Here is a 126,081-nt window from a genome sequence, read left to right as displayed (position 1 = left end):
CAGAAGAGATTAAAATGAACCTGAGGGAGGTTAGCTCCGGTGACCAGTTGAGGAGGAAGAGGTCTGGGTAGAATCTCTGGACAAAAGTCTGAGGTAGCCCAGGCTGGCCTTGGATTCAACACATAGCTGAGGATGACCCTAAATTCCTTATCCTCTTGCCTCGATTTCTTGAGTGCTAGGCCACACCACCACACCCAGCATCCTACCAACAGAGCTACTTCCCTAGGCCCATGGTTGGGCCACAATTCTTCTAGAATGTTCCCTGGACCCTGTGAAGTGGGCTAAGAAGGTGCCTGAACAGTAGCTCCCATAAGACATGTTCCAAACCGTCTTTAGAAACCGTCTTTAGTCTTTAGATGTCACTGGAGATAGGCTGGATTAAGGAACATAGTGGTGTCTGAGGAGATTTGAAGCCTAGAGAGAAGACAGGAGGCAGCTACAGTAAGGAGCCCCCGGGGTCTCAGGAGACACCATACACTCTGCTGCTATGGTAAACTTCAGTTTAAACCTTCCTTCCTGTTGCTCACCCGAGCCTCTCCAGGTTGGGACTGCGTCCCTGTGCCTGGACTGTCCTTGCACAAGGCAGGAGTTTGGGGAGTGGTTGGCAGTCTGGCTTGCCTGCCGTGCCCCTGGCTAAAACCGCCGTCCTGCTGGACTACCGGTTCACACAGACACCAGCTCTCAGACCTGGTGGGCGCCATGCCAGGTGGAACCAGGGACTTCCTGGTTGTCTTCTGAGTGCCTCTGCCCAAGTCCCACCTCAGGGAGGGAGCCATCTTGTTCACCTATCTGACCACCAAGCCGGCCCCTCTTCACCAGGGCCCTAAGCCCATCCAACCCCTGACTCCGTCTTAATGGTCCACAGGGAGCTGAGGGAATGTGAGGGAGCCCCGCCCCTGCGGTTTCTGTGCTCGACTCCCAGGTGGCAGATGTTGGCTGCTCTGGGTGGGACAAGAGACATAAATAAAGTTCACGGAGGGTCTGAGGTGAGAGCCCTGAGCCTGCAGAGCCTGAGGAACCCTTCCTGCCCTGTGTCAGGACTGGTCGGGGGTGTTGCCTGCCGGCAGGGGTTGGGGATCAAGAGAGAAAGGAGGTACCTGGGAATGAGGGGAAACAGTCCCTCCAGTTCTGGCAAACCCACTCAAGCAGATGCTAATGTGTTTCTTTGCTCCTTGGCTCATCTCCAGCAGTTCCCATGGCTGATGTCACTCTTGGTGATGTGCCAAGCCATGGTGGCACACATAGGGGAGGCACACAGGGAATCTTCCCAGAAATCCTCAGACACAAAGGTGGGCACCCCAGGAGATCCTCAGTGCCATTCAGGCACAGTAGTAACAAGATCCAGGGGTGTGTGTGTGTGTGTGTGTGTGTGTGTGTGTGTGTGTGTATCTAAGGGGATGAGTGTGCAGTGTATGTGTGTATATGTGTGTGTAAGGAGGTGAGTGTGCAGTATGTGTGTGTTTGTGTGTGTTTGCGTGTGTGTATGTATGTGTGTTATCTAAGGGGATGAGTGTGCAGTGTGTGTATGTGTGTGTGTGTAAGGAAGTGAGTGTGCAGTGTATGTGTGTGTTTGTGTGTGTATGTATGTGTGTGTATCTAAGGAGGTGAGTGTGTAGTGTATGTATATGTGTATATGTGTGTGTGTAAGGGGGTGAGTGTGCAGCATGTACGTGTATGTGTGTGTGTGCGCATGTGTGTATATATGTGTGTGTGTAAGGGGGTGAGTGTGCAGTGTGTGTGTGTGTGTGTGTGTGTGTACAGGTTAGAGGACAATGTTTAGCATCTTCCTCAGCCGATTGCCACGTAATATTTTAAATTAAATCAAACTTAGTTTTATTGTGTATGCGTGGATCATGGGGGTGGGTGATGGGTGTGCACACAGACACCACGGCACTTACATGGAGGTCAGAAGACACTGCTGAGGAGTGTGTTCTTTGACTATGGATTCCAGGCCTCCCACTCAGGTCACCGGACTCATACAAGCACCTCTGCCACGGAGCTCTCTCTCTGGCTCCCCTCCTGACTCTGTGACAGGCTCTCACCGAAACTTGTGCTGTCCAGAGAGTCCCACAAGTCTCCTATCTCTGCCTCCTGAACACTAGGATTTAGACTCGTAACCACAGGCTGGAGTTTTTACACCATGGGCGCAGGCCCTGGGGATCTGAGCTCAACCCTGGGGCAGCAAGTACAGCCAGCACTTAATGAGCAGAGCCATCTCCCCGGCCCCTAATTGTTCTTTTCCAAACAAACGTTCCCACGGGACACCCAGCAGACTGCGGGATTCACGTTGCCTTCAACAGGTGACTTGGTTCAAAGTCCCCCTGGAGGAAACCCCAGCAGGGAGCTGGAGAAGGGGGTGACTTACAGGGGTGCAGTGGGAACGACAGGGGTGGGGTGGGGTGTTTCCCAGGCTGAAGGTGAAGTTCAGTGTCTGAGCTGTTGCCTGGTGTGCACACAGAATGTTTGAAAGCCAGAACTGTTCAGAGACAAAAAAAAAAAAAAAAAAACACCAAACTAAAAGAAATTGTTCCAAATTGAGTCAGAAGCTTCCTGCCATCCCCAAATGAGGCTGGCTCTGTTGTGAGGTAAACTGTTGGTCTGCAGGACCTAAAAAGTTGTTCTCAACCTGTGAGTCCTGACTCCTTGAGGTTGCATATCAGATGCTCACCTTACGATTGGTGACAGTAGCAAAAGTTACAGTTATAAAGTAGCAACAAGATAGCAACAAGATAAGTGTTTGGTTAGCAGGTCTCGCCACAGCATGAGGAACTGTATTAAAGGGTTGCAACATCAGGAAGGCTAGAACCATTGATGTAGATGGCAAGTCTGTATGCAGGAATTTCGAGGACTGCTTAGATGGCCTCCAGGCTCCAGTGCCTCCTCCAGAGCCCTGCGCGTACGTCCTGCTTTGACTCGGGCACTGGGCTTCTTGATGCCCCTGCTTCCTCCAGCCTCCAGCCTCCAGCAACTCAGAGCCCGGTGACCACTGGGGGCCACTGATAACCACTCAGTCCTGTCAAGGAGAAAATACAGCTCTCACCTCAAAGGGAATAAGCGATGTTTATTCTGGAGTGACCACGGCCGGGGAAGCACAGATTTTGTCTACTCCAAATTCCATATTCTAACCTGGAATCAGTTTCATGAAGATTCTACAGCGAGAGAGCAAAGGAAGTCACAAAGCAAAACGGTTGCAATAAAAGGGAAGTTTCGGTGCTAGCCGAGACACCTTGTCGTTTAGTCAGTGGGAACATTATTAGCACACTCTGATTTTATCTGTTAGTTCAGTGTGGTAGCTTTGACAGAGGGAAGAATAGCTGTTTAGGGGGCTAAGGAGAGTCTAGGATAAATTGAAATCAGGCTCTGAACTTCCAACATTTCAGCCTCTCTGCAGGCGTTGAAGTTCACATCAATTATCCGGCCTTGTAGAAGGTTCCACTGAGTGTGTCTTTCTGGAACTTTTGTTCACAGCTCATAGTGGGTGCTACCTAGGTGGGTGAGCACACAGAGGCTGGTGGCTTTCAATTCCACTTACTTTCAGAGTAGTGGACCTGTGGGGACAGACGCCAGCCCTGTAGCCCTCCTGCCCCTGCCAGGTGAGACTCAGGTCCTTTAGTGGTCATTTGCTTAGTGACAGCAACAAGAGCCACACCTGGAGACGGACCTGCAAGGCAGAATCCACGGTCCATCCTACTACTGAGTCTGCCCACTGCCATGGGAGCGGGGGTCGCCTACAATTCCCAATGCAGCCCCCAGGCCCCACTGACCCAGTGTGAAGTCCAGCCTTGACCCATAGCCAGCCTCTCCCACTCCAAGCTGGAGAGGAAACTTGGGCTTTATTTCAGAGACTTTTTTTTTAATGGACTTAAATTTTCTTTAAAAAGTTTTTGGCTTGGCATGCTAAAAAGCATGGAGGTGACCAGGCTTGGTGGCACACACCTTTAATCCCAGTGTTGAGGTAGCCAAGGCAAGTGGATCTCTTTGGAGGTTGGGGTCAGCCTGGTCTACACAATGGGTTCCAGAGAAAAGCAGTGCAACAAATGAAGAAAAAAGTATAAATCCAATAAAAGTCATGCAAAAGTGAAGAAGCAGAACATTCATATGCTGCCTCCCGAGGGTTACCATCATCACATTTAGCGGTACAGCCCTGTAGACTCCTTAATATACTGTGAACACTCATGTCTTCAAATTGTGACCATGTTTGGTTATGTGTGTGTGAGCATGCACCTGTGTGCTTGTGTGTGTGTGTGCTTGTGAATGTGTACACCTGTGTGTGCTTGTGTGTGTGCTGTGTGTATGTGTGCTGTGTGTGTATGTGCTTGTGTGCATGTGTGTGTGTGCTTGTGAGTATACCTGTGTATGTGTGTGCTTGTGTGTGTGCTTGTGTATGTGCATGCTTGTGAGTACACCTGTGTGTGTGCTTGTGTCTGTGTGTGTTTTGTGTATGTGTGTGCATGTGCTTGTAAATGTGTACACCTGTGTGTGTGCTTGTGTATGTGTGTGCTTGTGTGTATGTGCTTGTGTGTGTGTGTGCTTGTGTGCATGTGTGTGTAGACTCTAGAAATCAATATTGAGATGTCTTTCTTTGATTGCTCCCCACCCACATTTTATCTCAGTGTTTGTTGTTTTGAGGGCCGCTGAGATGACTCCACGGGTAAAGGCACCTGCTCTCCAGCCTGGCAAACAGAGGTCGATTCCCCAGGACCCACAGGGTAGAAGGCAGGCACCAAGCCTACACCTGCAGGTTGTCTTCTGACCTCTATCTATGCAAACCCCAACCCTCCCTGCCAGGCACGCGCCACGTGCATGCAATGCTCATGGAGGCCAGAAGAGGGCGTCAGATCCCTCTGGAGCTACAGACACTTGTAAGTTACCATGTGGGTGCTGGGAATTGAACCTGGGTCCTCTGGAAGAGCAGCCAGTGCTATTAACTGCTGAGTCAGGTAGACTGGCTGTCTAATGGGCTTCAGGGGACATCCCTGTCGCTACCACCCCACCACCCACGGATTTTAGGTTACAAGCGTGAGACATGAGACACTGCACCGTTTGTTTTTCTGATGTGGGGGCTGAGAGTCTGAACTCGGGTCCTCTTGCCAAGCAGCAGGGGCTTTGCCACCTGAGCCACACCCCCTGCTCCGTCACTCTGCGAGGGGCTCTTTCCACATGTGTTCTGCAGGATTATTCTCTGAGCCAAACAACAGCCATCTTTATGAGTTCAGCTGTGCCTGCTTGCAAATCCCCACAGCTGCCTTGGTTAGGTATTGGCTTCCGGCGTACAGGGAGGGGCGGGGAGGGTCATGGGACTCTCGCCCAGTGCCCAGTTGCTCCTCCCAGCAAGGGGTATAGCAGGTGGCCTTAAGGAAGGCCTGGGAGGAGGTGGCTCCATCTGTGTGGCCATGAGGGAGTCACCTGCGCTGGGCGTAGACCTTCCAGTGGATGCTTTAAAGAACCCCTCACCCAATGCCCTATAAACCAGGGCAACAAGCTCGCTGTTTCCCCAGGGTGATCTGAAATGGGACGGTTCTTGGGGTGTCTCCCTGGAACTTAGGAGGAAGGTCAGGCGTTGGTTTTCTCCCCCCCCCCCCCGGGAAGGAATTCTATCAATAAATTGCACTACATCGTGAGCACTTTTTCACCACCACAGATACCGATGAGGTGTCACTATGTAGCCCAGGCTGGCCTTGATCTTGCAATCCCCCTGCCTTCCCCTCTCAGATGCTGGATGGCAGACGGGTGTCACTGCACTCGGCTCATGGATTTTCGGTAGCTTATGTTCAATGACGTACTCTGGCTCTATGTCTAGAGCTGGGAGGAGCAAGCCTCAGACCCACAAGTCAGACTCGGTCCCTGGGTGGACACCTCAGCCCACACACATGTAATATTGTACCTGACCCAACACAACCAAGTCCCCAGATTGTGTAGTGCACAGCGTGTAGGACACTACCCAGAAACCCCTCTTCAGAAGGTGAATCGGAGAGATTTCCCTTATCTAGGGCTAAAACTGAGTCAAGACTGCACTGGGTAGTTTTTAGGTTACCTCAACACAGCTGGGACCAGCTGGGAAGAAGGGATTTCTTTTTTCAAGAGAGGGTTTCTCTGTGTAACAGCCTCGCCTGGCTGTCCTGGACTCGCATTGGCCTCAAACTCACAAAGTTCCACCCGCTTCTGCCTCTCGAGTGCTGGGATCAAAGGCGTGTGCACCAGCATACCCAGAAGAAGGAATCTTTACTGAGAAAATGTCTCCATAGGGTTGGCCTGTAGGGAGTCTGAGGGGGCATTTTTCTGGATTGATGCTTGACATGGTGGGTCCAGCCCACTGGGGACAGTGCCACGTCTGGCCAGGTGGTTCTGAGCAATTCGAAACAGCAGACTGAGCGATCAATGAGGAGCAAGCCAGTAAGCAGCACTCCCCTGGGCCTCTGCATCCTCTCCTGCCTCAGGGTTCCTAGGAGTTCTCTAGATGATGGGCTACAGTCTATAAGCCGTAGGGTGTGCTCCCCTCCCCCACCCCATCTCTCTGTCATTCTCTCTTCACCTCCTTTGCCTTAGCCTCTGGGTGGCAGGAGTCTGCCCTGGCTGGCCCTGGCATTGTTGAATGACTGATGGAATCACTTTCTCAAGCCACAATAGTCGGAAGAGTCAGAAAGCAGTTAGTCACACTCGTTGTAAACAGCCCAGATGAGGGTTGCCATGGCAACTCCGGGACTATCTAGTAGACAGCTTCAGGGATGAAGGCAGAACATCCTCCAGGGAGCGGCACCCCTCCCCGGCACAGCCCAGATCCAGCTGGCACGGGGGCCATCGTCATCTTAGGCTGTCTTTATTTCCTCTCTGTGAACCTCGCCATTGTGCAATCACCTTAAATCGCAAACCTCTTTGGACCTCAGTTTCACACCCCTCACCCCTCCCTTTCAAGATTTCACCGTATAGCCCAGGCTAGCCTGGAACTCTCCATGTCCACCAGGCTGGCCTTGAACTCACAGAGATACATCTGCCTCTGCCTCTCTGGTGCTGTGTGTGACACCACGCTTGGTCCTCATGACTTTTTTTTTTTTTTTTTTTTTTTTTTTTTTTTTTTTTTTTGGTTCTTTTTTTCGGAGCTGGGGACCGAACCCAGGGCCTTGCGCTTCCTAGGTAAGCGCTCTACCACTGAGCTAAATCCCCAGCCCCATGACTTTTAAAATAAGAATATAATGACAGACTTCATCTTATAGATTGCTATAAAACACACAGCGTATGGTCCATGAATGAATGAATGGCTCATCATGGTGCATGGTAAACTGTGGTCACTCAGTGCAGGACAGCCATTAAGGTTGTGATTGGCAAGCTGGCTGACATCAGTCTTTGGGAAGCTGAGGCCGAAGGATCAGGGGTTTAAGAGCAGCCTCTGGTTGGTTCCCGCAGTTATCCAGCAATGATGTGGTCACAATAGAAACGCTTAACCTCATCACGGGCTGTGTAAGGAACAGCAGAGGTTACCCAAGGAACCCGATGGGGGTGCCAAGGTCCTCCTTGTTATTGGGACTAAGAAGGTGTCCTGGGCTCTGGTGGCTCCTGCCCATCCCCCGAGCGTTCATGTCTTCCAGTGGTCTTCCTGATTCCTGACTTTGGTCTCCAGTTTTTGCTCTTTATTCCGTGTGTGTTGTGGTTTGCCTTGAAATTTTCTCTGAATTTGTTAAATAAAGGCAAGAGTGTGAGATTTGGACAGAGGGAAAAGTCAGGAGTGAGAGGGGGATTAGAATTAGAGAATAGGGTGAGAGTTGGCAGTTGGTGACAGTTGAGCCAGTAGAACCTGAGGAAGGGGGAGGGGATTGAAGAGTTGAGGGGAGAGAGAGTTGGGAGAGGAGTAAGGAAGATAGGTGGAAAAGGGACTGTTGAGCACACGATGGGGAACTGAGAAAAGTTAGATGAATCAGGGGAGGAGAAAGAGAAGAAGCGAGGAGAGAGTCGTCGTGGCAGAAGAAGAAGCTGGAGACTTGGCAAATAAAAGGTGCAAGGGATGAGAGATTTGGGAGCTAGGAATAGGACAGTGTGGGGTGGATCTGCCAAATCTAGACGCTGGATTGTTTTCACATTAATTGAGTTGCGTTTTCATTGTACGGGCCGATTCGGGTTGGAGAGGAAACTGCAACACGTGTGGCTCCTTGAGTACCGAGAGATGGCTTGGGCTGGGATGTAGTTCAGTGGGAGAATGCTTGCCTGGTGTCTGCAAAGCTCTGGGCTTGCCTCCAATACCAGGAAACCTAAGCAAAACCACCACCTTCGAGATGGAATCACATAAATGCTCTCAGATCTGGGTACGGCCGGATTTGGTTGCGCCAGGCCCATGCCTTCTTGGGAGCCTGGAAGCCAGGAGGGAGGCAGAAACCCTCACTGCTGTCTGTCAGGATGCTGTGTGGTGCCCCAGATTTGCCGGTGTCTAGGTGTTGAAGCTGGGTGCAGTGTCAGGGTGTGGTGCCAAGCCCCGGACCCCAGTCAGTGCCCGAGGCTGCTTGGTCAGTCCTCATTCCTCCGTTCTGTGCTCTCCGGGGGCCAGGGTGAGGGGTCTTTACACCTCTGAGCCCGGAGATGGCTCCCGTTTTTGTGGCCACCAATACCAGGATCAAACTATCCCATGCTTGAGTACTTACGCAGGGAATGGGGTGCTTTCTTCTTTCTTCTCCTTCAGGGGTCCTTGGCATGCCCCTCAGAGCCATGGAGAGGGGTTTGGGGTGGGAACGAGTGTTTTCACTAATGAAGCGTCTGAGAAGATGCAGATTCGAGAAACGGCTTTGTGTTTTGTGGGGACGGTGTGATGGCTTGTATACGCTTGGCCCAGGGAGTAGCACTATTGGGAGGTGTGGCCTTGTTGGAGTGGGTGTGGCCTTGTTTGGAGTGGGTGTGGTCTTGTTGGAGTGGGTGTGGCCTTGTTGGAGTGGGTGTGGTCTTGTTGGAGTGGGTGTGTCACTGTGGATGTGGGCTTTAAGACCCTCATCCTAGCTGTCTGGGAGCCAGTCTTCTAGCAGCCTTCAGATGAAGATGTAGAACTCTCAGCTCCTCCTGCACCATGCCTGCCTGGATGCTGCCAAGCTCCCACCTTGATGATAATGGACTGAACCTCTGACCTGTAAGCCAGCCCCAAGTAAATGTTGTCCTTATAGGAGTTGCCTTGGTCATGGTGTCTGTTCACAGCAATAAGACCCTAAGACAGGTGGCCATCCAACCCCCTTCTCCCCATTGCACGCTCAAGTGGCTGTGTGCACCTAGGTCTCCTGTCTGTCTGTCTGTCAATCTTTCCTCCCTCCTCCCTCCTCTCTCTCTCTCTCTCTCTCTCTCTCTCTCTCTCTCTCTCTCTTGTCTCCTATCTAGACAGGGTTTCTCTGTGTGGCCCTGGCCTTCTTGGAACTTACTCTGTAGACCAGGCTGTCCTCAAACTCACAGAGACCTGTCTGCCTCTGCCTCTCAAGTGCTGGGATTAAAGGCGCAGACCACCACCACCACCAGGCCTCTCCTAACTTTCAAAATAACCCCCAAACTGGGATATTTAAGTGATTGGCATTTCTCCCAAACACTCCAGGATTGTTTAGGCCAATGGGGAGGGCATGGGGAGCAGGCAACCAGTATTCTCACACTGTCCCATTGGACAGCGGGGCTCCAGGTTGTGGGAGCCCATTAAAGCTGGAGACAGATATGCCCAGCTTTGTCTCTGGGTCCCACATACTCCTGCCAGACCTTTCACAGATTCTAGAACATTCTCTTCAGCTGCCTGATTCCCTGGGCCTGTTTCCATGGCACTCCATGAAAGGGAGCAAGCCTGCATGTTGTTCTCCTCGGAGTGTCTGGAGCCCGCCCCCTTCAGCCCAGCCCCCCATCCCGTCTGACAGAGGAGAGCCCGGGGTTGTTCTTGTGCTTTTTATGAGGTCCTGAGCAGATGCTGCAGGAGGGTCCTGACCGTTCCTGCCTGGGATCTGTGCTGAGAGTGTTGGGGGCTGAGTAAGGCTAAGCCAAGAAGAAGGGAGGGAAGTAAAACGCCCGCCACACACAGAAAGTCCTGGCGGGAGAGGTTGGTGAGCCAGATGTCAGGGCAGCCACAGTGCCAGGGGCCTCAGGTGGAGGGAAGAGCTCACCCTAAGCAGCCTCTGGGGGTTTCAGATCTGGCCTGTGGATGTTGTTCCCAAAGTCAACTTGTCAATGCCATCGAGCACAAAGGTTGACAGCCCTGTGAACTCCAACCGTCGCTGACAGCTTGTAGGTGCCTGCCTCCCGCTGCCTGAGGTTTTCTGTGCCTGTGAGCTGCATCTGAAGAAGCAGATCGTGGCTAGATGAGGACAGCAAAAGCCTCCCCTGTCAGGGCCACCGGGCAATGTGAAGAGGAGGGACTTCCGCTTGATTCCGAGTGTCACGTGACAGCGTTGCCTCATGGGCTTAGTGGCAGAGGAGTCAGAGGGGAAGCATTGTACAGAAGAGGAGCCTGAGGCACGGAGAGGGGGACTTGCTAGTTTGAGGAGGTGGGAGTGGGGTTTGAACATGGATCTGCTGGATCAGCAAGTGTCCTGGTCCATTTCTCATCCCCACCCTTCCCTCTGTCTCCTCCTCCTGTGATTTCTGCAACCATCCATGGAGGCCTTTGGAACATTTCAGGAGGCCCCTTCGACAACTCTTTCAGCTCGACAGGTGGAGACGCTCAGGTCATTGTCATCTCCAGCGTGAGGTGCTTGCTGCCCATGTCAGAGTCCCCGCTTTCTCTGGCCAAGATCCTGTATGACTTCCAGGTGTCCAGTATAGAAAAAAATAAAGGTTCAGAGTGGTGATCTCTGCTCTCACCACCAGGACATCCCTGTCCCACCCCAGTCACCCTGTCACAGACAGGAGCCTTCTCAACAGGCCCTTCCTTGCACAGGGCAGCCCTGCTCTTGACTTCTTCACCTCTCCCTCGCCGCCTGGAGCAAAATGTTTATTATTTAGAGACCGTGTCTCACGTAACACAACTTGCTATGTTACCGAGGCTGACCCTCCTTTCTCTACCTTCCGAGAGCTAGGATTACAGGCATGTACCACCACCATACTTGACTTATGTGGCCTGATGGCCCATTTTGGTTACCTGCTTAATTGCATCTGGAATCAACAAAGGTGCCACCACTGGACACTCCTGTGAGGGATTTTCCTGATCAAATGATTTGAAGTGAGGAGGCCCTGTCCTGAGCGTTATTCCCAGCAGCCCAGATTGAAGGAGGATGGATGAAACTTTCCTTTTTGCCTGTTTGCCGTCACTCTTGCAGGCCAGTTCATCTACTTTATTGCTACTACGACTGCATCTCTACACTGATATTAAAACCAGCTCCTTCCAACATAGGCAGAAGCCCAGCAGTTCTTCAACAACTCCCCAGCCCTCCAGCACCAGATCGGAACTGAAGAGACCAGCACTGTGGACTGAGAAACAACTAGACAGTCGTTCTCTTGTTTCTCTGGTGTGAGACAACTGTTGTCAGAATATAGGACTATATCATGTCAGCCAATCTAATAAATCCCCCTTTCAATATATTGCCATGTTTAAAGGAGAACCCAGCTTTGTTGATTCCAGATGCAGCCCATCAGGTAGCCAAATTAGCCGTCACATCATATAAGCCAGGTGTGGTGGACGCTGCTGTAATTCTAGCACTTGGGAACTAGAGACAGGAGGATCAGCCTTGAGAGCATAGCAAGTTGTGCTGCATGAGACACAGTCTCAAAATAATACACACAGACATACGGACACACAGACATACAGACACGCAGGCAAATGGACACATACAGAGACATACAGACACACAGACATACATGGACACACACAGACAGACACAGTTACACAGACATGAAGTCACACAGACATACACTCACACAGACACACAGACACATACACAGACACAAACATAAGACACATGGACACACACAGATATACAGTTACACACAGACATACACACACAGACGCACAGACATGCAGACACACAGACACATACACAGAAATCACAGACATAGATATACAGACATAGACATAGATACAAACATACACACACAGACATGCAGATACATGGACACACACAGACACACAGTTACACACAGACATACACTCACACAGACACACAGACATGCAGACACACATCGACACATACACAGACATAGACATAGATACTTTCACAGACACACAGACATACAGACACACCACACACAGACACACATAGACACAGACATAGATACACACACAGACACACACACATATTCACACTGTCCGTTTGGCTCCATTAGAGAACCCTGAGTAATGCATGCAGTGCTCAGGTTTCAATCCGGGGCCCTATGCCCTTGAATTGTCAGAGCACCCATTCCCACTGAACACCCTGCTTTCTGCTTGCCAGCTTTTCCTGACACTCAGGCATGGGGTGAGAACTCCATGAAAACTTGTAGAATATGGAGGGATAGCTCTTTGTCTACCTCTCCCCCTTTTCTCTGTCTCTCTTTGCTCACCATATAAAGTGACCCACAGCTAAGGTGATGGCACACGCCCGTGGCCCCAACACTTGGGAAACTGAGGCAGGAAGATGGTGGCTTACGTGTCAGCTTGGGCTACACAGTGAGAACCTATTTTATGGTTCACTAGGTAAAGGTGCCATGTGAGCCTGGTGACCCGAGTTTGATCCCTGGAACCCATGGAAAGGTGGAAGGAGAGGACTGAGTCCACAAAGTAATCCTCTGACCTGTGTGCACGTCCTGAAAGATCCACGTATCCTCACCCAAGTATCATGTGTGCATGCAAATAATAAATAACAAAATGAACCAGGGGTCTGGATGCATTTGTGAGTGTCTGGCACTCCTGGTGTCTGGTGGGCATCTGTAGTGCACAAAGTGACCCCTGTCAGCTGTGCCAGCTCTGTCAACATCCTCTGTGACGGCAGCCCACTGAGTGAGTGTGTCACCTGCTTGCATTACCTGTGGGTGAACCTTCTCATCCTAGCACATTGTGGTCTGAGGAACAACTCTGCATACAGCTATGCCTCAGTGAACAGGGGCAGGGTGGCCCTTCTGACATGGAGAGAGAGCGAGGATCCTGTCAGATCACCCCAGATGGGTCATACCAGAGGCATAGACAAGTACAGGTTTCTCCCACCTGTGCTGGGCCAAGGCTGGGGTGGTCAGTAGGGTAGGGTAACCACCCAAGGAAGCATGGGGGCTTGTATTGAGAACAGCCCATAACCCTCTCCCAAATAACCCAGCCCAGAGGTTTGTGTGAGTTTCAATCCTTCTCTGCCCACCACCTGGTAACTCAGTGCCTGAACAATTAATTCCTTTGCCATCCTGTGCCCGCCTGTCTCCACGTCTCTGTCAGTGTGATAAAATTGACAATATCACTACACCTCAAAGACTCCTGGGAGAGTGGGCGAGCACCTGCCCAGTACTGTGGCCTGGACAAGTGAACACCACATGCCCAGCCCCAAGGCCTGCTGGGTACAGGCATGGGCTACTGCATAATATTTCTTTCCAGAGTCCTTCACTGGTTTATAGTGCTGAAAGCTGGAGCCCCGGGCAATCCTGTGGAGGGAACTTCTGGCTTTCCTCTTCCTCAGGGTGATGTTAACTGACTCCCCCATCTGGATCACTGCTCTGTCATAGGAGATAGGCAGGGAGGGGCGGTGGAGCCTGGAAGATGCTGTGCCAGAAGGACAATTGTCCTCAAGGGACTTGGGAGGCGTTTCCTCCCACCTGGAAAGCAGATGGCCTAGAGTGAAATCAGGTCTCTCTCTCTCCTCTCTCTCTCCTTTCTTTGTTATTTTGTTTCTTCATTTCTTTCTGTCTTCTTTTCTTTGTTTCTTTGTTCCTTCCTTCCTTCCTTCCTTTCTTTTTTCTTCTTCTTCCTTTCTTGTTTTCTTTCTGTGTTGGGAATGGAGTCCAGAACCTCAGGTATTCCAGGATACCATTTTGTGTTTGTCATTGTTTGGTTTTTGAGATGGGGGACAATCCAAGCCACCTGCTGATGAGACTTTTTGACATAAAAGCCAGGGTACCACGAATGGGTTGTGTTGGTTTCTGCAAAGGCTCACCTGATGTCACTCATTATTTATACAACACAAAACCAAAACCTGAAAGGGAAGGTGGTGGCAGGGCCAGCCTGTGAACTCGGGAGGAAACAGTTGCAGATGCTACTTGATTCAAACCATCCCCTTGGTGTGCTGGGTGCTGTCCCAAAGCACTGGCAGTGGGGACACTGGCAGCAGGGAAACAAAGCTCTAGGGACACTTGTAGGAAGTATTCACACCTGAGGGGAACCAGCAATGAGGTGCAGATTTTTTTTTAAAAGACATTTGTTTTTTACTTATATTTTTATTTATTTATTTTTTTAATTTTGGTTTTTCAAGACAGGGCTTCTCTGTTCTAGAGACAGGCTGTTCTTGAGACAGGCTGTTCTCTGACAGCCCTAGTGTTGGCATTCTGTCTAGGCTCCACCCCCACGGTTACCTGGCAACAGCCAGGTATGCTCCGCCCCACAGTTACCTGGCAGCAGCCAAGTATGCCTGACTCACTATAAAAGGGGCTACTTGCCCCCTTGTCTCTCTCTTCTCTTCTCTTGCCTCTTGCTCTTGCCCTCTTGCCCTCTTGCCCTCTTCCCCTTTGTCCCTTCTCTCCCCGTTCCCTCCACGTGCTCATGGCTGGCCTCTATTCCTCTCCTCTTCTACCCTTCTCTCATTAAACCTTTCCACGTGGAACCATGACCCATTGTGGTTTGTCCTGACGCGAGCCAAGATTTCTACCCCAACGCCCAGCTGTCCTTGAACTCACTCTGGAGACCAGGCTAGCCTCAAACTCAAAGGGATCTATCTGCTGTGGCAGCCAGAGTGCTGGGATCAAAGGCGTGCCTACCACTGCCCAGCTGAGGATCCAGCTCTTAAAGATAGTTGCAGGGGAGACCCATGCCTGGTCATCCCATGATATCTGGGGACCACCATAAGGAAGGACAAGATGGTGACTTCACGATTCTTAGTTTTCAAAGTGAGGCTAGTGGCCCAGATGCCTCAGATTTCACTCTGAGCTAAAACATCTGGGCCTGGGCTAGAGTTTCTGGTTTTCACCCTAGAGCTGACTTCATGGCCCCTTGACATTCTGGGTGCCAGGTGTTGGCTTGACCTCACGTTGGTCACTGAGGGATTATTTTTCCCTCAGGGTCACACATTGAGAGTGGCTAGCAGCTGAGGAGGCCACATCACCAATAGAACAGCTCTTGAAAAATGGGCGTGGCTGTAATCCCAGCATGTGGGGTCTCCTGGAAGGAGGATGAGGACTGTTTCTGGCTTCGGCTGCTAGTGAGTTTGAGGTCAGTTTGGGCTGCGTAGTGAGTTGCAGGGTTACAGGCAAAGGGTGTGTCTCAAAACAGAACTAGACCTGAGCAGATGTGGACTCTGACAACAGGGGATGAGTCCTCAGAGCAGCCACATTTGAGAGGGCACGGGAATCTGGGAGAAGCAGGGCTCCCAGCTCCACTAGAGGGACCTTAAAAAGCCTGGCGGTTTGATGACATTAAGGGAAATCTAAATCTGAGCTGGAGTTACCCACAGGCAGTCTGGGCTTTTTAGAAAGAGAGTGGTAAGATGACCAATGGCTCCTTAACCTAATCCCTTAACACAAGGGCTGCTGCATGTGGCCACGGGGGCATTGCAGGATTAGCCTGCTGGGTGCGGTAGCCACAGATGCCAGAGACCTAGGACATTAGGGAAGGGTGTGGGTGGTGGTTCAGCAAGGTCTCAGGAAAGGCATGAGGCTTTTTGTTCTTGTTGTTTTAAATAATTATTTATTTATTTTATTTATATGAGTCTACTGTAGCTGTCAGACACACCAGAAGAGGGCATCGGATCTCATTACAGATGGTTGTGAGCCACCATGTGGTTGCTGGGAATTGAACTCCGGACCTCTGGAAGAGCAGTCAGTGCTCTTAACCGCTGCGCCATCTCTCCAGCCCTGATATATATATATATATATTTGTTTGATGTGTCTGAGTGTTTCTTCTGTGTGTATGTGGTGCACACAGAAGTTAGAAGGAGGCATTGAATCTCTAGGAACTAGAGTTATAGATAGTTGTAAACCACCATTTGAGTGCTGGGACCCAAACCCTGGTCCTCTGCCAAAGCAAAAAAGCTTTAAACCACTGAGCCATTTCTCTAGCCTTCTGTTTCTACATCTACTATCTATCTATCTATCTATCTATCTATCTATCTATCTATCTATCTATCTATCTATCCATCTATCATCTATCTATCCATCCATCCATCATCTATCTATCTATCATCTATCTACCTACCCACCTCTATCTATTTATCTATCTATCTACTTATCTATCTACCTACCTCTATCTATCTATCTATCTATCTATCTATCTATCTATCTATCTATCTATCTATCTATCTATCTACTTATCTATCCATCCATCCATCTAATCTAGCTATCTATCTACTTATCTATCTATCTATCTATCTATCTATCTATCTATCTATCTATCTATCTACTTACCTACCTTGCACACATGCCCCTGTGCGTTTTGGTGACCAAACTCAGGTCCTCGGGCTTGGCAGCAAGCTCCTTTGTACACTGAGCCATCTCACTGGTCCCAATGATTTTTATGAGCTCCAATATGTCAGAGAAGGAGGCTTGCAAGAAGTCTCAGTGTGTAAAGGTGATTGCCGCCAAGACCGTCAGCCTGAGTTTGAACCCTAAGACCCCATGAGAAAACTGACTCCCAGAAGTTTGTCCTCTGACCCCCCTTGCACACAATCATGTGCTTCCCATGCAGAAAATAAGTAAAATATAATAATAATTTGTAAACGGATAGAGAGATGGACTAGCCTGATGTGGACTTGGGGAATCCTGACACTCTCCTCTGGCTATCAACACAATGACAAAGCTTTGTGTTCCACTGAAACCTCTGCACCCTTTAACCAACATCTGAGGTCCCGCTGTGTCTGCTTGGGGACGCACACGCTGCATCCTTATATGTGTGCACCGGGCTCGTTAGCTCCCTGTCTTCGTGGGAGTTTGCTTATGTTACAGTGTAGCTGTAGACCATTTTCCTCCTGTGTGGTGTCTACCAACCACAGCTTTGGATCGATCCACTGTGGGTCCGTATAAATGTTTCCTAGAGGGTAGTGATTGTTCTAGAACTGCTAAGAAGGCTCTAGAACAAGTCCTTACACTTGTACGCGTCTCTGTTAGGAGGCTGGGGTGCTGGTGACAGCTCTTGGGTTCTCATAGGATCAGTGCGGATAACTGATTCCCCAACTTTGGTCAGCACTGACCGCTGGGCACTCTGTAGGATGCTCACTGGATCCTATACTTGGAAGGGCTTTGTTGAGGATTTGGGGCTCTGCTCACTTGCTTGCTAGCTTCCCCCTTCCCACTCACCTACCCACTCTTCTCTTCCTTCCTCCTCCTCCTCTTCCTCTTCTTCTTATGAGGCAGGGTTCATGGAGACCAGGCCAGCCTCAACCTTGTTGTGTAACCATGGAAACCCTTGACCTTCTGACCCTTCTGAGTCTCTCTCTCTCAAGTGCTTGGGTCACAGACATATTCTCCATTCTCCAGTCTGGGGGATTGCCTCCCGCCCAAAATTGCTTCCTAAATTCCATTCCTGGTCATTTAACCCTGGAGACAATAGAACACAGAGCCTGGTCCTTCCATACTTGCCTCGCATCCCTGTGACATCAACAGGAGGCCTGCCTAATGGGTGTTCCTGATGGGAAGCCTGGTGGTTAGTCCCCTGGGTCTGACATGCAGGGCTGGAGTAGAGGGGAGGACAGGGACAGTAGCCAGGAGGCTCGTCTCCGAGTGCCACCAAGGAGCAGGCTGTTCAGAACTGGAGCTTGTGAATTAATCACAAGGTCACCATTCATAACGCATGAGAAGGTCAGCGGGGGGCTGTGGACACAGGGCCTTTGTTTCTCACAAGGAAGACAAGATTTTTTTTTTCTTTGTGTGACGGAGGAAAGGGAGATAAGGATCTACTTTTGGGAGGAGCCTCAGTCTCTCAGATCAGAACTCTCCAAGCCTTAGAGAACGCCTTTCCCACAAGCTGCAAAGGGTCAGGCGAAACATGCAGCTTGCTTGTAGCATTTGAGAAACACCCAGAGGGGCGGCCTGTGTGAGCGAAGCTCAAAGCCCAGCTGTGTGCGGACTGGGCAGTTCTCCCCCTCCTGGCACCTTATGAAGAATTTGAGGTTATTTGCTCCAATTTGTTCTCCAACAGGAAGAGAGAGAGAGAGAGAGAGAGAGAGAGAGAGAGAGAGAGAGAGAGAGACAGACAGAGAGACAGAGAGAGAGACACAGAGAGAGAGACAGAGAGAGAGACAGAGAGAGAGGAGACAGGGCTACCACTAGCCCGCAGCACAGAGTAGCCCTGCTGGCCACAGTGAGAGGCCAGAGGTCAATCTGTCAGTCAAACCCACTCAGTTCAGCTCAGAGAGGGTGGGCAGCTGGGGGGTGGGTGGGATGGGATGGAGAGACTGGAGTAGGGGGCACTTGCCTGCGTCTGTGAACAGGCTTCCCAGTCGATGGCTGATTGCTTCCTGCTGCTATACAAGGGCCAAGCTTGTGCAGTGGATAACTGGGCCACATCCAACTGGCCAGGCTGAATACGGGCCCGAGCTGGACCAGTCAGATTCTCTGTTGGGTGATATTGCAGTAGAGCTGAGGTTTGGAATATCAGCAATGCAGAGGAAGTCTTGGGCCCATTGAGAGAGGAAGAGACATTAAAACTCAAGGGGTAGAGGTCCAGGAGACAGGAGGGAAGTAGGAGTCAGAGGAGGAAGAGGAGAGGGCTCTGTGAGGAGAGGGGAAAAGGGTTAGGAAGAAGGGAATGAGAGAGAGAGAGAGAGAGAGAGAGAGAGAGAGAGAGAGAGATCCCTTGTCTGCTGAAGTCACTTGCCTGTCCTCACACTTTTCATTTCGAGACAAAATCTCTCCAAGATGTCCAAGTTCACCTTGAACTTCTGGTTTTCATCTCCACATATTGCAGTGATTCTCAACCCGTGAGTCTCGAAGATCCCATGGTGGGGGTCAAATGACCGTTTAACAGGGGCCATCAAAGACCATAGAAAAACCCAGACTGGGGAGATGGCTCAGTGGTTAAGAGCACCAACTGCTCTTCCAAAGGTCCTGAGTTCAATTCCCAGCAACCACATGGTGGCTCACAACCATCTGTAATGGGATCTGATGCCCTCTTCTGCTGTGTCCGAAGACAGCTACAGTGTACTCATATGAATAAAATAAATAAATCTTTTTTTAAAAAAAGAGAAAAACCCAGACATATTACAGTTCATAACGGCCGTAAAGTAGCAACGAGAACCATTTTGTAGTTGGGGGTCACCACAGCATGAGGAAGCATATTAGAGGGTGGCAGCATTAGGAAGGGTGAAAAGCACTGCACTATTGCATTCTGGGATTGCATGTGTGCACTGCCGATTCAGTTCAGTGGATTGAGTCCAGGGTGTCCAGCAAGCGCTCTTATCAACTGAGCCCCGTCCCCAGCTGGTATTGCAGTGTTTTAAATATATAACAAATCCACAGTTCCCAAAGGACAGAATTTTCTTGGAAAATTCTTTAAACCACATCATGGAGTCGCCTGCTGATAACCTGATCCCAGCCGGGGTCAGGAGGCTCCAGCTGCAACCTTGACCTGCCCACCATCCCATACCCATGCTTAGGATTCATACAGGAGCTGTGTGCTGTGGTCAAGTTACTGGAGCCTAGTGAGGCTGATTTTTGCATGAAATGAGCTGTGGTTCCAGGCTGTTGGGGGAGGGGGGAATCCTGGTTCAAATACAAGTACCCGGAGCAGAGTCTTTGTAACCGACTGACCTAGATTCTCCCAAGCAAAGGAAACATCAGGATAGTAACCGTTCTCTGAGCTGAGCCACCTGCCACCTCTGGAAGTCCCAGAAGCCAAGGACCTCATGGTCTCAGAGTTTCAGTCACCTCTTGGGCTGATGACAGCAGGGTCAGGCCATTCTGCAGGGGGACTGGGAGTGGATGTTGTGCACAGATCAGCCAGGGAGTGGTGAGTGTGGCCAGCATTTTGTTGGTGCTAAGGCTGTTTGTTGCTCACACCCACATCTCTGAGGCACCACATTGACTTTCTGAGACAAGGTGTGAATCCCCTGGTCACTAGGGCAGAGCCCGTCTCCTGTGGGTCTGTGCTTCCTAATAGAGCTGTCCAGGATCTGACTGTCTGCTTGGCCCAGCAGAAGACAGAAGAGCAGCCAGTGGGGCTGTAGAGAGGTGAGGGAGAGGCTCAGACCCTTCTCTGAAGTCAAGACCGAGGGTGGCAGCTTGGTAACTCCCTCAGATTCTCAAGTTGGCTTGGGCAGGGTCAGACAGATCAATGCTGATCTCAGTCCACGGTTGACCTTAACGGGGAGCTCCTCAGGTCAGTCCCAAGGTGCACAGGAGGGACTCAAAGCTTAAATACTCCTGAGCTGGGGACAGTGAGTCCCTGACACGTAGCACAGGGCTGTGTCGGCTATGAACTAAACTAACTTTCTGACAGGGACAAAGATATTGACCCAAATGTGAGTCCACCTGTGTCCTCTAAGTCAGACAGACGGTTGGACACCTGGATGGGAAGTTCTAGGGTCCTGGTGGTTATGGACCTGGGTAGTAGTTTTTCGGTTTTGTTCAATGCAGAAAGGGCTCTGTGAAAAGATCAGGGAGAGCCGGCTTTCCCACATACCATAATCCCAGCACCCAGGAGGCTGAGGCAGGAGAATCACACAAACTTCAGGGCCAGCCTGGGCTGGTAGGGAGATCTTGCCTCAGCAAAAATGAGAAAAGATCCAGGAGGCAGGGCAGCTTAAGAGGGGGAAGCAGGTGGCAGAGGCAGAGCGGTCACTGCTTTGGGGGTGGGACTTGGGCTTGTGAAGACGGAAGACCGAAGACGCTGACACATTGTATTCCTTGAGTCTCGTTCTTATATGTGGAGACACAGCACGCAATAAGTCCTGAGTGGAGGACATGCTGCCTTCAGCGCCATTCCTGATCTCTGAGATGTGTGTTTGAATTCCTAGTTGGAGTTAGTGCTAGATGTAATTCCTGGGGTGGGTCAAGGGGAAGGCAGGCGGGAATGGGTGTTGAAGGTTTATAGGGCATCTCTAAGTCACCTAAGAAATCAAAGTGAGGCCAGGCAGTGGTGATGTATGCTTTTAATCCCAGCACTCTCCAGGCAGAGGCAGGCAGATCTCTGAGGTGGAGATCAGCCTGGTATATAGAGGGAGTTTCAGGACAGCGGGGCTACACAGAGAAACCCTGTCTGGACAAAAACAAGACAAAAATCAGAATGGGGATAGTCCTAGCTGCGTCAGGGGTTAATCCTAAGACAAAAATGACCCATGGGAGGTCCTCCCTGAGGTCACATGGCTGGTTCCAGAAACCCCTAATCCTTCTGTCATTGCTTCTGAGGAGGGACACCTCTGGATCTCTTAGGGAAAAATTGGATGAAGGATCCTGAGGAGATGTAGGAACCATAGACAGACCAAAGGAATTCCATGTGAGTCAAGCTTGGGTGAGTGGGAACCAGTGAGTTCTACTGCAGCCATTTTCATGGAGTGTGGGTGAAGGGTTACTCATACAACAGCCACACCAGCCTGTCGGTGGCAGCACACACCTTTAACCCTGGCACTCTGTGAGTTCAAGGCCAGCCTGGTCTACAGAATGAGTTCCAGGACAGCCAAGGCTACACAGAAAAACAGAACGACCAAACCCATAAAACAAAATTAAAACAGCTGTACCAGTGGAAAAGCCTACCCAGATGGACGATAACCTCCTGTTTACCTGCCATATACCCAACACCTCCCAAGATCACTTGCAGCTGAGGCAGGATCACAGCTGAAAGAGGGGCAGTGAGTGAGGTGCTGGAATCTCAGGTGAGGGTCTAAAGGGCTTCCCTAGCCCCCTCCTTCCATGAAGCAACATCAAAAGACCTCCCCACAAAACAGACAGATCCAATACTCAGATCTGAGGGTCTCTTGTGGGCACGCTGAATTGTCTAAGGATGACGGTGGTGGCCTCCAGGGGAGGGGTGAACATCTATGGCTACCACCACCGGAGTGCAGGCACATAGCAGCCTCAAAGCTGAGCTGTGGAGGTGACAAAAGCCTGTTGTAGGATCAAGGGTCGAAGGTGAAGGGGAACCTGGGAGGCTGCAGGGGCTCCAGAGGAGGTGGGGTTCCCTGTGATTTAAGCTGGTGACCTTGCATAGTCCCTTGTCCTGCCTGTTCATAAGATACCCTTTGGAGCAACGATGTCTCCCATTGCTTCTGCCTGAGTTGTGGTCCTCGCCACTGGTTTTTTAGTGCTATCCCAAGGCTCCAAAGTCAGCAACTCCACATGGAAGGCTATTCAGAGTCTGACTCTTTGAAAAGCCTTCTACTGGCTGGGTGGTGGTCGTGTTGGCCCTGCCTGCGGGCTCTGCTGAACCTGTGTTCCTCCAGCATGTGCATGTGTATGACCTGGTTAAAATGCAAACCGAGCTTGCCCAATGGTGGCAGGCTGCTGTCTTTGGACTTGTCACTGGTGAATGGAGGTTTGGGAACAAGAACCCACCTCTACATATGCGTGAGAGTTGGAGCACTACCCCCCACCAACCTCCCACCCCCACCCCGTCAGGGATGCAGGGAGGAGTCCACAGTAGGGGCACCCTTCTCCAGCTTCCAGACAGTTTAGCCTGGATAGCAGAGTGTGTGCCAGCCAGCTACAGAGAGATGACAAGGCTAGACCACAGGGGGTTGGTCCAGCCTTGGTGCAGTAAGCACTTGCTATTGGGTTTCTGTGAAAATGAAGCAGCTTCCTGGCCTCCCTGCCAGTGTCATTAGACAGCTGGTTGGTACCACCTCTTCTGCTGACCCACCTGAGGTCGGGGTAGCTCACTCTAAACTAGGAGAACCTGAAAATCAGGGCATGGTGAGTGGAAACAGGCAGGAGGGAGCCTGGGGGTCTCCTCGGACCAAGATGCCCAGGGACACCTGAGCTGGAGCCACAAGGTGAACATGTGCTCTGTCTCCCTCTGTCTGTCCCTCCCTCTGTCCCTCCGTCCCTCCCTCCCACCTACCCTTCCTCCCACCATCCATCCCAGAAATGACTGGTGGAAACCTGTGGTCAGAGAAGCCATCTTCTCTGTGATGAACCATCATCTGTGGTTCATCTGCATACAGGGACATATTGAATTGGTTGGGACTGGGCACTCCAATACAGGCTGGGTCCCTTGGTACAACAGAAACTGTCTCTCCGTTCAGGAAGCTGGGAGCCCAGCATTCAAGGTGTCCTGGTGTTTGTTTTGTGAATTTATTGCTATTTTGTGCACGTGGAGGTCAGAGAACAACCCGGTGGACTGGGGTCTCTTCTTTCACGTTTACGTGGGTTCCAGGGATCAACTCAGGTCACAAGGTTTGCACAGCACATGCCTCTACCCACTGAGCCATCCTGCCACTTTAAGACTTGGCTGTTTTTTAAAATTCTAAATTCTAGTCCTTCGTAAGGTTCAGGTGTGAAGATGATTTTTTTTTTTTTTTTATTTTGAGACAGGATCTCACTATGTAGTCCTAGCTGGCCTGACCCTTGCTGTGTAGTCCAGGCTGAGGTCAGACTCACAAAAGTCGGCCTGCTTCCTCATGCTGGGATTCAAGGTGCGCCCTACCATATCCCGAGTAAGAGTTGGGTAATGACAAATGACAAGTTGGCCTTGAACTTTCCAATCCTCCTGCCTCAGACTCCTTTTGTGATGACAGCTCTGAGACCTGAGATTTTTCTTTTTCTAATCTCATCCCAGACTTTTTGACAGTTTTGCTGTGCTTGTGTGTTGGGAAGAAAATACCTTTTTTCTTTTTTCTTTTTTTTTTTAATGTCCTGCATTTCAAAAATAAGAAAGCAGCTGCACAGTGCTTTGGGCATTGGCCCGTGAAGCCTACAGGTTCTAGCCTCTCTGTTTGAATAAAGATTTTAGACCCTCTGTATAAATCTGAACTCTGTATAAAGATACCTGGGCAAGGACTGTAGGTACAAGCCTGTGTGTAAAGCCATGGGCACAGTGACTGCTGCACCACAGGACCAGGTTGGTGAGACAGGACCACGCCCTCCACTCTGGGAAAGTGTAGGCTTGTGTGCGCTTACCAGGAGGGAGCGAGCAGGTGACACTGTGGTGGTGTCCAGCAAATAAGGGGAGCAGGTGGATGTGAACATGTGTTCACAGAAGTGTGGGAAACACCCACGGGGCCCCCAGTGGCAGCTGCTGTGGGAGCCCTGGGTAGAGATGAGATTATATTTCTTTGTCTTCCTTTTTTCTCCCTTCCTCCCTCCCCCTCCCTCTCTCTGTTTCTTTTTCTTTCATACACTGGGTATTCTGCAAACCAAACCTCCTTCAAGCCTTCTCCTACTGACCTATGTTCCCAGTGAGCTAGCTTGCGCTCTCTCTCTCTCTCTCTCTCTCTCTCTCTCTCTCTCTCTCTCTCTCGTTGTTTATTTTGAGTTTTCACTGAGTTGCTCAAATTGGCCTTGAACTTTCAATCCTCCTGCTTAGATTCCTGAACAACTCAGATGACAGCTCTGAGGCCTGACTGAAATTTCTTTTTCTAGTCTTCTCACAGACATTTTGACAGTTTACTGTGCTTGCGTGTTAGGAAGAAAATGCCTGGTATTGTGTGTGTCTGTGAGAGAGACTTTGTGTAGTATGTATGTTTTGTGTTTGTGTGAGAGAGTATATGTGTATGTATAGTGTGTATGTGGTGTGTGAGAGAGTATGTGTGTGAAAGAAAGGGTGTGTGCATGTGTGTGTCTGTGTGTGAGAGAGAGTGTATCTGTGTGGTGTGTGGCGTATGTGTGAGAAGGTGTGTGTGTGTGTGTGTGAGGTGTGCATGCACATGTGTGGTGTCTAGGATGTGTGTGTAGGGAGGTATATGTGTGGATCTGGGCTTCTCTTCACACTTCAGCCTGTCACTTTTACACTCTGGAGGGTCTGCAAGGATGGTCTGATGCCAGGTAGAGCCTTTCTCACAGATGAGGTGAGAGGTGGAGGCATCTTCCTCTCAAGCATCAGGAAGCTGTGCTGAGGTCTGCACTAGAAGGGCTTGCTGTTCCACTGGCGGGCTCCCCTCCCTGGCTAACTCTTGGCCCAGCTGGGACACTCAACCCACCAATTCCCTCAACATTCTCCATTAGCAGAGAAGGTAGTGAGGCTCGCTGGCTGCAGCCTGCAATATCTCATTTGTCTGAAGTACCCAGGCTGGCTGAGCACCACGCTCTCCCATCACACCAGCCTCTCATGGTGGGCTCAGCCAGCCCAAACAGCAGAGCTGAGTTTTGAGGACGGATCTGGGTGTTCGTTCCGTAGGGCTGTTGTAGAACAGAACCACAGACAGGCAGCCTGAAACATCAAAGTATATTCCCCCCCCCCCCTCCTGTTCTGAAGTCTGATCAATGTGTGGGCAGGGCTGGTTCCTCCCTACGCTTCTCCCCAGGGCTGACAGATGGTGTCTTTATGTGTCTGCCACAGTCACCCGCTTCATCTGACCTGCCAATCCGTGCCCAGACACTGTCTGTGAGGCCGTGGGGATAATTCTGCATTCAGAGCAACACTCCTGCCTCAACTGTTTTGTGCGGTTGACCCCTCTGCTCACTTTTACCAAATTGTTATGGGGAGGGGGAGGCAGAGGGAAGGGGGAGGGGAAGGGAGAGGGGAAGGGAGAGGGGGAGGCAGAGGGGAGGGGGAGGGGAAGGGAGAGGGGAAGGGAGAGGGGGAGGCAGAGGGGAGGGGGAGGGGAAGGGAGAGGGAAAGGGGGAGGGGGAGATCTCCTCCCTTTCCGGCACACAGTGGGTACTCAAGAGTTGTGGGGATAGAGGGCCAATCATGCAATGACTTTACATGCCTGGTTGTCCCCAGGACAACCCCTAGGGAAGCTAGTAGCATCCGGGGTCTGAACTTGTGTGTATGTGTGTGTGTCGGTATCAATGCACGTGTGTTCACACACATGCAGAGTCCAGAGCACAGCCATGGTGTCGTTCCTCACTCACTGTTGACCTTTTGTTGAGATGTGTGCTGGTTTGTTTCTGCTCCACCCTCTGGAGTTGGAATTCTGGGCACACACTACCAGGCTGGCCTGGCTCTTTCTTTTAAACACAGGTCTGGGGATCAGAATCAAACTCTCGTGTTTGTGTGGTAAGAACCTGACCAACAGAGCTGTCTCCCCAGCTCCTGCCGAGGAGCCCTGCCAACATCTGAACTCTAGAGAGAAACAGCACACATATCTCATGTGGGAGCATGAATTCCCCCGTGTTTCCTACACTGTGTGGTTAATTTGAGAGGTGTATCTTCTAGAAAACCGTGCATCCAGGTACAGTTCCAGCAATGACTCCACATAGATAAAGCCATTGGGGGATGGGACAAGCAGGAAAGGCATTGGGGTGGGGGCAGGAGCGGTGCAAGCTGGTCTCTATGGCCAAAAGGATAGGTTTTTGTCTGTTTCAGCCAAGGCTGCCCCATCTACACTCTCAGGGCAATGACTGGACTAGCCCTGTGTGTCATATTTACTGTCCTGGTTTGGATACTACCTGTCTGATGGGGGAAATGGCATGAAGGTTGTGTAAGACCCTGCAAAATTATCTTCAAAAATTCCCAGGAAGTTGTTCTTATTTCAACTGGGTCTTAAAATCTAAGACATTTTAACCCCCCTCTCTCTGTGTGTATGTGTGTGTGTGAGTGTGTGTTTGTGTGTGTGTCTGTGTGTGTGTGTAGGTCAATTTGTAGGAGTCAGTACTCTCCTACTGTTTAGGTTCAGGGGATTGAACTGACATCATCGGGCTTGGTAGCAAGCCCCCTTTACTCACCAAGCCCTACCACTGACCGGGCATTTTAACACTAACACCAGTGTGTGTGTTTCACCTCCATCTCAGTTCTTCCCATAGCCAAGTTCAGCCCATGGCGACTGTGTTATCATCATCAGCTGTAGCCCTCAGGGTGTCTCTCTGGCATAGCTACCCTGGAGGCAGAGTTATTATACTTCCTTCCCCATTTGCTGATTGCTTGGTGGACCAGCTACTGATCTTCCAGCTAGGGCCCTTCTCTCCTGAGTAGGAGCAATGAGGCTTCCCAGCCCCCTACAGAGTTGTTTGAGGGATAAGCGCAAACTCTAGCCTCGGTGTGGTTCATTTTAACCACTGGGCCGGAAGTTAGACGACCTCATTTAACTCGAACACCTACCTGACTTTGGTGGTCCTAGGCACCCTGGCCCTTCTGTAGAGGGTTAGACAGAAGGGCCAACAGGACAGAGGTCTCACAAGCCTCTTTTGAAACTGAGCACTTCCTAGACTCTCCCAGGTCTTCGCTTGGTGGCTGGTGGGTGGCTGCTCTTGGCCGTATAAGGCAATCTCTCCTTTCAGTGACACAGGTGAATAGGCAGCCGTGGGCCTCTCAGCAAAGCCACAAACTCTCCCAGCTGTGCGCACACAGGGGACTTCAGCAACTGAGCCACTTCACTTTGTCGCCTTTTATGGCTTTGGAGGAAGACGAGACCCGGGCTTCACAAAACAGAAGCAGAGTCTCACCCTGTGAGATGTGTGGGCTGTATTCAGAGTGACACCACAAAGCCAGCCTTGGCCGGGTCACATGGTGACTGCACAGAGACAGAATAGGAGAGCTGGAGACCCTGTGGGGACAGCAGTGGGATGGAGGGCAGTAAGTCCTCCAGGGCTCTCTCCCCTGCTCCCTGTCAACTCTGGCCATGCCCTGGGTTTTCAGCACAGACATCTGCTGTTTCTCCATCTGAGGGCTGGGTGAGGGCTAGGACTGTAGTTTGGGGTGGGCATGAAGGTTCCGAGGGGACATTTAAGCCGAGGCTGGGGATGAGGGGGACAAGTGAGGAGCTCATTCTAGGCAGAAAGGAAGGTGCAGGGGGAGTGGACGTGGACAGATGTGGGGGATCCGATGGGGCGGGGCGCTGACCGGGTGGCAGGCAGCCACAGGCAGGTGTCAACCAGGTGAGAGGCAGGCTCCTGTTTGTGTGGTAGAACTGAACTGGATGGGGGCAGGGGGGGGTCATCAGCCAAGTGTCAGTCAATGGCCATTTTGAATCAGGGTCTCCTGTAGCCCAGGCTGGCTTCAAACTGACTATGTAGCTGAGATGCGCTTGCATTTCTTTTTTTTTTTTTTTCTTTTTTCTTTTTTTCCCCCCAAAGCTGGGGACCGAACCCAGGGCCTTGCGCTCGCTAGGCAAGCGCTCTACCACTGAGCTAAATCCCCAACCCGAGCTTGCATTTCTAATCCTCCTGCTTCCACCTCCAAGTGCTGGGACTATAGGCATGGACCACCATGGTCAGTCAGTTTATGTGGTGCTGGGGATGGAACCCAGGACTTGGTGCCTTGTACGGAAGAAAGAAAGTTTCATAGATATGAGAAACAAAGTTATAAAAACAAGGTTTTGAGAAATACATCTGGTGGTCAGGATGCCTATGACAAACTTGTGACCTTTCTGAGAGATCCATCTGACGTCAGGATGCCCAGTGATATGAAATAAGTTTTGGTGATCAAGGTTCTGACTAAGCTAATTAAGACAAAACAATAACATCTGTTCTCAGAAAGACCCTCCTACCCCTCCCTGTGGTAAATTCTGAGAACAATCGCAAGATGTCATCCTGTCCCTGCCTGACCACCCAGTTCACCCCCCTCTAAGGGACGTGTCAACTTAGCCCTTTCCCAGTGATTCACCAAGGCCAGGTGGAGGGCTGGGTGAGGAAAGTTACTAATTGAGCCAAGAACAACCCCTTGGGCAGGCCAGCCAATACCTGACTAGATCCTTTGTCCTGTGCACCACCAATGAGAATAGGCCAGCTAACCCTGTCGCTGAAGTCTGCCCTCTGTAACGAATAAAAGTTGTGTGCTTTTTGGGTTCGGGGTTGCCTCTCCCTGCGTGGATGAACAACCCTACGTACATGGATTTAAAAAAAACCTCATGCTATTGCAGCGGTCACTTTGTCAATCTGTGCTCTGTGGGTGGCGCCCCTGAGGAGGTAAGGCCACTATGGGGTCTTACAACAGTACCTCCCCTTCCTTGCCTCCCCCTCTCCTCCAGCCCCTGGGATAGATCGCATTCTGTAGCCCCCGAAGCCTAGAGGAGAGAGAAAAAAGCATAGAGAGGAAAGAGAGAGATCCCTGAGTAAAGTCAGGGGTCGGAGAGGGAGTGACATCATTGCTAGACTACTTCCTGATGTCTAGGGACATTGAGTTCCTCGGGGCAAGTTTGATCTTCGCTGTCAGGACATCTGATTTCTTCTTGTTGTTGCTTCTTTACACATGACTGCTTAAAAAACTGATACCAACAGCACTCACCACCATTACCAGCAACCAATCAACAATCCACCGTGTCTCTCGGGGCACGGGAGGAGGGGAATAGCATTTATATACCCTCTGAAAGGTCCCCAGAATTGCAAACGTCACATAATCACAGAAACTATCTGCAGCTGGCAAAACCAAGTTACCGGAGCACGAGGCAAATCAAAGTCAGCCGCTGTGGACAATCGGAAGCAGCCCCATATCCCACACCTGGGATTAAAATGACAACCTATCCGTATGCCTGTGTTTTTTCAAAGAAACCAAAAACTCCAAATATCATCACTACGCTGCCATGTGGATGCCAGGAATCAAACCCAGATCCCGTGGACAAGCCGATGCTTCAAACCCCACCTTCTGCAATCTTTTCTTTAAAAACTATCATCATGACGAGTTGAGACAGGGTTCACGTACCCGAGGCTGGCATCGAACCCTGGTCTACCTGTGTCATCTTCTGGGTGCTGGAATTACAGCGTGTGCCATCAGGCCCTGCAAAGCCAATTTTTTGTTTGTTTTAAAGACGGTGCTGTAGCAATTTATTTTGCGGCAAGCATGACTGCCATCTTGTGGACACAAGGCTGTATGGCATGACTGTACCCAGGAAGAACTCTCCTAAAGGTTTGCAGAAAGGGGGCGGGGCCTGTCTCCCGCCCTCTGGTGGCTCTCAGTTCCGGGGGAGGAAAACCCTGCAGAGCAAGGTCAGGACTCCTGAGCAGCATCCTGAGTTAGACACAGAGCTGACGCATCCCATTGTAACTGACTTTAGATAGCTTTGGGGGGATGGCTTCATTTCCTGCCGAGCCCCCTAGTCCAGTTTGGGGATGACTAGGATGAACTGCCTCTCCCTCAAAGAGTCCCTCACCCTTACCCCAATGTTCTTCCTATATATTTTTTTCTGTCAACCTGTAAACAGCCAGGTCCCAGAGTAGCAATTCCAGTCCATTAAGGTCTACAGCAGGACCCTTTACTGTTTGTTGTTGGGGTGTTTTGTGTGTGTGTGTGTGTGTGTGTGTGTGTGTGTTTGACCGGGTTTTTTGTTGTGTTCTCTCTCTCTCTCTCTCTCTCTCTCTCTCTCTCTCTCTGTCTCTCTCTCTTTGTGACAGGGTCTCTCTGTGTAGTCCTGGCTGTCCTGGAACTCACTTTGTAGACCAGGCTGGCCTCAAACTCAGAGATCTTGAACTTGTCACATAGGTAAGGATGACTTTGAACTTCTGACCATCTGGACTCTACCTCCTGAGATCAGGGCTTGCAGCTGTAAACCCTATGCTCACAGTATCATGAGTTGGGCTCTTCTGAGATGCTGGATCCATCTGAGAAGCTCTCTTCATCTCAGGGTCCCTGTCTTAGTCAGGGTTTACTGCTGTGAACAGACACCATGACCAAGGCAACTCCTATTAGGACAGCATTTAACTGGGGCTGGCTTACAGGTTCAGAGCTTCAGTCCATTATCATCAAGGCGGGAGCATGGCAGCATCCAGGCAGGCATGGTGCAGGAGGAGCTGAGAGTTCTACATCTTCATCTGAAGGTCACTAGGAGAAGACTGGCTTCCAGGCAGCTGGGGTGAGGGTCTTAAAGCCCACAGCCACAGTGACACAGCTACTCCAAGGCCATACTTCTCAATAGTGCCACTCCCAGGGCCAAGCATATACAAATTATCACAGCCCCGGACTCGCTCCCACCCACAGAAGCCATTGACTATGGGAGGCGACACGGGCACAGGGGCCAGGGATTAGGACAGGGCATCTTTGGGAGCATGCAGTGTTGCTGTGTCTGAGCCTGGCCCAGGCCTCCCTCTGCCTCTGACCTCATGGTCCCCTTTGGTCCCCTCCTACTGGCCTTATACTCCCAGATTACACATGGCTGGTGTCTTCCCAACCCCCTACTGAAGCCCATGGACTCTCACTGCTTGGTTCCTACTGCAAAGGTCACTTCGGTACTGACTCTAGGCAGCAGGCTTGCCTGCCTCACTGTGAGCGGTTGGTCACATCCTGATGGCTATGCTGGCCCCTGCTGAGGGGACTGTGGCAGGGCTGACTGATGTCTTTATGGGAAACACAGAAGAAATACATCCAGGTCAAACAGTAAAACGGAGGTAATGGAGATGGGGAAGATAGCTCAGGGGTCCCAGGATGGGAAGGTCTGATTGGGACAGTGTGGGGCTGTTTGGCTCAGGGGGAAGCCAGGCAAGGAATGCTCCAGGCAGAAGAGTTCCAGGCATTGGCAGTAGCTGAGGCTGGCTCTCATGAAGGGAGGAGAATAGCCCTGGCTAACATTAGAAATTTGGTGACAGATGAATTTGAATAAAAAAAAGGGGGGGTCTTGTGAACCGAAGCAGGATCCTTGAGAGTCTTCCAGGGAGGGGTGGCTGATGGCAGCTTCATTAGGATGGCTATGGCAACTGAGAAAACACAGTAAGGATGGCTGCCGGCCCAGGGTGGCCCAGGTGGGCAGAGCAGTAAGGCATGTGCAGGCAGCAACCAGGAACAAGGGTGTGGAGAGAGACGCCTTCCCACAGCTTTCACATCTGGTTGTGATACCTTAGGCTATGATCCTTGTCCTATGCAACAGGCATTTTCTGTGCAGAATTCTCCTTCCAGGGCTCTGCCCAGCAGAGGATGTCCGTGCTGGGTCACCTGCTTCGGAGTGCAGTAGAACCCTGGATGGAGACATTCTCAGATGCCCTTTTCAGAGGTTTCTGCTACTTCATTCGAGTCCCCTACCCACCTCGGGGAGATCTCACAAGGCCTCTAGAAACAAGGTTGGTCATACTTGTCATCCCAGCACCCGGGAGGCGGAGGCAGGACTGAAAGTTTGGAGACACCTGGTCTCAAAACAACAGCAAACACTGAAAAACCACAAGGTCATGCTCAACGGGGAAAGTAGCTTGCCACCAAGCCTGATGACATGAGTTCAATCCCAGGCATCCACACCGTGGAAGGTGAGAACAAAGTCCACACAAGTTGTCCTCTGACATGCATGTTGTGACATATGATGTCATGACAGTTACAAGCTCCAAAAATCCAAACCCACAGAGCAGTCTCTTCTCCGGAAATGACTGCTAAGCCACCATGCTAGGTTACAATGGAATGAGCCCTCAGTCTGGCACCAGGACTGCCCGAGTCCCGGCTGTGTGTCCCTGGGAAAGTCACTCACTGAACCCTGGCTCAGAATGGGGCCAAGGCTTCCGATTATGAAAGGCCTGGAATGAGCCACAACATAGGAATTAGCATGCTTGGTCGAACTCTCAACCCTAGACATCCAATTGGGATCTTCATAATCTTCCTGGTTTCTTGCTAGTAGCCCCTGAACCGCAGCTCCTTTCTGTCTCAGTTGCCCAACCCCCAGCTTCCACCCACAGCCACACCTCTGTCCCACCCTCTCCCTTTAGTTTATACACACAGGTGGGGACTGAATGAAGGAGGAGGGTGCTAAGGGGAGGGAAGGGGCCTGACACATTTCCATATGTCACAGAGTGATGACCCATGATGCCCTGGAGGACCCAAAGACTGTTCTGGCCACCTTAGCCTCACTCCCCCATGATGGCCCCGGTAGCCTGACCTCAGCTCGAGGCTCCGCCCACTGACTCTGGTCGTTTTCTCTGGGGCTCGCAGGAGGGTGGGGGTCAAGTAAATTCAAGAGGTCTCAAGCAAGGTCGGTTCTGAGCGCTTCATTCCCAAGGCCTTAAGATGGCTGTGGAATGCTGGGAACAAACGCTAGGTGGAGCTTGGCTGAACAAAAGGCAGATGGCTTCTGGTGGACATGTGACTTCAGTCCACTAGGAGGAGCACCCGCCCATTTTCTTTTTTCTTTTGCTCTCCCTTCAAAACTTCCAGTCTTTGTATCCCGGGCTTGCTGCAAACTTGCAGCAATCCCCCTGTCTAAGCCTCTTGGAGTGCTGAGATTACAAGTGTATGACACCACACTCAGCTGGCTGATGTCACAGTAGCAATAATAATAATAATAATAATAATAATAATAATAATAATAACAACAACAACAACAACGTGTGGTGTTCGATTATTGTGCACCATGTGTGCAATGCCTCTGGAGGCCAGAAGAGGGAGTCGGATCCCCTGCAACTAGAGTTATAAGCAGGCCTGAACTGAAGTGTGGATTCACCTGTGTCCTCCTTTAGAGCAGCAAGTGTTTGTTCTTTTCCACTCTGCCACCTCTCCAGCCTCTGGTGTCATTTTTCCAGCTACAATTTCAGACAGCAGTTTCTGTTACTGTGGGGGACTGGGAGGAGTCCCCCTGCGCCACTCGGACGGTGGAGTTCGCAGAAAGAGGCTTCCCAACAGTGGGGACGTCACTGCTGAGAATTCTGGAGCTTTCCTGTACCCCGCCTCCGTTGTGTGTCTCCAGAACCAGAAAAGACCTAGTAGGGCTGACAGCAAGCTATCCCACTCCTGGGGACAAGATTGGCTGACATCTGCTTCTGTGTGTCAAGTGCTCTTTTGGCCAGTGCAATGGACGTCAAGAGGTAAGGAGGTTAGATTTTCCACCCTATTTCTGGAGGTCTAGCCCCAGCTCAGGCCTTGCGTTCACAGTTCCCTTACTCCCGGCATCCCTACTCTGCTCCCAGCTCCCGCGTGGAAGCCCCCTTCTATCAGTTCCTCGCATTTAATCCCCCTGATCCGTTGCCAGCCTCTCAGCAGCTTCCCAGCAGCTCCTCAAGCCCCAGGCACCACCTTTGCAGAACCTGAGCCGCTGTCAGTCAGGAGTTCCGCGGTTCAGACTCCGGTTCTCGGATTCCAGGCTCCGCCCACTCCCTGTGAACTACAATGCCACTGGTTAAGCCCTTGCTTGGGGCTCCACCTCTAAATGGTCCTTCTCCAATTGGTGTTCATGACCGTCCGTCAGCGCTGTTGCTAGGGAATGGGCTGGGCGACCTGGGCAACCTTGCTGCCTTTTACGTACCGGAAGGAGCTCGGTCCCTGTAGGCCCAGGCTGGTGAGCTGGAGGGAGAATGCTGCGGGCGAGGCTGGGTATAGCTCAAGGAAGGAAGGGAGGAAGGCCTTCGGGGTGGCCTGAGCAGCCCCCAAGGAGTCTTCCCACAGTTAAGGCTACTGTCAGAGAAGCAGAGAGTGGCTGGGAAGGGTGAAGCTGGCCTCTGAAGGGTCCGTGGGTCTGCCTTGTTTTCCAAGACAAGCCCAGCAGTGTTCCTTCAGAAGCGAGCTCAAAACCAAGTTAAGGGGAGGCAAGGAAGGTGCCCTTGCCTGCACTCCTGCGGTGTGCTGGGACAGGTGGAGGGAGGGCAGCCGCAGGGGCCCCAGTAGGCTCCAGGATACAAAACATGGGTTTGGTGTGACTGTTTAGATGGGGTGGGCACCTTTGACCTCAGGAACGATCTCTTGGAGGCCCCATGGAAAGAGCCCGAGTCACACTCCAGCCTGCCTCTAGGAGCTTGGGGCTGCAAAGAGCTGGCTCTCCCGTTCTTGACAAACGCTGGGAGCTCTTTCTATTCTGTGTCTGTCTTTGGTTTCCGGGAAGCAGGACCAGGTGACCTGGAGAGCTTCCTTCAGTCTGATTGGCCTGATGCTAACCGGCTCACCCAAGTTTTTTAAGGCATTTGGACAAACTCCTTTTAAGGCCGTGGGGGTAGTGATTTGGTGACAGGATTTCACAGTTGGGGAGAGGCTGGGCTCTTCTGGGAGTGGATCACCTGGTTGGGGGAGGAAGTAGGGCCTGATTAGCTATCGGGATTGCTGAGACTGGAATGTTCAGGAAGCACTCAGGTGGGTTTAGGAGACTTCGATCTGGTTGGGCAAAGGCTTGCCCTTGACTGTACCCAGGTGGGAAAGCAGCTGGAAAAGGTGCTCCATGAGATTGCAATGTCCAGATTACCACTGCAGAGCTGAGGCTCTGTGTGGAGAATGGCCAGGGCTGTGGGTGACCTTTAAAGGGTCTCTCCTGTTTGGTCCTTGGCCTCTGTCCAGTGGATGTGAGCAGCAACACTCCCCACCCCCCTTTCTGATAAGAAAAATGGCTCTGATCCTTGGCAAATGTCTCTTTTGGGTCACAAGGCTGATACTCCCTGCTACAAGTGACCTTACAGTAACTGAGAGGTGTCTTCATCTAAGAAGCTGCCAGGAGATAGCTACCCCAAGGTGTCCCCATGGAGGTCCTGTACACCAGACAGAACCTGCCTCTGACACACCAAAGACCGTTCTCCAGGAAGCTGACAGATTTCTGGCTACATTACAGAGCTTGCAACCTGGAGGGAGAGCATGGGACCTGAGTTCTGTTCTGTTCTGTTCTGTTCTGTTCTGTTCTTTCTTTCTTTAAAAAGATTTATTTATTTATTATATATAAGTATACTGTAGCTGTCTTCAGACACAAAGAGAGCATCAGATCTCATTAACAGATGGTTATGATTTGAACTCAGGACCTCTGGAAGAGCCTAACCACTGAGCCATCTCTCCAGCCCCCAAGAATCATTCTTTTTTTTTTTTTTTTTTTTTTGGTTCTTTTTTTTCGGAGCTGGGGACCGAACCCAGGGCCTTGCGCTTCCTAGGCAAGCGCTCTACCACTGAGCTAAATCCCCAACCCCCCCAAGAATCATTCTTAAGGTCTCTCGCCTCAGTCCTCCCTGAGCTGTGGGTTCCAAACCTGCCCTTCCCCTCCCTCTGCCTTCCCCACGGAGCATCTGTGCTCTGGCTCTGTCCTGGCATCTGGTCCTGTCCTGTGCTGTCCCTAGCTTGTTTTCCGTTCAAGGCTTGGTGTTTAGCAATGACTTTTTCAGTAACCACCCCGTACCCCCGCCCACTGCTTAGTACTAGTAGGCCGTGGGTTATGCAGCTGATCTCGATGTACAAGGGCAGGTGGAGCATAGTGGAGCAAGTAGTGCTGACCATGGGATTCTCGTGGGGTCAGGGTGGGCTTGAGCCCTTGGGGGCTTCTTAGGGCCTGGTTGAGAATTAGCACTAGGGAACCCACAAAATGGAAAGAGAGAGTGACATCTACCTTTTCTGTCACTGTGACCAAACACCTGACAAAAGCTATTTAAGAGGGTAAAGATTAATTTAGGCTCACAGTTTGAGGAAACAGCCTATCCCAGAGGGGATAGAATGGAGGCAGGAGCGTGAGGCAGTTGCTCACGTGGCACCCACAGTCAGGAAGGTGAGAGAGTTGAACACTGGTGCTCAGCTGGCTTTCTCCCTTTCATTCAGTCCAGGCCCCAAGCCTAGGGAATGGTGCCGCCCATATTTGGGGGGGGGGTCTTCCTATGTCAATCAACCTAATCTCAAAAATCTTTCACAGACCCACCCAGAACTGTGTCTCCTGAGCAAACCACCTCCTGAGAGACTGCCAGGGAACACCACACATCAGTACACATGTCCTGTTACCTTGGGTCAAGGCACAGGAGGGTGGTCTTGGAGCAGAGTCCCTTTTCGTGGCCTTCAGATTGGAGTCAGGCCTGGCCTGAGGGGAGGGCTGTAGGTTCAGGTGTTGGAGATCCCCATAGGGGGACAGGGAAGGATAAGGAGAGAAAAGGGTTCACTCTGGGGTGGGAACTACCAGGGAGGTCCTCAGAAGATGAGAAGGAACCAGCTTGTGGCACTTGGCAGAGTCTCCTTAGAGTCGGAGGCCTCAGCAGCACCAAGCTCATGGTCCGGAGGGAGGGCAGGATGGCACAAGGTCTGTGCAGTCTCAGAGGTGAGGTAGGGGAGGGGGCTTTCCAGAAAAAGTTGTGAATGCCAAACAGTTGGGAACAAGAGCTGGAGAAGGATAGTGAGGAAGGAAGCCTCCCTGAGAAGGTATATCTCACATCTCACAGGTCCCGGGAGCTTGCTGGGGTAGGAGCAGCCACCAGCAGCCCTTGAGCCAATGTCCCTGTCAGGAGTCCGCAAACCATTCCTTTAGTAGACTTCTTACGTGAGGCACAACTGTCAGAAGCCCTCAGGCCTTCGGATACCTGCTTGCTTCTAGATTGATCGATTGAGACAGGGAAGACCTTACCATGTAGCACAGGCTGGGTCTTGAACTCACAGTCTCCCAGGTGCCTGGATTACAGGTGTCACCACCAGGGCAGGCTTCCTTCAGATTTTCTAGGAGGGGAAGAGGAGGATGCTTTGAGGCTTAAAGCCCAGCCTGAGAGTGAAATATCACATGCCTGGGGGTATTGTCACAGGTCTGTCATCTGCAGGAGGGTGCAGGGAGAAACAAAGGTTTTCGTGATTTGGTAAATCCACACATCTTTTGGAAAGGGAGAAGTAAAACTTGAGGCCTCTTGTAGCCACAGGTGATGCCCTGGAAAGGTCCTGGGCTCCCCGGTATGCTCTGCCTTGGGCCCTCAGTGAGTTGAGTGTGTCAGCTGATAGCCGCCCTGTACTGTGGCAGACAGCAGGTTCTCCTGAGGCACACAGACAGTCTGCGGCAGTGACATCATTAATCCCACAGCTGCCAGCCTTGTGCAGGGCAAGGCCAGGCTGCAGAGATGAGAGCAGGCACCATGTACGTACCCATGTACAAGACCCAGTATCTGTGTCTTCCCATCCCATGGCTGCCAACCCCTCTTCCTAATTATACCCTAGCTCTTCTGCACCCACTTGCTTCTTGGATGGAAATTAAGATACCAAGTCACTGCACCATCCCCTTCTGTGGAGTCCTCCCCACACCCCAGTCTGCATCTCTGACCCCAGGCCTGGTGCTACACTGACATTTTCCATTGTAATTGTCCCACACTGTTCCTGGTGGTCAGATAGTTTCAGTGTAATGTAGAATCAGCGCTCCCCCCCCCCACCCCCAAACACTGTGCTTCCAAGCCTGGGTGATCAGCATAGCTGTCACCCTGGACACTGGAAGTCTGCCCTTCTAGCTGCTTTAAAGCACCCTCATTATTTATCATGCCTCCCCCAGCAGCCCCTCCCACCTTTCCCTAAGCAGCCGCAACATTGTATCTGGTGATGCAATACCTGGAATCAGTGGCTGTTTAAAACTCAGCTGGGGCCACCTATAAGTCCCAGATGATAAGTCCCAGATGGCTGAGCAGCTGCTTAGGGTTGCAGTCCCTGGGGGTCTGCTCAGTGTAACCACACAGGCTATGTCCCTGGAGGGAAGGGGTTGAGCTGTGCTGCTGTCTGTCTGCTTTTAAGGTGAGGCCAGTCCGGTGTTCTTGTCTGTGGAGTGCAGTCTGGAGCTGCCGCTGAGAATCTTTAAAGCAGTTAGATTGAATGTTGTGTGCATGGGGTGCTGAGTGAGCCCCATTTCCAGCCAGCCCCTGTGATCAGTGCTTCAATAAGCCTTCTGGAGGGACGTGTCTTCAGGGAAAACTTGGTAGCATGGAAGCCTGTCAAGATACCCCAAAAGACAGCAAAGCACAAAGGTTGCCAAAGAGAGCCTGGTGGGAAGGTAAATTGGAGAACAAGATGGCAGCTCCTTAAGATATCAAAGTTCTACTGTCCCATGTCTGAGGCTTGAAGCCTGTGACCTAAAAAGAGGGGTTCAAACACACAGAATTGCAGCAGCACTATCTGTAACAGTCCCACAGTGGAAACAGCTTGGATGCCTGTCAATTAGTGATGGGTGAACAAAATGTGGTATGTCCATACAACGACATATTATACAGTCATGAAAAAGAGTGCTGAAACTTAACTATGTAGCTCAGACTGGCCTGAAGCTCACAGTCACCACCACCCCTGCTTCAGTTTCCCAAATGGTAGGATTATGGGTTGTGCCACCGCACCAACACCAAGGAGTGTGTTTATAGAAGGAATCCAGGATGCTTCAGTTGACTGAGGGGACTTCATACTTCATGTGTGCCTGCTGTTAATTTCCACCCCAGCAGATTAAAATTTCCATCAAAAGTATTTTAGCTGCATTTTGCAGTGAGCGGTCTGCCTCTGACCATGGGCCCTCAATACTGCTGTGACTCTCATGTTGTGGCTTTTCTCTTTCTTTCCTGTCTACAGAGAGTTCCGGAAAGCAGGCAAGATGGGGAATGCCAAGAGCCTGTCGGGCCAGAAGATGGGCTCAAGGTTCTTGCCCGAGGAGCAGGCTGAGGTGGATAAGCTGTTTGATGCCCTGTCATCTAGTGATGGTGGTGTGGCAACGGGGACATTCTCTCTGGAGGCGCTGAAGGCAAGAGCAATCACATGGTGGCAGGAGGTGGTGGTGGTGGTGGATTTAGGGTCTGCAGTTGTGGCAAGCACTAAACAGCTCATTTTGGTGAAGGACCTCTGTTTTTGGCATGGTTGGCTCCATGACTATGTCACAGCTACACTGCTCTGTCCTCATAGGGTGAAAAGTAGCTGTGAGCCATGCATAAAACAACACTCTTACCCTGTTTTTTGAGACAGAGTCTTGGTGTATTGCCAACATTGGTCTAGCCTGGAACTCACTGTATAGCCCAGGCTGGCCTTGATAAGTGGTTCTTCCCACTTAGCCCTACAAGTTGCAGGGACCATAGGTGGAAATGTATAGAGTCTTATGTGTACCAAAGGGAGGACCTGGTGTCAGGCATGGTTTCGCATGCCCGTGGTCCACACGCTCAGGAGGCTGACAAGGGAGGTCGCTGAGAGGTCAGTGCAGGGCTACATAGTGAGGCCTTGTCTCAGAAAACAGGAGGGCCAGAGGGGAGAGGAAGGGAAGGAGGGGCGGAGGGAGGGAGGGGAGGGGAGGGACAGAACTTGGAATGGAATGTGAAGGGACAGTGTTAGGGCATTTCTAACTTGACTCATGACATTGGAGATGGAGACCAGCTGCCTCCTTCAGGTGGTGGCCCAGACACTTGGTGTCTCCACCATCTGTCGCCTCTAGAACGTGGTCAGGGAATTTCACAGCGCTCCTCACTCAGCACCAGAGTCTCAGTTTAAGAAGGGGGAGCTGGCCATGTCCTCAGGGTGACTGACTGCTATGCTTCTGTGGACAGGGACACAAGCAAACATCACCTTATCTCCAGAGGATAAGGATGGATATGGAATGGAGAGCCATTCAAAAGCACTGGTTCTCAACCCGTGGGTCTCGACCCCTCTGGGGTCGGCCAACCCTTTCACAGGGGTTGCCTAAGACCACTAGAAAACACAGATATTCACGTTACAATTCATAACAGTAGCAAAATTACAGTTACAAAATAGCAGCAAAAGAATTCTACTCACAACATGAGGAACTGTATCAAAGGGATGCAGCCTTAGGAAGGCTGAGAACCCCTGTCCTAGAGCACACAGAAGGTGTCTGATGGGGGGTTTGGGGACCTACCACCACGTTCAGCCAACCAGTTGCTCCATAAGTTAAGGGACCCCCACATGTGGTATATGTGTATATGTGTGCACGTGGATGCATGTATGCAGGTGACTAAGGTGCAGCTGGGCACCTGGTCTTGCAGCTGGAGTAGACAGTTCAGTGAAGCCCACAGTATCAGTCGAGGTACATGGTGACCGGTTGCTATGTGGCTTGTGACTCTTTCTTGGGGGTGCAGTAGGCTTCTATGCCTTGGGATTTTGAGGAAGACCCTTTCCATATATCAGGGATCAGTCTGGCAGTAACCGCAGTAGGGACAGGCTATGGGGTGCTCTGAGTTGCTGGGAGGATCCGCATACAGACCCCGCTCCGCAGGACACACGTGACTTTGTGAGAAAAACTTTTTCCCACTTCTTTGTCAAATCTGATTCTCCAGCCATTCTGTTCGCAGGATGTTAAGGTCTTAAGAGTTGGCTGGTCTCATGCCCCTGCGGTAGCTCAGTGGGAGAGCACTTACCTGGCATGCATGAGGCTCTGGGTTCCGTCTGCAGCACTGCAAAGGGAAATAAAGAGCGAGAAGAGTTTAGACCACAGAAGGAGTAATAGCCAGCTAATACAGAGTGGCCGATGTGGAGGCCACACTACATCCGCACAGAACGGCCCACGGGTTCATGAACTCGGATAGGCAGTGTTGCAGCTAAAAGAATGGAGGCCCCAAGCAGTGTGGGCAGCAGAGGCAGGAAGGACGTACGTTCCTGCTTTGGGGAGACTGGAAAGCGAGGTGCAGGCAGCGACTAGACAGGAAGCATCTGACAGCCATGATGGGCTGGAGTGCCTTTGGTTCTATTTCTTTATTTTGGTTTTCTGAGGCAGGGTTTCTCTGTGTAGCCCTGGCTGTCCTGGAACTTGCTCTGTAGACCAGGCTGGCCTTGAACTCCAAGATCTGCCTGCCTCTGCTTCTGAGTGCTGGGTTTGAAGGTGTGAGCCACCCCTACCCAGCTGCTGCTGCTGCTGCTCCTCCTCCTCCTCCTTCCTTCCTTCTCTTGCTCCTCCTCCTCCTCTCTCCTCTTCCTCCCCTTCTTCCTCCTCCTCCTCTCTCCTCTTCCTCCTCCTCCTCTCTCTTCTTCCTCCTCCTTCTTTTCCTCTTCCTCCCCTTCTTCCTCCTCCTCTCTCCTCTTCCTCCTCCTTCTCTTTCTCTTCCTCCCCTTCTTCTTCCTCCTCTTTCCTCCTCTTCCTTCTTTCTCTTCTTCTTCCTCCTCCTCCTTCTCTTCCTCTTCCCTTCCTCCTCTTTCTTTTCCTTCTCTTCCTCCTTTCTCCTCCTCCATCTTCTCCTCTTCCTCCTCTGTCTCCTCCATTTCCTCCTCCACCTTCTTCTCCTCTTTCTATTCTTTCTTCTCCTCCATCATTTTCTTATTTTCACCACTATAGATCAAACTCTGGGCCTTTCCATATGGCAGTGAGCCCTCTAACCACTGACTACAGACTGTACACTTTGGGATCTTCTGGTTGGGGGCATCTGCAGAGCACCAGTCTTGTTCCCTGCTTATTTCCCAGTAAACCCTGCTTGATTCGCTCTCTGTTTGTCCCCAACAGAGCCATGTCAAGGAGGCTCTTCCCCCAGCCATGGTCGCCAGACTCTACAACGGCATGTGGAGGGTGAAGCCGACCGACAGGGCACACGGGAGCTGCAGGAGTGTTTCCAGGGAACAGTTCACAGTATTCCTGTCCCACCTGTTGAAAGGGAGCTGTGAGGAGAAGGGCCTTATGGTTATGAAAATGATCTCAGTTGCAGAGGGTCCTACGAAGACCAGAGATGTCCAGAAGGTAGACACTTGGTGTCCAGGGGTGGGGGAACTTGGGACAGTGTCTTAGGTAATGTTGCTGGCCAGCCTCAGGGAGCTGAGCCCACCTAACAGTTTAGTTGGTTCAGAACTCTTGAACTAGGGCTTCGACAAGCTTTCAGAAAGCTAAGTGTGTAATTAGAAAAATGAAATCCAGGCCTGGTGGTGCGGGCTGAACATCCCAACTACTCAAGAGGGTCAAAGGCCAGTCTAGACACCTTGGTAAAACATTGTGTCAAAATTTTATAAAAAGGGGAGGAGGGCTTAGGGATGTATTCTCACATGACGAAATGTTCACATGACATCTACAAAGCCCACAGTTCGCTCCCCGGCAGCCTCTGAGGCAGGTACACTGGCCCACATCTGTAATCCCAGAACTTGTCAACATCATTCTCAGCTCCATAGCAAGTTGGAGGCCAGTCTGAGCTACACGAAGTGCTCAAAAAAAAAAAAAAAAAAAAAAAAAAAAAAAAAAAAAAAAAAAAAGAAAGAAAAGAAAAAGAATCCATGAAAAGCTAAACAAGGTGGGCACCGATGCCCACGCTGTGGTCCACTATGGTCGTTACCAAAAGGTAAACATCACCATCTTCACTGTGATGTGCTAGGGCTGGGTCGGGGAGGGTTTGGCCTTAACAGTGAAGTATCTCCCAGTTCACAGAGGACCTGGTGGCCTCTGTGGTACACGTGCTGACCCACCGGCATGAGCTTCGAGGCTGGACCTGGAGGAAATCCACAGTGCCCCACGATAGTATGCAGGCCATGGTCGCCCAGCTGCTCTCAGAGATGAAGTTTCAAGGCAAGTGTGGGGCTGCGATTCTCTGTCCTGTGATTCAGACCTTGGCGTGCTGGAGTGCGTCAGTCGTCACGACTCAAACCTCCCAGGGAGGCTCTGCGGTGGCATGTGCCTGCCTCCCTTGCTCTGCGATTGCTGTGGGATATCCCCGTGTACTCCAGCTATGCAGAAGCCATTGCGTCATCAGGCTCCCTCCTCTGGTTTCAGTGTCTGAAATCCTTGGTCAGTTTTATAGAAATGGCCTCAGTATTTTTGTTGATTTTTAAAAAGATTTCTTTTTATATGTGTGTGTTGCATGTGTGTGGGAGTGTGTGTGTGCAGACGCCACCAGAAGAAGGTGTCAGATCCCCAAGAGCTGGAGTTAACAGGTGGTTGTGAGCTGCCTGACATGGTCCTCTTCTGAAGCAGCATTCGGCCTAACGCGCAGAGCCATCGCTCCAGCCCATTTAACTAAAAGCAAAGCTATTTTTACAAACAGTCTAGGTGATTCTTCTCGACTGCTTTTTTAGGCCACTTTACTTCTGTTTGCATTAGATTTGATTGTGTCTTTTTAGTTCCTGTGTTTATGTACAGGTATGTTTATGTGTGTGTATGTTTGTATATATGTATGTTTCTGTGTCTGCCTGTCTGTTTATGTGTATATGTGTATGTGTGTGTGCATGTATGTATCTCTGTGTGTATTGTGTGTGTTTATGTGTGTACATATGTATTTCTGTGTAGTGTATATGTGTGTGTGTATGTATGTATCTCTTGTGTGTACTGCGTGTGTATGTGTGTGGTCTATATGTATATATCTCTGTGTGTATTGTGTATGTATATGTATGTGTGTGGTGTGTATGTATGTTTGTGTGTGTGTATATGTGTATTGGGTGTATATGTGTGTATGTGTGTGGTGTGTATGTATGTATGTTTGTGTGTGTGTATGTGTATTGGGTGTATATGTGTGTATGTGTGTGATGTGTATGTATGTATGTTTGTGTGTGTGTATGTGTGTGGTGTGTATATATGTGTGTGTGTATGTGTGTGGTGTGTATGTATCTATGTTTGTGTGTGTATATATGTATTTTGTGTGGTGTATATGTATGTATATTTGTGTGTGCATGTGTATACATGTTCATGTTAAGTATCTTCTTCAGTTGCTCACTGTCTTATTTTTTGAGTCATGGTGTCCCACCATTGGATCTGGGACTTACCAGTCAGCTAGGCTGGCTGACCAGGGAGTCCAGGGATCCACCTGTCTGCCTCGCCTCCCCAGTGCTGAGGGTAGAGAGACACAGCCATAGGTCTGAACACATGTCTTCAGGTTTGCTTGGCAGGGACTTTACCAACTGAGCCATCCCTCAGCCCCATTTTCCTAGTTTCTTAATGTTCGGATGATTAGGTTGAGGTCGGCCTTCTTCAGGGTAGGTGTTTGTAGTTTCCCTCTAAATCGTCCTTTGGCCACGAGAGGTTCCCATGTGCGGCTCTGGCTTTCATCGCTCTTGGTGTTTTAACTCATCTATTTGGTTTTCTTTTTCTGTGTGTATATATGTGCACATGTGTGGGTGTCGGCAGAGTCCAGAAGAGGGTGTCAGGCCTTCTGGAGCTGGATTTACAGGCACTTAAGACACTAATGTGGGAAATCCAACCTCACCTTGGTGAAGGTGAGGCACATGCCTGTAACCCCAGCGCTCAGGAGAGAGGGGCAGGCAGATCTTTGAGTTCGGGGCCAGCCTGGTCTACAGAGTGAGTTCTAGGACAGCCAAGGCTACACAGAGAAACCCTGTCTCCAAAACCACCACCAACAAAAAGATCAACCTAACTGAGTTTACACTTGGTTTTCCACTCCCAGGGAAACAGTGTAAGTAGAGTCTTTGTCTCTTTCTGTGAATCTAACCATAATATGTTCCTCCTGCCTGCATAGCTCGCATTATGTCCACTTTATACCTGGGGAACTCAACTTGAAATTCTCAGGGTGTTCCTCAGGCTAACCTGTCACCCCAACTTCTTGGAGTTAGGTAGTGGGTGCCACACTGTGAATATTTTTGGAAAGAGGTTTGGTTAGCAGTTGGTGAAACCTGTCCTTGCCGGGAAGGTCAGAGGGTGCTCCAATGAGCCACATCCCGCCAGGACACCGTACAGGTCTCAAGCCATCTGTGGCCCCTGGCTGAGTGTGATCTCTGCAGACACTGGAGTTGAGGGGTTCCCAGGCTAGGTCTTCCTTGTAAAGTCCTCCCATAGTCACAGGCTTCCGAAGTGCAATTTGAGGAGAGGGAAAAGCTGAGGGGTACCAAAGTCAAACTGTTTAAATCAGTACCAGACGATGAAATAGGCCAGCCCATGAAGTTTCAAATTTTCTAGTGGTCAACGTTAAAATAGAACAAAGGTAGGCTTGGGGCATGGCTCTCACTTAGTAGTGCCTGGCATCCACGAGGCCTTGGTTTCAAGCCCCAGCACTGCATAAATCAGTTGTGGCACACACCACGTCTGTGACCTCAGCTCTTGGGAGGTGTAGCCAGGAGGATGAGCGTTCAAGGTCTCCCTCAGCTACATAGTGAGTTTGAGGCTAGCCTGAGCTACCTGACACCCTTCCTCCCATAAGAACAAAACTGTACAAAGAAACGAGAGTTTTACTAACGTATTCAAAATATGCTTCTACTCTGTATAATGTGAATATTGTGTTATTTTTACGGTAAATTGCCATAGTGGGCATTTAAAATAAGGGAGCGTTCGTTAGACTTGTGACATGACCCCAGCTCAGGCGAGCCGCCTCCCAGTGACTCATGGTTTTTAGATTAGTTTGGTTTTTTTTTTTTTTTTTTTTTTGTTCTTTTTTTCGGAGCTGGGGACCGAACCCAGGGCCTTGCGCTTCCTAGGCAAGCGCTCTACCACTGAGCTAAATCCCCAACCCCTTTAGATTAGTTTTTGAAGGCTCGGACAGTGACCGTAACGTGGCACGGTGCGCTCAGCAGTCCTGACTTTCTCTTTCCCTAGACGGGCAGAAGTTTCTGGGCCCTCAGTGCCTGGACCAGGTGTGCGACCAAGCCATGATCGAGGAGTGGGTGTTCCATGTCCCTCTCGTGGGCGTGTTTCTGAGCGTGGTCATCCACAGGGGCCTGTGCCTCCTGGCCTCATCCTTTGACCTCTCCACGCTGGTCCCCGAGTGCCACGTGGACGGAGGGAGGCCGTCTGAGAGCATCCTGGATGTGCTGTCCGTCATCTACCTCAGCTCCCACCTGGCAGTGGAACACCGGCAGTGCTGGCGCCTGCTGTTCTCCACGCAGCTCCACGGACAGAGCTTCTCCCAGCTCTGCAGCCTCATCACGAGCCAGGGGCCCAGCCTGATCGTCCTTGAGGACAGGGATGGCTACGTCTTCGGTGGCTTTGCCTCCTGCTCCTGGGAAGTCAAGCCTCAGTTCCAAGGTAAGACTTGAAGACAGCGGCGGGTACTATGCTGGGCCGCGTTAACTGTCAACCCGGCCACAAGCTAGAACCTAGGTAGAAGGGCGTCCTATGTCGCAGGTCACACTGTGACACCCTGACCCCAAGACTCTGGTATTTACTGAGAATACCTGTTTCTAGTTGTGCTGTGGCTCAGTACAATCCTTTAATCCCAAACAATGAAGGTAAAGTTACTTTGTAGAAGGAGGCAGCCATGTTTAAAAGGGATGTCTAATTGAGTGGCAGACAAAGTGATGAATCAGAGAAAGATTTGACAGAATGGGATCTGCCCAACTCTGGGGAAAAGAGAGTGGAAAGGGAAGCTACTTAAGGGAGAGAAGGTGAGAAGGAGGAGGTAGTTTAGCCAGGAGAGATTTACAGGTTGAAGAGAGAAAAAGCTAGACACAGGTGAGGACAGAGCCAGGGAATGAGAAGGAGATAGAAGATTAGAATAGATTGACAGAGTTAGTTGGATGGAGGATAGGCAGAGCAAATGTTCAGGAGAGGCAGAGAGAGAGAGAGAGAGAGAGAGAGAGAGAGAGAGAGAGAGAAACCAGATTGAATCAGTCAGTGTGGAGAAGTGTTTGAGTCAGAACAGCTGAGTAGAACTACCCAGCCAGAGCTCAGAAAGAGCTAGAAAGGGTGAGCTTGTTCAGCAGTAAGTCTCAGCGGCTGAAAACTTTCTAGGCCTAGACTAGATAATACGGAGGCTGGAAGCTTCCAGCACTAGGCCTAGGTTAGCAGACTGAGGGAGTCAAGCCTCAGAGACGACAATTACATCAGGGGAATAAAGATACTTTAACAGTCTCAGGCATTGTCTAGAGCAGGCTGTTAACTGATGTGGGAAGACCCCGTCTCTTGTCAGTGGCGCCATTTTTGTGGAGAAAGCTAGCTGAGAGCAAGCGAGCGTGTTGTGGGGGAGGTCCCTCTCTGCCACCACTGTGGTTATGGTGTGCCTGGCTGCTTGTGTTCTTGCCTCGGCTTCCCTAAGATGATAAGCTGTAATCTGGCATTATGAGCCAAACCACCCCCGGTCCTAGGCTGCTTGTTGTCCGGATCTTATCAGAGCAACAGACACGGAGCCAGAGCACTGATTTTTGTGGCTGTGATAACTACCTGACAAGAGGCTGTGTCATGGCTCACGGTTTTGAGGGGAACAGTTATTCTTTGCGGCCAAGCCGTGGTGGTGGAGCAGGTGACAGCCATAGTGGTGGGAGCAGGTGACATGGTGGTTGGGGGCAGGTGACAGCTGTGGTGGTGGGAGCAGGTGACAGCCATGGTGGTGGGAGCAGGTGACAGCCATGGTGGTGGGAGCAAGTGACAGCCGTGGTGGGAGCAGGTGACAGCCATGGTGGTGGGAGCAGGTGACATGGTGGTTGGGAGCAGGTGACAGCTGTGGTGGTGGGAGCAGGTGACATGGTGGTTGGGAGCAGGTGACAATCATGGTGATGGGAGCAGGTGACAGCTGACTGCCTACATCTTGGTGGCTTTAGAAGCACTGAAGCAGGGCTGGAGAGACAGCTCAGAGCTTAGAATGTTGGCTGCTCTTGCAGAGGAGCGTGGCCCTTACATGGTGGCTCACAACCGTTGTAACTCCAGTTCTAGGGGATCTGATACCCTCTTCTGGTCTCTGGGAGCACTAGGTACATATGTGATACATACAATGCAAAACACGCATGTGCACACATTTCTGTGGGGGCAGGGCAGAGGTAGCCCTGGGCTGTAACCTCTAAGACCAGTCTCTCCTGCGAAGCTCTTCTTCCTCCACTGACTAAAGGTTCCATAGGCTCCCTGACCAGCTCCATGTGTGAGCCTGTAGGGACATTTCACACTCACATCCTAGCAGGAGTCTAAAACCTGAGGGGTTGAAGAAGTGTGGCAAGGGTTGGTGAGATGGTCACTGCCTGGGCACAACCTGTGGCTTCCATACATGTTTGCACACACATGTGCACTCTGGTCCACTTGCGAGCACACACGTGCGCACACATATACGTACATGCACATGCATATGCATGCACACACGCATACACGTACACACACATGCAGTGCATGCAAATGCATGCACATATGCACACATACACTCACATGTACACACATACGTGCACACACACACACACACACACACACACACACACACACACACACACGGTTCCTGACCATCCAGTGGTTTCTCAACAGCAGTAGAAGTACCATGCTCCTGTCTGGCATCACAGACCCAATCTTTGGCTCTGGGGGTGGGTTAACCCTGCTTCCAGGGGACAACACAGATGTCACTATGAACACTTGCCCCATCTCCCTACCTTGTTGGCTGTGGAAGCTCTGTGTGTGACCACATCAGCTGTACCTTCTTCTCACTGCCCTTACAGGAGCTGTTCCCAGGTTCCTCCACGGGTGGCAGGCTGCTTCCTGTGCCCCCAGATGGCCAGCTGTCACCCAAGGTGCCAGCACTGGTGTCTCATGTTACAGTGTATCTCAGTGCTTCCTTATCTTCCTTCCGCATATACAGTTCTGGAGCCTGGGATAGGGTGGGCGGCATGGGCAGGTGGCATTGCCATTCCCCGGAAAGCTTCCGGTCAGGTTGGTGGCCATAGGTCTTGGACAGAAAAGAATGGTTTGTCCAGGGTGATTGCATTTATTGCACCTATGCTGTGTTGTCCTAGGAAGGGGTTGCCCTGCATCCCACTAGACAGCCCAGGGCAGGCTATACCTCACTGTGGCTGCGCAGGCTCCCCTCAAGGGTTGAATGAGATCAAGAAGAAGGAACCCCACTTCCTCCAGAGCCTTTGTGCTGACCTCCAGCAGAGCCATGGGTGTGGGTGGTTTTGAAACAGGCAGGCTTGACCCTAGTGAGGAACTGCTCCCAGACCTCATTTGCTCCAAGATGCGAGCCTAGAATTCCAGCAGAGGGCAGCCATGCCTGGCCGAGGAGTTGCCAGCTTAGAGTCGTGAGCCAGGGGCATTTGGTGGGGATTTCTTTTCCTTGCTGCTGGGGATCCCACACCAGGTTCGCACGTGCTGGCGTGTTAGACCATGTTCTCTCACTGTGCCCCAGCTCGGGCTTTGTCTCTGATGTGTCGGCGTCCCGAGGCTTTGGACTGAGCAGCCAGGACTTTGAGTCTTGGCTCTGGCCTGGGGCCTGTTCTCTGGCGTCCCTTCCCTGTGCGGTGACCAGCCGTGACACAGGCCCGTGTTTGCCATAGATAGAGGGAGCTTTGCTGTGCTGTGGTGATGGCTCCGGCAGGCTCAGAAGATCACGCAAGGGCTCTTGGGAGTGACCCCCAATGTGGCCTCCTCAGCCCAGGCTGTGGTCCCGTCCTTTGGCCTGGTGTCATGGGGCCCAGTAGCCCCTGAACGCACTGGACCTCGAGAAATGCCGCTTGGCTTTTCCATCCGAATGCAGAAGTCAGGCGAATGGAGGACCTTGTCCAAGCCAGGGCTTTGACCAGACTCCTCCAACCCCAGTACTCCCTCCTTCCTTCCCTCCCTCCTTCCCACCCCCTTAGATTTCCTTTTGTTTCTTTCTTTCTTTTTGAGACAGTATGTAGCCATGGCTCTTTTGGAATTCCATATGGAGACCAGGCAGAGCTCAAAGAGAGATTCTGAGTGCTAGGATGAAATGTGACACATTACCCATCCTGCCTGAAAGCTCGTGCTCTCTCTCTCCTCCCCCTCCCCTCCTTCCCTTCCCCCTTCTCCTCCCCCTCCCCTCCCTCCCCTTCTCCTCCCCCTCCTCCTCCCCCTCCCCTCCCTCCCCTTCTCCTCCCCCTCCCCTCCCTTCCCCCTCCCCTACTCCTCCCCCTCCTTCCCTTCCCCCTTCTCCTCCCCTCCCCTCCCTCCCCTTCTCCTCCCCCTCCCCTCCCTTCCCTCTCCCCTACTCCTCCCCCTCCTTCCCTTCCCCCTTCTCCTCCCCTCCCCTCCCTCCCCTTCTCCTCACCCTCCTCCTCCCTTGCCCCTCCCTTCCCCCTCCCCTCCCTCCCTTCCCCCTCCCCTACTCCTCCCCTCCTCTCCCTTCCCCCTCCCCTCCCTCCCCTCCCCTACTCCTCCCCCTCCCCTCCCTCCCCTTCCCTTTGCCCTCCCCTTCCCTTTGCCCTCCCCTTCTCCTCCCCCTCCCCTCCCTTCCCCCTCCCCTCCTCTCCCTTCCCCCTCCCCTACTCCTCCCCCTCCCCTCCCTTCCCCCTCCCCTCCCTCCCCTCCCCTACTCCTCCCCCTCCCCTCCCTCCCCTTCCCTTCCCCCCTTTCTCTTCTTTCCTTTTCCCTCCATCTTTCTCCCTCTTAAGAGGGGGTCATGCTATAGCTCAGGTTGATTTGGAACTCAGTAGCCCAGGCTAGCCTCAGACTCCAGGCAATCCCTCTGTCTCAGCTGCTCCTGTATTAGGACTATAGGAGTGCACTACCACACCTGACTCAGTGGCACCCTTTTTACATCCCGTGTACCCACCACCCCTGCATCCTGGGCTCTGTCTGTTCCCATCCTGGAGGCCCTGGAGGTGTGCTGTCTCTTTATGTGGGGGCAGCCCCGCACCACATTGCGCACTGGCTTGTGTAGGCTGTCCACACCTCTGTGGTGACCACCTGCCCTCAGCACACGCTGGTCTGGTCCATGCTGACACTGGGAAATGGTGGCAGGGCTCTGGTCTCAGCTCCTGTGGCCAGGTCTGAAGATGGCCAGGTTGTCTCTTCCCCGTCACCGGATCCTCGGGCCCTCACCTTCTCCATCTGGGTTCCTAGGCTTGTCTTGTGCGGGGTCTGAGGCCTTTCCCCCCTCCCCCGATTGCACCATCCCCTACCTGACGATGCACACGGTGTTTGTTGCTGGGTTCTGAGATGCAGCCTGTGGGTATCTGCAGTTCTCTGTGCCTGGTTCTGAGGCAGTGACTATTTCCTTGACTCCTGTCACTTCCAGGGGACAACAAGTGCTTCCTGTTCTCCATTGCCCCCAGAATGGCCACGTACACGCCCACCGGCTACAACAACCACTTCATGTACTTGAATTACGGGCAGCAGACCATGCCCAACGGACTGGTAAGTGGGTGGGGAGGGGGGTGTCCGAGTGTGAGTGCTCGCCCCGTGGTACGTGCTGAGAGCCAACACCAGGGCACACCTTCCTCAGTAGGGGCCGTACCTTTGCTGGGTTTCCCCATGGTTTGTGTGCAAACAGTCCAGCCCCCCAAATTATTGGTCTGTGTCCTGAGAGCGTGTTGGTGGCGGACACATCACGAGTCACTTGCTGCCCTGCCTCTCATTGAAACGACCACCTCATGTGCTCAGCCTGCACAACGAGCCTGTGGTGGTGGTGGAAGATCCCTGAGCTGAGGGCTCTGGGCAGTTAGTGGTAACTCATGAGACAGAAAATGGCTCTTCTTGTGGCAGCCATTTTCTTGCCTGTTGCTAGACCTAGGAATGAGAGAAGAAGAGAGGAGAGGGGAGGGGAGGGGAGGGGAGGGGAGAGGGGAAGGGAGGGGAGAGGAGAGGAGAGGAAAGGGGAAGGGAGGGGAGAGGAGAGGGGAGGGGAAGGGAGAGGAGAGGAGAGGAGAGGAGAGGAAAGGGGAAGGGAGGGAAGAGGGGAGGGGAGGGGAGGGGAGAGAAGAGAAGAGGAGAGGCCAGGCCAGGCCAGCAATGGCAGCTGGATGTAGTGGGACAGGTGCCTACAAGGATGTTTGGCATGGGTGAAAGCCACCCAACCTGCCTGGCTTTTTTCTTTTCTCTGCTTCTTGACAAATCTTCTCATCTGTATTTGGTGAGCCGAGAGCCAAGACTGCCCTCTAGAGAGGGTCAGGGGTTCCCTCCCAGGAAGCTACCACAGCTAGCAGGAGGGACATGGCCAGATCACCAGAACGTCAGAGTTTAGGCACAGGGCCCCTTGTCTGTCAGCCTCAGGAGCAGTCTGGACATCCACAGGGACCATTCATTAGTCTTTGGCCTGGGGACCAAAAGCAGCTTCTAGACACGTCATGTTCTCCAGGCCCACCAGGGACCAGAGGGTGTGTCATCTGGACAGAGCTGTCAGGGAGGCAGGGTAACAGCTGGCTTGAGCCCAGCAGTGGCAGTGGGAAGAGAAGCAGTTGAATTGCCTCTCCTAGCCTGCCACCTTCTGCAGGAGTCATTGGGTGGAGGTTGGTTTCCTGTGGGGACAGGACGCAGATGGGTCTCCGGGGGTCTCTGTGCTCACCCCCTCTCTGTGTACTGCCTGGGACATGCAGGGAGTCTGCAGGTTTTCTATCCTGATGTCCCCTGTGTGTAGCCTCGGGAGAGGGCTGTGGTCTGCTGATATCCATAACCGTTTAGCAACTCGGAACAAGATTATAATCACGGCCCAGGAAAAGAGAACGGGTCCTGGATTCTTCCTTCCCCATGCCGCTGGCTGGCTCCACTACCACCCCTCTTGTTGAGACAAGGTCTCTTAGACAGGCTAGCCTGGAACAGTCAGTAGCTCAGGCTAGTCAAGAACTCAGGATCTTCCTGGCTCTCTGGGGTGATCAAGCCTGTTGTTTCTGAGGCCCCCATGCCCAATGGCTGCTGACACTGTCATCTGTCCCCACTTGCTCTACAGGGCATGGGTGGGCAGCACCATTACTTTGGGCTTTGGGTGGCTGCTGATTTTGGGAAAGGACACAGCAAGGCCAAGCCGGCGTGTACCACCTACAGCAGCCCACAGCTGTCTGCCCAGGAGGACTTCCAGTTTGAGAAGATGGAGGTGTGGGGACTTGGCAACCTCTCAGAGAAAGATCAGGTGAGTCCTACATGCCGGTGACCTCATACAGAGCCACGGCCTTTCTGGTGTGTGTGTGCGTGTGTGTGCGTGTGTGTGCGTGTGTGTGTATGTGTGTGTGTATGTGTGCGTGTGTGTGTGTGTGTGCGTGTGTGCGTGTGCGTGTGTGTGTGTGTGTGCGTGTGTGCGTGTGTGCGTGCGTGTGCGTGTGTGTGTGTGCGTGTGTGCGTGTGTGTGTGCGTGTGTGTGAGTGTGTATGTATTTGTGTGTGTGTGAGTGTGTATGTATTTGTGTGTGTGTATGTGTGTGCGCATGTGTGCGCGTGTGTGTGCGTGTGTGCGTGTGTGTGTGTGCGTGTGTGCGTGTGTGTGTGTGTGCGTGTGTGTGTGTGCGTGTGTGTGTATGTATTTGTGTGTGTGTATGTGTGTGTGTTTGTGTGTGTGTGTGAGTGTATGTATATGTGTGTGTGTATGTGTGTGTGTATGTGTGTGTGAGTGTGTATGTATTTGTGTGTGTGAGTGTGTATGTATTTGTGTGTGTGTATGTGTATATGTGTGTATGTGTGTGTGTGTATGTATTTGTGTGTGTGTATGTGTGTATGTGTTTGTGTGTGTATGTGTATATGTGTGTATGTGTGTGTGTGTATGTATTTGTGTGTGTGTATGTGTGTATGTGTTTGTGTGTGTATGTGTATATGTGTGTATGTGTGTGTGTTTGTGTGTGTGAGTGTATGTATATGTGTGTGTATGTGTTTGTGTGTGTATGTGTTTGTATATGTGTGTGTGTATGTATTTGTGTGTGTATGTGTTTGTGTATATGTGTGTATGTGTGTGTGTATATGCGTTTGTGTATGTGTATATGTGTTTGTGTCTGTGTGTGAGTATGAGTGTGTGTGTGTGTGTGTGTGTGTGTGTGTGTGTGTGTGTGTGTCTGTGTCTGTGTCTGTGTCTGTGTCTGTGTCTGTGTCTGTGTCTGTGTCTCCTCTCCCTCTGGGGATAGTTTGGTTTTCCCAGCTATGGGCTGTGCCAGGATACATGCAGCAAACTGAAGTGTGGGTCTGCCTCGGGAGTGGGGCCTGCCTCGGATGCACACCTTAGATGGCCCTTTGCCCGCCTCTCTGTCTGCAGTACAGAGAGCTACAGTAGACTTCTGCATGACCCCGGCAATTGCATCCCAGCCAGGGAGGCTTCAGGGTACCATGCCACCTGGCTACTTTGTGGCTTCAGTCTAACACGCCAACCACTGGGAGGAAGTCAATGAGTGGTTTAAGCTGGTGGCCGCTACCTGCCTGTGTATGTCCTGAACACGGCCACTCCCTTTCTTCCCAAGGGCACGAACAAGAAGAGCATCCTGGACTCAAATCCTGACGCCCGGAGCCTGTTGGAGATCAGTGGACGGACTCGGCACAGCGAGGGACTTCGGGAAGTCCCCAAGGATGAGGACTGAAGGTCCTGGACAGTTTCCCGGGGCAGGGGCAGGGACTCCCCCAGGGATGCAGGGCAGACTCCTCACTGCTGGGTGAGCAGAGAGAACTCTTCTTACCCTCTGTCCTCACTCCTGCTTAGCCTTAACACAGCCATATGGTTACACCCAGGTCATCATGGACATAATCAAAACACAGCTATGCGAAGAAATGCCCCTCTGAAGCCATAACTGATGGGTGTTGCCTCCCAGGGGCCCTGAGTGCAGGTTAGAACCTTGGCCTTAAACGTTTGTCTTCTGCCTTTTGTCCATGGCATCCAAAGACAAAGAGGCTGGAAATCTTCCGGGGCTGGAGGTCTGCAGTTGGGGGGCACATTCTTGCCTTGTGAGGGGGCACCATGCCTGGCCTTTGCTCTGAGGTCCCTGTAAGTGCCCTGATGGCCCGTCATGAGCGGAAAGACAGGAGTGCTTAGATGAGCATCTTGGTACTCTGTGAGAATACCCCCACACACCCCCAGCATGGAATTTGTGGGTTTGTAGCTGAAGATCTGAGGGAAATGTCTCTGGGGCAGGTCCTCAGAGTGGGCTAGCCATGGGGTCCCATCTAGCTTTCTCAACACTTTTAAAGTGAATCTAATGAACAAGTGGGGAAACCCACTATTTACCCAGAGACCAAACCTTTACTGTGCTGCTAACCCAGATATGGGATCTGGGACCTTTGAGGGGACTTGAAGCCTGTGTGCTTGCCTAATGTGTGCATAAGAGCCACCCATCCCAGATGTCAGTGGTGGGTGATGTCCAGCCCTGGCTGGGAGTATCAGCCTCTAGGAGCCTTCTCTGAGGTCACAGCCCAGGGTTTCTCATGAGGAGGATGGGCCATAGGACAGCATAGGCTCACTTCAGACAGATAGGAGATGACTCAGGTGGCCAGGCTGCCCATCACACCGGGCGCCCAGCTCCACCCACCGAGAGGAGCTTGTGGGCCCCTGAGACTTCTACGTCTTGTTCATCTTTTGTTGCAAACTTCAACCTCTATGGATCTGACACAGTTTCACTTTTGCATACACAGTTTGCCTCAATCAAAAGCCACAGTAAAGTCGACTATGCACGCATTTTTCCCGTTCTGTATTTTTGCCCAGGAAGCTCCTGGAATTTTCCAGATAACAACCTTGAGCATGACGGAAAGTCTGAGGCAAGACTTTCCCACGAAAGTACCACTTCTGTGCACGGAGGGATTGGTGCGCGGTGCTGACGAGGCCTGGGCCACTTTGGTTTTCTTGGCAAGAAGACCGTTGTCAGTGGTATGTGGGATAGAGAGAGAAAACACTAGAATCTCCAGAGAACCCCTGTGTAATTTCACAGAATTGGGTCACCGTGCTATGGAGTGTTTTTTGTTTTGCCCCCCCCCCATCCCCCAGGAGACAGGGTTTCTTTGTGTAGCCCTGGCTCTCCTCCAACAAGCCAGCCTCCAACTCAGAGATGCACTTGCCCCTGCCTCCCAAGTGCAGGGATTAAAGGTGTGCACGACCACTGCCTGGGAAGTGGGAAGTGTTTTTCTGTTTGTTTTAAATAAAAATGCAGTCATGTCTTTCATTGGTAGCAGACTTGGCGTGATCCCTTGGGAGGTCACGACACTACGGCCCCCATTCTTTCTGACCTCTATGCTGGGATGGGATTCTGCTTAAGGCAGCGCCTGAAAGGCAGGAGGGCCTCAAAAGTGTTTGCTCACAGAGCACAACCCTCTTGCGAGTAGAGGTGACAGGCTTTGCTTCCCGAATGTCTAACACATTTCTCAGGGCACGAATGCTTGCAGGGTGTCAGACGGCCCAGAGGAACTTCTCTTATAAAGGAGGACGGTGGTCTTTTGTGAAAGGGGAGAAGAGTGAGTGAGGCTGTGAGAACCAGAGACCTTTCTGCAGGCAGAGGCTGAGCAGAGCCAGCCCAGAAGTGCTAGAAGGAAGAGGTAAAGAAACCCAGACCCTGCTATATACGCGGTTGTTAAAATGAGCACCTGAGTGAGGGGCTGGAAGGACGGAGAGGAGAGATGACCGCTATGGGAAGGTTTATCCCTCCTCCCCAAGCTCCTCTGGAGGCCATTCTTGGCACACCGGGGCACAGTCTTGTCTGTACGTGGTCTGTCCCTCTGTGGGAGTTGCTCAGTTTCTCTCCATCTTTCCCAATGCTTGTGTCAGCTGTGCAGATCCTGTCAGGCAAGTCAGCATCTGTTGGGAGGCTGACTGTTGCCATAGTGACCATCCTTCCTTGTCTCTGGGGTGAACCGATGACTTGTTGGTTTAAAAGATGCCATTTTTCTTTCTTCCTGGCAGTGCCACGGAATGCAACTGGGGGCTTGGTGTGTGCTAGGCAAGCGCTCCCTACGGGGCCATGTCCCCAGCCCTTGGGTTTTTGAGACAGAGTCTTTTATAGCCATGGTCTCACACTCCCCCTACTTCTGCCTCGAATGCTGTGCTATAGTTGCACCCCACCACGCCTGGCTGAGGTATGGAAGAGCTTTGAGTGCTCGCTCACCAAGGAGTGCTGGTGTACAGCTCCAGTTTTCAAAGTGTCCCTCTGGCTTTCTAGGGTGCCCTTCTCCACCGTGATTTATAAGGACTTTCTCTTTTTTTTTTTTTGAGGGTGGGAGAGATGGCTCAGGAGGTGAGAGCACTCCTGTAGCTGGGTTTTTAGGTAAGTCCCGGGTCTTAAACTCACGTTGTCAGACTTTCACGGCCCCACTTTACCCACTGAGCTGTCGTCTCCTCAGCCCCTGATACCCTTTGTGTTGAACTCCTCTACTTAAGTCACTTTAGAATTTTTACTCATATACTATAGATAAATGGGCATTTCTGTCTGCATGTATGTCTCTGTCTGCAGGTGCACATGTGTATGTGTGTGTGGGGACCTGTGCTTGTGTGCATGTTCATGGGACATATATGCCTGTGTACAGACGTACATTCTGTACACATGTTCATGTGTGTGGCCTATGCCTGTGTAAGTATGCCTGGGCACACATGAGCACACGTATGTGGGGTTTGTCCCTGATGCTTGCTGAATCCTTTCATATCGTGACCCCCGGCCATGAGGATCACAAGACCAGCCTCTTGACATACAAGAGTGTGGGCTTCCCCTGGTTTGGAAGGAAGTGTGAAGGGACCGGAGAGCCCAAGCTGCCAGCTAGCGATGCTACGCTGCAGGTCCCTGCCCCCCGACAGACACCTCCATGGTTTTTGCTCATCTATAGGTCGTCTTTGGAGTGTGCAGGCATGGTTCCTTCAGTGGCACTGCACATCTCCCCATGACTCATGTTTTCAGAGTGGCACTGAGCCCAGGGACTTGTCTGTGCCAGGTGGACGTTCATGCGCCAAGCCCAGCCCTTTTACCCGAAGGGGCACAGACAAGGGGTATCATGAGGGCTGGGGATTTAGCTCAGTGGTAGAGCGCTTGCCTAGGAAGCACAAGGCCCTGGGTTCGGTCCCCAGCTCCGAAAAAAAAGACCCAAGGGGTATCATGAGTCTTGCTGAGTTGCCCAGGCTGGCCTCGAGCTTGCAATCTTCTTGCTCTAGGTTCCCGAGTAGCTGTCGTGTCAGGTGAGCGCCCGGCTCGGTGACTCCTCCACCACCACCTCCTCCCTGACTCCCACAGAGATTCTCAGTTCCTTCCCCATGAGGTATGATGCTGACATGATGCCGTCACATGAGCTTGGAGATGTTTCTGGGGGGAGGGAGCTTCCGTTCATGTACTTATGAGGTATCCCTGTCAGGCATGGGTTTTGTTTTGGTGTCCTCAGAGTGAGAGTTTTGCAAACACTAGGCACCAGTGTTCTTCATCACAGCGGGTGTAAAGGTGTGCAGAATTTCAGGCTCTTACATTTTCAGCCCTCAGGAAATGCCCCATCTAGGCTCAGCGATGCCACTGTGTCTTTGCTTTGAATCTGATTTTACATAAATCATACTTTAATTCACACCCCTCCCCCACCCCCAGCACCGAGGATTGACCTCTAAAATCACGAGGCAAAGCTCTTTGTAGAACTACATCTTAGATGCAAGGCCTCAACTGGGACATCTGTGGCCGTGAAGTCCTGTGCCACCACGTGGGGCTGCATCACTCAAGCACAGAGAGAGACAGGTTAAATAAAAACCACGGTGGTTTAATAAATAGCGCCATGTTTCAGTATAAGCTCCACCCTGTCCTGTGCAGGATGCTGCACAGTCCTAAAATCTGCCTCTTGGAGCAGATAGTGCAGAAGGACGGGGCCAGGCCAGAGGCACCCAAGGACACAAGTCAGTCAGCCATGACACCCTGGTTCCTTTACACGGCCTCCGGGAGCATCTGATCAGCCTTGGCTCTGGAGCAGAACTTTTCACATAGCTTGAGCAGCTCGGACAAGATGAAGACGGACGAGGCCAGGCCAGTCAGCAGCAGCAGGTCTATGGGAAGATCGTCTCAGTCAGTAGTGCCCACCCACAGGCCACCCGCCATGTCCTCTGTCTTCCTCTTCAACCTAACAGACCTCATGGGGGCTGAGGGGAAGGGGCTTGCCACCCCTGAAGAGGCCAAGGTCCTTCTGTGACATTAGATGCCAAATAAGTCACCATAGCTTTGGCAAGCTGACTTTCTTCTCCACTGTGGAAAAGGCGCTTAGAGGGGCTGGAGAGATGGCTCAGCGGTTAAGAGCACTGTCTGCTCTTCCAGAGGTCCTGAGTTCAATTCCCAGCAACCACATGGTGGCTCACAGCCATCTGTAATGGGATCTGATGTCCTCTTCTGGTGTGTCTGAAGACAGCTACAACACACACACACACACACACACACACACACACGTTGCGTAGAAACTTGCTCATAGGTTTCCTGTCTTTCTGAGGTAATTCTCAGGTAGTTCAGGTTAGCCTCAAGCTTGTGCAGCTGAGGACTTCATACTCCTGATGCTCCTGCCTGCACCTCACCACACCCGTGTTGGGATTACAACAAGCCTGCCTTTTTCTTTGCATGCAAATGTTCAGGCAAAGGCCCGAGATGGACTCTGGGGCTCTGCTCTCCACCTTCCTTTTCTGAGACAGCGTCTCTCACTGAACCTAGAGGTCACCATTTTCAGTCAGCTTGGCTGGCTGGCCACTGAGCCCCTCAAGTCCTTCATGCCTCTGCCTCCCCAGCAGTAGTGTGGATTCTGGGGATCAAACCTGGGTCCTCATGCTGATCTGGGTCCCTCAACTCCTGGGTTCCTTTTCACTGCTCCCTCCCATAGAGCACTCACTGGGGCCCCACGGGAACTCAGGTTTCAGGTCACAGGGAGGGCCGCCCTTCCTGGCCTGCTCTGAGGTCTCAAGTACTTGTTCTATTTGCATATTTTCACACCCATGTGGCCATTTTTGGTCCTGTAGTGATCTGTGCTGGAGCAATGCCTGCTCTGTACTAGATCTGGGAGCTGACCCTCTGTCCCCTGCTCCTGGATGGAGGTAGCCAGTGACCAATGTGGGACAGAAGGAAAGGTAGGGACCTGCAAACCACTGTACTTGGGCTAGTTTTGCTGCAGGACCCATCCCTGCAGGATAGGAACACTGGACTGCATTGCCTTTGGGCATCTCTGACTGCTACATTATGTCCCTTCAGCAAGACCTGCAGGGCGGCCATCTCTGATGAGCACTGTAATCAGTCGAGCCCCAGTCAAAACCCCAGACCTGAGGTTTGTGTCCTGAGGTTCAGGATGCTGCTCCCCAGCCCCAGCCCCAGGACCCTTTCTCTGCAGAGGGGCCTCCTTTTGAGCTTCCTCTGTGTTCCCTGTGTCTGTATGTCACCTTCCTACCTTGTATGCCACAAGAAGCCGCCTGTGGACCAGCCTGTCTTTTGAGGGCGGCCCGGACTTCCACCCTGTGGGCCTCACAGCTTCACCCCAGTTGGCAGTCAGTCTCGGTTCCCGTCACTCACCGAGCGCGCTCAGGTTTTCGGTCTGGAAGACCTTCTGCAAGGGCGGGGCATAGATCACGGCCAGCTGCCCGAGGAGGGACCCAAGGATCGAGTACAGGAACATGCGGTTCCGGAAAAAGCCAATCTCAAATATCAGCTTGGTCTGCGGGGATGAGAGGCGTGAGTGGGCTGGTGTAAGCACACTGTGTGGATTCAGGAGCTGTGCCCGCTCCCTAAGTTGGCAGATGGACAGACAGAAGGGCAGGTGCTGGGTTGTTGTTGGAGCTGGAGCCCCCGGGGCATGGACGCAGAAACCTGTACCCCTCTCCCCAGTCCTCTGCCTGGAGTATAGACAGAGCTGCAGTGTCCGAGGGGGCGGGCAGGGTCAGCTCCGCTCACCTGAGAGCGGCAGCTTAGAGCATTGAAGAGGTCGAAAAACACGAAGCAGGTGAAGGCCATGGTGGTGGTGCGTGGGGTGCTGGTACGGTTCTCTGGGATCTGGAATGCAGTATTTAGGCATGCTCATGGCAGAGTAAGGGGGCTCCCTGCCTCAGAGCTGAGGGGTACAGTGTGCCGGGGTGGCCTGTGGGTGCTGTCTGAGGATCACTGGTCACCCAGCCCGAAAGGTATACACTAGAAGCATTGGGGACACAATCCGATCCTGTGCCATGTTTGTGCTGGCCTCAGGACTCCCACCCTAGGAGTGTCAGCTGCAGCCAAGAAGAGAAAGGCACCTTCTCCTGTGGGTCGTGACCCCTTTGGGGATAAATGACCCTTTCACAGGGGTCCTCTAAAACCATCAGATATTTACAACTCACAGCAGTAGCAAAATTACAGTCATGATGTACCCACAAAAATAATCATATGGTTGGGGGGGTCACCAGAACACGGGGAGCTGTATTAAAACAGCTCAGTATCGAGAAGGTTGAGGACCACCATCCTAGTGGGCAAGTGCCTTGCAGGTCATCCCACTACACAAACGAGCAGAACCCACATCCTGTGAGGAGTGTGGAACAGCTGACCTCAGGGAGAACGCATGGCCGAAGCAGCTAATGCAGCTAACTGTGTGTCCAGGCCGGCCAGAGCCCCGCTGAGGTGGATTTGTGGGTGCAAGTTTTCAGACGTTTTCGCCTCAAGTTTCCTCCAACCCGGAATCCTCTCCAGGCTGGAACAATCCCGGATATATCCCTCCACCCTGGGTGCCAGGCGGGCTTTCAGAACCAAGTTCCCGTCTGGATGGTCTGGATGCCCTGGAGGACGTGTCTGAACACAGCAGGGATTCCTCAGCTGGGGCTCAATGACCACTGCCTAATTCCTCATCTCCACCATATCCAGCCTTGCCAGAGGCTTCCCAGCCCAACGGGCCATGAAACTCACCTGTGCTAGAATGGGCACAGACTGTAAGCATCCCTGTAGCTTCCTGTGACAATAAAAATGGTGGGGTCCCCCAAAACCTGGTGTTTGTGCTCTGGCCCCAGCACTTGACCCCCATACTTCTCTCCACCCAGCACCTACTCTCTGGCCTCTGATAGCACCAAGCTCGCTCGCGCTCTCCGTCTCTCTCTGTCTCTGTCTCTGTCTCTGTCTCTGTCTCTGTCTCTCTCTCTCTCTCTCTCTCTCTCTCTGTGTGTGTGTGTGTGTGTGTGTACACACGCCTCGGAGAGAGCACCCGGTTCCCAGTGCCCAATCATGCACAAGGCTCCCCCCCTTCTTGTCTCTGTGTGAGTCAAGGCCATGCCTTGCTCACCTCTCTCCAGAAGATAAACAGGGTCCCCCCTAAGATAACAGCAGCCGACATGAGGATCTTCAGGATCAGGGCTCTGTTCAGGATCGTGTCCTTGACGCTCCGAGGAGGCCTCTTCAGGGCATCTCTGTCCACAGGTTCCACCCCTAGGCTGTGCAGAAAAGACAAGGGATGCTTTGAAATAGCGACAGTCACTCCAAAGCTGGCCCAGGTGGTGCACAGCCTGTAACCCCAGCTTTCGGGAGGCTGAGGCAGGAGGATCTCCGGGTTCAAGGCCAGCCTGGGTTACACGGTAAATCCCCAGGCCAGCCTGGACTACATACTGAGAGCTTTCCTCTTAAAAGAACGCCTGGCACGGCCTCAGACTTGCCCTCCAAATTATCGCCTGAGAGCAGGGCTGCTCTTGTCCTTGAACGACTGTCCCACAGGTAGCCATAGCTCGCTCTCTCATCTGTTTCCAAATATCCAGATGCAGAGAGACCCAGGACCTATCAAGGGCCAGCACTGGGCTTCCGCCTTGGCATGCCACGGCCTCCTAAGCCCCATGCGTTCCTATTACCATAAGGGGTCCTAAGTGGGGCCTGGAGGAACAGGGGCCACCACTGGTAGAGTGATCAGAGAGGAGGACTTCCTGGACATGGTGGCCTGACTTTACAGTAGGACCGAGCCATGGGCCCCAGGAGTGTAACTGAGGGAGCACAGGGCTCCAGTCTGCCCTTCCGGAAACTGTTCACACTTCAGCCCCTGCCCGGAGATTCCTTTGTGAGAGGGAGTTGCGTGGTCCTGCCTGAGCCCAGTGCCTCACCTCTGGGCCGGTGGTCCGTCCATGATGATGTTCACCCACAGGATCTGCATGGCATTGAGGGGGTTGGGCAGGTTGCACACGGTGGACAGGGTGATGAGGCTCAGGGCTGCGATGCTCCTGTTGGGCGCAGGCGACGGACATCCCGTCAGTGCATGCATGGGATGCAGCACCCAGTGAGTATGGAGGAAGGATATCCCGTCAGTGCATGCACGGGGATGCAGCACCCAGTGAGTATGGAGGGAGGATTGTCTCTGCTTACGTGCTCAGCTGGAAGCGGACAAAGTTCTTGATGTTGTAGAAGATGCCCTTGCCTTCCTCCACTGCGCTCCTGAAAGGGAAGCGAGAGCATTTGTAGGCAAGAGGTCTGGGGGCGGCTCAGCCACACAGAGTGGTCAGCCCAGGTGCAACAGGGCAGGTAACCCTTGCTGGCACACTTGGGACACACTGGTTAAGTGTGTCCCTTGTTGTGCAAATCCTGTGTGTGACCCCCTCTCAACTGGAGCCAGGGCCCCATCGGTCCTCGGGATGGTAAGAGTTCAGTGCAGCTTGACAGCAGATGAAAGAACCCAAGGTCCACACTGGAGGCACAGCCAGAGATCCATCACTGTCCATCTGTCTGTCTGGTGTGTATGCACCGGAACGTGTTTGGATGTCCTGCTGTCTCTCTGCCTTACTCCTGTGAATCAGTGCCTCATGAAACCTGAAGCAAAGCTATCAGCTAGCAAATCCCAGGGATCCAACTCCCTGCCCCTCACAGTGCCAGGATTACAGGGGCGCCCATGGCTATGTCTGTGAGCTACACAGACAGACAGACACACCCACATCCCTGCACAATCATGCTTGGAAGAGTATTTTTAAAACTTAAAAAAAAAAAAGGTGTATTAATTATATATAAGTACACTGTAGCTGTCTTCACACACACCAGAAGAGGGCATCAGATCCCATTACAGATGGTTGTGAGCCACCATGTGGTTGCTGGGATTTGAACTCAGGACCTCTGGAAGAGTAGTCAGTGTTCTTAACCACTGAACTATCTCTCCAGCCCAGAAGAGTATTTTTTTTTTTTTTTTTTTTTTTTTGGCAGAAGAGTATTTTTAATGGCGGAGAAACTTTGCTCCAGTGGTACTTTTGTTATTAAAAAATACCCTTCTAAGTGTTCTGTGCTCTAAGTATTGTGACTTAAGAGCAAAGTCTTAAAGCTGGCTAAAATTAAACCCACAGGAGGACAATGTCAATCCTCCTGCTTCCGCCTCCTGAATTGAGGTTGTAGAGCCTCCAACTGTGGCTTTTATTTATGCAAGTGCTGGTAAGTGTGGAGACCAGAGAAAAACCCTGAGTCTCATCCCCAGGAAGGCCACCCTTTCTGAGACAAGATCTCTGATTGGCCTGGAGCTCGTCAATCAGGCTGGCTGGTTAGTAAGCCCTGGGCCTCCCTGACAGCCTCTACCACCCTGCCTGCATTTTCATGTCGACTCAGGGTGCCAAATTCATGTCCCGTGCTTGCAGGCCAAGCACTTCGCTGACTGCACCATCCCTAAGCCCCCAAGCATGATTTCTAATGGCTGCTTCTGGTTACTGGTTAATCAAGTGGCTCTAGGCCTGTGGTTCCCAACCTGTGGGTCATGACCCCTTTGGCAAACCAATCTCCAAAAATAATTCACATTATGATTCAGAACTAGCAGAATTCTAGTTATGAAGTAGCAATGCAAAAACTTTATGGTTGCGGTCACCACAACCTGAGGAACTGTTCAAGGGTCTCAACCTGAGGAAGGTTGAGAACCACTAGCTTGGCTTCCTTTATATTCCAGTGACGGCAGGACAGGCAAGCCTTCCTTGAGAAACTCCACACATTTGGAGTAGGGGATGAGCCTAGGATGTAGCTTTCTCCCCAGGGGCTCCCCTGAACCCCACGAGAACCCCTTCATATCCACCACAGTACATTCTGGGGGTGCTGGTATGGAAACTCACATAATGGCCGAGAAGTCGTCGTCCACCAGAATCATGTCAGCGGCCTCTTTGCTGACGTCTGTTCCTGTCTGTCCCATGGCAATCCCGATGTCCGCAGACTTCAGGGCAACTGAGTCATTCACTCCATCCCCCGTCATGGCTACAATTGCCCCCGACTCCTGCAATGCCTGTGTGGAGAGCAGGTGGTGGAGGCTCGCACGCAGCCCTCCTTAGACCCTTTCTGATGCCCTCCCGGTTGTACCACAGGCAGTAGTCATCTATCGGCTAGAAGCTGGGGTCAACTGGCCTAGTCCCAGTAGCTCTACTGCAGGGGCATAGCCCTGAACCTCTCAGCTTAGTTTCTTCAGGGCAAATGACAGTCACCATGCTGGCCTCACAGGACACACGGCTAGGGCTCACATATGGCTTGTAAAAGGCACTCATAGTGAGCAATTAACCAAGCCAGTTCTTGGGGCTAGCAAGATGTCTCATCAAGTAAAGGAGCTTTGTCACCAATATTGATGCCCCGAGTGATTCCCATAGGAGAAACTGAATTCCCACAGGTTGTCACGTGACCTCCACACATGCCCTGGGGTATGTGTGTGCACCCACATTCATATATAAAATATATATATTATATATATATAATTCTCTCTCTCTCTCTCTCTCTCTCTCTCTCTCTCTCTCTGAATAGGATCTATAGCTCAGGCTGTCTTGTATCTCACGATCCTCCTGCCTCAGCCTCCTGGGTACTGGGATGTCAGTTGTGAGCCACCATGCATTAATTCTTCAGCGCTAAAAACTAAATATCCCAGAATCCCCTCAAACAGCCCCCAAAGAACAAAATACAGCAACCAAAGAACTGAGCAAACTTTAGGTACAGATGTGGGGAAAGGCCTGAAACTCTCGGGCTTCTGGTTGGCAAAGAGAAGAAGCCAGGGGCAGCTCCGTGCCAACACCTGAATATTTTCCCTGTGGTCAGTGGACCCCGGCTTTCCCACAACCACATTCATAGGGCCCACTCCAGCTTTAGCTGTGAACTACCTATCCCTCTAGAGGTGGCATTTCCCAGCATCCTTTACAGCTAAACGAGTGATGGCATTTTGCCCTGTAAATGGGGGTGGGTGCGTGGGATGCACTCGACTGCCTAAAACCTAGAGAAGGGAGCTACAGCCAAGGCCAGCTGAGCCGCTGTCCCCTTGGCACATTCCTGTCACTTGACCAGCTAAGAGCCTGCCACCCTGGACAGTTCCCACCCTGGATGGCCCCCGTCATTTGACCCAGTTACCTTTATGATTTTAACCTTGTGCTTTGGGCTGGTCCTGAAGAATACAGACACCTGGCACAGGGAGTCAAAGAGCCATCAGTGGACACGGGAGCCGGAGGACCCCCTGTCCCCGCCCTGTCTGCCCCCAGGACAACCCACCTGCCTCACTCGGGCTGCCAGTGCGTCCTGCTCCATGCCCTCCACCTCCTCCCCGGACATAGCTTTCAGCTTCTCGTCGCACAGGCCGATGGTTCTTCCTTTGAGAGAGTCTGGGCTGAGGAGTGGATCCTAGGCCTGAATGGTGGCCCTGACCCACCTGGCATTTGACACAACTGACTTTAGCCCATCTCAGTGTCCACATAACCACGGTGAACCGACATATACCCATATTAAGGAAACTATGCAAATCCTGAGGCCACGCTGCTGGGAAGTGGTATTACTGGCACCTGACATGAGAGCCCGGATACTCTGGCCTGTGACCTCCCAGCACTGGGCTTTAGTGGGACAGAGTCAACATGACCTCTCCTAACCATAGTGATGGGAGAAGGCAGCGGAGGCCGCTGGCCCACTGCTGATGGAGTCACTTGAGCATCAGAGTGGTCCTATGACTTGTCAAAGCTGCCCAGCCAATGGAGGAAGCCAGACTGAAGTCACCTGGTATGGGACGCCAGTTGTGTATGGACATCACAGCTGAAAAACCCTTAAACGCATAGTAGGTCCACCGTTTACATGTCGACTTTCCTCTTTTCGGACACGAGGCGGAGCAGGGGGTACTGGTCTACACAGCTCAGAGCCCTTTCAGCTGGGCATGAGGCCCCCTTCCCTCCCTTGTCCTCACCCTGGTTACCTATGGCCAAGGCAGTCTCCAGAGCATCCCCTGTCACCATCTTAACTGACACATCAGACTCCGAGAGGGCCTGGACCGCTTCCTTCACGCCAGCCCTTGGGGGGTCGATGATGCCCACCAGACCGAGGAATGTCAGCCTTCCCAGCTCAGGTCCAGACGCCAGGGCCAGCACTATGAGAGACAGACAGCTTGGTGGCAGCTGGGGACTATCTTCTGTCCCTAGCAAGCCCTGCTGTGGCTCTTGGGGAAGCACAGGCATGCTAGACGGGGAAGGGCAGGTGTGGGAGACAGCCTAGGTCACATAAGGTAGCAGCTGTCCAGCAGCAGCCCCTGGGAGCCTGCATACAGGCATCGGGGACAAACCCTTGCCTGCCACAGGCTCCGAGCACAGCCATCTATCCCCAGAGTAGGGAGGTCGAGGTAACGGGTGGGGTGAGTTTCGCCTCTCCTGTCCCATGGAGTACAAGCCCTCCAGAGTGTTCTCGGGTTATTTTCTCCAGAAAGGGACCGGGTGGCAAATGGCACGAGGGTTTTAAGATCAGCTTGATGGGGAAGACACTGTCACACGCAGCCGAGAAAACTTCAAAGTGGCCATGAGATGGCAGGTCTCCCTCAGAGCTCAAGGTTTTCGTGGCAGAAGGCAGGGAGCGAGCTAGTGCCTGAAATTAGTTCACGGCATAAACTTCGTCTGCCCTGGGGAATGTGATCCACCCCTGGATCAGCAGGGGTCGTGGGTGACTTGGGCAGCCTATCCTGACTGTGAAGTTTCACACTGAGCCTTGCTGTCAAGCCCACCCCTGCCTGCCATTCTGGATGGTGGCAGGTTTGCCCAGGGCCCTACTCTCAAGCATCCCAGCAACACTGCAGGCAAACTCCAAGGCCCAGCGAGCGGCAGAGGGAGACACCAACCCCGAAGGCCGAGCGACCCCATCTTCTTCTCTTCCTGCTGGCAATAGGACTTCTGCTGGGGTGTCAGAGGCAGTGGGATGCCCCCATTGTTATACGTGCTGCAGTGATGGATCACTTCCTCAAAGGCTCCCTTCATGAAGTAAACATCTTCCTCATCCTTAGAAAGAAAAGGAAAAGAATTCGCCGCCACCGGGTGCTTCCTCCTGCACAGACAGCTGCCCCACACTTGAGCCTTTACCAGAAGCCCCAAAACACACAGGTCTCCTGGGTCTACACCTGGACTTTCCAGTGCAGGTCAAGAAGAGCCTGAGACCCCCACATTATGGCTGGATCAGGGTCCCCACTGTGACCACCATGGGTCCGAATGCCCAGTTCATGGCTGTTCTGTTTGGAAGCTCCTGGAAGGTGTGGGGGCACACCACCCTCTCCCCCAGGTGTCTGTGCCTTCTTTTGGTTTGAGGGAAGGATGGCATCCCGGACACAGTGTATTCCTACCATGCCAGCTCTCGGATACTGAGGCAGGAGGTCCCCGAGTTCCAGGCTGCTCTGGGCCCCTTAGTGAGACTCATCTCAACAAAAGCCAAACTTACCTCATTCTTCAGGCTGCACCTCACTGCCATCCACTTCTGCTCCGAGCTGAAGGGAATTTCCTTCTTCCGTATGTAGGAATCTTTGATGCTGCCTAAGTTCATCTGGGGTGTAAGAGGGAATGCTTTCAGGGTGTCCTCCTGAGCCAGGCTGCAGTGCTAAGCCTTGCCTGTGTAAACCAACATTCTGACTCCAGAATGCCCAAGCGATGGCCGCGGGATGGAAGGCTGCCTGTTTTCAGAGGTCTCACCCAGGAAAACAATTTCTTTTCTCTGGTCCCAGAACCAAGCTTTTGCCTCAGCTCCTTTAGAAACTTCTGGGGGAACAAAGACATCTGGGAAGGTGCAGCCTGGGGCCTGCAGGGCCATCATTGTGTGACAGTCTTTGAAGACTTTGGGGCCTGTCGCTCACCAGGTCAAACTCAGTTTTCCAAAAGCAAACCAGTGTTAGCTGGGCAGCTCATGCACTAGAGATAGTGTTTGTGAGGGAAGGGAATTCCAAAATTCTAGTAACAGCAGGAGGAGTGGGAATGGCTTAGGGAAAAGGCAGCCATGAGGACCCTGGTACCCTGTTGACACAGGGTGTCACACTGTAGCTCTGACTGGCCTGGGATTTGCTATACACACCGAGCTGGCCTTTTACTCACAGAGATCCGCCCAGCTCTTCTTCCTCAGTGTTGTGATTAAAGGGCATGTGCCTGGAAAGCACTCCCCATCCCCTCGAAGCACAGATAAGCCTGTAGCCTCTCAGTAGTGAGGACTGCTGTCCTCTGAGAAAGGCGGCCATCAGTGTCTTCATCAGAGAAGTGTGACTCATCCCAAGAGACCCTCAAGATGAGGCCTGTTGACATTCCCTCAGGAGGAGGAGTAAGGTGTAACTCAGACCCTTAGCCCCTTGCCCAGGATTCTAGTTGCCTCATCAGGGGTTCTAGCTACCCCCTCAACCCCACCCCAGCTGCAGCAGGGACATGCTAGAGTATGTAAGGGGCAGAAGGTTCCCTGCAGGGGACACAGCAGATCAGGGGTGGGCTCTACTCTGCAGCTCAGGGGATGTTACACCCAAGCTGGGGTGGGCTTTGCAGGGGCGTGGCTGTTAGCGGTCACCATGCTACCTCCAAGCAAACCCAGTGAACTCAATTAGGGTCAGAGTGTGGCTCAGTCAGCCGCAATGCCCTGGGTTCTGTTCCCAATACCTAAAACTAAGTAACAGAGTTGTGGAAGTGATGCAAGAGAGGGGTGGGCAGATGTCTAGGTCCGGGGAGATGGCTTTGCAGGTAAGAGGCCTCGCTGTACAAACATGAGGACATGAGTTCAAATCCCCAGCGCCCACCCATGTGGGCAAGTCAGCGTCCTCTATGGGAGCAGAACTGACAGAATCAGTACAGTGATATGAAAGAGAAAAGAAAACCCAAATTTCTGCTTAATGTATGTGTATATAGGCACCCACACTCCTAACAAAGCAGGGCATGTCAATTATAGTCCTTGCTTCTGTAACTGGTCATGTGACCTTAGCTGCTATTTATAACTCCCTGCGACCCATTCTGTATTTCCTCCGCCCTCAGCAAGCACCCCAGCAGGTCTTGGCTCTTTGCCTGGAGGAGTGACCCATGGGAGTTTGTTCTACTTTAGAACCAAATTTCTAGGCCGGCAAGTGGTCTTGTGTGTTGTCACCTCTGTGCTGCTGGGGATGGGGAGGTAACAGGAAGATTTCTGGGGACTGCTCGCTGCCAACCTGGCTCTAAGTTCAGTGACAGATCCTGTCTCAAGGGAGCAAGTGGAGAGTCACAGAAGACACTAACGACCTCTTACCTTCATGGCCAGCACCACCAAGGCCCCTTCTGTGGGCTGCCCCATTACGGCGTTCTTCCTGACGACAGCGTTGTTGGCGACGCAGCCTGCCTGAAGGAGGGTTTGCAATATCTGCAGTCAGCACTGGGAACCAGCACCCGGGCCCTGGGCTCAGTCACACCATGAAACCGCAGGCATGGCCTTACCGCTGGGCCAGGCTATGAGAGTTTCCTTCAAATAAGTCAGCGACATACCTGTGTGCTTTCCTCCCCTCCCCCAGATCAGGCGTGGAACTTGGCACCTCTCACATGCTGGGCAAGTCTACTCCCACTGAACTGTACCCCAGCCTTAGGTTTTAGTTTTTCGTTTTACAATTTGAGCTCGGGCTTGCTAAGTTGCCCAGGCTGGCTTTGAACTTGCAGTTCTCTTGCCTTAGCCTCTTGAGTAGCTGGGACGCCAGGCCTGTACCACCAGGATAGAAAATGGCTTAGGAGCAAGGCTGGCTCCAGAAGCTGTCATAGGGGAGGCACCTGGCACAGGGGTCTGGGGACTGAGGTGGGGTGGCGGGGTGGCAGTGACCACTAGTAGGTCTCTACTCGGGGTCACACCGTGCTTGGCCTGTGACTACACATGGGAGGATGGACAGACATCACTAAGCCACAGGCCTATGGAAGTGTTCTGCAGCTGCTGGCTTAGGGGAAAATCTAGACACTGACAGAGCGTGAGCAATGGCAGCTTCTCTGCCACACTGGGGCTGAGCTCAATCCTCTGGTGGTGTCTCTGAGTTTATTTCTGAGTCTGTAGGGCTGGAGGAGGGGCCTGAGGGGAGGGAAGGCAACAGAGTAAGGCCCACGGGAGAGGAAGGACTGGGGAAGAGGGAGGTTCTGAATTCCTGGAGGCTGCCTGCCACTCAAGAGAGGGCAGATGACTGAGGTGGAGGAGGATCAGAAAATTCCCACCCATGAGCCCAGTCAGGCTCCAGCCTTCCTTTCCCCTCTGCCTTCTTACCCACTTAGGGGTGAGGTCCGAGCGGACCCCTGAGGTCAGTCAGTCAATCACCTCCCCCTCCATTTCAGGTAAGCCACACATTGTTCCACAATGGCCACCCACTTCTCACCTCCACCAGCTTCCCCACTGACACATTGCTGAATTCTTTGATTACTTCCTTGGAGGGCAGAAGACACACAGTCCCTTCGCCACTGTATCCAATGCCACTGACCTGGAAGGACATGGCAGGAGGGGTGTCATCAAGAGCCAACGCCCCCCCAAAACCCTGGATGACACAGGTTCCCTCCCCTAGGATCTACCCCAGAGCCATAAGGCTACACGTGAGGATGGCCCTGCAGACTGACGGCTCTGTCGGTCCAGGACCTCTCCCTGATAGTGGAGGCTGTGTGTGCTCTTGGTGGAGGCTGTGTCCACCCAAGGGCCACACAAGCTAAGGTGCACATAGAGCAGGCTTGGAAGAAACTGTACCCTAAGCCAAGAAGGAACACTGAGGCTTCTGCAGCTCATAAACCACTCTCAGTCAAGACAGTGGGGGCCGAAAAGCAAGCAGCCATGTAATGTTTACAGATCAGCATGACGGTGTGCCAAGACATCGTGGTTGAGAGAGTGCATGCTGGTCTTATAAGGGAACCTCGTTCAGTTCTGAGCACCACCACTAGATGGCGTCAAACTGTTTATAACACCAGCTCCAGGGGATCTATCGCCCTCTTCTGGCCTCCAAGGTCACTGCATTTATGTGCACACACATAAAACGAGGCAGGGAGGGGGGTGGGAGGGATGGGGAAGAAAACTTTATGGACCAGAGCAGGCCAGGGCCTGTGAACCCCTACTTGGTAATCCTTTGCTCTGGAAAGTTCCATAGAAAAATATGCATACCCCAAATTGCTGATTAAGAAAGTGTACAGCTGGGGTTGGGGATTTAGCTCAGTGGTAGAGCGCTTGCCTAGGAAGTGCAAGGCCCTGGGTTCGGTCCCCAGCTCCGAAAAAAAAAGAACAAAAAAAAAAAAAAAAAAAAAAAAAAGAAAGTGTACAGCTGTGCCATGGGAGAGGCAGAGGACAGTGACTCAGGGTCAGTTTGTCATGGGTGGTAACAGATACTTCTGTAGCTTTTAAATTTTGTAAAGAGCTGGGCGTGGTGACTCATGCCTGGAAACTCCGTCATATGGGAAGCTGAGACAAGAGATTTACTACGCAGTAAATCCTGGGCTACACAGAGAGTTCAGGCAACCCTCAGCGCCACAAAATCAGGCTGGGACGTTAATGAGGGGCTGGGACTGTGGTCAGTAGCACCGTGCTTCTCTAGCATGGAGGAGACCCTGGGTTCCGTCCTGCAAATATATGAAATGTAAAATTTGACAAGGAACAAAAGAGGAGCAGAGTGGGTGGTGGTCTGTGCTTTTAATCCCAGCACTTGGGAGGCAGAGGCAGGTGGACCTCTGAGTTGGAGGCCAGCCTGGTCTACAGAGAGAGTTCTAGGACAACCAGGGCTACACAGAGAAACCCTACAAAAATCAATCAATCAATCAATCAATCAATCAATCAGGTCATCTTAAATTGGTCACAATCCTTCCTTAGACCAACTTCCAAGGGACTTATTTCTTCCTTGCTGTTCTAGAGGACTCTGTCATTTCCCTGGGCAGGAGAGGGCTGGCAGGGCACGCATGCCCTGGTCTCCTGCCTTGTGAGAGAACACGAGGCTTACCTCGGCATGGAAGCCATCGGACGTGACAAGCTGGGTTGCTGTCATTTCGTTGGCTGTCAGAGTGCCAGTCTTGTCAGAGCAGATGACGTTACAGCAACCTGGCACCACAGAGGTTTAGAGAGGTGAGCTGTCACAGAGATTGGGTGACATACATGCTTGAAGCCCCAGGTTCATACAACCCAACCCCACATTGCCACCTGGCTCAGTCTGCATAGGAGGGGGAGCCCTCACCGAGAGTCTCTACAATGGGCAGCTTCTTCACGATGACCCGCTTCTTAGCCATCCGCAGCACCCCCAGGACCAGCGTCACCATGACAACGATGGGCAGCCCCTCTGGAATGGCCGCCACAGCTAGACTGGGGAGAAAAGTCGAACCAGACGTAACGCACCAAAGGGTGATATGAGTCTCAGCTGGCGCTGGTGATGACGATCTCATCTAGCAAAGTTTGTCTTTGCCCCCAGCGAACACTCATTTTCTAATCCCACAATGCACCGGTCTCCTTCACAGTTTCTGCCCTGACCGAATTCCTGCTAAACTACATCCCTGACATGGGAGGGGCCTCATCAGGCAGTCACGTGTTAGTGTGAATCTGTGTCTGCTGCGTCTTTTAGCATTTCAACCATTGTCATTTATGAGAATTGCGAGGTAGAGTTTTTGGGGAGGCACCTCAATCAGGACACTAGTGAAGGTGTCAGCTTTTGGCAGGCAGACTCTCCTCTGGGTCCCTTGAATTTCAGTGGTCACTAGCTCATTTAGTGGTTTACTATTTTTCCTGAGGCTACCAAAGAGACAAAAGCAGAGGGAGCCCCCTCGCCCACTGTGCGCACACCTTCATAAGAGTAGATCTGATGCCCACTCGCTTCCTTAATGTCCCCACCCAGCACTGTGACCCCCTGCCAAGCTGAGATCCCAAGAGTGGAGGAGAGTGGAGATGTTTGACTTGTAACCACAGTGAACTCTCAAGTGCTTTCATTAGAGGGCGCTGCCCGAAGTAATTTCCAGAAAGGGACGCCTTGGGTTGTGGGAGTGAGAGGGAAAGCTGTACCTGAGAAAAGCCATGCACAAGGTGAGAGAGGTCAGCCCATGCCATGCTGAGCATAGGAGCCCTAAGGCCAGGCCTGCCCAAAGCAAACTGTCACCCAGAGGTCAGGGACAAGCAAATTGCCAGATTGACTATCCTTCCCAAGAAACTGGAGGCCAGGTATTGTTTTAATACAGTTGCTATATTTGTGTTTTTTACAAGGAGCTCAGGCTGGCCTTGAACTCACTGTGTAGCTAAAGATAACGTTGATCTTACTTCCTCCAGCTCCAGAGTATGGGGATGAGACGTAAGCACAAGCACACCTGGTTTCCGTGGTGCTGGAGTGGAACCCGGGTCAGTCGTCAAGCATGCTAGGCAAGTGCCTTCCCAACTGAGCCCCAAGTCCAGCCTTACAAGGACTTAATTTTTAAGCATTAGTGACAGAAAATTTTAAATGTGACAGGGTTTTCATTAAAAGCCATTTCTGGCTACGTTGATGCAGGGGCAGTCACTTCTTCCCCTCTCTACACCTCTCAGGCTGACACGTGCTAAGGGGACAGGTGTGAGCTCATGAACATCTGCGAGGACTGGACCCTCACTGGCCTGGGGCAGGGTGAGCATTGGTCTCAGGCCGGTGAGTAGTCAGAAGAATTGACGGTGGCTCACAAGTCCTTCATCACCCCCGGCACCTCAGTGCATTCAATGGTGCTGAGCATCATGATTGGGTTGCCCGTGAAGAAAACAGAGGGAAGCCGGTGAAGTGACTCGGGTGGGAAAGATACTCTCCACCCAGCTCTCGTAGCCTGAGTTCTATCTCTGGGATCCACACGGTGGAAGAAGAGAACTGATCCCTGAAATCTGTGGTCTGCCTGCCCACCCTCAAATAGATAAATGGTTTTGTTTGTTTATTTGTTTTTTAAAAGCAGTGTGTGATGTAGTATGGGTTTTCTGGTCTAAACAGCCTGCTGGTCAAGCATGGTGGCTCAAATGTTCACACCTGCAATCCTAGCATTCAAGAGGTAGAGGCAGGGGGATCACTATGAGTGTGAGGACAGACTAAGCTATGGCATTAGACCCTCATCTTAAAAAAGCGCACAAATACACACACACACACACACACACACACAGAGAGAGAGAGAGAGAGAGAGAGAGAGAGAGAGAGAGAGAGAGAGAGAATGAGAGAGAATATGAATAGATGAATAGTGTGACCTTCCATCCGGAGACAATGAGCCATTCAGAGACAAGTTATATAAACCAGGATTACTGAATTTGGCTGGGGAGGGGGGGGTGTCAGTTTCCATGGTGACAGCAAAGCCAGTTTCCTTGGTTTTATGGCCTGGGCTGGATAGACTGGCTAAGCAAACATTTACTTTAGATTATGAGGGGGACGCCCCCATATGTCAAGAGATGGGTGTAGTGCACACACCTGGATATGCACATAGCATGAAAAACACCAATCCACAAACCAATAAAGATCAGGAGAGACCAGGAAGAGCAAGTTCCTAATTATCTTTAACACCGCTCTGGCCATGGGGGGCCTGAGGTAGAGTTCCGAGTCAGTGGTGCTCCCTCTCTGCTATTCTCTCCTTCCCGGTCCTCCCCTCCTGTTATTCTCTTAACTGACTCCCGACAAAACAACCCTGGGCACTTTTCCTAGTCCCAGGTCCCTTCCCAGTTCCCTCTCAGTCTCTGACAGCATTTCCCACGGGGGCCAGCATTTCCCACGGGGGCCAGCATTTCCCACAGGGGCCAGCATTTCCCATGGGGCATTAATACAGCGTGGATGCTGAATGGTGACTGCATTGTTTAAGACTTATTTATTTTTTTACGTGCATTGGTGGTTTGTCTGCATGTATGCCTGTGAAGGCGCCAGATCCCCTGGAATTGGAGCTACATAGAGCTGTGAGCTACTATGTGGGTGCTGGGAATGGAGCCCAGGTCCTCTAGAAGGGCAGCCAGTGCCCTAACCACTGAGCCATATCTGCATCCCCAGAACTGCATTGCTAACCCTCACTTAAAACTGTCCACATTTACTTTCTCCTCCAGCCTAAAAAGCCCACGAGGGCCCAAGGCACGAGGCTCGGTCAGTGCTTCGATGATGTAACAGCCAGCCATCGACACTCAGTCAATATTTGTAGGCCGATGGCGGCTGCCAGCTGCCGAGGGTGGGAACGGAAATTTAGCAAGTGAAGTGGTCCCATCCTGCACCAGGCGGGATGGTCCAGAGTCTTCTTCACTCCTGGGTTCTGTAGCTGTGGGCGGTTGTGGAGCCTGAGTCTCAGTGTCCCCACTTGTAAAATGGATCATGTGTCACCTCACGGGGCTGAGCAAGGACCAGCTAGGGTCACGTGTTCAGTTCCTGGTCCTAGTATCAGAAGATCCAGGTTCCCACTCTTGGGTACCCCGAACCCTGGGCTCAGTGCCCAGTAGGGAATATACCAGGTACATATCAGAAGTTCAAGGCTAGATAAGAAGTTTAGAGCCAGCCTGGTCTACACGAGATCCTGACAGAGACAGAGAGAGACAGAGACACAGAGACTGTTGGACTCATCCACGTCCTAACCCTGGATGTGTGGCTGACCTTATCTGAGGACAGGGTCTTGGCAGATAATCAAGCCAAGGGAAGATGTTGTTGTGCTAATCTTTTATGGTGCAGGGACGGAGCCCATGGCTTTGCATGTGCCAGTGATATCCTAACACTGAGCTCCGCCCTGGCCCATCTGAGTCTTTGGACTGTCAGCCTGATGGGACAGAGGAATCAACAAGAGATTAGCAAAGCACACCTCTGGGTGTTAGAGGATTGGCTGGGAATGTGTGGGGGCAGTGCCACCGCAAAGGGCCTAGATGGGATGAAAGAGGACAGCCAGGGGCACCTACACATCTCCCTGATTAGGGGCCTGCTATGCCTTCCACCATAGCACCCGGCTCACCACAGAAGCAGGGAACCCTTTGAAACCTTGAGCCAAAAGAAGTTGTTGTTCCCTTACTTCCTTCCCTCCTGGGTTTTGTCACAGTGACTAGAAACTGATAAACGAGGTCGTGCCCTGTCTGTGTTGGGGGCACACTCTTATCTAGACAGGCTACTGTGTGGCCCAGGCTCTCAGCTGGATAGACCCAAGTCCTCACCAAGAGGGATGAAAAGGGGTCCCCGCATTCTATACGGTGCATGCCCCCTCCCACGTGCCACTGGAGACCCGGTTTGGTAGGCCAAGAAGTATCTCCCCCATCCTTGCCTGCCCTGCGGGATACCGCCCGCTCTGCCGGGGAGGGGTCCTGGGAGCTTTGACCACATACCTGACCCCGATAGTGAACATGCTGAGAAGGGGTTTCCCCTGCACCCAGCCAACCAGCATCAGGAGACCTGCAAGAGACAGGACAGCATCAGTCTGGGCTCCTGTGTATCTCCAGTGTCTCCTTGTGCTTTCAGTGGCTCCCTGAGGGGCCCCCTCTGGGAACTCAAATCCTGGGAATAAGTAGTGACCTCAGGAGCTTGAAGCTACAGGGCTGGAAAGGAAGGAAGGCTTCACATTCCTGGCCCAATCTCCAGAACTGGGGGATTGGTGGTGGGGGGAGAGTAGTTCAAAAGGAATTAAGCTGGGTATGTAGGTGTAGTGAATCGTATTTATCCCAGTATTCTGGAGGCTGAGGCAGGAGGATAGCCATGGGTTTGAGGTCAGCATGGACCTTGTTTCAAATGAACAAAAACAAAGAGAAAAGAACCCATACCCACCCATCTTTTCTATTTAAAGAAAGCCCATTCTATTGGAAAATAAAATCCCATCTTAATCCTCTCCTCTCTCCCGCCCAAAAGATTCTGGCCAAGTTTAGGATGAAGACTCTAGTCTCAGGTTCACACTGGGTTGTCCTCATTTATATAGTTAGTCCTGTTAGTCTGTTGCTTTCTCTTGTTTTTGTTTCTCAGGGTTGGGGATGGATCCCAGAGCCACACACACACACACACACACACACACACACACACACACACACACACACACCAGCAAGCTCTCTACCACAGAGCCACGCCCCAACCCCTCGGGGTCACTGTTTTTTAAATACATCTTAAGTCCTGATTAAATTTCCTCTTTCTCCTTTGCTGGTCAGTTATCAAATGTTTGCTAAGCACTAGGCATTGTGCTGGGCCCTGGAGGTGTGGGGAAGAATTGGCCTGAGTCACCACTGGGAACCAAGAACAAATTCACAAGATGTTCCAGCAATAAAGAAAAGGACTGAGGGGTTGGGGATTTGGCTCAGTGGTAGAGCGCTTGCCTAGGAAGCGCAAGGCCCTGGGTTCGGTCCCCAGCTCCGAAAAAAAAGAACCAAAAAAAAAAAAAAAAGAAAAGGACTGAGAGATGTTGAGCCTGGACCCTGTTCTTTGTCTGTTGCTCTCTCACCCTCTCCATTGTCCAGCGTGCCTTTCTCTTCCTGAATAAGCTATCCCCACATCTCTCACCATTCACGAGCTTCTGGTCCAATTCTTAGTTCCAGGATATAAGAACCTGGAGCTCTCAATGGTTACCTTCCCCGATTGAAGTCTTTCCTCTAACAGTGTCATTATGGGATCGGAAGGGTCATGGAGGATGGGCCCCTTCCTAATGGCTCTGCCTGTAGCTCTTGGTAGAGACAGGGCATTCTGATCTGCTCCAAAGTTGAGACCATCACAGGCCCTTGTCTCTTCCCTTATGGGTTAATCCTGCTGGGGTCTGTCAATCACCAGCTAGAGACCAGAAGCCTTTCTAAGGAATAATTATCACCTTAAGGACATAATGCACGGTCCCTCCCTGGAAAATAACCGTACATCAATCCTCCACGGAGCCTCACCAGGCAACTCTGATGAGTTGGCCCCACTCCTGAGTCCTTGTAGGGATAATCTCTTGTGTATGTGTGAAGCATCATCTGTCAATAAAGAGCTGAATGGCCAATAAGCTGAGGCAGGATTAGTAGGTGGGACATTCTGCGGGGGTGGGGGTGGGGGTTGAGGAATCCTGGGAAATAGAGAAGCGTGAGAAGATTCCTCACTCAGACTCTGAGGGAGCAGACATTTGAAACTGAAGAGGCAGACATAGAATAGTATAAATGAGTTAATGTAAGTTTCAAGCTAGCAGGGCACAAGCCAAAATTATGGCCTAGGTATTTTTTCAATAACAATAATTCTCCCAGTTGTTATTTGGGAACTGGGGGTAGGTGGAAAAGCCCTAACTCAGAGAAGTAACATTTCCTTTCTATTCTTTTCTCTTTCTTTCGGGTACTGACCAAAGCCAGAACATTTTTCCCCTAGTGCTCTTGGCTTTCTTGTTCGCTTTCTGAAGCCCTGACCCTCTCTTTCTCCATGGAGGGACCTGTTGACCTCCATGGCAGGACATTCTGGTCTAACTCTAGAAAGACACGGGCATCTATCTTCCTCTCCCCTGACATGAGTCTCCCTGAAAGATGTTCCATTATTTTCTCTCAAATTCTAATAAAAACTGTCCTTGAGCTCTCTTCTAAACTCATTTAAAAATTATTTTACTGCTGGGTGGTGGGGACACACACCTTTAATCCCAGGACTTGGAAGGCAGAAGCAAGTGGATCTCTGTGAGTTTGAGGCCAGCCTGGTCTACAGAGTGAGTTCCAGGACACAGCCAGGGCTGCACAGAGAAACCCGGTCTTGAAAAAAAAAAAATCAATCAATCAATCAATAATTTTATTAATGAGACTAAGAACTCAAAGAGGGGACTTCAATTTCACTAGTATGGTGGTTTAAATATGGTTGGCCAAGGGAGTGGCACTATTAAGTGTGGCCTTGTTGGAGGAAGTGTGTCACTGTGAGGGTGGGCTCAGGGGCCCTCCTCCTAGCCACATGAGAGCCAGCGTTCCCCTGGCTGCCTTCCAGTCAAGACGTAGAACTCCCAGCTCCTCCTGCACCCTGCCTGTCTGGATGCTGCCGTGCTCCTACCTTGATGATAATGGACTGAACCTCTGAACCTGTAAGCCAGCCCCAATTAAATGCTGTCCTTATAAGAGTCGCCTTGGTCACGGTGTCTCTTCACAGCCATGGAAACCCTAAGACACCCAGAAATGTGTGGCACCCAACACAGAACCACTGAAGTTTCACCCGCACGGCCCTGCTGGGTCTGCAGAGCCCATCAGGAACCGAGTTCACTCACCGATGATGCCAAAGGAAAAGACGGTCAGTTGCTTGCCTAGCTTGTCCATGCTCTTCTGTAATGGAGTTTTAGGTGTCTGCAGGTCGAGGAGGAGGAAGCACTGTGAGTGATCTTGGGTACCATGCACATATGTTTGATAAACACAGTAAGTTTCTCTCTCTCTCTCTCTCTCTCTCTCTCTCTCTCTCTCTCTCTCTCTCTCTCTCTCTCTGGGGGGGTGTGGTGTGGTGTGGTGTGGTGTGGTGTGGTGTGTGTGTGGTCGAGTTCTAAGGATGACTTCCAGGAATTGGTTTTCTCTTTCCCGCGTGAGAGTCATAAGGTTTAGTGGGCTGTAAGTACCCCTACCCATTGAGCTATCCGGCCAGCACACGTGCTGAGTTTTAAGATTAAAAAACGAAAAAGTATGCTCCCAAATCCAATGTCCTCCGGCTTTCTGTAGGTGGGCAGGGCTGACTCTGGCTTAGAACAAGTCTGATGGAAGCGGTGGCTGGCTTTTCTCAGCCCTGCTTTTCTGCTTCCCTGAAGCCCTCCGCAGCCCCGCAGCCCCGCAGCCCCGCAGCCCCTACCTCTTCTGCCCGCATCATCTTAAAAACTTCTCCAAACTGAGACTGCTCCCCGGTTCCGATCACGACCCCCTGTGCGGAGGAGAGAGGGAGGTAAGGTAACGCGGGGCCTGGGGCCGCACTGGCAGGATCCGGGGCTCTGTTTACCTGACCCTTCCCGCACTGCACCAGCGTCCCCATGAAGACCACGTTGCTCAGGGTGCTGAGATCCCCGCCGCCCGCCAATGGGCTGTCTGTTTTGCTGCATGGCTCCACTTCTCCTGTGAAGCTGGATTCATCCACCAGGAGATCTGTGACCTGGGGGGGGGGGGGGGGGAGTGAGATCTTCAGATCCCCTCTTGCCCTTCAGAGGCCTTGAGGATTGGAACAGTACCCAAAGCTTTGACAGACGTTAGACAGGGAAGGGGCCTTGGAAAGCCAGACTCAGAAAAGCTTGGCACTCTGGGCTTCTCCTTAAAGACATGCAAATCTCACACCCTGCTTAATGCTATTTGCAACGTCAGAATCGGCAGAAAATGTGGCTCGACTGCTCGCTGGAACAGTTCTTTGCCTCTCCAAGCCCCTGGGCCTGCCTCCCACCCAGCACCTTTCACCACTGTGAGAGCCGGGTGGTAACTGAAGGCTTCACTCTGGATGTGGAATGAGCTTCTCCAGGGGTCTGTGTGTTGTCACTGAGCTGTATAGGGGGGGGACAGGCCCAGTGAGGTAGCTCAGCAGGTAAAGACGCAGGGCAGAGAGAAAAGCTGCTGTGGAGGCCGGGCAGAAGGACAGACCTCAGCTGAGACCTCAGGATGGGAAGGGCCAATGGGAAACAGTCCCAACAACACCTAGGAGACAGCAGTGTCTCTGGGTGGAGTCAGGCCTGGCTTGTAGCTGGGATCTTTCCTGTTTAAAACAGCTAATTCCTGTCCATTTAACCTTCAAGGTCAGCCCCAAAGCGGTTGTCTCCAAGGAGCCCTTCCTGCCCTCCGCAGTCGGGGCTGGGTTCTTGGGTCCCAGGTCTTTCCGTAAGACGCTTCCAACAGCCATTAAACAACCATCCCCAAGGACGGGCTCAGGCCTGTTCTTCCAGGCTGTAACCCAGGAGCCCAGGGTCATGTCTGTTCTCTGCTGTATTCTTGGTACTCAGTATAGAGCCCTGCACATAGAAACACAGGTCAACTGGGGCTGGCAGTGCTGGAATGCCATCCAGAACTTGGGCCCTTGAGGCAAGAGGACCAAAAGTTCAAAGCCAGCCTGGACAGTTTAGTGAAACCTGTCTCAAACTAAAATGCAAAGGCTAGAGGTGTCACTCAGTGGTTGTGTCACTCAGCGGTTGTCGTGGGCTTAGCATGCACAAGGCTCTGGGTCCCCACCTCAGTGTTGGAGGGCAGTGGGTGCAAGGGAGGGGCTCTGGAATGGATCCTCCCAAGACACTGACACCACCATCTTCAGAACATATAGATGTGTTCCCCAGTTTTGCAGAGGGTACTTGGCAGGTGCGACAGGCCCTCTGAAATGGGGAGCTGATACTGACTGTAAGGGTAATGGAATCCCAAGATCCTTGGGGAGGACAAGTGATCAGAGAGGGGCTAAGGGTTAGAAGGAGCCATAAGAATGCAGGGAACTGGCACCTCTGGTCACTGGGAAGCTCCTGGTCTCCAGAGCTGGGGGAGAAGGGAAGAGGGAGGAAGGAAAAGGGAGGAGGGGAGAGGGAGGAGCATGCTTTGCCTATACTTGGACCCTGGGCTCGTTACAGCAGCTGCTGGCACCTGGTAGGCAGAAGGGACATAGAAAGACAGCGGGACAAGAGTTGGGCAAGAAGAGCAGCTCAGGTTCAAAGCTACCCCAAGTGCCACCTTGGGAGGCTGTACAGCCCTATAGGCTATAAGGAGGTTCCAAGAGAGACTCCCACAGGGTCAATAGGCTCCTTAAATACAAGCATAACCACACGTGTTAATGCCAGGGAAACGCTGTAACAAATGTGTCTTTACGCAGCTTCAATTTGAAGGAATATCCAGGGTGTGCAGACAAAGCCAAGATGGCAGTAACATCACTAGGGGGGCCAAGCTGGTAGGGCTACACCACAGCTCACATGACTCTGGTGGCCTAGAGTGCAGTTTGCAGTCTATGATCATAGATAAAACACTGGTCTCCTCCCAGGAGCTTCTGACAGAGCCTCTGAACGAGAAGCAGCAGGTAGTTGTGGTGCAGAGGACACAGTCTCAGGGGATGAGGCAGGGGTTGGAAGAGACGTGAGTGAGTCCAAGACAGAACTGAGGACATACCCACATAGTGTAGTGTGACCAAGGCGGCTGTGCTGGAGGATGGAGCCCACAAAGGCTCTCTCCTTTCCTGGGCCACATGTGTGCTTCTGCTCACTCCCCTACAATCCTGCCCCTAGTAAGACCTCTCCATAAAGCTTACTTGGAGTTGTCTTCGCTTTAGACTCCACAGCCAGAAAGAATAGCCAAAGAACTTTTGCCTCTGTTCCCACTCAGGGGAGCAGAAGATAAGGCTTTGTGACACCATACAACTGTGCACAGGCTATTGTAGGTCCTGTCTTGAAGCTTCTGAACCTCCTGTTCCCGGAACTCACTGGTCAGGGCTGAGCACTCCCACGTCTCAGAGCTTAATGGCTGATAAAGGTTTTCTGCCTCGAATAAACAAAGCTATTGATTGTCCCAGGGAGCTGCAAAATGCCAACAGGGAGATGTGCGGGGCACGATGGTGTCATCTTTGAGTTCCCAATACGTGCAGGTGTTGCTGAAATAAACACGAGGCTGCGAGAGCAGGTAGCAGCAGTCCGGGTGATACTTAAACTGACCTGGAAGCCTGAAGTCTACTCAGGGATACGTAAGCTTAAATCACCCACCAATACCTGGGCTATTACAGGCAGCGGATTATCTGGTACTCTGAGCAGTCTGGACAAATGTCTGTTAGGTAGTGAGACGCTGGGCCAGCCCAAGGCTCTCCTGTTCCTCACACAGACTAAGTTTATGAGCCAGCCAGTGTCCCCACAGTTCTCTATCTACGAAGCTACTTAATCCTCCTACACTTTTTTTATTTATTTATTTTTTGGTTCTTTTTTTCGGAGCTGGGGACTGAACCCAGGGCCTTGTGCTTCCTAGGTAAGCGCTCTACCACTGAGCTAAATCCCCAGCCCCTACTTAATCCTCCTAACAGCTCCAGGCTGTTACCACCTCCTGTGATACATTTAAAGAAACTGAGGCATGAAGCGGGTAAGCAGAGAGCTCCAGGTTACTTCACACTTGGCATTTTAGGTGTTGAGTTCAAAACCAGCCTCATGTGCAGCCCCTCTCATGGCTGTGCCTCTTCGCCTTCCAAGAACACTTACAGCAGAAAGGGCTCAGAACTCCATGGATAAACCTCGGTTACTTTCCATTCATCTCACTGAGAGCCTAAGCAGTACTCGTTTGTTCTTGGGAGAATCTGTCGCTCGTGTGACTGCTGCCCAGTCCTTTCTCCAGAACGTAGCATCATCTTACACTGCCCCATGCATGGTACTAGAACAGACTAGAGGAGACAGCTTCACCAGGGTCACCAAACCAGACCTCTGCTGCACTTGATGGCTCTCTGCCTCAGTTTCCCTCTTTGCTATGAAGCAGCCCATAGCCCACCCAGTCCTGCCCTGGATGGTTTTAACATTGTCATCTGCTTAGTAAACCACATTCCCTGGTTGGGGAGATAGTTTAGTCAGTAAAATGCTTGCCTTGCTAGTACAGGGACCTGATCTGAATCCCAGACCCATGTAGGAAGAAAAGAGAGAAGACAATGACAAGGAGGAAGATGAGGAAGGGGAGAGGGAGGAAAAAAAAGGAGGAGGAGGAAGGGGAGGAGAAGCAGGGAGGGGAGGAGGAGGAAAAGGAGGAAGGGAAGAGGAAGAGGAAGGGAGGAGGAAAAGGAGGAGGAAGGGAAGAGGAGAAGGAAGGGGAAGAGGAGGGAGGGGAAGAAGGAGAAAAGGAGGGAGGGGAAGAAGAGGGAGGGGAGGAGGAGGAAGCAAAGGAGGAAGGGAGGAGGAAAAGGAGGAGGAAGGGAAGAGGAGGAGGGAGGGGAAGAGGAGGGAGGGGAGGAAGGGGAAGAGGAGGGGGAGGAGGAGGAAGAAGAGGGGGAGCAGGAGGGAGGGGAGGAGGATGCAAAGGAGCAAGGAAGTAGGAGGAGGAGGAGGAGGGGGTGGAGGAGGAGGAAGAAGGTAGTGGTGGTGGCCCGCAGCTGCTGGCACGGCAGTAGCACATAATGGTAATCCCAGAGCTAGGGAGACAGAGACAGGCAGGTCTGCGGGGCTAACTGTTCAGCCAGTTGAGGCTATTTAGCGAGCCCTGGGCTCAAGGAACACAGTGTCTGAGAAATGACACCCAAGATGGTTCTGCAGCCTCCAGGCTCGCATGCACACACACAAGCTTGCACACATAATGCACAAACCCCCACATACCCAAGATGTGTTAGGCCAGTGTTGGCTGCCCCCCCCCATGCCATGCAGCTGTGTTTCCAGCTCCCTAGAGGATACTCAGCTAAAAGAACAGATTATAATAAATGGTCTCTCAGTCTCTATCTGTCTCTCTGTCTTTCTCAAGAGAGAAGACAATTACTAATATTTTTGGACCAGTGTTGACTATGAGTAACCCATCTGGAATGGAAGCCACACAGCCAGGGGAACCTCAGTTCTAGAAGAAAAAGCTGTTGGGTAATGGTAGATTTGGGGGTCTTGTCCCTGCCACTGCCTGTACACCAGGGCCAGCAGGCTACAGAGTCGAGTGGCGCTCACCTCAGTGAGTCGGATATCGGCAGGGATCCGGTCTCCCATGGACAAGGACACAACGTCTCCTGGAACCAGGTCTCGGGCGAGCATGTGCCGGAGCTTGCCGTCTCTCAGGCTGTGTGGGAGAGGAGGCAGCATGGTGACCCCCCATTTCATGCCCTCTGACAACTAGATGAACAGATCGACTTGGCATTTTTATTGAAGGCAAACTCTCGAGACCTTTCAGTCCCACTTTTTAAACTCTTGTATCTCAGAATACTTTGGGAAGACATATGACTACTGAGAGGCCCTGGGTCTCCTGAGAAACAAGGCTACTGGCTCTGGAAGGTTCAGTGGGCAGAGGCCATCTAGTTATGGCCTTCAAATGGCACCTGGGAAAACACACTTGATGCTGAGATGTCCTGGCTTGGAGGCCAGGAAGGAAGGATGCCGTCAGGGCGGTAGCTTCAATGCCTGGGACGCCTGGCCCTCCTCAGTGCATAACTCCACACCTATGACTGTATGGGGGAGGTTTCTACTGCAAATGTCCTCCTTCTAGTTCTCCTAGCTCAGCAGCTAAGGAGAGCTAGGACAAGGTCTCTGCCCAAACCCTCCACTCAGGCCTTAAGCACACCTGTTTCCGTGGTCTTTGTAGACCTTGACAGATGGAGTAGGAAACCCCTTCCTCCTGGCAGGAGACTTGATTTTGCTTAGGCCTTCTCCCTCCTCTACAGCCACCCATCTATTTAGCTAGTGGGCCATACCTGGGTATGATCATCAGAGTGGTTCCCTCTTTGCCTGTGACAGGCTTAGACATGAGCACATCACAGAGCCCCTGACTGGTGAGACACGAGGCATTGGCTGGAACTTGTGAGAAAAGTTTCCTTGCCCTGTACACACAGTCTCTTCGGTGGGACCTTAATATGTTTGTGACCGTGATGGCTGGAGCTGTGGCAGCCACCTTGGACCCTCTAGGGAAGCCAGTCAGAATGAGGAGGCAAGGCCAAGCCCATGGCACCGTGTCAATCAACCCCCACTCTGATCCCTTGCTATGACATGATATCGTTTCCTTGTGTTCTGCACAATAAAATTTTCCATTCTTTGTAGCCAAGAACACCAGGTTCACTCCTGCTGTTCCACAGGTTCTTCCTTCAGTGTCCTCCCTGCCTTCAGTGTCCTGTCAGGGTTGCCTGGTAAGAATCAGAGCTGTCCTTGTCCCCCCACACCCCTGCCATCCCCCTGTGGGTTATGTTGGTTTGATGGTTTGGGATTTGGAAGTGGTGAGCACCGGCTGCTTCCCATTTATCCCGTCTCTTGCCTCACAACACTGTCTTTACTCATGAGGAGGACGCCGAGTTCTCGGAGGCCTGCAGTTACCCCCACTCCTCTCACCAGTGTGGTCTCCTTGCCGAGCACCTCATCGGGTCCTTGGCCCTGCTTTGAAAGGGAAACGATCTCTGAACTGGTCTCAGGGCTCTCGCTAACGCACCAAACTATGGAAAGGTCAAGACTTGGTATTTAAGCTTAAAGTCCGGTCATCATCATAGATCACTCATTTCTGGATGCTCAGCAGATAATGTCACCTGTCTGGGTTTCTAACAGCCTCGCTTTTCAACAGTGAGTAAAACCAGATAGTAATTGTCCCTTACAACTCCTGGGATGTTCATCCTGCCTATGGGTCATATTTCCCTCACCATCCCAACTGTGCCCCTCTTCCTCAGTCTTGCATTTGTCTGTCACTGTGTCTGTCTGTCTGTTACATGCAACCCATAACTGCTGGCACCTTGGAAGAACAGATAGACCCATGACCCATGAGGCTTTCTTCTCATCTAAAGCCCCAACTCATGCCGTGAGTGTTCCTGAAAACCTCTGGGCAGGCTCAGATCTGAGCTGACTGTCTTGAGTCTCCTAACATCTGAGGCCATATGGAACCTCTAGTCCTCCATTATGATCAGCACAGGTACTGAGGAGACCCAGCCACATGTGGGGCCCTCAGTCAGGTCTGTGGGTGAGCTACTTCAGTTCTCAGGGTAGCTTGTGAATTCTACATGATGCCCTTAAAAGCTGGCCCCAGAGCCAGAAGATGGCTCAGTAAGGTCAAACCTGACTACCTGAGTTTGACCCCTAGAAGCCCATGGCAAGAGAGAACTGGCTCTCCCAAGTTGACCTTACACATACCACGGCATGCAACACTGATTCAAATACACACAAATAAGTAAATGTTTAAAGAAACGTAGTTGGCCCCTAATGTATTCAGACTCCTCTCTATCCAAGCACCTCATCTGGTCTACATGCTTACTTTAATAAAATCAAAGGACAGATAATAAGGACTCTGCCTCCCCAGTCAGCCACACTTGGGGCTCTTCTTAGAAACCATGGCTAGAGACCCCACATTGTTCAGAGCCGGTTAGACGATACTTCCAGAAGTTTCTACTGATGCATGTTGCCCTAGGTCGAAGGGCTGTGAAGGACAGATGGGTGCTTTTGTTGTTTTTAAAAATTTTCCTTTTTAAACATCATTGATGGGAGCTGGGGACAGAAATAGTAGAGGAGTTGCATGTGGGCTGGCCAGAGGCCATCACCTGCCCAGAGTTCTGATCCAATTAAAGAGAGAACACCTTTGTGGTGGTTCAAATGAGAATGGCTCCCACAGTCTCATACGTTTGAATGCTTGGTCCCAGTTTATGGATCTGTTTGGGAACGATTAGGAGGTGTGGCCTGGTTGGAGGAGGTGTGGCCTGGTTGGAGGAGGTGTGGCCTGGTTGGAGGAGGTGTGGCCTGGTTGGAGGAGGTGTGGCCTGGTTGGAGGAGGTGTGGCCTGGTTGGAGGAGGTGTGGCCTGGTTGGAGGAGGTGTGGTCTTGGAGGAGGAGGTGTGGCCTGGTTGGAGGAGGTGTGTCACTGGGGGGATTTTAAAAGCTCATGCTATCCTTCTCAGCTGGCTGGCACTCTTGGGCTTGCTCTCTCTCTGTACCTCCCTCCCTCCCCCGCCCCATGGTCGTTGACTCTGTGTCTCAAATGTAAGCTCTCAGTCACCTCCGGTGCCACGCCTATCTGCCTGCTGCCATGCTCCCTGCCACTGTGATTATGAACCCCCCTTCTGAAACAGTGACCCCTAGTAATCTCCTCCTTTATGAGTTGCCTTGGTCATGGTGTCTCTTCACAACAATACAACAGTGACTAGGACTGCCCTCCACATGCAGCCACACCAGTCAGCCCCGGGCTCTGTGGCTGGGCGAGTTACTGCCCCAGCTTAACTTCGGCATTCTTGGCTCCTCTCCTCAGGCAAGACTCAGGTTTCTGCTTTATTTTCCAAGCTCTTCCCCCCAATCCCTGCCAAGTCAAGCTAGGCCCAATGCCAGAGCAGAGGTTCAGAGAGGTGGAGCCTCCTGTCTGTGGTCACACAGCAAACAACCACCAAGGCAGACACCAGGTCTCCTCACCCGCAGTGAGACCAAGACAGCTCTCCCTACGTCACACCACGAAGGTGACAGCATTGGCCAGGCATTTGTCAAACACATCAGCTCCTTCCGTGGAGCCCTGACTTACCAGTTGCACTCTGGAGGTACTAGCTTGGTGAGCTCTTCCAGAGACTTCTCCGACCTGTACTCCTGGCAGGAAGCACATCAGATGTGCTGTTCAAGGGTGGGACCCCCGACAAATGCCCACCACGTCCCAGCTACTCCTCCCAGATGGGACTCGGGATGTACGCACCTGGATGAAGCCAACAGTCACCACGATGAGGACGGCCTAGAAGACAGGATGCCGGGAGGGGGGTATGAGCCCGACTTACAGTGAGGCTCTGGCTGCACTGCTGGGCACAGGGGCTCTGAATACGCACTGTGCTCCAAGCCCAGTGCTGCAGACCTGTGGTCCAAGGCCTATGTGTAACATATATTTATATATATATATATGTATATATTATATATTTATAGGCTGATTTTGTGTGTCAACTTGTCACAAGCTGGAGTTATCATAGAGAAAGGAGCCTCCCTTGAGGGGTCCCATGAGACCCAGCTGTAAGGCATTTTCTCAACTAGTGATCAAGGGGGAAGGGCCCAGCCCTCTGTGGGTGGTGCCATCCCTGGGCTGATAGTCTTGGGTTCTATAAAAAAGCAAGCTGAGCAAGCCAGGGGAAGCAAGCCAGTAAGTAACATCCCTTCATCCCTTCATGGCCTCTGCATCAGCTCCTGCTTCCTGACCTGCTTGAGTTCCAGTCCTGACTTCCTTTGGTGATGAACAGCAATGTGGAAGTGTGAGCTGAATAAACCCTTTCCTCCCCAAATTGCTTCTTGGTCATGATGTTTGTGCAGGAACACAAACTCAGAGAGAGAGAGAGAGAGAGAGAGAGAGAGAGAGAGAGAGAGAGAGAGAGAGAGAGAGAGAGAATGTGTGTGTGTGTGTGTGTGTGTGTGTGTGTGTGTATTCATTCCAATACCACAACCTGGCCTTCACCACCAGCTGGACTCTCCCCTTTTAAAACTAGAGCCCAAACAACCTCTTCAGAGATGTTTCTTTTTGGCATTTGGTTGCAGCAAACTAAGGGGGAGCGACTGCATTTATAACACAAACACTCAGACCTCACAGGGAGGGGAGAGGACGGCAAACAGCCTGCCCCAAATAGACCCCTTCAGGCTGTGTGGCTGCCTATGCCACACAGACCCCTCAATGCTGGCAGAAAGGCAAGTGGTGGACTTGCTTGTTTTTATCTGTCCCTTTCTTACTTTGCTCACAGTGAACTCCCACCCCCTTTTATCTTGTGGAATAGCTGGGCTAGGGAGATGGCTCCATTGGTCACATGCTTGCCTTGTGGATATGAAGGGCTTAGTTTGATCCCCGGAACCCAAGTAAAAAGCCAGGCGCAGGGGTGCATCCCTGCAGCCCCAGCACTGGGGAGGCAGAGACAGGTGGAATCCTGGGACTTGATAGCTAGACAGCCTAGCCTACTTGGTGAGCTTCGGGCCAGTGAGAGACCTTGTCTCAGAGAACAAGATGAATGGTGCCTGAGGAATGAGGTCGGCCTACGGGTGCACACGTGTGTTCCCACACGCATGCATTCATACATATGCAAACCATGATCATTTTTTTGGAAAGATGGATGCAGCAGGCACGGCCAGCCCTGAGCATCCCAGTCCAGGAGTGGAGGCCACCAGTCACTCACCAGGGCAATGCTGATGGCGTCTTCATACTCTTTGGTGAGGACGCTCACCACGGATGAGCCCAGCAGCAGCAGGATCAGGGGGTTCCTGAACTGAAAGATGAACCACAGAACCTTCATGCCACAGAAGCCAGCGGAGGTTTCTACCTGCAGCTGTTGGGCAGCTCAGACCTTCCCGTGAGGCCAGGCTTCCAATCCTCCCTACACAGGGGGCTGCTCAACCCATTATTCCTCCTCTGTAGGTAGGTCTACCATTGACAGACCTGTGGGCTAATCCTGACTCTGTCCTCACCCAGACCTGGTCCTGACTTTGGGTTCTTTGTCTCGTCTGGGTACACATCTCCCTTCAAGGCTGTCTTTGGGATACACGGTAAATGCCCATCCTGGCTACCACCAGCAAACACTCCTCTCTTGCTGCAACAGACCCCCCCCCAACCCTGTGTACCACAATCACCCCGTCCTGTGATAACATCTGGGGACTCTAGTGATGTTCCTCTTAGCCCCCACACGTGTCACCCCATGCTACTTAGGCACTGAAGTCCCAAAGATCTCTCCAAAGAACTTTCCACTGGTGGTTTGCCTGTCGATCTCTCATGCTGTGACAACTTATGTTACAGAGAATCGAACGGAAGTACGAACACACTAAAGACCAGACAGCAGAGCCGAGGAGATCAGGGGGATCTTAAGCAGATCTCTGCCTCTGAGCTTCCCAGCGGCCAAGGCACAAAAGGAAATATGGCTCGGTGCATGGGTCCCACAGCCCGTGAGGAGCACTGCAGTGTGTGTTGGTGTGACACATGACGGGGCTAACCCCACCATCACCTCTGGAGCTGTCACGTTTATCCAGGTGAGTTGAGGTAGTTCACACAGCAGCCCTGAGTTGGCCCTAGCAGATGCCTCTTCCACACCAGAGGCACAAAGACACTTTGATCCTACCACCCCATCTATACTTGACAGCTGGGAGATGACAGTCCTGAGATCACAGGCCTCGCCTACCCTGGTGATGTCACAGTGTTTTCATGATCCAGCACGGGCTCCAGTGGTGTGACAAGAACTCAGGAATCTTGGTTTTCCCTGCCTGTTTCCACCATCGACTCACAATGTGGACCTACCTCCGACTTCTTCCAGCCTCCAGCTTCCAGTTCCTAGTGCATAGGAACTCTGTCTTTTTCTCCTCTCCCTTTCCCTCTCCGCTCCCTTTCCCTCCCCTTCCCTTGTTTCTCTTTCATTTTCATTTTTTGAGATGGGGTCACCTTAGCTCAGTTTCCCCTCAGACTTGCCACATGGTCAAGAATAGGCTTGAATTCTTGGTCCTTTTCATGTTCAAGTGTCTGTGCCATGCCTGGTTACTTTAAGTTCTCTGGGTCAGCATCTCACTCTCTAGCGTAGGCTGACCTAGAACTCACAGCAATCCTTCTGCCTCAGCCTCTTGAGTGTTAGGATTCCATGAAAGAGTCTCCATGCCCAGTTGCTGCTGGCTCTTTGGAGCCATGGTACTGAGAGTAGCCTGCCCAGGGCTCAGTAAGTGGCCAAGGCCGGTGAAACCAGGAGGATATGGTAGGATTTGGTACTGGTGGAATGGACAAACATTGGCTGTGCAACTCCAGGAACGGCTCCTGACCCAGCAGGAAGTTCCTCCTCCTCCTCCCTAGGGCTGCAGGGAGGAGGAATGGGAAGGGATAGGAGTAGTTGGTCCTTGGGATGCTTTCAAGTTCTGGAATTGGGTGTGAGACACATAGGGTGGGGTCTGCTGGCAAGGAGAAGGGACCTGATCTCCACAAAGCCCAAGACCTACTCCAAAGCACACAGATCCATCCAGTGTGCTCCACAAGAACAATGTCATAGGATACTGATGTCTCCTTCCCAGAGCCCACCACGTTCCAAAGATTATCACAAGCCACATAAAGGGACCAGCCACCCAAAGCTATGAGTGGGTCTTGTTCATAGCCTTTCTGAGACTCAGCAGCCAGTCCTCTGGTCACAGAGGACATAAAGGAGGTTTCCCCCGTGGCTGCCTCATAGCAGTTTAGTGGCTGTAAGGAAGGGGTGAATGTATGCAGGGTGCACAGAGAGAAGCTGTGTGCCCATAGGACCATGGACTCCAGTCACTTAACATAGGTATGTCCTTGAATTTATAGAGGACGGAGATACGTGAGCCAGCCCTTAGCCCACGAAAGAGACGGAGAGAGAGTCTTTGGCACGGGTGTGGGGGGGAGGGTCCTGAGAAGTGTTGCAGGGAGCCTTCAGTGTGTAAGCAGAGGGCTCCAGAGGAAAAAACAGGGTGAGCATCTAGTAGAAAGCCAATGGGGCAGAGCTGTTTTAGTTCCGTCTGGTCTGCGCCTCCCTCCTTGGGCTCTAACTTCCGGCAGCCTCCACCGTCTGGACAATGACTCTTCTGGGTTTGGCCAGATCCACCCCAAAACCTATAAACCAATTTTGGTGCCAAAAGCGTCAATGCAGGGCACTAAGAACTGGGAAGCCTTCTAGGTAAAGCCCACTTGAAAAGGTGCTTCCCGAACTGTGATTGGACCTTGGACCAATCAATCAAGAAAGCTTTAAACAGAACCAATCAGAGGCCAGCTGCAGCTTAAGGGCAGCCCTGAAGTCTACAAACAGGAAGTGGGGAGGCCTAGCCTGTATGAGAAATGAAGAAGGGAGCGCCACTACCTGGAGGCCTCCGGTGTTGGAGTACTCTGCCTGGTCGCTGGGATTGAGAATTGGCACTGGGTTGGGGGGAAAATACAGACTTCTAAACCAGAACTGGCAGCTGTGGTCATACCCTAATGGTGGCTACGCATTTGACTTGTAGATCATCGGTCAGCACCAGACCAGCTCGGACCTCATCAGCTAAGATGGGCTAGTACCCAGGGACAGACAGGCTGCAGGGTATGAATGCCCTCAGCATCGCAGCCTAATGCTGTGGGACTTTGAGTTTCTGTACCCAAGATGATCAGGTAAACTTGAAGTTCAGAACCACAGGGGTGTGTCTGTGCCTCTGTCTCTGCCTGACCCCCTCCCCCGTATGTGTGTGTGTGTGTGTGTGTGTGTGTGTGTGTGTGTGTGTGTGTGTATGCGTGATCTTTTACTAGCCTAGAGCTCACTAAGTAGGCTAAGCTGGCTGGATCCACCTGTCTCCACCTCCCTGGTACTAGGATTTCAACCACACAGCACCATATTCAGCTTTGAACTGAGTAGGTTCTAGAAGCCAAATGCCATGTGCTCGTGTGGCAAAACCACTTTACCGGCCGAGCTGTCTCTCCAGCCTGACAGTACCTTCTTCACTTTTATAGTCTCTTGAGGAACACTCCTTCTTAATTCTTTCTTGGCCTTCTGAAATGCTCTTTTGCCAGGAGATCCCATGTGTCTCTCTTTGCTTCCTCTGGCAAATCCGTGTGCCATGGGGAAAGGTTTCCTGCTCCCCGGCCAAGCTCCCCCGCCCCTTTGCAAATGGCTTTAGGGGAATGATAAAATAAAATGACACAATTTATTTACTCACCATTCAGCATGCAAGTGTCCCTAGTGTCTTTGGTTTCTAGTAAGGGTTATAATCACCTATGTGTTATGGCCACCTACGTCTTATGGTCACTTAGGCAAGGTTCCTCCTGGAGGCTCTGGGCATCCAAAAGGACAAAACTGTTTATCTTGAAACTTATTCATTCGACACCCTAGGTGCAACCCATCCAAGGACACCCAGGATCAATATTTAAAGAATGAATGCTTGGCCCGCCCTTCCTGGCCAGTGCCCCGGGTGACCACAGAGAAGGATGTCTTGTCCCTACCTGATCCAGGTATTTCTTCCACACAGGCTCAGTGTTATCAGTGACAAACTCGTTCCAGCCATGGACCAGCCTACGCTGGGCTACTGCAAATTCTGACAGGCCGCTGTCCAGGTCCACCTAGAAGGAGATAGGAATGTAGGGTGAGCAGTGCCAGCTCCAGCGAGGACCAAAGAGTGAAGTCACAGGTGCCTGGTGAGAGCCAGCATCTTCTGGGGCCGGGAGGGGACTAGGAAAGTGGGCTTGTCCCTGGAGGAGAAGACACTTGAAAGGGGAGGGAGGGCCTCTCCCCTGCACACCAGCACATAAGGTCCCATAACCCTTTGCCAGGTCTCATATCTGAGAGAAATGCCCTCACTGACCAGGTTGTCCCCATAGGAGTGTTCACGAGTTCTCTTAAACAATCGGACCAATTCTATCCACACACACATGCACAGGCACATGCACACGCACACACTAGGGCTTCACACCCATTTCCCCGACCTTCCTCTTGCTCGGAGGATACCAAAAACACATTCCTCTTCCGCATGTCTACACACCATGGACCCCACCAAAGCCAATACCCTCTGGCAAATTGATGTCACCCACATTCCCCAAATCGGCTGACCCAAAATACATCTTCATTACTGTTGACACATACTTTCATTTCATCTGGGACTACAGCCGAATGGGAGGCGAAAATCACTGCCAGTCAGGTTCTGACTCAACATCAAACCATTCCCAACATAGACATTGACTATGACGACACTGTTCCTTTATAAAACAAAAGGGAGGGGCTGTGAGACCCCAGTGGCCTAGGGCTACAGAGGAAGGGTTGAGAGAGCTTCAACCCTGCATACCTCAAACTCGAGGATGCCAGGAATTGGCAACCTGGCAACCTCCCAACCTGGCCCCATAAAGCCAGCTCCCCAACCGTCAACCATCCTAAGAATTTATTACCCCACCAGTTTGACCTTATGAGCTTCCCCTCCCCACCACCTACAAGTCCCTGAGAAGCATCTTCATCTACAGCCTTACCCTGGCCAACGGTACAGGACCACACAAACCTTGCCTCAGAGACCCTGGCCACCGTTCCATGGGCATAAATACCACCCCTCAATAAAGGAACCAGTTCTCTAAGCTGTTCCCAGGTGTCGTCATTGTCTACACGCTCAGTATTTACCACGATCCTCATTGCACTCACCCACACCCAGCTAAGCTTCCCTCCCTCCACTCCAGCTCGGTGTGCCATGGCCTGGTTACCCCAAAGAGGAAGCAGACACTGGGCGCCTATACACACAAATCCCCCTACATGTACACTGACGTACATCCCAATACCTATGCACAGGTACACATCTGCGCATGTAATACATATAATATGCACACATAAACACCCCTACCCACACATGTGATTCATGCATATGTGCATGCACACAACATACCAATACATACATGTACACATACAAACATGCATGCACACATGTGTACACGCATGTAACCAGTCTGCTTAGTGTTCCAAGTAACATAAGCTAAAGATAGGATGTTGGCATCATCCTGTGGCCCCAGGGGTTGGACTCCTAGGCCAGGGTTGGTGCCTCTCCTACACTGCTCACAAATTCTAATTCCCTCAGGCACTCGTGAGAATGTGTCTGTAGCTGGCATCTCCACACCATAAAAGATGAAGAGTGAGAGACAGGCGTGGCAAAGAAGTTGAGCCCCAATGAGAAGAGGCTGGAGAGAGCCAGGCTGAGCAGTTTCCTCACAGTTTCCGTTCTCATCATTGACAAAGGAGCATCGGATGGAAGGACTCTAGCAGGGGCTGAAGCGGGTGGCTCCTGGGACAGGGGCACCGCTGACTGAGATTTTGTGCAGAAATCCAAATTACTCCACACCCATAGCTTTGTGGTGCTTTCTCTCAATCCACAAACTACCTCACGATGGTATCGGAGACGTGCTGGCTCACCTTGTTGACTTGACAGGACTTAAAGTGCCTGTGAAATCAATTCGGGATATGTCTTATGAGGGCATTTCCAGAGAGATCTAACTGAGGTAGGACCCACCCTGAATGTACATAGCTCCATCCTGAGTGGGAGGCCCAGGTAAGCATCAGCATCCGACTCTCTCTGCTTCCTGGCTCAGAGGCAGTGAGACCGGCTGCCTCACGCTCTGTCTCTATGTCTGCACTGTACCTGGAAGTCAGTATAGCCCTCACCCCATAAGCTGCACTGTCTTTCACGACAGATATAAAATAGACACCGTGACAAAGTTCTTACGTGGAAGGTTCTGGCCAACTCCTCCTTGCTGCATTTGCACGCTTCCCTGGGTGGCAGGGCTGCGACTGCCTTTTCTCTTTCGATAGCTTTCAGCTCGTACTGTTCATCAATCTGTGGAGAGAGCAGCGCAGCGGGTGAGCACAGGATATCTCGCTAGGGGGCCTCGGGTAAAGCGGGGCACACATATGCAAGATAAACATTCATCAAGTACATGAGCCAACCCTTGAGATCTGCTTCTACATCAGGAGACAGGTGGCTTCAGTCCCCAAGCTCCCTCGCCAACCAAAGTGATTTTCCCAGTGTGAACTCTCCAGAGACAGTCATATGCCCAGCACCGGCCATCTGTGCTTTCTCTCCGTGTCAGTGACGGTGCAGGATGCCACACTGCTCTTTCCACAGGTGCTCAGGTCTCCTCAGCACAGTTAGATTCAGCTCCCAGCCATCCTGCTAGGGGCCTGTGGGGTTTCCTTATAGCCATTGGCTAATACTGACACATCTGTCTGGAAATAACCTTTTATGTCATTGTTATTATTATGTTCTTGTTTGTGTGTGTGTGGTGGTGGTGCTGTATGAATATGTGTGTTATTGTATGTGTGTATGGTATATGTATGGTATGTTTTTATTATTATATTCTAGTGTATGTATTGGTATATGTGTGGTGATGTATGAGTATGAATGTCGTATGTGTGTATAATATGTGTATGGTGTGTTTTATTATATTTTGGTGTGTATATGGTATATGTGTGATGTGTGTATGTGTAGTGTACACATACACATGGTCAACATGTGTGTGTAGCATGCATCATACATGTAGTCAACATGCATTATAGTATGCACATACACATGATCAACGTACTTGTGTAGTGTGTGCATACATGTGGTCAACATATGTATGTAGTGTGCACACACATGTAATCAACGTGTATGTATAGTATGCACATACACATGGTCAACATGCATGTGTAGTATGCACATACATGTGGTCAGCATGTGTGGGTAGTATGCTCATGCATATAGTCAACATGCATGTATAGTGTGCACATACATGTGACATGGTCAACATGGTATTTTCCATCACTGTGTTCACTGTTTTTTAGGAGACAGGGCTCTCACTGAAGCAAGGATTCACATATTGGTGAGTCTGGTTGGCCGCTGAGCCCTGAGGCTCCACCTGGTTCTGCATTCCTCTGCCTGGGGTTAGGTTACAGGCGTATTACACATGTGTACCACCCTACTCATGCCTGTGTGGAACATGGTCTGTATATCAAAGCACTTTGCTGTCTCAATGATCTGTCCAGCGTACGAAACAACTTCTTTAACAAGATTAGGGTGACATTTTACATGTTCAAAACCCTGAAGCCTCACCACAGGAATTCTGGTTAAACATAAACTGAAGAGAGTGCCTCTGGTGGCAATATGTGGTATCACACCCTAGTTCTACAAGCTTTTATAAATAATTCCAGGAAAGGGGTAGAGGCCATCTGTTAGGTTCTCCAGGCCTGAGGTCCATGCACAGAACCCAAGGCACAACAAATGCCCAGAGGCCTGGGACACTGTGACAATAGACAGACCTCAGTGCCAGGGCAAATCAAGATGTTTACAGTGTTCTTCCCAGAATTCTGACACCAGGACATGATAACATCTTTTCCTTCTCAGGCCATCACTGAGAACTGGGAAGGAGGAAGGAAAGAGGTGGTGACATCTTCCTTCAGCTGAGGTAGAGTCCAAGTTCCTCTTCCTTTCTCACCGAGGCAGTACCCCACCAAGAGTTAGTGCCCAATAGCCCATTTGTTACAGTGACCAGCAACCACATTCGCCTCTGGGATTCTGCTTCTGGTATCAAGAACCAGAGACTATAAGGCAGTAAGGACACAGCTCCTTGGTCGCCTGAATGCCCCCATGCCAAAAATGAGCTTGCTGCGAACTCTCTTCACAGAGAAATATGCACCACTGGATTGTTGGGCTCTTACTCCTGCTGCATGGAAAGACGCCCTGGGTGTGAGCACACCTGTACCTCTCCCTCTGGCTACACCACACTCCCTTCCCAAATTCAGTGACCTTGACACATGACACAGGTGTTCACACACGCATACATACATGCATACACATATATGTATAGACAGATGCAGACACCATTCATGCATGTGTACACAAATACATATATACACATACTCCCAGGCATACACCCAAAGGCATACATAGACATATATACATGCACACACATGAATACACACACATATCTCACATATACAGACACACAGACACACACACATTCAGATCCTGGCTGCTATCAGACACACCCATGTCTCATGACCTGGCTATTGTGACTGACACCCCCTTAGGTGTCTGTCCCCCATTCCATGTGCTGCCCCCTAACATTCCCAACTGGTGACTCCCCTTCCCCCCACATCCCCAATCTCTACAGCCACAGCCTCATTTTCTCTGAGGTTTGACCTCTGTGGGTTTGGTACAATAGAATCCCGTACTAGCTGACCTTCTCTGCCCCATGCCTCCTTTGTGACCCCAGAGTGTTGTTTGCCTGCAGCAAACAGCCTGCTGCTCCCATGTGGAGCCCTGAGGCAACAGAGACTTCTCAGAGAAGCTTCCTCCAGCAGCAGGCTCAGGCTGGAACCCACAAAGGACAGCACAGTCTCCCATGGAAGACACAGGCTCAACAGACAGCCCTGGAGTTCAGTGTAGAGGGGTCATTTGGGCAGCAGGGCACAGCCTTCCTCAGCCCTGTCCCGTCCTCTCTGCCTCCACATCCATCTGTCCAGAGCCTCCCTGTCTGCCCAGCGCACTCCTCTGTCTCCCTGTCCATCTGTCTAGTGCACTCCTCTGCCTCCTTGTCTGTCCAGTGCACACTGCCTCCCTGTCCATCTGTCCATCCTCCCTGCCTCCCATCTGTCCAGCACAGGGGCCCAACTCATTTCACTTAGACCCCAGGAATCTCTGTCTTGTTTCACGTGAGTTCCTCCAACATTTGTGAAAACACTGACCCCACCTCAGTTTCTTTCTCCGAGTAGTAGGGGCTATCACAGCAGGGGAATCACAGATATGCAGCAGGCTACTGAACAAAAGGAGAGGGAAGGCCTACATGCACTTCCAGGAACCAAGACACTCCAAACCTACGCAGTGAGGGGACAGCAGGGTTCCTTTCAGAAACTAGGGTCCTGAAGAAAGCACCAGACTTAATAAACGAGAGTCCAGGGACCCTGCCACCTCTGATATCCAGATGGGCAGTCAGGAATTCCTTCGCGCGTATGAAACTGAGACACACACCTGCTGAAAACATTACTCAAACTGAGCTTCTGTGTGCCTTCTCTGCACTTGGAAGACTGAGGCAGGAGGATTGCTGAGACTTCAAGGCCAGTGTGAGTTACATAGTAAAGTCCTATTTAAAAAAAAAAAACAAAAAACCGATGATTTTTTTTTTTAAAGCTATAGGTCTCCTGTTGTGTATGTGGTATGTGTGTGTGTGTGTGCAAGAGAAGGGGGGGCGGGTTGGGGATTTAGCTCAGTGGTAGAGCGCTTGCCTAGCAAGCTCAAGACCCTGGGTTCGGTTCTCAGCTCTGGAAAAAAAAAAGAAAAAAGAAAGGGCCACAACAGCTGCAGGCACAGCCATGCACAGGGAGGCAGCCAGACGATACAGGCACAGGAGCAGGAAGGGAGTGGCATTCACAGCACAGGATGTCCCTTATGGTAGCACTGCCCTCCTTCCTACAGAAGCCAACGTCTGCCTGTGCCATGGCCACTGCAGCCGACCAAGTCTACCCTCACGGTGCTTCATTGCGTTGCTCCCTTATTCCCTGGCTTCTTAACGAATGCAGAGAACCCTTGCCCGCTGCCTGGGAGACCGCGGTCCCTGTACCATGCCAAAAAATTACGCAAGCGCCTTCACTTGAATCAACAAGTAACAACACAAGGACAAAGCTAAGCCATCCAAGTGCAAGAGGAAACCCAGGCCTGCCTTTTCTTAGGATCGAAGGGTGAGGAAGGACTTTCTATGTACAAGATAAAATTCAGATAAGAAATGCACTCAAATCCAGGATACAAAGGGGACTGGGCTGCCTAACACACAAGCTGAGAAGCATCCAGATATAAGACTGCTGCAGGGAAGATGTGAGTCTCTGGCCCGTGAAAGGAGAAACCAACAGTCCATTGGGCTTTTTTATGAAAACTGGAGAGAGGATGTGGACTGAGGCTGCTGATCCCATGATAAAGCTGAGGGCGTCCACACACTAGTTCTGGTGCCAGGGAGAGCTTGTCTCATACATACAGCCATGGGGCAGGAACCAGGAGAGTCCCCACTGCGGGGCATGTGTCACCATCCATGTTGGAAATGCTCTGCTCACTTCTTGTTCAGACAGATGTTCTTACAGAAGGGTTCTCTCAGAGCCTCACTGTTTATAACAGTTCCGGGTCAGCGCCAACCCACACAACCCACTGATTGGGCTAGCTGGTCAACCAGGAGACCACCACGACCCATGGCCCAGTGCTGCCCTTGAAAGAAGACCAGAGACCTCTCTGAGTTCCCTGAATGAAAGTGTTAATTGTATATTGAGGAACAAACACCCAGGCGTGCAAATCACACACAGCTGTCTGGACACCCACATGCATGTATACACCTGGGTGAGTACCACCCAGAAGCAGGTTGGAACTTACAGGTCCCATAATCCCCCTGGCGCAGGGTTTTCTCCCCTATACTGCCTTCTAGAAATATTAAACACTGTGACCGCTTTATACGGGGATCTGCTGTGCCTGCTTCAGAAACCCAGAGAATGGTCACACCCAGAGACACCAGCCCTCCTGTTATCTTTGTGAGAGTGGCTGCTTATCTACCAGCCACTGCAGGTCATGCTCTGTCGCTTTGCGGGACCATAGGCATTTTATTCCATCCATATAGAGCAGCCTGGTACCGTGATTTATTAGCTGACTGGAGGGGTAGGCTGTGTCTAGTTTGGGCTGTTACATCATAGGCACACGAAAGTGTTCGTTGCCACAGTAGGTGATTAACGTAATGGATATTTCCGCAGAGCCTTCCCCAAATGGTGGCACCATTAACGAGAGATGGAGAAGAGGATGAAAAAGACAGGGGTGGAGGAAGAGAAGACACTTCTGGCAGAATCCACCCTACAACGGGGACTCGGGTGGCCTTTGAGTTTGGGAACCTGGTAGCTAAAGGCAGGGACAATGGGGAGTGGTTTTGTGCCTTTGTGAGTCTTGGACTATGGGTAAGAAGTAGTGGTTCAAAGGGGGGCGGGAGGGTTGGGGATGTAGCTCAGCGGTAGAGCGCTTGCCTAGCAAGCGCAAAGCCCTGGGTTCGGTCCCCAGCTCCGGAAAAAAAAAAAAAGAAAAAAAAGAAAAAACTTCAAAGGCGGGCGGGAGCCAGTCCTACCTTGCCTGGGGCAGAGATAGAGAGAGAAGGGCAGTAGCTTCCCCAGAAATCAATGCTGAGAGAGCTTAAGACCCAGCACTCTAGAGAAAGGGGACTTATGAGAAAAAGATTCCATTTTCCTCCAGCAGGCCCAGAGAGTACGCTGCAGGGCAGAGAGCAGCTCTGGAGGAGACTCAGGTCCTACACACCCTGAGAGGCAGGTTTCCTGGCATAGTGAAAGTGCCATAGAGAAAGGAAAGCATAGAGTTTGCAAGTGAGCCCAGTAGGGTCCGGTGCTTTTTAATATCAAGTGGGAAAATCCCTCAATGCAACAGGATTCGAATTCTGATTCCCCTACCTGCCCACTGGGCCTCCTTCAGCAAAAACTGTGGTTTTCCTAAATCTTGGTGTGTCATCCTGTGATATGAACTCAGCAAGAGTGTACAGTCAAGACCGCCAAGAGACAGTCCCAGCTGCAGCCTCGGGTCAAGCCAGGGCAATGGGTTCCTGTCTGGGCTGCAATGGTGTCTAGAGTGTGCATGTGCATGTATTTGCATGCATGCATGCATATATGTGTGCATGTATGCATGTGTGTGCATGAGAGTGTGTATATGGGTGCATAGGCACATGTATGCAAGTGGTGCGTGTATGTGTGTATAAAGTAAGGCCTAAAGATGTATCCAGCTCTCAGAAAGACACATCATGACTACCATGTGTACTGTTCAAGAGAGACGGCATTGTCAGGGACTAGGGGATACAGCTGGGTCAAGTGGCAGCCAATGTAATTGGAAATCAACACGTAGCTGACAAGGGGAGGAGACTGTTCACACATAGGTAAACTGCATGGTTCAGAAATAGCCCGATTACTATAGACTGCACATGGGCTATTTGGGACTTATTGGGTTGAAATGTACGGGTGCATATATGCACAGACACAAGGCTGAGTATAGACAAGCAGTGTACGCCTACGAATGCCCCTCATCCCGTTAGCAAAGACAAACAGAGAGGGTTTTCTCAACACAGTGGCCCAAGCAAAATGCACATCCAGGATCCCAGAGGCAAAGCTGCTTCCTGGAGGGAAGCCTAGTGTTTCTTCTCATTTCAACAGACTCTCCTGCTTCTCGGGGAGGCTAGAAGGACAAGGAGGCCTTATGAAGAAGGGTCTCGCAAGCCAGATCTGGGACATCTAGAACAAGCTACAATGAATACTGACAGCAGCAGACATTAATAGTCAAACTGGAGGCTGGAGAGATGGCTCAGTGGTTAAGAGCACTGACTGCTCTTCCAGAGGTCCTGAGTTCAAATACCAGCAACCACATGGTGGCTCACAACCATCTGTAATGAGATCTGATGCCCTCTTCTGGTGTGTCTGAAGACAGCTACAGTTACTTATCTTTTTTTTTTAAAGAGTCAAACTGGAAGGCACGTGCTCACACGTGTGTGGATGACTCAAGGGGGTGGGGAGAAGAGGGAACACAGAAGTGGCTGAATAGTGGAATTAGGACATCACTCCGTCAAGCTTTTAGTCAGGAGACCACCACCCATGCAGGCCAGAGAGAGACACGTGAGTCCTGGCTCAGGCTACAAGCTGCCACCACCAGCAATGGGACACTCGGTATCACAAGGGTACTGGGGACATGGCTCAGTTGGTAAAGTGCAGGCCACACAACCATGAGGATCAGAGTTCAGTGCCCAGCAGCACCCATGAAAAAGTCATGCACTGTATGCAGTCTCAGTGCTGGGGGACGCAGAGGCAGACAATGTAGCGGAACCAGCAAGCTCCACGTTCAGTGAGAAACTCAGTTTCAAAGAGTGGAGTGGAGAACAGAGGAAAACACCCAACTCAAGGCCGACCTCAGCACACAGTGGGCACTTCAGCACGCAGTGGGCGCACACACACACACACACACACACACACACACACACTTCCACAAGGCCTTTCAGAGAGTGGATCATGTATACATGAGGAAACACTGGACGAACCCAAATGGGGGAACATTCCATAAAGTTATGAGTTTGGGATCTTTAGGAATGGCAGACCTCAGATGGGCGTGGTGGCACACTCTGTTAATGCCAGCACTTGGGAGGCAGAGGCAAGTGGATCTCTGTGAGTTGGAGGCCAGCCTGGTCTACCAAGAAAGTCCAGAACAGCCAGGGCTACACAGAGAAAACTTGACTGGAAAAACTAAAAAGTTCTATTGATCTTGGAAGAATGCCAGGGACCTCGAAGATCAGGAAAACCAAGGAACCATTACATATAGCAGGGGACAAGGGGACACTGGACTTCAGAAGGTTCCAGATCCCATGCAGAAGGTGTGAGTCCACGGACCACTTGAGTGTGCCCGTGACTGAGTGAGGTATAGAGGGGACTGTAAAGCCTTTACTGCAATTACAAACGAATGTCTTCAAGTGTTTAGAGCAATGGATCACTGTGTAATTTGTATCCAATAGAGGTGGCAAAGGTAAGGGTCAGGTGGTCAGCAGAGACATGTATTAACTATAATGGTCTGGACAAAGGACATTCAGTGCCTGTCTCATGGTCTTCTAACAGGTCCCCTTCGTAGCTGCAGACCCAGTTTGCATATTCACCGAGCACAACTGGCCCAACACAGCTGCTAAGTCGACTTGTAGCGGCTTCTAAGTCTGTCCAAAAGGTTGGAGATTCGCCGTGACCACTTTGTTGAAGGGGCAAGTGGTGTCCCAGGCTCAAAAGACTTCACCCTGGGGTTGGGGATTTGGCTCAGTGGCAGAGCGCTTGCCTAGGAAGCGCAAGGCCCTGGGTTCGGTCCCCAGCTCCGAAAAAAAAAAAAAAAAAAAAAAAAAAAAGAACCAAAAAGACTTCACCCAAGGCCACAGTAGGCCTGAGCACTGAGCCTACCTCTTGTTGGGCAGTGGTCCCAGCAGTCTACCTCCTCCCTGCCTCACAGACACCCACTCCATGTCACCCACTCATTCTGGGATCAGTTGTGCAAGGCAGGTTTTCTTACGACCTGCTGTGGCCTGTACAGCAGGAAGTAGCAGGGCCTCAGCTGAGTCCAGGATGATAGGTAAGGTGACTCCAGAAGTACCACACCTGTGTTCCTGGAAATGGAGTCCCGCCCCTGGTGTCAGCTTCAGGCTTTGCTGGCCCGTCTAGAGACCAGCTGATAAAGGTGGTTTTCCTCCAGCCCTGGGGATGCCAAGGGCCTCCCTGTGGGCAGCATCAGACCCCTAACCTCAGTGATGTTGGGTCTCTGACCCCTGGTCCTGGGAGCATTTGGTCCCTGGCTGGAACAGTGTTGGGGGCCTAGGATCCACCTGGCCAGGAAGAGACAGGAAGGATGATTGGTTCACTCACTTGACACTCAGTCCAGGTACCAGGGGCTTCCTGCATTAAGTATTTTGACAGAGGCTGAGGTGCCTGAGAGAAAATTAGCCACCAGCACAGCGAAGTAAAACTTACGAGTCAGAGGACCAGCCTTCAAATTCCCAGGCAAGTTGTCTAACTACAGACTTGAAATTTCCGAACCTCTGGGACTCCCTCTAAGGGCTCAAAATGGGAAAGGGAACTAGCGGGTATGGACACCATCCAAGGTGAATACACCAGCCTGCTAATGGCACAGGACTCAGGGGAGGTGGGGGAGCTGAGGGGCAGTGGAACTGGGATGGCTCACTGAAGGTGCAGAAAAGACAGTGATGTGTGATAGCACCTCCCTGGAACGATGGGGACTGAGCCTTCCAAGCCTAAGGATCCAAGTTTAAGTTCCAAAAACCATATTAAATTAAACAAAACACCAAGCAGCCCCGGGAAGGAGACAGGTTAGAGGCAGAGACAGACGAACCACTCTCCAGCCAGCTGGCCTAGCCTACCTGGCAATTTTCACGCCAGTGGAAGAGAAAAGGACTCAAGGTTCTGGCCTGACGTCCCATGCAGGCGTGTGACACGCTTGACGCTCCACTCCCTATTTAATAGTTAATCACTATTTAATGGTCTAGATATTTAATCCTATATTTAATCACTCTTTTTCCCAGGAGGCGCCATCGCACGGAGGGTAGATACAGGCTTGGGACCCGGTGGAGCAATAGAGTCTACAGGAGAGCAGTCTGGGCCAGAGAAGCTTGCAACATAACCCACAGCCTTTAGATCGGCTCCGAGGAAGAACCAGAATGCCCACGCACATCATAGCCTGGCTGTCACACAGCGACAAGCTCACAGTGTCCCGGAGGAAAATGGAGCTGGAATACGTGGTGGGGACAAAGGTGTGGAATTGTGGCCCTTGAGATTTGCTGTGGGTTTGTGAGGAAAAAAAATATAGGACAGGTATAGAAAGGGGAAAATGAAAAGACAAAGGGAAGGGTCCCGCCCAGTCCCGGGTACCCCAGAGACAACAGTTAATAACCATGGGCATAGGCAGAATTTAATGAAAAGAAAAGGCAGGGCACACGGAAATTTCACTCCCTCCATGCTCGGGGTGGGGGTGGGGAGATTAGGAAAGAGCAGCTAAGCTGGAAGTCTTCAGAAACCAGAGGGAAAGTGACTCAGAGAGACACCGGCCCTCAGGGCTTCCTGGGGCACAGCCACCTCCCAGATCACAAAGGAGGAAGATGGATTTCTTTTCCCAGGAGTCAGGGCTCTGTGGCCTGTGCGTGGTGCCACCCAGGAGCGTCTCAGTCAAATGCAAGTCTGGTTCCCCGAGTCCCACCCCTTCCTCCAGCGAGTACCCTGTGTCACAGCAGAAGCAACAGGCTTTGTCTGTTATGTCATGCTCCGCCCTCCCTCACCTCAAGATACTCCACAGTGGGGCAGGCCTTCTGCTCACTTGCCCCAGAGAGGGACCACAAGGAGGACGTCTAACCAATGAGATGCTGCCAATCCATCAAGTGGGTCTCACGGTCCTGAGAGCACCAGAACCTCCAAGACCAGCTGAAGCCCAGAATACCAGAGTCACCCTAGGTGCCAGTGTCTGAGGTGTGGAGCAGGCCCAATGCTCTGCTCACACGCTCCCTGGGGCTGCTAGGAGTCAGTCTAACTTCTTGGTCATTTCATTAACTCTCCATAGGTGCCGAGGGGAGGGCCTGTGGATGAGCAAGGACCATGGAGACTCTGCTAATGCCACCTAAAAGCTAGGAGGATCCCATGGACAGAGCAAAGGGGGAACCCAGCAGTCTGGGAACAAACCCGACTCTCACTGATTCTTATGACCGAGCGTCTTCTTACACAGCAGAACACGGGGAAATAACCATGTGAGTCACCTCGGCCTCCTTCATACACCAGGAAGGGGTGGACCTGCCAGACGCTCGCTGCAGCCGGAACTCTGGGCCAGGGGTGATCTCATATCAGAGCCCCAGTACCCACAAGACCCCCCACATTTGATCTGCCTACAAGCAAAGACTTATAAACCCTGGGAATACATGAGTGGTCTTGTGGGTGACACACAAACTAACCAGGCCTTACCTCATGCCCATGGCTGTTCAGAGAGGTCACGTGCAACACTGACCTTGGTCATGGAAGTTTCCAGAATCACAAGTCTCGGGCACATCTTCCCTGTCTACACTTGATCGTGCTTTGTTGGGTTCTCTTCCCTCCAGTAGGTCAACAGAAGGTTCTAGAAGAGGCCTTGTAGCAGAACGGCTTCTGCCTAGATGTGGGGACTGACGGGTGCTTAACCTAACTTTAAGTACTGTACAACCTCCATGGCTTCTCCACAGTGGCTGCAGCTCCTGGGAGGACGGTGACTCCTCAGGAGATTGTTCCATAAGGAACTTGGGACTATCTATGTGCTGCCTCCCCTCTCATGACCACCACCAATCCAGCCTCGGGATAAGGCTTCTCTGCAGTCAGGGCTTTAAAAGAAGCCACTGGGATGAGGCAGGGCCACCAAGGGTGGTCCTTCAGGCTGGAGTTCTTAGTAGCTCAGGACACAAGACGCCCTCAGAGGATGATCAGGGTGGGGAGAGATGGTGTTCTCCAGCTCAGGAGGACTCAGAACCTAGCACCTCCATCCCAGGCCTCCAGCATGAACCATAGCAAGCTGCAGGGTTACAGCACCTCCTCCAAGGGCAGGCTGACTCACCTGGAGCCTCGGCACCCATGAGCAACACAGCTGAACCTCCACCCCCAGTTAGGTCCTCTAGGCAGGAAGTAGGCAGGAAGCTGAGGAAGAGCCCAGCCCTCTAGCTCTGGAGGCCATAGTGACCACAGGCCCTACTGAATGGTGCTGTGCTCCCTGTCTGCTGTCACTCCCAAGGTTTCACAGGTTGAAAGCCCTCCAAGGAGACGGGTGGGATGGCTCAGTGAGGAAAGAATGATCCTTGTTGTCAAGCCGGAGGACCTGAGCTTGAGTTCTGAGACTCATATGGCCGGAAGAGAGAACAGATTCCCACAAGTCTTCCTCTGGCCTCCACATGCACGAAATAATTTTTTAAAGTGTAATTAAAACCATCTCAGGAACTGCTCAGTATAGCCTGAGACACACAGTCACAGCCATGCATCAGAGTTAATCTTCCCCTTCCTCTCTGCACAGACACAATCGTGCTTCAGTGTAAATCTTCCCCTTCCCCTCTGCACAGACCATGACTGTGCTTCACTGTAAATCTTCCCCTTCCCTTTCAATGAGAACCCAAGACACGTCCTTCAACGATAATCTTCCCCTTCCCCTCTGTACAGACCATGACTGTGTTTCACTGTAAATCTTCCCTTTCCCCTTCCCCTTCCCCTCTGCACAGACCATGACTGTGCTTCACTGTAAATCTTCCCCTTCCCCTCTGCACAGACCATGACTGTGCTTCACTGTAAATCTTCCCCTTCCCCTTCCCCTCTGCACAGACCATGACTGTGCTTCACTGTAAATCTTCCCCTTCCCCTCTGCACAGACCATGACTGTGTTTCACTGTAAATCTTCCCCTTCCCCTTCCCCTCTGCACAGACCATGACTGTGTTTCACTGTACATCTTCCCTTCTCCTTCCCCTCTGCACAGACCATGACTGTGTTTCACTGTAAATCTTCCCCTTCCCCTCTGCACAGACCATGACTGTGCTTCACTGTAAAACTTCCCCTTCCCTTTCAATGAGAACCCAAGACACGTCCTTCAACGATAATCTTCCCCTTCCCCTCTGTACAGACCATGACTGTGTTTCAGTGTAACTCTTCCCCTTCTCTTTCAACGAGAACCCAAGACATGTCCGCTTTGAGGCTTCCTGGGTGTGAGATCACAGATGCAGAGATCTCCCATCCCACCTAAGGGACGGGAGAAGTGGTACCTAGAGCTTCTGTTCCATGCTCATCTCCTTGATCTTATCTTTACATTTGCGCCACACAGAAGAAGTTCAAGGGAACAAACATAGATGCTTAGCATGGGGCTGGGTGGCTCTGTTCATGCAGGGCTTCCCTTCCCTTCCCACTATTCCAGTGGCTTTGACCTCCCTCCCTCTGGGGTTTCTGCACATGCCCAGTAGTCATCCTAAAGAACAATCCTAAGGAGTCAAAACCCAAGACAAGGCCATTGGGGTGGCTCAGTGGCTCTGTCACTAAGCCTGGTGACCAGAGTTCAAACCCCAGATCCACATGGTGAAATGAGAGAATCAACTGGGTTGTCCTCTGATCTTCCTACATGTGCCGTGGCATGCACTCCCCTACCCTCTAACCATGTGTTTTGAGAACCTGAGGCTGGCAAGATGGCTCAGCAGGCAAAGGAGCCCATATAAAAAAAAAATGGAACCAACGTCACAAAGTCGTCCTCCGACCTCCACATATGTGCTGTGCCCAACACGCACCTTATACACATATACACAGCAATCAGTAAAATAAACTTTGTAAAAGCCATGACGATGGGAGACAGAAACACACTCTCCTCCTTTTTGCACAGGGATGCATTTTCCTCTCACACCAAATCCCAGGAATTAGGCAGCCAGCTCTGATCTCATACCAGCCATAACCACCTTGAGCCAAGCCCCCTTCCTAAGCCACTCACTCTATGGTACTGACGCAAAGCAACTCTGTCAGGCACTAGTGGGAGTGGGGAAGCCCAAGAATGACAGCCTGCGTCCATCCCTCCCTGCCTTCCAACTGGCACCTCATGTGACAGCTAGGGTCTCACCTGATAAAAGCTGCTTCCACTCACACCAGACACTACAAAGCCCTAGCTCTTGACTCTGCCAGGGTCCCTGGCCAAGGCCCAGTGTGTCCCAGTGAGGAGGTCCCCGATGCACTTTCTGCCAGCTCTCATTTCAATGGGTCATCAGCAGGGTGGGAGGAGAGGTCCAACACTTAGGTCCTCTATAAGCCAGACTGCTTTGAGCATGAGACAAACAAGTTCCTACTCTATTAAGGAGGGACACTGACCCATCTGGTAGATAGCCTTGTGCTCACTCACGATCGCTCAGGAGCCCCAGACCCCAGCTCTAGCCCCTCCCCCACCACGCACAGACACACACCTAACACTTCAGCTGTGTAGATCCTGGCTTCAGAGCTGACTCTAGGTTTCAGGACAAGGCTCATGACCTTAGGACTAAACAGACACCATGGTGTCTTCTTTGTGTTGATTCTCTGGGACCTTCAGGCTTCCTGAGAACTTACTAAGTTGAATCTCTTTCCTCGGCCTGATAAGTACAGACCTGGGAGCACTGATGACAAGATTCTCCACACACAGGAGAATGGAGTCATCCCAGATCTCAGCTGTAGACTCTCCAATGTAAGCTACAGTGGTTAGAGGGGCAGAGAGGGGCAGCCAGTCACAGGCAGGTGCCTGACGTGAATCCTGGCTTTGTTCGCAGCTCCCTGCCTGCCACCACCAAGGAGCCCTGAAGGGAGTTATTATACACAACAGGGCGAAGTGAAGAAACACCATCCTGCCATCCAGATGTTCCTTATCTGCGAGCAGCCAAGCCAGTTCTGCAACTATTGGTCACAGCCAGCTTGCCGCCGGGTGTCACAGGCCCGAGACTGATCACCTTAAACTAGCCAGCTCCTGGGTATCAACATCCCATTTGACACACGCGTGTGGACGTTGGCCATTCTTGGCACAATCATGCTCACAACTCCAAACTCTGAGCCCAGGGGAAAAAATAGCATCAAAGGAGACATTACAAAACTAGGGACTTGTGAGCAAGCTGTGTGTATCTGTGTATCTGTGTCTGTGTGTGTCTGTGTGCATGTGTGCGTGTGCATGTGTATGTGTATCTGTGTGTGTGTGTGTGTGTGTGTGTATCTGGGGGTGTGTGTGCACTCATGCATGTTTATGTAGCGTTTTTTTATATGATTCATGTCAGTTAAAGAAATCTCTCTTTTCTGCTCTTTCTTTGGGGGAGGAGGGTCTCATGTAGCCCAGGCTCTCCCTGAATTATCTATGGAGCCAGGGCGTGACCCTGATTGTAGATCCTCCTGTCTCCACTTTTAGAATGCTGTGATGATGGAAGAGACACAGATCTGGTTGGAAGTCTTCCTACTACTGCGGGAAGGCAGCCTGAGGGAGCTCCTAATTACCCCGCCGTTCCCTAGTGTTCACTCAAGCAGTGTCTCACCCCTCTCCTTTGGAGGGGACTAAGCCTCTTGCAAAGAGGTGCAGCAGAAGCTGTAAGTCCCTCGTGAGGTTCGCTGCGGCTATTCTAGGCCTACGATTACTCCTCCCCACTGTGCCATCCATCTGCTAGGCCACAGTGAGCCCCGTGGAAGGCACAGCCATTGTGCTTAGAATTGGATGGCTCCAGGCGAGACCACCACCTTGAGCCACAGAGCACTCAGCTGCACAATCACAAGTATCTGCCCCAAGCTTGGGGGGCAAAGTGTTCTTCAGCCAGGGATGGAGACTGGAACCAGCCATTGCACATCATGGGTTGGGTCTCGGTCATTTATGGTCTCGTCACAGCTGCTTTGAATCTTAGGAGCCTGTGCCCACAGCTGAGCTGTAAGCCTGTGGCTCCTAGATTGGCAAGTTGAATGTTAATGTGGACTGAAGTCACACCTAAGTGTATAAATTGTTAAGATGACAAGGGAAAGAGGGTGTGATCCTATTCTCTAAGATCCTTGTGTATTGGCGAATTATATTCTGATGCTTGTGAGTCAGTCTCAGGCTAAAAATATATATGTATAAATTCTATGATATAGAGAATATGTATACATACATGCATTCATACATACATGTGATATATACATATCATTTCTTTATGTGCAGTGGACACCCTGTCATTCAACCCAGACTCCACGACTGTTGTGTGTTGAGTTGGGCTGAGAAAAATGCCCATACTCTCTGCCAATTTCTTTAGCTGACATGATTCATATCAAAAAGGTTACACACACATGCACATACTCACACATACACACACATGCATGTACATGCACAATACAGCATCCTCAGTATATACCAAGTTTTATATATATATATATGTTATATACATATACACACATATATATGTATAATATATATATATTAGAATCTAGGGCCTTGCATATGCTAGACAAGGGTCAGGTCTTTGTTTTTAAATTAATCTTTATTTTTTTAATGTATATGGGTGTTTGTCTGTGTGTGTGTGACCACACGTATGCAGTGATCCCAGACATTGAAAGAGTACATGGATCTCCTAGAACTGGAATTACAGATGGCTGGGAGCTGCCATGTGGGTCTGGGAATTGAACCTGGGTCCTCTGGAAAAGCAACCACCACTTTAACTGAGAAGCCATCTCTCCCTCCTGAGCGTGGGTCTTAAACATACGAATCTGTGATTGCTTTCTTCACTGAGTCTTTAAAGTCTGACACGTTTATGAATATGTGACCAACTGCCAAGTCCTGATTTAAAACCAGTAGAAGGTCCTCACGACTGTAAGAAGAAAGGCCAGATTCTTTCTGATGAGGCTCCTAGGGTCAGCCGTGGAGCCTGACCTTCTCCCACCAGCCCCTGCACTTCCCTTCTCCTGGCTGGCCCTCTGCCTGGCGCATGCACTCGTCTTTCTACTCCTGTAAATCTCACACATTGTTCTCTCCCAGCTCCACACGCCACAGTCAAGGTCGACTATGACCTGCTTCCACCCACTGGGATGGATGCCTGAGGGCAGAGAGTGTGGGCATTTTCCTCAGCCCAATCTAACACTCCACAGTTGCTGGAGCCCGGGTTGTCATCGAATGACTAGGTGCCCATTGCACACATGCTCATCCAGACACCCAGGCCTGGATCTGGAGAGCCCAGAAGGGTGACAAGGTCAATAGTCAGGATGGTAGGACAGGTGGGAGTCACGCCCACCTCAGGAGCAGCCTCCAGGGCAGAGTCAAGGTCCCAGGAGCAGGAATTTCTAATCTCGTGTCCTCCTACCGTGCAGGACATCAGAGAGAGCTTTGTCCAGCATCAAAACCGAAGAGTCTCGCAAACCCCTGTCCATTTGTCACTCTGGAAACACGACAAAAAGGAGCTACCTCGCCAGCCTAGGGGCTGAACCTCAAATCTGCCTCGACCCCTGTAACTTGGGGGTTTCTCCATCTCTGTCAGCCTCAGGTTCCCTTCCGGTCCCTTTGGCTTTCTTCCTCAGCACATCTGAATCAGTAGGACCACTGACGAAACATCTCCCACTCCCTTCCCCTCCCCGTGAGCTGATTCGTGAATACTGTGCGCTGTATTATCCCCTGTGTCGCCCAAGATTGTCCAGTCCATATGCAGCGAGAACCAAATGATGCCCAACGGAACCTTGGTGCTCTTCTCTGTGCCAAAATTGCCATAAAGTTCATCTGGAGGTCAGAGGCCTCGGAGGGGACCCAGCCAGTCTCAGGACACCTGTGTGTGCTGTGAGGCCGACCAGCGCCTGGGACACAGCACCCACCAAATGGACATAAAGCCAAGTCATGACATTTGCAGAAGTGATCCCAGAGTGAACCCGGTTCCTCCCCAAAGCCTCTTGGGGGCCACAGGGTTCCAGCCCCAGCAGGGTGCAGTGTGTCCCCTGACCTTTTTGCTTCACCTCATTCCCGGGGACTGGTTTATTAGTATGGTTGTTTTGTGGTATGATATCAGGGATGGAAGCCAAGGAATTATGCATTGATCCACCATTGAATTCCACTCTTCCCAGACCCTGACTATGCACCCTGACGGTGCACCCTGACTGCATGCCTTGGGTTTATAAGGCCAGCTTTGAAGACAGCTCGCCTGACACATCTCCCCTTTTCTGAGGACTGCATGCATTGCTGACCTCCCCCATAAGTCTACAGTCCTGGTCACCATATGCCCGAGGCACCCTCATTTTTCAGTTGCTACAGGGAGTAGTCAGCTGGGAAATACACCTGCAGACTGGCCGGCCGCCTTTGAACACCTCAGGGGAACGAAGTCCACCTGGCTTAAGCATTTGCAGATGGGCTTCACCAAGCTCGCACCTGCACACTCTCAGAATCCCTGATGACAACCGGCTACACATCAGGGGCACTTAGGGACGCCCAGCCTTGCCCAAAACATCAAAAGACAGAGGAAGAAAATAGAACAGAAAAAGGTGGGAAGGAAGCCATCAGTGTCAACAAATACACTTTCAACTCCTGCTAACCACACATTATAAATGTGTAAGGACACACCTGGCATTAGCAAAGGATTATGGTACACCGCTAACCCGTGAGGCTGCTGAGAAACATGGATGGCTTGGGGTCCTGCGGTTCACAGCCCCAACACAAGAATTCTTACATCAACACCTATACGGAAAGGTTAAATGAATGCCTAGATGTCTAAGAACTACACCATCAAGTGTTTTGACTGTAGCATTCTTGGGGAGAAAATAAAATCAAAATGTTACAAAACATCTTCTTTTGTTTTGTTTCGAATTTAACCTAGACCCTCCTTCATCTTGGCATGAAAAGACCTGACATGGGGGGTGGGGGGGGGTTGTGCACAGGAGTTCTAGGTGTGCTGTGGGTTTCCACTCTTGGACTTTACAAAGCCGGTGGGGATGGGTCCCTCCTGGCTGGACCCCAACTGCTCCATCCACAGACACAGAAACAACCTTATGGTTGTTAAGAGAAACTTCTTGTACTGAAGTTCTGTAAGGTTATTTTAGGGGTTTCCCTTGAGGTTCACAGACACAGTTCAGAATGGGTGGGTGTTTGTTTTGTTTTTTAAGAAAGGGTTTTTCTGGGTAGCTTGTACTGAAACTCACTATATAGATCTCAGAGATCCACCTGTCCCTGCCTCCCAAGTGCTGGGATGAGAGGCATGTGCCACCATGCCTGGCTCAGAGCAACATTTTTAAAAACCACGGTGTTGTAGAGGAAAACCCTCTAGAGGAGCCCTACTGAGCCACTGCAGTTCTCACTCTTAAACTTGAGCGGGATTTTGTGCGGCTTTTTTTCCCCCCATCCCTTTGAATCCCAGCCTCCTTTAAAAGTCTACGCGGCTGTCTGTGTGTGCAGAGGCATTTAAATTCTCTGGACTCGAAGGAAACTACGTTAACTCCCTGGCTAGGTGGCCTGCCAGCTCCATGACCTTACAGAGCACAGGCCTCAGTTTCTCATTACCAAAATGGGCTGGCCTACTCAGGTTAACTGCTGAGTACTCTGCTTTGAGCCAGGTCGAGCGCTTTCTTCGCAGCTAGCTTCTTTTCAGCGTCAGAGGAGGCGCTGATTAGAATCTCAGTGTCTAGTGACCCATGGGGTCCCGGGGGCCAGATATAGCTTCCCAGGGGACAGATATGGGGTCGATTCCATGCTTCATACCAAATCGCCCAGACTCACCAGGGTGTCCACCTCGTCCCTTTCTAGCGCCTTGTACCGGTGGTTCTGGCCCAAGAAGGCCAGTTTCTGCAGAAACTTGAAGCGTCTCCCCATGGTGAGCTGGTGTCCAGGCTGCTCCACAGCCGGGCGTGGGGCAGGTCGTAGTCCCAGCCCGCTTCCCTGGGGCCCTAGCGAGGCCGCGGCTGGTGCTGCGCGCCCAGGCTTCCCGGGCGGCCAGGTTGCCGGGGAGCTGCCTACCTGGTCCCCAGGTAAGCTCCGCCCCTGGGCGGGGCTCAGCAGCGCCGCCCTCTGCACGCCTGGCCTGGCCCGCCCCGCTGGCGCCAGGACCCCGAACTCCCAGGGTCAGCCGCAGTGACTCCGGAAGGATCAGGAGGCTACTGTGTGGTCTCAGAGCTATGATTCTTGTCCAAACCTGCCAGAGCATAAGAATCACCTGAAAGGGGCAAAGTCCTGAGCCAAAAGCCTTACTTGGGATAGAGCAGCTCTGGGCCAGTCAATTATTTGGGCTCTCCGAGCCACCTGGCCACATCTGTAATTGAAATATGGCAGAAAGTTGGGACCTTACCTACAGGAGCCTTACCTACACCTATGTAGATGCGCCCTTGGGAGTAGGGAAACTGGGGGTACTACAGCCACCTGTGGAAGACCTCCGACCTTTATGTTCACCTGTAGAGCTCACTCCTCTCTTTCTAATGATCAGGACAGCACCCACCACCCCCGTCCCAGGAAAATTGGGAATCCTGCAGGGCTCAGCACCGAGCGTATTGCATTGGCAGCACGCTGGTACCCTGGTGGCGGGGAGATGGGTATCACACACTTTGGGCTGCCCAGTGTGTGCTTGTGCACTCTGGGAAGCCACAAGGCTTTAGGGTGGACCAGGGTCCCTAACTTCACGGAGCAGAGGTGGCCCCGGAGAAGGTTGGGTCCTGCCCCATCCTGGGTTTACTTTTGACCTCAGGCAGTTGATCAACTGACTGCATATTTGTTTGTGTGACTAACCTGTCCCCCGACTTTGAGCAAATAGTTGCCACCTTTCTCACTAGCTCCCCCAAGCGGTGGCCACTGCAGTCCTAGTCAACCTGATGGGACGCTTTAGTGGGCTCCACCTCTCCCTTGCTTCTTCCCTCTTAACAAAACCGAAGCACCTCCGCCATCCTGCCCATCCCCCACCACGATGCCTGCTCCCGCTGTGAGGCCCCTCCCCCAGCATGAGACGTCACCCCACCCCCACCCCAGTTCTGCCACGTCCTTCCAGATGTGTGTGACCTTGGGTGACTTTTCCGGTCTCTCTCCACCTCAGGTTACTCCTCCATGAAGTAACGGAGACACTGCCTACCCACCCGGGTGAGTCGGGCGTCTCAGAAGAAAACAGCACCAGAGAGCTGGAGTGAGAGATAGAATCTGAAGATGTGGAGCAGGCATCGTGGTGGGGGATGGGCAGGATGACAGAAGTGCTTCGGTTAGACGCAGGGAAGACATGAAGCCCATTAGCATAAAGGACCTGAGAGAGCAATAGGGCAAACTGCCTACTGTGCATGGAGGGCCTGCAGGCTAGGTTCTGAGAGAGAAGAGACCCACTGTGTGCAAGCAGGGGGGTGGGTGGGGAGCTTCTGATCATAAGCCAGGAGGACATTGGTGTCCCCTCCTGGTCTGAGTCTCTAGAAGGGTGAGAACACGTTCTGTGGGTGCTGAAAAGAAACTTCCAGAACAAATGCCAGGGCCCACTGTGTGGCTGGTGCCTGCTTGTGCAATGGGAAACCTCTGCCCCTGCCTACCACTGGCACCTGAGCTCTCAGGAGAGTCTGGTTCTTGCGGAGAACACCTGAGAGCTTGGCTCTGTTATCTCCTGGGTCTTCTGCAACTTGCTTCCTGTGACTCTAGGAAGGATGCTCGGGTGGTGAGGAACCTCTCACCTTTCCAGGGGGTAAGGGAGGTTCTGGCCAAAGCAGCAATGGGCTGATTGGCCAACACACACACACACACACACACACACACACACACACACACACACACACACACACAGCACACAGCTGCATAGCTCGGCTCCTGGATCCCATCACTACAGCCGCCCTCCTGTGGGCAGGTATGAGAATGTGCAGGAAGCGTGAGAGGGGACACTACGTAGTAGAGATCACGGAACACCCCCCCAAATGGAAAGATCATTATGGCGACTGGAAGTGGCTAGATGGTCACACTCAGGCTTTGGAGAAAATGTAGCCCGTGGACATGCCTCTGCTAGATTTTTATTTTCTGAACCCTTACCACTGCCCTGCAGGCCATGCTCCCAGGCCTTCTCCATAGCATGCAAAGTGTGATGTGTGTAAGCTGTCACTTCAAACTTTCTGGTCCTGTATTTTTTTTCTGCTGGCATCCACTTGATCTGACACGGGGAGAGGGGCTTTGAAGTTTCCTTTCCAGCCACCTCCTGTCACTCTGAGTTTGCTCTTCCCACATTACTGTGTCCTGCTGGTCTCTCCTTGCCTCTCTCGTGCTTCATGCCTGCTTTTTGAGGGGCGTACTCTCTGCCTTTCATCTTTTACCTTGATCCTGAGTAAGTGGGGATCTTCATGCACATGTCCTCAGCAGTGACACCCGGGGCTTCTGTTGATTTTTTGGTCTCTCTTCTTGTCTTGTCGCCTGACATGCTGCAGTGGTCCCTACAGACTCCAAGGGTTCTTATTTTCCCTCTAAGAAGTTCTATTTCATTCCTTTCTTCACCTTGGAAGATTCTAGAACCCACATTTTAAGGAATGTCCTCAGACAAAACAGCCACCCCACCCAGGAACCCCTGAACTGTGCAGTTTAGAGATGGCCCTGACAGCTGGGCCAAGGGCGGGGCCAAACCAGAAGCATGTAGCCTTTCCTGAAATGTCTGCTCTGGACACCTTGAGCAACGAGTGAAGTCACACCGGTCAACTCCCTTCACTCTCTCCTTGAAAGTGGAGTCTTTCATTCTCTGTGAATTGGCTCCCAAGAACGCATCTGGAAAAGCAGGCTTGACACAATCTCAAGGCACCTGAAATTTATTTGGTCATAAACTGCACTCCTGGGTTTGGCAACTGGAGGCGTCCTCGTCAAAGAGGGTGCATTGCACGCGGGTGTATTTCAGACACATTCTTAAGTTGTAGGAACAAGCTGGAAGTTGACACATTCTTAAACAAACACTCCTCTGCTTGTGCATTAGCAGCACACACAAAATAGTACAACTGGGGTTGGGGATTTAGCTCAGTGGTAGAGCGCTTGCCTAGCAAGCACAAGGCCCTGGGTTCAATCCCCAGCTCCAAAAAAAAGAAAAAAAAAGTAGTACAACCATGGAATCAGGTGTGGCACATCTGTAACCCCAGGACTGGAGAGTTAGAGGCAGGAGGATTGCTGTGAGTTTAAGGCCAGGCTGGGCTATGTAGTGAGACCTTGTCTCAAAGCAGCAGTAACAATATATTGTACAGTTGAAGAAAGCTAAGTCACTAGAGGGAAAAAAAAAAACATCTCATTGATTCAACATTTGTATGTGTGCTCACGCATTCGTGTATATATGTGTGTGCATGTTTGTGTGCATGCGTGTGTGTGTGTGTGTGTGTGCATGTGCGCGCAAGCACACTCTGGAGGAAGTGCACAGGCATGTGTGTGCACCTCTGAGTAGAGGTCAGAGGTCAACCTTGTGTGTTTTCCTCTGTTGAGCTTCACCTTGGTTTTTGAAATGCAATCTCTCACTGGAGTGGCCAGTGAGCCATAGGAATTATTCCTCTTCGTCTTCCCAGCACTGGGATTCGAACTCAGGTCTTCATACTTGCATGGGAAGCACTTTAAAGACTGAGCCACCTCCCAGCCACTCAACAAAAATTTTTAAGCTGTGTCCAGGACCTAGGGGAAGGAACCAAGAGCACAGCCTACTCTGGCCCTGTCCTCCCCGAGTGTCTGAGACAGGACTGCTGTGAATCTCTGCGTGGTTCACTACCAGGCAGTGAGGTAGCGGGCTGCAAAATGGCTGGGTGGGAGAAGACTTGTCCTTGTCTAACCTGTCCCGTGTCACTTTCCTTACTGTTGTGACAAAATGCCTGACAAAGCAACCTAAGGAAGAGGTTTGTTTGTTTGTTACCCACAGTTCCCAGAAATGCATTCAGTCATGGTGAGTCATGGTGGGAGGATAGAGGCAGCTGCTCACACTCTACCCCGTCAGAAAGCAGAGAGAGTTGGATGCTGGTATGCTCAGCTGGTTTTTCCTTTTTAGGAAGCCCAGGACCCCAACCCATAGCATGGTGTTACCCATATTTAGGCTGGTTCTTCCTGACCTCAATTAATCTCACAATCCCTCATAGGTAGGCACAAAGCTTTGTTTCCATGGTAACTGTAAAGTCTAGCATGCTAAACATCACATCAGAGGGTGGGTCCGTATCTGCCCTGGAGGTCTTCATAGATGCATTGTTCTTATGCCTCGAGGAGTAAATTCAGCCTCGGTTAGCCTCGGGGGTCCTTGTCATGAGGTGTTCACTAGAGAAGACTGCTCGGACCTAGACTTAAGCCAATAGGAAATCTACTAGCCTAGCCGTCTGGTGGCTCCCCTGTGTAGCATGGAGCCTTTATCAGGGTGAGATTTTTAAGCACAAAAACACCATGTTCTGGATTGACATACTTCAGTTAGCAAGAACAGTTAGCCAGAAATGGAACCACAGAACCCCCGAAACAAAGTACACTTAGTGACTTTCCCAGAACTGTGGACATTGATGGATTAGAACTTTGTTTTAGGGCTGGAGAGATGGCTCAGCATTTAAAGGCTAGGACTTTGTTTTAGTTTTGGCAGGTGGTGACCTCTAGGTTCTGAATGGTTCTGCCATGGCACCAGATGCAGTAAGATCTCAGCCCCTGTAACAGTTCTGACTCCAACACTGGGGATGGCGTCGGAGTGACAGTAGAGATAGGCAGGTGAGGAAGGCTCAGAAGCTGAAGTCCCACTAAGGATCTGGGACCACCCAACCCTGGAAGGAGCAAGAAGCCTCCTGCCCCATATCATTCAGAGGAAGTGTGGCCCTGCCAGGACCAGATTTCAGACTGTGACTTCGGAATCTGACAGAACAAATACTTGGGGCTTGGGGCCCTGAGGGTAGGTGCTGTTCACTGTTACAGCCCAGAGCTGGGGACAAGCAGTAATGTCACATAGACGACGTTATATTAAAAGAGGTGACCCGGCCCAGAGAAACAAATAGTGTGTGTTCACGCTCACACAGGGAACTTAGCTTCTAACCATCAGATATGAGTGATTGTGTGTGAGAGTCGAGGCCAGGAGTGGAAAGGGGTCCATGAGGAGGCGGCGTGTGTGTGTGTGTGTGTGTGTGTGTGTGTGTGTGTGTGTGTGTACAGTAGAATGCATGTTGTGTCAATGTGGAAGAGAGAGTAGAATATTGGTGTGTGTGTGTGCATGTGTGTATGTGTGTGTGTTTGTAGAGAACAGTAGAATGCATGTTGTGTCAATGTGGAAGAGAGAGTAGAATACTGGGGGTTAAGGTATAGCAGGGGAGGGCTGGGGAGCATAGGAAACCCCATAATGAAATCTGTATACAGAGAGAGAGAGAGACAGAGAGACAGAGAGACAGAGAGAGACAGACAAAGAGAGACAGACAGAGAGAGACAGAGAGAGAGAACACAAAGGGGCCTGGAGAGATAGCTCACCAGTTAGGAGCACTTCCTCATCCAGAGGACACAAGATCATGTCAGGGAGCTCACGACTGCCTGTGACTCCATCTCCCCAGACGACCTCTTCCGACCCCCAAAGCTTTCAGCCTTGTACATGATACACAACACACAAGCGGGCAAAGCTTTTGTGCACATGAGATTAAATAAATCTTACAAAAAAAAAAAAAGTAAGCAGGGTGCCTTGGGTGGAAGTGGCTAGGAGGTGACATGAGGGCGCAGAACTGAGAGTGAGGAAAGGGCCCTGGGGGAGGGCAGGCTCCAAGGAGCAAAGGACACGCCAGTGTCAGCAGCAGAGGCCTGCCACAGGCGGGACAGCCACTTCCAGTGCTCACTCTCAAGTTATGGCTGTGCTCTCAGAGTCTTCTCCAGATCTGCCCTGCTGTCACCTCCTGGTGACATCAATGGTCTTGTAGGGTTTTCATTCCACCAGAAGGAAGGGACAAGCTCCAACCTGTGCCTGGGAACACCATGCAAAGGTGCCCCAGGGGAATCACTGGAGCCCAAGGGGTAAACACATAGCTCAGATGCCTGCCGCCCTCCCCCTCCTCCCCCAGTCACAGGCACCAGGTCACAGCAGTGGGTCACTTTCCCTGGGCTGAAGCAGGCCTGAGAATCCTTCTCTTACCATTCTTAGAAGCCACCATAACTGTTGACACCTGGCATATGACTGTATCTGTTAACCAAAGGGTTTTCACAGGGAGAAGGCAGAACTTGGCTGGGAGGCCTTCCAGGAACCCTCTAGAAGGTAGGTACACAAATGGAAATCTCCAAGTCACAGGCCTTTGCTTCCCAGGTCAATGTCATGGTGTGGTAGGAATGTGTGGCATGGCGGTAAATGGCTCCCCTGGGCTGAGAGATGGCTCAGTGGGTCACACCTTGCTGTGGGACACTGAGGACTCAGACTCGGATGCCACACAATAGCCTGCATCTGTGATCCCAGCTCCCATACAGCAAGATAAGACGCAGACACAGGGGAACTCCAGAAACTTCTGGATTAGCTAGCTTGCTCTGCATGGTGGTGAACAAGAGATCCTGTCTCAAACAGGGTCAGAGAGGAGGATGGACACCCAATATTATCTTTTGACACATTCGTGCATCCCACTCACATACACAAAGATAGAGGAGGAGGAGGGAGGGGAGGAGGGGGAACAAGAGGAGGGGGAACAAGAAGAGGGGGAACAAGAGGAGGAGGGGGAGGAGGGGGAACAAGAGGAGGAGGGGGAGGAGGGGGAGCAAGAGGCGGAGGGGGAGGAGGGGAGGGAGGAGGGGGAACAAGAGGAGGAGGGGGAAGAGGGGGAGGGAGGAGGAGAGGGAAGAGGAGAAGCAAAAGCAGTGGCAGGCAATTAAGAGAGACACTTGTTGGGGTTGGGGATTTAGCTCAGCGGTAGAGCGCTTGCCTAGCAAGTGCAAGGTCCTGGGTTCGGTCCCCAGCTCCGAAAAAAAGAAAAAAAGAAAAAAAGAAAAAAAAAGGAGAGACACTTGTCATTGATCTCTGGCCTCTGCATGCTCACACGCATGCATGTACACATGTGAATAAACACATATACACAAAGAAGAAGAAAGTGTCTCTTCTTCAAGGCTCCCCATGGACTCATTACCCAAATCCGTAGGACTTGGACTACCTCGAGACCTGAGCCAGGACTCAGGTAAATCTAACTACTGGACCAAGACCACCGACCCCCTGTCATCCTCTCTGCACCCACAGCCCTGGGTGCTGTTCAAAGGAGAGCTGACCAGCCTTGCTTCCCGGCCTTGACAGTCCTGGCCTCCTGAGCCCCGCATGACCTCCCCACGCTCTTCGTGGGGTTTCTACTTTTTCCAGGCCTAGCCATAAGACCCCCTCTCAGACGCCTCTTGGGAATCCCACTGGCCCTGTTCCTGCTGATCATTGCACACCGGGTTCCCCCAGTTTGAAATACCCTCTCACTGAGACAGGGGGCGGCTCATGAGAACCGTGAGAACCTGAAATCATCACAGGACCCCTCCTGATGTCGTAGGAGCCGTAAGCAGTTGCTGGGATGTGAAGACTCTTCAGTGGAGCTGCCTACAAGCTGCAGGAGACCCCAGAGACACAGAGTTTTGAGTTGTCACCCGTGCTGCGGCAGGCTTCCCAGTCTCCCACACTCCTGTGGGTAACCCTGATCTGCCATTGATTCACAGATGGCCTCTGTGTGGCCTTGAAACATGTGCCCACAAGACTACAAGGGGAAGCAGTCACTTCACAGGGAGACACTTAGAAGGAGCCAACCTAGCCATCACCAGGAAGGGACAGTCGTATGCTGCGCCCTGGTAGGAAAGATGGATGGAGGAGACACCAAGGGTCTTCCTGCCTCGAACCCAGCCTGGATCACAGCTCTGGTGCTGAGTGAGACTTCTTGGGGAGTCTATCTACCCCAGAGAGACAGAAGTGAGTGGTAGACCAGAGATGATTCCATATATGTCTGGTGTGGTAAGCCAACAAGTATATTGGGATCATTTCCAGAAGCATGGGGGCTCAAAGGCAGCTACGTCACCAACAATTCCACCTCAGCATGGGCAATACACAGATGGAGTGTCCACCCCCAGTCATCGCGATCTTCCCCTGGCTCCTCTAGCATCTCCAGGAGGGTTATGTGCAGCTGGGGCTGTGAGCGTCTCTGACCTCAGGCGAGAATCTCAGGAGACTCAGTGACCACAGCTGCTCTAAGTCTGACATAGCGGTGGCCGACTCACAGTGTTCCACAGTGGGGACTCCAGTCACAAGGGAAAGTGTACCAGGAAGCCACTGGCTCATTTCTTCAAAAGCTGTAAACTTCCAGCATACGAAGAGATTGCAGAACATTCCGGAAGGCAAGTGACCAAAGAGGAAGCTCGACCAAATACAGCTCATGACTCCGGACTCAGAAGATGCTTCACCTTCTGTCTTAGGGGGCAAGGTGGGGACAGGCATGTGACGATGGACTTGCAACAGTGTGGCTTCCCAGCTTTTATTGTACTGTGGTTATGTGTGTGTGTGAGAGAGTTTTTGGACGGGCACACTGAAGTGTATAGAGATAAAGGAGAGAGAAAAAGGAGGAGGGGAGTGAGGAGAGGGAGAAGGGGAGAGAAAAAGGAGTAGGGGCAACCAGTGCAGGATACTCATGGCTCTGAAGGTTTTTTGCTGTGGAATTCCACTTAGGTATTCTCCAGAAAGTGGCATGAAGTTTCAACACAGACACGGGGAAGCCAGGCTAGAGACAGCCTGGTGGCAATACCTGCATGGTAATGGGCCATTCTGTTCTGATGGCGGTGATAGTCACACCCATGCAACTTACCCAGTGTTACAGAGACCACACTTGCCCTGTAGCCAGCCCATGTTCCTGGCTCTGACATCATACCACAGTCGTGTAAGGTGTAACTGTCAGGGAGACAGTTCCTGCTGTGATTTCCCACACCTGTGCATTCTCTCTGGAGACCTGGGGGCCGTCTTGGCAGCCCCTGGTAATCCTATACTTATTCCAAAATAAACCTGTGGAAGAAACATCATGTGCCCCTTCCCTCCCTCCCACCCCAGTCCCTCTGTGACTCCTCCAGGACGCGTCTGCCCACCTACAGGACCTAGAGTGCTGCTGACTGTCTGTCCCCCATGGCCTGTCATCTTCACGAGAGCCGGGCAGAACCTGCCTCTTCCCAAAGGCATCCCCAGGCTCTGGAAGAGTGCCTGGCACACAGTAGGTGCTTACGGTCTGCAGATCGATAACCAAATGAGAGATCTGTGGCTAGCCTTAACTCAATAGGCAGCCAAGGATGAAGTGGAACCTTTGACCCTCTGGTCGCTCTCCCTTCCAGCTGCTAGGATAACAGGTATTAACTAAGAAGCCAGTTTATGCCATGCTGGGGACTGAACCCAGGGCTTTGAGCATGGTAGGGAAGTAGCCTACCAATTAAACTACATACCTAGCCCACAGAAAGACTTTTGGGCCACAATTTGGACAATGTTGGAAGAGTAGGCACCAGCAGCCTGTTTAACCAATCACTTTGGGCATATGACTTCAGAGTGGAGGAGGGAGGGAGGAGCTCATGGCTGGACAGTGTCACGGACCTGGCAGATTGGAAGCTGGCTCTGTGCTTCGGTTCTGATCCTCAGTGCAGCACTCACACCCCACAGGCAGAGGGAACAGTACAAATGGTGAGAGTCTCCGCCCAGGTCCCCTAGTTTCTGCTCCATCGTCTTGTTCAGTCCCTTGGTTTTGGTGGCTCCCTTTCTGACACCCGGTCCCTGAAATTTGGGAGTCATCCCTGGGATCAAGTGCAAGTTTAGAAGGTAAAGAGTGACCTGCCCTCTTTTTTTTTTTTTTTTTTTTTTGTTCTTTTTTTTTTTTTCGGAGCTGGGGACCGAACCCAGGGCCTTGCGCTTCCTAGGTAAGCGCTCTACCACTGAGCTAAATCCCCAGCCCCTGTGACCTGCCCTCTTTACCCCACTAAGTCTGCTGAGGGCGGTACCTAAGCCTCCTGTCC

At 51.6% G+C, this 126,081-nt stretch overlaps 2 protein-coding genes, 1 long non-coding RNA gene and 1 other non-coding gene across 10 annotated transcripts; 3 read left to right on the top strand and 1 right to left on the bottom strand.

The window, feature by feature from the left end:
* Window positions 1–33,395: 33,395 nt before the first annotated feature.
* Window positions 33,396–56,311, top strand: Meak7 (MTOR associated protein, eak-7 homolog). Of its 6 annotated transcripts, XR_005496988.2 has the most exons (10): window positions 33,396–33,831; window positions 39,263–39,431; window positions 42,123–42,353; window positions 43,022–43,166; window positions 46,137–46,565; window positions 51,487–51,605; window positions 53,134–53,313; window positions 54,622–54,740; window positions 54,887–54,981; window positions 55,854–56,307. XR_005496988.2 is itself a non-coding variant. In XM_039098200.2 (9 exons), the coding sequence occupies exons 1-8, from the start codon at window positions 33,818–33,820 to the stop codon at window positions 54,736–54,738; spliced, it is 1,404 nt and encodes a 467-aa protein (XP_038954128.1). In that variant the 5' UTR covers window positions 33,396–33,817; the 3' UTR covers window positions 54,739–54,740; window positions 54,887–56,307. The 6 variants fall into 6 exon arrangements, 4 of the variants coding, with proteins under 4 accessions (XP_038954128.1, XP_038954127.1, NP_001387899.1 ...); XM_039098200.2 differs by having other exon boundaries at window positions 54,887–56,307; XR_005496987.2 differs by having other exon boundaries at window positions 33,404–33,831; window positions 54,622–54,981.
* A 2,529-nt stretch (window positions 56,312–58,840) lies between these two features.
* Atp2c2 (ATPase secretory pathway Ca2+ transporting 2) lies at window positions 58,841–116,110 on the bottom strand. 2 transcript variants are annotated; one of them, NM_134462.1, is given in 27 exon segments: window positions 58,842–59,141; window positions 60,637–60,778; window positions 61,015–61,113; window positions 62,363–62,510; window positions 63,165–63,281; window positions 63,424–63,492; window positions 65,133–65,299; window positions 66,400–66,450; window positions 66,538–66,635; window positions 67,226–67,396; window positions 68,135–68,291; window positions 68,725–68,826; window positions 70,531–70,620; window positions 71,627–71,728; window positions 73,220–73,317; window positions 73,451–73,575; window positions 77,536–77,602; window positions 80,385–80,460; window positions 80,951–81,019; window positions 81,095–81,244; window positions 85,713–85,821; window positions 89,233–89,294; window positions 89,398–89,433; window positions 90,845–90,934; window positions 94,621–94,737; window positions 96,870–96,980; window positions 115,918–116,110. In NM_134462.1, coding segments are annotated over 27 exon segments (2,835 nt in total). In that variant the 5' UTR covers window positions 116,011–116,110; the 3' UTR covers window positions 58,842–59,022.
* On the top strand, window positions 93,010–97,379 carry LOC102549202 (uncharacterized). Its single transcript, XR_001842324.3, has 3 exons — window positions 93,010–93,795; window positions 94,647–94,812; window positions 96,228–97,379. It is a non-coding gene; the product is annotated as an uncharacterized LOC102549202 (long non-coding RNA).
* Window positions 116,111–119,129: 3,019 nt separating the features above from the next.
* Window positions 119,130–119,202, top strand: Trnaa-agc94 (transfer RNA alanine (anticodon AGC) 94). Its single transcript has one exon. It is a non-coding gene; the product is annotated as a tRNA-Ala (tRNA).
* The last annotated feature ends 6,879 nt before the right edge of the window (window positions 119,203–126,081 follow it).

The sequence above is a fragment of the Rattus norvegicus genome, chromosome 19 (genome assembly GCF_036323735.1).
Source record: "Rattus norvegicus strain BN/NHsdMcwi chromosome 19, GRCr8, whole genome shotgun sequence".
In the NCBI taxonomy this organism is placed as follows: Eukaryota; Metazoa; Chordata; class Mammalia; order Rodentia; family Muridae; genus Rattus; species Rattus norvegicus.
Note: the sequence above shows the minus strand (reverse complement) of the source record. Positions and strands in the feature narration are given on the sequence as shown.

Coding starts and splice junctions, on each gene's coding strand:
- Meak7 (XM_039098200.2), top strand. Junction 46,566..51,486: donor AGTCAAGCCTCAGTTCCAAG/GTAAGACTTGAA, acceptor TGTCACTTCCAG/GGGACAACAAGTGCTTCCTG. Junction 53,314..54,621: donor ACCTCTCAGAGAAAGATCAG/GTGAGTCCTACA, acceptor TTTCTTCCCAAG/GGCACGAACAAGAAGAGCAT.
- Atp2c2 (XM_008772596.3), bottom strand. CDS start 81,127: ATGGGGACGCTGGTGCAGTGCGGGAAGGGTCAG. Junction 65,300..66,399: donor ACAAGGTTAAAATCATAAAG/GTAACTGGGTCA, acceptor CTCTCCACACAG/GCATTGCAGGAGTCGGGGGC. Junction 63,282..63,423: donor GTCCGCTTCCAGCTGAGCAC/GTAAGCAGAGAC, acceptor TGCGCCCAACAG/GAGCATCGCAGCCCTGAGCC.